The sequence below is a fragment of the Anolis sagrei genome, chromosome 1 (genome assembly GCF_037176765.1).
Source record: "Anolis sagrei isolate rAnoSag1 chromosome 1, rAnoSag1.mat, whole genome shotgun sequence".
NCBI lineage: Eukaryota > Metazoa > Chordata > Lepidosauria > Squamata > Dactyloidae > Anolis > Anolis sagrei.
Window position 1 is genome coordinate 176315306 of NC_090021.1, and position 110432 is coordinate 176425737.

The window sequence follows — 110432 nt, forward strand, 5'->3', positions numbered from 1 at the left end:
GACACAATATGAGGATTTAAAGATCAAACTGCAAAGACTCTGGCACAGTCAAGGTGGTCGCAGTGGTGATGGGCACACTGGGTGCAGTGCCTAAAGAACTTGGCCTGCACTTAAACACAATTGGCGCTAACAAAATTACCATCTGCCAGCTGCAGAAGGTCGCCTTGCTGGGATCTGCACACATTATTCACCGATACATCACACCAGTCCTAGACACTTGGGAAGTGTCGGACGTGTAATCCAGTACAACAGCCAGCAGAGTGTCTGCTGTGGACTCATCGTGTGTTTATTATAATGATAATGATAATGATGATGATGATAATAATAATAATAATAATAATAATAATAACTTCATTATTCTATTCCACCACCATCTCCCTGAAGGGACCCGGGATGGCTTACATGGGGACAAGCCTGATCAAACATAGTTTAAAATATAACACAGTAAAATTGTTTTTTTTTGTCGTGTCAGGAGCAACTTGAGAAACTGCAAGTCGCTTCTGGTGTAAGAATTGGCCGTCTGCAAGGACGTTGCCGAGGGGACGCCTGAATGATTTGATGTTTTTATCATCCTTGTGGGAGGCTTCTCTCATGTCCACGCATGAGGAGCTGGAGCTGATAGAGGGAGCTCATCTGCCTCTCCCCGGATTCGAACCTGTGACCTGTTGGTCTTCAGTCCTGCCGGCACAGGCGTTTAACCCACTGCGCCACTGGGGGCTCCAGTAAAATTGATAAAACAACATCATAAAACAACCACCGAACAAGCAACCAATAGCCTGATATGGTAAATAAATACTGAGCACGGGCGGATGGGCCGGTGCAATTTAGTTGCAAGAACAGGCTGATGGATAAAGTGTAGAAGCCAGGTGATAAGTTAGGACTAAGAGGGCAATATGAAATAGAATAATATATCTATAGGGCAGTGAGCACTAGTAAAGTGCAAGGGCAAGACATTGAGTTATGTCCAGGGGGGCCAAAATTATCTGGTGAACTGCTTAATCAAAGGCACAATGGAATGTCCATGTTTTTGGGTCTTTATGAAAAGTGGAAAGGGTGGGGGTGCCCATCTAATCTCCCTGCGAAGAGAGTTCCAGAGCCGGAGGGGCCACCACTGAGAAGGCCCTCTCTCTCGTCCCCACCAACCATGCTTGTGATGGGGGTGGGAGCAAAAGAAGGGCCTCCCCAGAAAATCTTAGAGATCGTGCAGGTTTGTAGGGGAAGATGCAGTCACGAAGAGAGGCAGGTCCCAAACCAGTGCTCCAAGCTTGGGACCCAAGTTTAGACTTGGATCTCAACTCCAGAATGCCTCATCAGGTACATAGATTAATATATAAGCATTCTAAAATAAGGGTAGGGGGTTAAACCCACTTTTGGCCAAAAGCATTTGGGATGAGACATACTCAGCCTATATTCTGTTTCCTTTGGAATAACATGGAGACAGGGATGCCATTCTGCTCAGTGTAACAGTGCAGTGATAGTTCAGAGGTGCACTCAAGTTTTTTTTTCTACCGAAGTTTCTCTGAAAGAAAGAAAAACATCTGCTTCTGATATTAAAATACTGGAAGTAAAGTTACACAATACTCAATAATTAAGCTTTAACAGCTGTCTTAGGAACCACCACAAGGGGCTGCTGTTTCCTCCCCTTTTCCATAGGGTGCCAAAGTGCTACTGCTACAACCATTCAGTACATACCTATCTCTTTCAAACTGAAAAGTCGAGAGAGAGGTTGCTCCAAGAGAAGAAAGACTGGGCCCTTCTACACTGCCATATAAAATCCAGATTATCTGCTTTGAACTGGATTATATGGAAGTGGAGACTCATATAATCCAGTTCAAAGTAGATAATGTGGATTCTTTTATTCGATAATGTGGATTATATGGTAGTTTAGAAGGGGCCTCAAATAATCTAGCAGAGACAATGAGGGAGAGGGCCAGCCCAAGCAACCATACCACTGTTGGAAAAAGTCTCTGGTCCCAGGGTTTTCATTTGGATTATACCTGCTGCAATAATTTTGTACCTAATGCCTCTAATTGCGGTAACAGGGTGTCTGCTCCAAGCTTGTGATCCTAAGTTGGAGTGCAGACCGCTTTTAGTCATAGGATTAGATCTTGTTTCTGGGAGTTCAAGCCTATGGTTGGTTTGTACTGCAGCCGTCTAGGCTCTGGGTGGTCCTTTCTTCTCAGGCCCCTTCTACACTGCCATAGAATCTAGATTATTAAAGTGGATAACTGACCTCTCTGAGGATGCTTGCCATAGATGCAGGCGAAACATCAGGAGAGAATGCTTCTAGAACATGGCCATATAGCCTGAAAAACCTACAACAACCCAGATGCTAGCCATGGAAGCCTTCGACAATACAACTCACATCTCCTTTAAATTGGATTATAAGAGTCTACACTGCCATATAGTCCAGTTCAAAGCAAGTAATCTGGATTTTATATGGCAGTATTAAGGACCTCAGTCTTCAGCTCCAAAGGTGAGGAGCAAAAGGTTCATGCCTTGATGAAATGATACTCAAGATCACTCCATGGCTGGAAAATGCGGAGAGAGAACGGCAGCAGAAGAACTGTCCTAACCAGTTCCAGCTTTGCAACTCCAAGGGTTTCTGGATGAAGCGAATTATCTAGATCCATTTCAGTCTGTTTTGAGGCCCAGCTATGGGACAGAAACTGCTTTGGTCACCTTGGTGGATGACCTACATGAAAACTGGACCAGGGGGGTGTCCCTGTTAGTCCTTCTGAACGCTTCAGTGGCTTTCAATATCATCGACCATGGTATCCTTCTAAGTCATCTTTTTGGGACAGGGCTTGGAGGTACTGTTCTTCAGCGGCTCCATTCATTCCTGGAAGGACATTCTCAGGAGGTGGTGCTAGGGCACTGTTTGATTCCTTGGCCATTGACCTGTGGGGTCCCTCAGGGCTCTGTGTTGTTCCATGTTGTTCAACATATACATGAAACATCTGGAGGTAATCCAGAGTTTTGGAGTGCAGTCCCATCTATAATGGCAGATGACACCCAATTCTATCACTCCTTTTCACCATTCAAAGGAAGCGGTTCCTGTGCTAAATTGATGCCTGGCAGCTGTAATTGACTGGGTCAGGGCAAATAAATTGAAACTTAATCCAGACAAGACAGATGTGCTCCTAGTCAGTTGTAAGCCAGATCTGGGAATAAGAAGTCAGCCCATGTTAGATGAGGTTACACTCCCCCTGAAAATACAGGTTCACAGTTAAGAGTACTCCTGGATTTGGCTCTGAACCTGAAGGTTTAGGTGCTAGCAGTGACCAGGACTGCTTTTGCACACTTAAAGCTAGTGTGCCAACTGTGCCCATTCCTGGAGAAGTTTGATCTGGCAGTAGTGGTACATGCCTTGGTTACATCCTGGTTGGACGACTGTAATGCGTTCTACATGGGGCTGCTTTTGAAAAGAGCTCAGAAACTTCAGTTGCTCCAAAGAGCAGCAATCAGACTGCTAACTGAGGCTGGATACAGGGAGCATACAACTCCACTGTGGCTGTCAACGTGTTTCTGAGCACAATTCAAAGCCCTATATGGCTTCGGTCCACTTTATCTGAAGACCTGTATCTCTATGTACCTGGTAGACACCTACAATCTACTGGGGAGGGCCTTCTCTTGGTCCCACCACCCGTTCAAGCATGCTTGGTGGGAACACAGGTGAGGGCCTTTTTGGGGCTGCTGCCAGATTGTGTAACTCCCTCCCAAGAGAGACCAGTGTCCTCCCTGCGGATCTTCCGCAAGCAGGTCAAAACCTTCTTCCACCATCAAGCGTTTGGGGAAGGGGGAGGGGCGGGCTTTGGGGAGGTTGGGTGGTATTGGGAGGAATATGAGTTTTAAAAGCTGTTTTAGTGTATTTACTGTATTTTAATTGTTTTTACCACAGTTATTTTTTGTTTTTTTAACTTTTGTATTGCACTTTTAAAATTTGTCTAGTGTGGATTATTAGCCACCTTGAGTTCCCATGGGCAGAGAGGTGGGGTATAAAATAAATAAATAAAAAATAATAATAATAAGAGTCCACAGAAGGGGCCAGACGTCCAGGCCAGGGACAGATTTAGCTGCCACTTCAATGGTCTCAATTTTTACTCTATCTCTCATGTAAGTGAATTCCCATGTGAGATTCTTGCTATTATTCATCTTATACATAAACTTGCTTTAGGCATAACAAGTAAAGACTGTAATGCAACCACGTGCTTATCATATGAAATAATCATTGGTTTTGCATTCCATTATACTTCTAATGCTATTACAGCCACACAAATTGCATCCCTTAATGAAAAGCTGCAGGCTGAGTAATTCAGGCTAACTCGTGCTCAGTCTTATGCAAATAATTTTCTGGTACTGAACTTTACATCGAGACCCTTGTTTTGCCATTACTGAAATGTAGAGCTGGAAATATTTGTATAATTACATCCTTTAAGATGTATTGAATGGTCTGAATATTTTGAATGGTTCACTTCAAATAGTCTCTTGTTCTGTAACATTCTATCTGCCTGGACCCTCTTCTGCCCAAATTGCCTAATAGACCTTTGTGTGTTACACTAATGTAGGTTGCAACTGGGGTGATTAACCTTTCTGATTTCGACATGTATGCTCATTCCCCCTTCTACATCTCCGCATATATGCAGAACTCTCTTCCAGCTGAGATGAGGGAACCTGTCCTAATCTCTACTGCAGCAGGAGAGCTCTCTACACCAGTGTTTCTCAACCTGGGGGTTGGGACCCCGGGGGGGGGGGAGGGGGAGGATCATGAGGTGGTGTCAGAAGGGTCACCAAAGACCATCAGAAAACACAGTATATTCTGTTGGTCATGGGGGTTCTGTGTGGGAAGTTTGGCAGAATTGTTTCATTGGTGAGCTTCAGAATGCTCTTTGATTGCAGGTGAACTATAAATTCCAGCAACTACCAAATGTCAAGGTCTGTTTTCACCAAACTCCACCAGTGTTCACATTTGGGCATATGGAGTATTCATGCCAAGTTTGGTCCAGATACATCATTGTTTGGGTTAACAGTGCTCTCTAGATGTAGGTGAACTACAGCTCCCAAACTCAAGGTCAATGCCCACCAAACCCTTCCAGTATTTTCTGTTGGTCATGAGAGTTATATGTGCCAAGTCCGGTTCAATTGCATTGTTAGTGGAGTTCAGAATGCTCTTTGAATTTAAATGAACCATAAATCCCAGCAACTACAACTCCCAAATGACAAAATCAATCCTCCCACAACCCCACCAGTATTCAAATTTGGGCATATTGGGTATTTGTGCCAAATTTGGTCCAGTGAATGAAAATACATCCTACATATTAGATATTTACATTATGATTCATACCATTAGCAAAATTAGTTATGAAGTCGCAACAAAAATAATGTTGTGGTTGGGGGTCACCACAACATGAGGAACTGCATTAAGGGGTTGCAGCATTAAGAAGGTTGAGAACCACTGCTCTACACTGTGAGGAAAGATTATTAAAATACATAAGATCATCCAAACTGTCACTGACCTACTATTAGCTGCATATCACCCTCAACCGCTGTCCCAGAATGGCTGGTCTAGAGGTTAAAGCAGAGCCAAGCTACTTTTCAACCTTCCAATATTCACAGCCACCTCTTACCATACTGCACCACTGGCCAAGCTGGCTGGAGAAACTGGATTACTGAAGTCCACAAAGGCCCCCCCTCTCATTAAATCTAATAGGGTTACTATCCAGTCTGAGTCCCTCTACAGAGGTAGAGAAGATCAGGATATAAAAGTTTTAAATAAATAAATAATATTAATAATAGCATTAGAGCAATGGCCTTGCCCCTATTGTCCAGCTAATGGCTGATTAATCTGGCTGGAGGAGAAAGCGGATGGGCTGGGGCACACTGGTTGGAAAGCAACCGAGGGACACAAATATACCACATTCTGCCTGCCTCTGTTACAATCACCTGGAAACAAGTATGTACAGCATGTGCAGTTAGTTTACCCACACTGCCCCAAAACTGTACTGTCATGGGAATAATGCTACACACAACAGCACAAACAGCTTTAGGAAAAATAAAGAACTTATGGTACTCATGGGGAAGCCAACATTCGTTTTGCCATTCTTGTCCTTTAATTAAGAACGCAGCAACAAAAAGTTTTGTGTTTACCACTGAAGGCAAGTTTACTGTAATTTTGACTGCGTTATTATCTCTTTCATTAGCAATGAAAGAGATATACAAATCAAGGGGCTCTCAAAACATTAGTAGTCAAGTTAGTCTTAGTAAGCCTTAGTAGAAATTTAGGGCCCTTCCACACAGCCATAAAACCCAGAATATCAAGGCAGAAAATCCCACAATATGTGCTTTGAACTGAGTTATCTGAGTCCACACTGTCATATATTCCAGTTCAAACCAGATAATGTGGGATTTTATTCAACTGTGTGGAAGGGGCCTTAGTCACACTACACTCCCAAAGTTCAGTATTCTGTCACTTGTGAAAGGTAATTCAGCAATAATTAAATCTTAAGCCACTTTTTTACTGCATCAGGTATATTGTTAACAAGAAGAATGTACCATCTATATAAATAAAAATGTAATGTTCGTTTGTGGGATTAACATATCTCAAAAACTACTGGATAAATTGCCACCAAATCTGGTCACAAGACACCTACTAACCCAAGGAGTGACCATCACTCAAACATTGGTTTTGTCATCTGGGAATTGCCCAAATATTAACACAAATGGAGTTTGGGGGAAATAGATCTTGACATTTGGGAGTTGTAGTTACTGGGATTTATAGTTCACCTATAATCAAAGAGCATGCTGAATTCCACCAACAATAGAATTGGGCCAAACTTCCCACAGAGAACTTCCCATGACCAACAGAAAATACTGCCTTAAGGGGCAAGAAAACATAATCAAAGGCCTCCTGATAAAGAGGCATCCAGCCATAGATATAGATAGATATATATTATTCACACACACACATATAGTATCATAGATTTGAACAGAACCCCTAAAGAAGGACAATGATATGTTGCATGTTCCAGAGTAGGCAAACCACATCAGCACTGAAATACTGTTTATCCACAAGCATAAATAAACTACATATATTAGAAACCAACACTTTCTCATTACTTTATTTTCCTGATCACCAGACTGGGCCACAGTAATGCATGGCAGGAGATGGCTAGTTTCAAATAAAAACCATAGTACATTTATTTTTGTTCCAAGAATAATACTTCTTATCACATAGCAGATCCTGAATGCTCATGGTATCATAACTTGTAATTTTAGTTACAATGTAGGATGTTTGGGGGAATTGGGTAAAAATTCATTAGGATAGAAAGGACATCAAGTCACTTATCTTTCCTTACCAACAAGCCCAAGTCTATCCAGGTTTTTACAAACTGGAAAATGAAGCTCATTCAATTGCAGGAGTATTTCTAACACAACTGAGAAAAGAATGAATTCAAATCAACTTTTATAAATTTCACCAATAATCTACAAATCTGAACCAGTGTGTGTAAAACACTAATCTGAGAGTAAGTCTGTAGCACAAAAGAGAACACTACAGGTTGCATACTCCTTATCCAAAATGCTTAGAACCAGATGTGTTTTGTTATTTCAAATTTTAGAATACCTGTCTTTGCAAATATGTCTATAATGGAGGAGACCCATGTCTAAACATAAAATTTATTTTACAGTTCAAACATACCTTGTATACATATCTAATTTTATACCATATTTTAAAATAATTATCTGAATGAAAGGTAGATTGTGTACACTGAATGCTTCGAAAGGACTGGTGTCACTATCTCAGCCACCCAGGTGGGCAATTTTGGAGTATTTTGGGATTCTGGATAAGAGATGTTCAACCTGTACTGTATTTCAATCTAGGAATGGATCATTAAGATTCTGGTCACATTTTTAGATAGACATAACATTTTGAAGATTTGGAGAAGAGGACAAAATGTAATATGAGCAAAATTAGTAAGAAGAGCACTGGAAGCAAAAGCTAAAGGAAAGGAATTTCAAGGCTGCCACAAACAGGAACTGCTGATTAGATATATAAAGGAGTAAGAGGAATAATAATATAGTGTTACAATGTAGATTTCAGTTACATATCAGAATAATTCATAGCTGTCTGAAGCATTAAGGTAAATCAGATGTTCCTGGAGATAATCTGGATTAGTATTCCTCTGCAGGAGATGGAGTAATACTGAAGTTTAGATCATATATGTTTAACTGTATACATTTCAACTTTTTAAAAAACCTCCCAAAGCCTATTAGTTACAACCAAACTCCAAAAATGTGTGGGCAATGTTAGGCAAAACTAGAGAAGATAGATTTGTTGAACAGCAATTCCACTGTTCAGATAGACGAGGCTTTGGGACTTCCACACTGCTGCCCAGAATCAGCATAAAATACACAAAAAGTGAAAAATTCCAGAGTTATATCAAATGGACACAAACTGCAATATTTAGATTGAATGTCTGTTTAAAATCACAACATATCCTGAAATGATTAACACTCCATTTTGGATCTATACAACACAATAAGGGCGTAATACAAAACACTTTATAAACATCCAGGTATCTCTTGTTATAAAAAAGATAAGTACTGGATATTAGTCATTTAAAAATATTAAAGGCTTCTCGTTATAACAGGACACTTTTATTTGTCCTGCAAGGAGCCTTTCGGTCTAGACCAATAGTATCAGCACCAGATAATAATTATGTTTCAGTTGCTATTCTGTAAACAATTTTAACATTATGTTTTCAGGAGGATGTGTCCAAATCCTGGTCTAAATTCTGCAGTGATGGAACTGATGAAACTGGTGGAAGTTGCTGCTCAACCATTTTGCTTAGAACTGACGAGTGCTCCTGAGTTAACAGTTCATTACGCAATGGAGTCCGCCTGAGTTTTACAACACGACTCTCAGCAGGCTTCTTGGACAATGACGTATCCAGGGTTTTTTGACAGACCACTCCATTTTCAGTGTTTCTGCCTGACGTACCTGAGCTTTTAGTCAATCGTGTTGATTTAGTGCTTGATAATTCACTGCATGGTAACGAACTGTCTCTGCTGGGTCTTTTATGAGTGATCTGGGAACACGAACGAGGAGGAGATACTGCTATCTTTAAAGAAGCAGAGTTTTTAACTTTGATATGGGTACTTGTTGAGGGACCAGAAAACTGAATTGGCTTTCGATTTATTTTAATGCTCCGCTGACTTTCTTCCTCTTTGGGAAAATCTATTATTCGCCTGGGAATTAAAAAAAAGAAAATGAATTCAAGCACTTTCAAGTAGTTCAATGCAGGTTATAATTAGTATGCAGTTGAAAATGTTGCCTGTGTTGATGTTAAGTAACATTCCTTTTATTGCAGTATCACATGAAAATTTTCATCACAGCAATTCTAATGTATCAGCCATTGAATAACTAGGACAGCATACGAGTGGGACCAAAGACCAATGAAATTATCATCTTTATTATTCAGCACTGACCAGTCTCAAGTATTGTGTCTTATGCTCATGATTAAGGAACAAGAGATTATTTGTCCAGTGAGCTATTTAATGTACAGTAAATAGATCAATGGTTCCCAACTGTGGTCTGTGGACCACCAGTGGTCCCCAAGAACTAAAATATGGTCTGCGGCCACATTGTTACTACACTGTTGCAACAAGAGTGACTGGTCTCGCAAAACCCTCTTATAGTTCCGAGGCTTATTAAATATGGTTTTCTGTGGGCAAGTAGATGGTGACTACTGAATGGCATACGTTCTGTATCAGAAACTAGAACTGATGTGGTTTATCCAATGAAATTTTCTGAATCATCACCCCAAATAAGGAAACCAAATCTAAAGTTGGCGAAAAACTGATTCATAAACCTTTTGGTACTAATGTTGGAGAGTGGTGGCTGGCCAAAGTGGCCCCTGTCAAAAAAAAAAAAAAAGTTGGGAGCCCCTGCAATAGACCATCACATTCAAGATTTGTGAATTGCACATTTTCCTACTGTGCAGTATCCATTTAACTTAAAAAATGTTTACACTACCTTTAAAATTATTTTGTAACTATACAATACATCACATTTTGTAAAACTCTTAATTAGTAGATTTGACTTGGAGTTAATCATAATTAGCACAGGAGAATTTGTAATATATATAGTATATGATCTATATATTAATGTACTTTTTTCCTATTTCATCATGCAAAAAAAATTAATACAAATATTGCTTTTCTTAAACCAAAAGAAGCCTCAGCTCCATCCTATTAGTAAATTAATAACAATACAAAGAACATACCGCTTACGAACAGGAGACATGTTTTGTAGATTTCCTTCCAAAGGGCGCTCCTCAAGAGTCCAACACTCTATCTGTTCCCGCGGAACTCGCCAATAACTGACACCTTGTAATTCCAGAATATTCAAGAAGGGTAGATGTCAGGTTTGGGAACTGTTTTAATCAAGATTCACTGATATGCATATCACTGTCTCTCAACTTCAGAGAAAAGCAACAGCAAGCCTTCTCTGAAGAAGTATCCTGTATGTTGCACAGCCTAAAATATTTCACATCTTTAAATGTTCCAGAAGTTTAAAAGTATTTCCCCCTCCTATGAAGTGTGGGCAAGGGGAGCTTTCCAAAAAAGATGGCGAGAAAAGCAGAAAATGGAATCTTGCATCAATTTATATGCCATCTTCCTTCTAAAAATGGGACAAAGCACAAAACAGAATATGTAGCTTCAAAAGCTACAGATCCAACTCCCCCTCCACACACACACATTACTGAATATTAGACAGCTTATGTGCTGCAGTTTTACAGTGCAAACAATACATAAACAGAGGCAAGGCTTCCCTAAACTAGATATTAGATCTATTGAGCTTCTTTCCAAAACTGGCAAGCTCAACAACCAATAGATAAGATATTGTAAAGAGAATACACATTTCTCAATGACAATTCAAAAAATACTAGACTATTTTGACAATACAGTTCAACTACAGTATACATATTTCTTTTTAAATGGGTTAAAATAATTATGACCTAATATTTGGCCAAACTGTAGATTTCTCCACTATATATAGCTAATTGTACTATTCTCTTTCCTTATATTGATGAAAGCTACCTGATAATTTACAAAGATGTTCCTCACTGGCTGATTCTATATTCAAGATATTAAAAAACCCCATCATTTCTGATACATACAATCTTAAAACACACACATAAACACTAACCTTTTCCTTCCCAAGCCTCAAATACATCCATCATCATTTTCAATTCAGTAACAGAATAGTAGCTCCAGATATATTGGACATTATTTCCAGACTCTCTGTAGAAAAATAAAATAGTAGAATGTATTGTCGAAGGCTTTCATCGCCGGAATCACTGGGTTGTTGTAGGTTTTTTTGGCCTGTATGGCCATGTTCTAGAGGCGTTCTCTCCTGACGTTTTGCCTGCATCTATGGCAAGCATCCTCAGAGGTAGTGAGGTAGCAGAAAATAGTAGAAAATGACATATTATTCTACAACCTGAAAAAAAAATCTACTAAATACAAACATATATACATTTAAAATAGAGGAGTCAGTTTTCTCAGCTCTCTGGCATATTTCTTTACCTGAAAAAAATAATGTGATTATTGCTTAAGTATTTAAATAAGATCAGTAAAATGTATGTCAATGGACTATACCTAAAGTTTAGTTATATCATTTTAATAAACATGCAGCTACCTCTGCACTAGATTACAGCCACTGGCTTTAACCAATAATTTTGGTCAGATGAAGATTGCAAATATATTATGATTGTTTTGGGGGGGGGGGGGGGGGTTGTGCAAAATAAGAATAACACTTTCACCTACACATGTAAATAAAAAATGGGACTAAAGTTATTGGTGTGCAAAGACAGCATTTGGGTTTTGTTTTAAAAAATCCAGATAATGGTTCAAATACTCCAAGAAAGAGACTGCTCAACTAATATTCTGGAACATATGAACTAAAACTAATTCCTGCTGGCAATGAGCTGATAAAATAAAGCATCTGTTGAATTTTATGTCAGCAGCTATGTCAGTCCCACAAATTAAATGGATCTGCTCTAGCTGGATTCAGTTCTGTTTTTGGATAGTGAAAATTCCTTTGTTCACAATTTATTTATTAATGACCATTTTAGCGTGTTTATATCTGAAGAGTACAGAACATTCTATTAATATAGAACAATACATAAAACAATGCAGCATTTACATTAAGTATGAAATACATTAAGCATGATATCTTTTAGAGAAGTGCCACAGGATGACCCTCATAGTGGCAAAATCCTACGCAGAGGCAACAAGGCTGAGAAAGAACTAACTTTGGATAGAGGTATTACTTGAAATGATGTATACTAATTTTGGACAGTGAGATGGGACAATTTTTAACAACTGTTTGTTCATTAATGGGTCTATAGACCGTAATAAATTATTGTTGCTAAATTTGAAATATGGTAGATGTTATGCATTCACTAAAACTGGGAAAGCTTGCAAAAAGAGCCAGGTTTACTATGGTACACACCAAAAATACCCTGATATGAGGAAAGAGTATTCATATTGTGAGTGCCACTATGCTAAACACTTTCCTTCCTCCAAACAATATGTCAGCAGGGCCTTTCACAAGGAGTGAAAGGCTCTATCAGGGAATAAAAGGTTTCTCAGATAATCAGTCTCAAATCGTTCATTGTTTCAATTAGGGCTCAGTGTTTTTTAAATATTAAACCACTGATATTAATATTATTAAAAGTGCAATTCTATACACATCGACTCTAGAGTAAAATCTATTCCGTTCCATGGGGTTCACAACCAGGTAGGCAGGTATAGGAATGAAGTCATAAGACAATTGTTTAACTAAAAATTTGTCTGAACTTCAAAGGCATCAAAGAAAACAGTTTATAAATCTGTTATTATCTTTATAAAAGCAAATGTAAAGCTTTCAGAATTGAATTAAATTACAACTACACTTTGATGCAATGGCATGGCTGTGAATTCGCTCACCGTTTGTAAATGTTTTTACTATGAATTCTTCCTCCTAGTTCTTTCTCTATTGCAGCAGTTCCATCTACTTTTGCGGCATAGACACCAATGATCTTACTCTCACAACTTGGACCAGAAGTGTTGAGGTAGTGGAGAATCCAAACGGTAGGCTTAGTGCATATTAAGCCATAAGAGTTACAAAAATCAAGGAGAACCTGAGGGGGGGAAAAATCAATTATATGTTATCGTTATATGCTTTGTAATGTGGGATTTCAAAGAGAGCACCACATAAAAATACATAGCCTAATCATTCAAATGTCTGTCTGAGTTCAATGGCATTTATTTCAGAATAAATGTGCATAGGATTGCAGCCTTATTTCTCCTAATCTAGAGAACAGTGGATAACATAATATCATCTTACTGACTGACTTGTGGGTGTTCCCTGCTATTGACTATATGTAAAAAATAAAATCTGACTTTTGGACAGACTTAGATTAGATAGAAAAAATACAACCTTAGATGTACCACTGAATTGGCTTTATTGGTACTATAGTAATGTGATTAACTGGCTGTGGGATTTTGAAATGAGCCAGAGTGGGATAGTGGCTTGTATGTTGGACCAGGGCACAAGAAGACTTGGATTTGAATAGCTTCTCAGCCATGGATCCGTTTCTCAGCCTAAGAGGAAGACATGGGCAAGCCTGGTCTGACCAAATTCTGCCAAGAAAATCCTATGATAAGTTTGTCTTAGGGTTACCATAGGTCAGAAATGAATCAAAGCACACAACAAATACAACAACCATGATAATAACAACTCCTTTTGAAATATACACAGAATGTTTCTTTCCCACACTGGACTGAGAGCACTCTGGCTGATTGAAAAACACAATTTATTTTATGATTTAACCTTAGCCTCAACTTCTAAGGTCAGACATGGTATCCTACCCAGTATCACAGCCAGTACTTATTGGTTTTTCTTTTGATTTTCTTTTTTGCTTGATTTTTTTTCCTGAAGAAAGCTACAGAGCTTCAAAAAATAAAACAAGTTTACTGGAAAGCTTTACAAAGGTTCAAGAAAAAAAGGACTAAACTGTATGTTGCACAGCCAAAAATATTTCGCATCTTTAAATGTTGCAGAAGTTTAAAAGCATTTTCCCCCTATGAGGTGTGGGCAAGGGGAGCTTTCCAAAAAGATGGCGAGAAAAGCAAAAAATGGAATCCTGCATCAATTTGTACGCCATCTTCCTTCTAAAAATGGGACAAAGCACAAAACAGAATATGTAGCTTCAAAAGCTACAGGTACGCCCCCCCCCCCCCCCATCACTGAATATTACACAGCTTATGTGTTGCAGCTTTACAATGCACACAGGAAACAGTACACAGTGAAAGAACAAGCACTACACAGGCAACATTTTAATACACAGTTCTCCATTTCTATTTTGTGCACGTTTCCCAAAGAGCACATAAGTTGAAAAAAAAACTTTTTTTTTCTTGAAAAACGGTGATGATTTTTGAACTGTTAAAAACAAAAAAACAGTTGTTGGAACTTTCCATGTGCTGTTTTTCTTCCTACAAATGTTCTTGAGAGGCCAGGACTCCCAAATGTCAAACAGCCATTTTATACCTAACAAGCAGAAAGAGAAGCAGCCTTTTATTATTATTTCACAATCCCTTCCTTTCCAAGAATGAGATAGAGAGTAATAAGTAATGGCAGGCATTAACAGTGGCACTAAACAGCTAGTCCTGCTCTGTGAAGACAATTTCTGGTTTTCAGATAACCTCTCTTTGACAACCATTCTAGACACACTGCTTAGGAATATCATGGACAGTGCCTGGCTTTGAAAAATGGCTGGCCATTTCCTAAGGTCAGTGGTATTTCTTGGGAAAATAATATTATTCAGTTTCTGACATGCCATCACCAAGACAAACACCTTACTTTTCCTGGTGGTTTGCTCTACGCAGAATTTAAAAACATACATTTGCATACCTTTTTTAGTTCCAGATTTAATTTTGAAGAATATGTCTCCATTTCATTGGCTAAGTGGTCATCAAGGCTATAAGGATAAGGAATGCCAAAGTAATCAGCCTCCTCCTGCAATGCAATTTGTGTTTGCTTATCTTCTGGAAGCCGAACCTCTCCGTGTAAATAGTCTAAGAGGTATTTAAAGAGGTTGCCATCTCGATCAATGAAGCAAGCTCCTGGAAAGGAAGAAAATAATCATATCCATCACTAACATCACATGTAGTTTTTCCACATCCTTTTACCTCTGTAATAACTTCGTTGTAACAGAGTGGGGCAAAGTGAGTGGCTCAAAGTCACTCAAACATCATAAAACACGGCAATCTGGATTATCCTAACCATCTATGGAGGTGCCACTTTCACTACAGAAATATATTTGAAGCTCGTGAATGCATGAAGATTTGAATTCAAAATTCTACTGCTTCTCATTAACCCACTTTTTTGTGTCTGGAACGACTTGAGAAACTGCAAGTTGCTTCTGGTGTGAGAGAATTGGCCGTCTACAAGGATGTTGCCCAGGGGATGTCCGGACGTTTGATGTTTTACCATCCTTATGGGAGGCTGAGCTGCTCTACTCCCTCTAACGTGGCACAATTTCTGGCCTCTTTAAATGCCTAGGTAGGATAATGGTGGCAGTAGTCTGGGGCAGCTGGCTTCCTGAAGTGGTGTTGCTTTCCGTCTCAGAGAAATAACCCTCAAATTCTCCATTGGCCATATCAAAATCCATAATTTTGACCCCCAAACCAGCCTTCAACTCATACATGAGGCCAATTTATACATTAGTATATACAGTATGCTATACAATTGTGTACATAAACTTCAGTTTTTTCACCTTTTGTTTATTAGTGTACAATAAAAACTCTTTTTTTCTAGCCATTAACAATATGTATTATTTTACCTGTATTATCCATTTTTAGAGGAAACCGTCCGCTGAACATCGATGCTAGCATTGATTCCTTAAAACGACATAAAGATTCACGCCGGGCAGTATACATGCAGCCTCTAACATTAAGTCGAATAATATCTACCACCTTTTCATTATCACTGTTATCCATTGCATTTGCAATTAACGTTGTACACCTGTAACAGCAGCAAAAATTACACTTAGGACAATGAATTACTCTGATTATTTTCATTTCAACAACCAGAATGATTCCGTAGCTGTTCTAAAGCAGATGTCCTCAAAAGTTTTAAAGAGAGTGCTGGTTCTCAGTCCCCCAGACTCTGTGTATTTATGTATGACAGTTGAAAAAAACATGAATTCCTATGCATACTGTACATAGCATATTTGAAGTTCAAAAAGACATGAAAGAAAAATACATTTAAAATGAAGAACAATTTTAATCAACCTAAACTTACCAGTATTTCAATGGGACATGTGGGCCTGCTTTTGGCCGATAAGAGAGTCAAGTTAATTAGAATTGCTGTTACTGTGCACCTTCAAATAATTTCAGATTTAGGGCGACCCAAAGTGTAAAGTTTAGGAGGGTAAAGGTAAAGGTTTCCCCTGACATTAAGTCTAGTTGTGTCTGACTCTGCAGGTTAGTGCTCATCTCCATTTCTAAGATGAAGAGATGGCGATGTCCTTAGACACCCCCAAGGTCATGTGGCCAGCATGACTGCATGGAGTGCCGTTACCTTTCTGCAGAAGCGTTACCTATTGATCTGCTCACATTCACATGTTTTGAAACTGCTAAACTGACAGAAGTTGAGTCTAACAATAAGCGTTCACCTCGCTCCCCGGATTCGAACCACCAACTTTTTAGTCAGCAAGTTCAGCAGCTCAGTGGTTTAACCTGCTGCACCCCCAGGGGGCCCAGTTTAGGAGGGAGCCAGGTAAATTATCTTGAAGGGCCGCATCCGGTCCATGGGCCTTAGTTTGGGGACCCTGTTCTAAAGAAATACTTTAAATATCCTCAATACTGCTATGCTGCTGCCCTTCTTTTACAAGCAACAGAGCAAGTATGTCCATACAAGCTCTTCTAAATCGCAATTGCCACAATATGTTTCTGTGCAAAGAAAAAAGAAGGAAAGAATACCTTTAAGACAAACCAATTAAATGTAGCATGAGGTTTTGTGAATTATAATCGGAGTGTGGTGGAAGCTCCTTCCTTGGAAACTTTTAAATAGAGGCTGGGTGGCCATCTGTCAGGGATATTCTGATTGTGCTTTTCCTGCATAGCAGGAGGTTGAACAAGATGGCCCATGTGATCTCTTCCAGTTCTATTATTCTATGATTCTCCTGCAGGACCACCTTTCAAAGGTGCTGTTTTCACTATTTAACATGATTTTCTTTCCTAGGTTATAAATAGACTTATAGAATCTCATGAGAGACCTCATGGGCCATCCAGTTCAACTCCCTGCCAAGAAGCAGAATTATTGTATTCAAAGCACCCCTGACAGATGGCCATCTAGCCTCTGTTTAAAAACCTCCAAAGGAGCCGTTTTAAACAGAGGCTAGATGGCCATCTGTCAGGGGTACTTTGAACATAATGTCATTATTATTATATTTATTATATTTATTTATACCTTGCTTTATCTGTCCCTCAGGGGCTCAAAGCGGCATTTCCTAATTAGTTCTATCATAAAATCATGGAAAAGGTTTATTAAACTTCAAAAACTTTGTTTTGGCAGGACATTCTGCAGCATATTTTGCTATCTTTTTTAATGAATATCTCAGAGTCTCAACCAATTCAACCTACTTAGTGGCAGCCAGAAACATGAAGTTTCTGGAGTAGAACAACTACTTTCAAAAGTAAGGACCACAGAATGAAACAGCAAGTAACACTTTCAAATCAGGAACAGGATTTTTTTCCAGATTTTGTTACATGGTGTTTTCTTCCTATCAGCTTTCTTCACTTGCCTAGCTTTCTCTTCCCTTACGGACCCCCACGGTCTCTATGATCTTCTAGCGAGGCCCTTCTCTCGCTTCCGCCTCCATCAGAGTCGCAGTTCATAGGAGACGAGAGAGGGGCCTTTTTGGTTGTCATCCCCCAGCTTTGGAATTCCCTCCCCAGGGAGATCAGACTAGCACCCTCCCTATCCACTTTTCACAAAGACCTTAAGACATAGATATTCCGCTGTGCGTTTGACTATTTCCCTTGACAGTTGGCCCCAGTTACAACCCAACAATTTTGACCACACACTTTACTACTGTTGTATCCAAAATCAGAATGATCCTTCTTATATTGCTCTTATTCTTAATGCTGCTATATGACTTAAGGACTTTACACATTGGCCCTATCCTCTGAATTGTTGTGCACCAATCTGCCCACCCATATAAAGACCTGAATTATGCTAGTTGTTGGTTTTGATGTTTGTTTTATATTTTGTTATGTTGTTGTTTTAAATTGTTGCTATGCATTCTAATCTGCTACATTTTAACCCTGTTGTTTGGGCTTGGCCCCATGTAAGCCGCCCTGAGCCCCTTTGGGGAGATGGAAGTGAAGTATAAAAATAAAAGTTATCATTATTTTACTGCCACAAAAACACAGTATGTCACAGCAAACGAGATCTATATGCTGGATTTCGTATCACAAAATCACAAGTTGAACACTTCCCAAGCATCTAGGACTGTGTGATGTATTTTCGAATGATGCATGTAGATCCAAGTAAAGTGGCCTTTTGCAGTTGACAGATCGTGATTTTGTCAGTTTATTGTTTCAAAATGCCAGCTGAGATCTTTTGGCATGGCACCCAGTGTGTCGATGACCACTGGAACCACTTGTACTGGTTTATGACAAATAGTATAGGAAAACATCGGACATGTCCCTACTCTCTGATATACACTCTGACACCATCATGTTGAGATCCCTCAATGGGAAGTGTTACATATGTGACACTTGGCTTTTAAGTCCTGATTTTCCCCCTCAAAAACGGCCCATTCCCCCGGGTCTTCTCTTTTAAGATACAATACAAAAGAGGCAATGTTCACATTTGCAGTTCAATTTTGAGGTCTTGATAATGGTTGAGTTTTTCCTGTTGTTTTTCCACAATGCGACTGTCACCTGGTATGGCGACATCAATAATCCAGACTTTTTTCTTTTCCACAATCGTGTTGTCTGGCGTGTTGTGTTCCAAAACTTTGTCAGTCTGGATTCCAAAGTCCCACAGAATTTTTGCATGTTCATTTTCCACGACCTTTGCGGGTTTATAATCCAATTATTTACTGCTGGCAGGTGGTACTTGTGTCACAAGTTCCAGTGAATCATCTGGGCCACAAAGTTGTGTCTTTGTTTGTAGTCCGTCTGTGCAATTTTCTTGCAACAGCTGGGGATATGGTCCATGGTTTCATCAGCTTCCTCGCACAGTCTGCATTTTAGGTCATCAGCTGATTTCTCGATCCTGACCTTAATTGCATTGGTTCTGATGGCTTGCTCCTGAGCTGCAAGAATCAGGCCTTCTGTCTCCTTCTTCAGGGTTCCATTTGTGAGCCATAACCAGGTCTTCTCTCTGTCAACTTTTCCATCAATTTTGTCAAGGAACTGCCAATGCAATGCTTAGTTGTGCCAGCTGTGGTTTGGAGTGCAGTTTTCTTGTACTGATTTTTTATCTGCTGTGCTTTGAGAAGTTTCTAATTATTGACTTCAATTAAAGCAGGTTCTTGGCTTTCCTTGACATATTCTGCAAGGGCACGTTATTATTAAGTTATTATTATTATTATACACAGAAAGGGAAAATGCGATGACACGAACCACTCTAACTTTGATCTGTTTGCACACTTGTCTTGGTGTTATATCACAACATTGTTTTACAAAATATATATTACACCTTATCGCTTTTGTGACTATACAAAGCTGTTGATTTGGGCTCTCCAAGAGAGGCTGAGGGCTCTAAGCCTAAGGGAGCTGCTGGGAGTTAGGCCACCTTTCCCTCTCAATGCGGTTTTTGTGAGACAAGAAGAGAGTCAGTAGCAGAAGGGTGTAGAGAGCCCTCTGCCTCCTTCCCCTGCCCTCCTTCAAGCAACGGGCCTCGGGTTTGAGGCCCAGGCGCCTCGCTGGAGAGGGAGGAAGGAAGGAAGGAAGCAGCAACCCTTTCTCCTCAGAGGAGTCCCTTACCTTTCTCTCTCTCTCTCTCTCTCTCTCTCTCAAGCTCCAGGCTGGCCCCGCCCACCGCAATGTCGCCGTGGCCCCGCCCCCTTCACGCGCAGCCTCGCGCTTCTCGGCCGGAGAGGCGTGCGCGTGGCTGGGGGGCGGTCTTAAGTGCGTCACAGTCTGCGCGAGGGAGGCGGAAATTACATCTTTCTTCGGGAGCGTCTCGCTTTGAAGTGCGGTATCCTGAGTTTCCGGTCTCACTGAGGGAAGACAGGAGCAGGTCGTGCAAAAGCCGCTCCTGAAATATGGATAGGCTACAACGCAGTATAAAATGAATTGTGTAAATATGTGAGAGGAAGCCACAGGGAGGAGGGAGCAAGCTTGTTCTCTGCTTCCTTGGAGACTAGGACGCAATGGAGCAATGGCTTCAAACTACAAGAGAGGAGATTCCATCTGAACATGAGGAAGAACTTCCTGACTGTGAGAGCCGTTCAGCAGTGGAACTCTCTGCCCCGGAGTGTGGTGGAGGCTCCTTCTTTGGAAGCTTTTAAACAGAGACTGGATGGCCATCTGTCAGGGGTGATTTGAATGCAATATTCCTGCTTCTTGGCAGGGGGTTGGACTGGATGGCCCATGAGGTCTCTTCCAACTCTTTGATTCTATGATTCTATGAATTCAAGTTGCCTGTCTCCTTATGGCAACTCCATGAGCCTCGTGGAGCTCATGCGCCAAACTCAAGGCCTCCCTTGGGTCAAATCTGGCTTTCCCTTATTGATCCACGGCCGACATAATATGGGCGTTCCAGGTCCTCCATTACAATACAATGGTATTCTTAGGCCATAAGTCCTTTATTTCAAAAGAACTTGCAGTTATCCATGATTTCACGTTATCTATGCAGAGTCCAGGAAGACGTCTCCCCTGAAACAGGCTGGATGGCCATCTGTCAGGAGTGCTTTATATGCAGTTTTTACCTGCTTCTTAGGAGCCCCCGGTGGTGCAGTGGTTTAAACCCCTGTTCCAGCAGGACTGAAGACCAACAGGTCGCAGGTTCGAATCTGGGGAGAGGCGGATGAGCTCCCTCTATCAGCTCCAGCTCCTCATGCGGGGACATGAGAGAAGCCTCCCACAAGGATGATAAAAACATCAAATCATCCAGGCATCCCTGGGCAACGTCCTTGCAGACGGCCAATTCTCTCACACCAAGAGTCACTCCTGACACGACAAAAAAAAAAACCCTGCTTCTTGGCAAGGGGTTGGACTGGATGGGCCATAATAATAATAATAATAATAATAATAAAACTTTATTTATACCCCGCTACCATCTCCCAAGGGACTCGGTGCGGCTTACATGAGGCCGAACCCACAATACATCAAGCAATAACAACCACAGTACAAAGCAAAATACAAATACTAATACAAAGCAATTAAAATAAATCTCATACACAAATAGCATAAACATTGAACAATAGCACAAAACACATTTAAAATCTATGGCTGGGCCAAATGTAATTAAAGTTTAAAAAATAATGCTGGGCATGAACAAGATAGAGGAGGTGGGGTGTTGGTGGAAACATACATGCAATCTTAAATCAATATAAAGTGCTTTTAGAGGATATAATGCTAAGGGATCATTATTCTGGGAAGGCACACTGGAACAACCATGTTTTCAAGCTCCTCCTAAAGACTGCCAAAGTTGGAGCATGCCTGATGTCCTTAGGGAGTGAGTTCCAGAGTCGAGGGGCCACCACCAAAAAGGCCCTGTCCCTCGCCCCCACCAGTCACACCTGTGAAGGAGGCAGGAGCGAGAGCAGGGCCTCTCTGGACGATCGAAGAGATTGCATGGGTTCGTAGATGGAAATGCAGGTAGGCAGGTCCCAAACCATTCAGGGCTTTGAATTGGGATCGGAAAATGGAACAGTCTGCTCAGTTAGGTTCTGATCAAATGCAAAAGGATCTAATACAACTATCTTGTGACATTTATGACTGATGATCATCTGCTGCCTTTCCTCTTCCAACTCTATTTATTTATTATTTATTTATTTACTGCACTTATATACCACTTTTCTCACCCCTAGGGTTCCCAACATGAATCAATGGCAAAATTCAATGCCTGACATGTATCAATCAACATATACCAAAACAAAAATATTAACAATAGAATAAAACCATTAAAATTATAAAACTACTAGCCGTCCCCTGCCACGCATTGCTGTGGCCCACATGGGGGTTCTGTGTGGGAGGTTTGGCCCAATTCTATTGTTGGTGGGGTTCAGAATGCTTTGTGATTGTAGGTGAACTATAAATCCCAGCAACTACAACTCTCAAATGTCAAGATTCTATTTTCCCCAAACTCCACCAGTGTTCACATTTGGGCATATTGAGTATTCATGTAGAGTTTGGTCCAGATCCATCATTTGAGTCCACAGTGATCTCTGGATGTAGGTGAACTACAACTCCAAAACCAAAGAACACTGCCCACCAAACCCTTCCAGTATTTTCTGTTGGTCATGGGAGAACTGTGTGCCAAGTTTGGTTCACTTCCTTCATTGGTGGGGTTCAGAATGCTCTTTGATTGTAGGTGAATTATAAATCCCAGCAACTACAACTTTCAAATGACAAAATCAATTTTTTGAGTGAAGGACATACATTGGGTTGTTAGGTGTCTTGTGTGCAAATTCGGTGTCAATTCATCCAGTGGTTTTCGAGTTCTGTTAATCCCACAAACGAACATTACATTTTTATTTATATAGATTTATTTACTGCACTTATATGCTTCTCTCACCCCTAGGGGGACTCAAAACGGTTCCCAACATAATCAATGGCAAAATTCAATGCCTGACGTGTATAAAACAACATATATCAAAACAACAACAATGACAATAGAGTAAAACCATTAAAATTATAAAACTATAAAACAACAGTCACACACAATACATAAAACATTCAGGTCTTGCACAATCCCGAGGATATTTTTAACCAAGAGAATACTTGGACTTAGAAGTACAGTTATGAAAGAACAAGATGAGATCAAGTGTAAAAAATTCATTTTTGCATGCCAAAATCAGGATTGTCTACACCATTTATTTTTTTATTTCTACGTATGGCTGTTAAAGCTAGACAGTGAGGAAAACTGATCGGGGGAGTGTCAACATTTGAAATATGCTGGAGGAGAGTTCTGCAGATGTCATGAGATGCCAAAATGACAAATAAATGTATAAGAGCAAATTAAGCTTGAATTGTCTCTAGAAGACAATATGACTAAGCTGAGATTGTTGTACACCTTTAACATATGAGAATACATTGACTACTACAAAGGCAATGAGGCCTGGCAAAGAAGAAAGCTGCAGGAAAAGAGGAAGATCATTACAGGTGGATATACTAAAGAAAGCCACCACCCAAAATTTGCAAAACCTGAGATGGTGATGACAGGGTGGCTTGGAGGTCTCCTAGGTCAACTTGATGGCAGTCAATAAAAATAACAACCAACTATCTACAATATCAAACCTGTACAGGGATAAAGAATGCCATTTTCCAGGTTTTGGACTGTAACTCCCATCATTGCTTGATGAAACCTCTTGTGCTAATTGGCAGTCCAAACTGATGGGCCACAAGTTCTCCTGTCCTGCTGTGCCATCTACTGTCTTTACTTACAACCTCATCCCAGAAACAGAAAAAAAGTTGGGCCTTACTTCATTCCTGATCGCTGAGGTCTGTCTTCTAGGATGACCAGCCACCCCATATCCTTGCCCTCTTTCCCTGTCTTTTTTAATTTATTTACTGTTTGGAGTCAGGTATCACTTGATTCCTGAAAATGCATTCTGGGCTCTGCAAAAATGGAGTCCCACCAGAAGTGCCCTTGTGTCATGTGATGGCCTCTGTGGGACTACTTTCATGAAGTGCATGAAAATGGAGCACAGACTATGTGGAATGAGGCCCTAGTAGCTTTCTTCACTCATATTCCCTTCATAGATCAATATGTTCCTCCCCATACTTTGGTAAATAGCTTTCAGATGACAAGATCATGCACTTGTAATTTGCTTGGGAGTGGACAGAAGTTTAGATCGGGGCTTAACTGGAATGAGTCTAGAAATGTCACATTCTATAATGTCTCTCCTTGGAGCAACAGAATCTCATGAGCTGATCTTTTTTGTGAATGAAAAAAAGGTATGTCTTACCAAGGGAATTATGGGAAAGTTAAGTTGTTATGTTTCAAGCTCATGTGCTGCTTGTTCATTGAATGTAAATCGTTTAACTTTTAATTGTGAGAATTTTCAACCAGCTTATAGGCGGAGTGGCTGGTGGTGCTTCAGACTTTGGTATTTAGAAACAGCTTAGACCTGGAAATATTTGACAGATTTTCTTGTTTAAGTATGCTGGCTGCTCATTATTTAACACATAGTTGAAACTGTATTCTAATATTTATGGCTGTCAAATATCAACAGTGTTTAGCAGGTACTTCTTTTCTAACATTCATTGACTTTCATACAACTGTCTTAAATGTGGGTAACAAAGGACGGTACTTTTTAAAACCATAGGTTTGCTCATTGTGGTTATGGTTACATGTTTTGTTTTTAAGCAATACAGCATTAAGAATATTTACATTGCAAAGTCAAAAGCAAGAGTATACCTGTCTTCAAAATTAAAAGTAAATCTAGATTTTATAATGAGTATCATGTATTCATTTGTGAAGTTGTTTGCTGAGCCAAATCTTTTCTTCCATCTATCCAGGACTTTCAGTTTCATTGATAATGTGTGTGTTTTCAGGTTGTCTACCAGTCCCTTACATTTCGTAGGGTTTTCTTAATCAAGAAATCCTCAGAGGTGGTTTTGAAAGCCCCTTCCTCTGAAATATAACCTAGAGCCCCTGGTATTTATTGCTGCTCTCCCATCCAAACATTGACTAAAGCTGACCCTAGTGACTTTCAAAATCAGACAGAATCTGCTGGTGCCTTTAGTAGTGCTCTAGGTTTCCACCTGGAGGTGTTTTGCATTACCAGTTATCTGATCCTTTCACTGAATATGCTAAGAATTGAGCCTAGGACTGTCTACATTCAGAATGATTCACATATACAATATGCATTTAATGCACTTTCAAACCAGTATTAAAGAGTTTTTTCTATACAGATGGTTACATAAGGCATTCTGGAATTAGTTTGATATCTGGATAGTGATTACATAAACTACAGAGCATTGATGTGCATTGAGGGCTTTTGTAGGAGTGTTGTCTCACCACCACAGTTTGAAGCTAGCTTTGAACTGCATGAAATGATCAGCATAGACGGTGACACATACTATTTCAACTATCCTTATAACAGACCTATAAATATAATTACCATATCAGAGAAGGAGGTTAAGATATATATATATATATATATATATATATATATATATATATATATATATATGAGATGAGATGAGATGAGATGAGATGAGATGAGAGTTGAACTGGGGATAGTCCAGCTTGTAAAGGACAGTTTTAAACACTGCCACATTAGAATCCCAATCACTCATTTAAAATATGTCCTTTAAATCCATTTAAATCCATTGATATTTTTTTAGAACTGCCTTAAGTGGCTTGGGAATTACAGTCAAATCCACAATCCTGATGTGCTGTATTCCTATGTGTAAGGGAATGAGGAGTCAAAAAGATTTTATTTATATCAGCATAATTTCATTTGCTGAAAAACCTGAATGCAATAGCCTTTTGTTACTTAATAATAATAATAATAATAATAACTACTACTACTACTACTACTACTTTATTCTTATGTCCCGCCTCCATCTCTCTGAAGGGACTCAGAGCGGCTTACATGGGGACCAAGCCCAATATAAACAAAGGTTACAGAGTAACATAATTAAAAACCTATAATAGTCAACTATATTAAAAACAGTAAAACCAATAAAATATAAAACATCATGAAACATAAACCACACAACATACAACCAATAGCCTAAAAAGTGGGCATTTGCAGATTTGAGACTATGCTGTTATTCTTATCTATTATGACTGACAAGATTCAGGCACATGAGATGGAAATGGAGGAATCAGCCTTCAATTCCTCCGTCCAAACAATTGCTGCCCTTCAAATAATTATACAGGCCAGGAGCCTCTACTGAATATGTGGGAAAGAGAGATGAAATCCCCCAAAATGAGGATGACTTCAACAATAATGTGATTACTGCAGTAAGACAAGTATGAACAGTGTTTTTACATTTGTATTGCTTGGTTACTGAAGCAAATACACACAGGACTTCATCAGACGAGGCGGGGGAAAGTAGAGGGAACTGTCTAACCCTTTGCCTTCCTGTCTTTCCCTGTCTTGAGGGATGGCCAGCCATCTCATGTCCTTACCCATCTTTCCCCCGCTTTCTCCTGTCTTAAGGCTGTTTGGAGTCGGGTAGTATCCAACTCTTGAAGAAGGGTGTATGGCTCTGATTTGGGTGCATGATATAAAGTTTGTATACATTGTGTACATTATTTCGTATTACTTACTTACTTAGGCGATCTCTCGTTGTCTGAGTAGGATAGTCTTCCAAGATCCATGGAGTCCCATCAGAAGTGCCCTTACGTCATCTGATGGCCTCAGTGGGACTCCCATTTCTGCAGTGCATGCACTCATCTGATGAGGTTCTAAAACATTTGATGGGTCACTGTAGTTAAGAGGGGGAAAACTTTTTGAATTAATAACTATCCAGGTGACAAAAATTTCCTTCAGTACAGAATCATTTATATGTTGATACGGTCGATCTTTAGTCGGTTAAAATAGTACTATTCCGAGGTAACTGCTGTTTATGCAGTTTCACTGTTGTTACTTGTACAGAGCTCCCTCTCAAGCAATGGTAGAAACACACTACATCCTTTCTCTGTGGAAGAACCTGAAATCTTTTATGTTCGCCCTGACTCCATCATTTTATGTCCGTTTTAGATTATAAGGATGAGAACAGGAACTGATGGCTTGTATTTATATGTAGGATGATGCTTTGAAGGGCTTCCCAGTAGATGAGGGGAAAATGCTATAGATGCATACATACAATATGCTAATAACCAATTATTTGCTTCTGCTTTTGATAATATTTCCCTTTTTGCCACATGGCTTGTAAAGCAGTATTAATGAACAGTAAGAACACAAATGCATTTAATCATTTTCTATTCTGTATATTAAAACAGCAATGCTATCTGTTTTCTTATTTGTTTTGGGCTTTCTATCACAGGTCTCTTTATATTGAGCTTGTTTTTACAGAATGTGTAGAAGAATAGTCAGTTTGTTCAGTATCACAGGTTGTAACCATCCCAGAATTAATAGGACAGAATTTTTCAATTCTCCCATTCTTTTACAGTCATTTTCCTCCTCTCAGCAATGTAGTTTGTATGGCCTTCCTAAGACTGCAGTTACATATTCCCCCTCCAAACAAGCATGTTCAAAATTGAAAGTATGTGCTTCTTTTTCTTTCCAAATAAAAAGCAAGCAACAGCCATATGCAATTTTGTCTTTTGCACTGCATTGTCACTTTTCTTTAGTAAAAAAAGAATTACCTCAGCTATCCTCTGTGAAAAAATAAGTTTATCCTTTGCCTTGATCTGGACTACCTTAAATTAAAAGCTATATATCTATATCTATCTCTGTCTCTATCTATATATCTATCTGCATAACTCCCCAAACGTTGCACAGTGGGTTTAACCCTTGTGCCAGCAGGACTGATGACTGACAGGTCAGCAGTTTGAATCTGGGGTGAGCGGGTTGAGCTCCCTATGTCAGTGCCAGCTCCCCATTGGGGACATGAAAGAAACCTCCCCCAAGGATGGTAAAACATCAAACATCTGGGCATCCCCAGAGCAATGTTTTTGCAGACAGCCAACTCTCTCACACCAGGAGCACCTTGCAGTTTCTCAAGTCATACCTGTCACACACAAAAAACCCTCCTCAAACAGCTGTATAATCCATAAACCCCCAAATCACTGTGTTAGCCATCTTGGGTCTCCATGGGGAGAAAGGCAGGGTAATAATAATAATAATAATAATAATAATAATAATAATAATAATAATAATATCAAAATAAATATCAAAGATGAGCAATACTTTTATTGGGGCCACTGAAGTGTTAACTAATTGGTGCAGTGGTTCTCAACATGTGGATCCCCAGGTGTTTTGGCCTACAACTCAGAAATCCCAGCCAGTTTACCAGCTGTTAGGGTTTCTGGGAGTTGAAGGCCAAAACATCTGGGGACCCACAAGTTGAGAACAACTGAATTAATGGTATGCACTTTTCAGGTCTCCAGAAATCTTCACCATTCATCATAATATAAAAACAACAAGAGAAGAAATAGTTTGAAAATCTGATCTGGTACACTGATCATGCAGGGACCTAAACATTTTGTAGGATAACTCTGAGTACTATCTGGATTCTAAGGAAGGTTGAGTATTTCTTATATGAAATGCTTGAGAACAGAAGTGTATGGGATTTCTGATTTGGGTGCATGATACAAAGTTTGTATACATTGTGTACATTATTTCTTATTACTTACTTACTTACTTAGGCAATCCCTCGTTGTCCGAGTAGGATCATCTTCCAAGATCAGTGTATTGGCAGTGTGTCTGTAGGTAACTGTGGAGCCCTATTGTGATCTGCATCTTTTCCCGCAGTGAGGGCATTGGTTTCCAGGTGGAAGACGGTCCCAGTCAGGGTTGGCTTGACATGCCTTCCTCTTGGCACGTTTCTCTCTTTCATTCTCCATTCATGCCTCTTCAAATTCTACAGCACTGCTGGTCACAGCTGACTTCCAGCTGGATGCTCAAGGGCCAGGGCTTCCCAGTTCTCAGTGTCTATGCCAGAGTTTTTAAGGTTGGCTTTGAGCCCATCTTTAAACCTCTTTTCCTGCCCACCAACATTCCTTTTTCCATTCTTGAGTTCGAAGTAGCGCAACTGCTTTGGGAGATGGTGGTCGGGCATCCGGACAACGTGGCCAGACCAATGGAGTTGATGTTGGAGGACCATCGCTTCAATGCTGATGGTCTTTGTTTCTTCCAGCATGCTGACATTTGTCCGCTTGTCTACCCAAGAGATTTGTAGGATTTTTCGGAGGAAGCGCTAATGGAATCGTTCCAGGCGTTGCATGTGACGTCTGTAGACAGCCCATGCTTCGCAGGCATATAGTAGGGTTGGGAGGACAATAGCTTTATAAACAAGCACCTTGGTATCCCTATGGATGTCCCAGTCCTCAAACACTCTCTGCTTCATTCGGAAAAATGCTATACTCGCAGAGCTCAGGTGATGTTGTATTTTGATGTCAATGTTGACTTTGGTGGAGAGGTGGCTGCCAAGGTAGTAGAAATGGTCAACATTTTCTAATGTTACACCATTAAGCTGTATTTCTGGCACCAGATTTAATATTTGGAGTATTTCATATGTCTGGATAAGGGATGCTCAACTTGTCATTACAATCCAGGAAGTAAATGGGTATAGAAAACTACTGTGAATTTAATGTTCAATGTTATGGCCTTTCCTCATTTTTGCAGATTTCAGTGAAGAATGCTGATCCAGAAACAACATTATTGACCTATTTGAGAAAGAAGCATATCCTTTTCTTTAGTGTGTTGATAGATTTGTGTTTCATGTGCATGTTCTGAGTCAACAAATGTGAGTATCCATATAGGTTAGCATCCAGTCAGTGAAGCACAAGGGATATTTATGTTGTTGGAATTAATCACCACGTTGAAAAAGGATCATCTTCACTCTAACCTCTCCCACAGCTCAAAAGTCTGATCCTGGGGGTGGGGGTGGGGTGAACCTTCAGTGCCGGCTTTCAGGTGCTATAGAGCAGGGGTCATCAAACTTTTTAAACAGGGGGCCAGGTCATAGTCCCCAAAATTGTTGGAGGGCCAGATTATAATTTGAAAAAAAAATGAATGAATTCCTATGCACACTGCACATATCTTATTTGTAGTGCAAAAAAACACTTAATAACTTTAATTAAAATGAAGAATAATATAATATAAACTTATTAGTATTTCAGTGGGATGTGTGGGCCTGCTTTTGGCTGATGAGATAGGATTACTGTTGTTGTTGTGTGCTTTCAAGTAGTTTCAGGCTTAGGTTGACCCTGAGCGAGGGCCGGGTAAATGACCTTGGAGGGCCACATCCAGCTCCCGGGCCTTAATTTGAGGACCCCTGCTATAGAGGGTTTGGTGGTGGGTGGGAGAGAAGACAGTTCTATTGCACTAGAAAGCTTTGGGAGGATCTGCAAAAAGGTATCCCAAGAAAACTACTCCATTATGTTAAAATACACTGTTGGTCCAACAGAAACCATTATTTTAACCTTGTAGCATCTCCTGTCTGCCAGCACCATGATCTATGCATTGAACAACCAAGGTCAATCAACAGTTTACAAAAAGTCATTATGGGTGACTGAACTAGCTGACTTCCACATCCAGCTGGATCTTCATCCTCTCTTTATTCGACCACAGATCTTCTCTGAAGGGTCGCCTAACTTTCCAAGAGTAAATAGGGAGGGGGTGGTGGTGGCATGGATTTGTGGTAGAGAGGCGAGACGTAGATCTGTTGTTGGATGTTGCTAATTTAGCAGATGGATATATTTGGGCTTCAGATCATAATTTTTCATTTGGTAAAGTAGATGATCTTAAAGGTTTTTTTTTTTAATTAAATCTAGTATAACTCTTGTATCTGTGGGAGATATGTTCAAAGATTCCCCTATGGATACATGAAACTTGTACTTCAGTGTTTTTATTTTATTGTTATATGTATACATAGCTTACAAGTGAATTGATGAATTATTTCTTTAACTGCCATGCTTTCAGTCTGCCTAACAGGAACAAAGTATGGTTGTGGAGTTGGAGGCTGTGGTGCTTGTACTGTAATGATATCCATATATAATCCATTTTTCAAGAAGATACTGTATCCTTTGTGGATTGTTCCTAATATTGCAAGCTTAATTTAATTAAGATCTTAGTATGTAGAAGAATGGTCGCCTTGAAATACATTCTGTTCTCAAAGAAGGAAGTACACTTTGGTATATTTTTAAAAAACTTTATCCAAAAGTCTAACTATTATCCCAAAATGGATATGTGGCAAAGCAATGTTTTAGTTGTTGCTTTTCGCGCTCGCTCTCTCTTCCTTACTTTGTGTTTCTGGTAACTATACACTAAAATTGAGTTTAGAAAGTTAAGAGTTGCAGGCTATAGCTTCCTAATTCTGAAGGAGCCTTTACAATGTATAATTAATGCAGTTTGGCCTACTTCAATTGCTTTGAATGAATGCTACGGAACCCTGGCATTTATAGTTGGGACTACAGCAGAAACAAAGAGTTAAAGCTCCTTCTCCTAATAGACTGCTATCAGAATCTATATTGTTTTTGGACAGTTGTATCGGTAGCACACAGTGACTACCTGGTCAAAGAGATAGCGAATCTGCTTTAAGTATTAGGCAGAATTTTAAAGGAGCTATCCAAGGTGTTGAATCTCTATATTAAATCAATTCGGCACTTTGGATAGTTCATCCAAAGTCCAGACTAAAATTCTGGGCAGATGCACCAGCCTACTGATATGAAAAACACACCAAGCACTACTGCTGGTATCGTATGGGTACTCCTGTCGCACCATTTCTGTATCTAAAAGCCAGGTTGAAATCTTACTTTATTCCAAATGTAGAATACATTATTCGGTCTTCAGGTATATATACCTGCACTGTGTGAGCCTTCACAACTCTCAGAGACTAATGAAACATATTCTCTACCTTTTGAGTTATATGCAACCATGTTCAAAGATGGTTTTGTAGCCCTTGATTCTTCATGTCACAATCTCAAGGCATTATTCAGCCAATGCTTGTCTAATTCCCATATGTTCACTGCATGGGGCTGCTGTCACAACAGTTGAAGGTGTTGGAAGTACCAAATCTCAAATTCATCCAGTTCAGGTAAGAAGATATTATATTTGTGTCTTCTAGATATTGGGAAAATGGGGTGGAACTTTGTAATATTGTGATAGATGGAGAAATGGAGTGATGTGGTATAAGGAAGGTACTGGGAAAGTTACTTTTTGGCTGACAACTCCAAGAATCTGCAGCCAACATGGGCACTATAAGGTTTTAATACAAAGTAGCTCTTTGTGTGCTTAATACTAACTTAATCTTCTGCTGTTTGTTATTATTTAAGGAAAGGATTGCTAAATGGCATGGCTCCCAATGTGGCTTCTGTACTCCTGGCATGGTTATGTCCATCTACACTTTATTGCAAAACTATTCTGAACCTTCTTCAGAGCAGATATATGAGGCGTTGGTGGGTATGTTTCAGAACAAAGGAAAGAAATTGTCATGCACGAAAAGTATTACTTATGCCTGACTTGTAAATACTGTATTTGTTTGCATGCCCTAGAAAACTCAGATAAATTTGAGCATTATGGATTTTTGTTTAATCTGTGCATATTGCTAACATATTTAACTTTTTTCTGTTTTCATGTGACTACAATGAAATCAGATCCAACATTTCTACTTATTAAATTGATTAAACATAAAAGCAAAGATGAAGCTGCACTATGACCGCAGTATCCACAGGGGATATATTCCTAACTTTATCTACATATATAAAATTGCACGTAATATTAAACCCCATTGAACTAAAGGACCTCCAGCCCAAGAATACCATGGAGTTAGGCTGAAATACTTAGAAAAATGCCCAGGGAAGACAGGTTTTGTTGAACATAGAAAATAAAACCATGGATACCAGTCCTTCAGATAGAAGAGTCATACTGTGCCTGAAAAGCAGCCATTATTGATGAAGTGTCAGTATCATAAGTTAAATTATTTCAATGAGAATTAGAGCAATTAAAATGTGCATCCTCCCTAAATTACTGTATTTGTTTCAGACTCTACCACTGGAGTTTACACAACAAAAAATTAAAAAATGGGATGGAGAAATAAGGAAGTGGATATTTGAAGGGGAAAAAATCAAGAATAAGAAATAAGGAACTATATATGTCAAATAAAGAATTAGGATGGGGAATACCAAAGTTACAAGAATACTACGAAGCATTTCAACTGAAAGTGATTCAGGAATTGATAGAGGACAAGCAAGAGAAGTGGATAAGAATAGGGAATGAAGTATTGTCGAAGGCTGTCATGGCCAGAATCACTGGGTTGTTGTAGGTTTTTTCAAGCTATATGGCCATGTTCTAGAGGCATTCTCTCCTGACATTTCACCTACATCTATGGCAAGCATTCTCAGAAGTAGTGAGGTCGGACCTCACTACCTCTGAGGATGCTTGTCATAGATGCAGGTGAAACGTCAGAAGAGAATGCCTCTAGAACATGGCCATATAGCCCAAAAAAACTTACAACAACCCAGAGAATGAAGTAAATAAAGGTCAAGGAAACTACGGAATCTTTACAAATAATTTAAAAGAGGGAATAAAAAAAAACAACAGGCCCAAGGAAAATAGCATTAAAAATATGGGGGAAATGGAAAGAGAAATTAATGCCATATTTATCAAAGGAAGCCCCGATAGGTAGTTTAAGTAATGAGGAGAACTAGAGCATCATAAAAAATGGAACCAGATGGGATATAGTAAAATCAAAGATTTATATAATGAAAATAAGGAATTAATGGAATGGAAACAATTGGAAACATTAAGGGGCGGGATTAATTGGTTAACACTAAGAGGAATTTGGGGACAAATTAAAAAGAAAGAAAGTAGTAAAGGAGAAAATATAATAGACAAGATATTAGAAGAGAGATTTGGAGGCAAAAAAAAGGACTTCATAAAAAATATGGAAGAATGATAGAAGATAAGGAATCTATGTATAGACTAATGGAAAACAAGTAGGAAAAGGAAAGGGGCCTAGAAAGAGAAAAAATAGAAAAGATAATCAATGGTTTAAATAAAATAAAAATAGAAAAATACAAGGAACTATAACTAGAAAATAATAACGAAATGGTACAGAACACCAATTCAGCTTGCACATACAAGTCAGGGATTAAATCCCAAACGTTGGCATTGTGGAAGTTGGGAGGCATGGTATTCACATCTATGGCGGGAGTGTGAAAAGATACAAAAATTCTGGAGTCAAATTCTAAACCAGGTAGAATTACATACTAAAATAAAATTTGATGTAAATATACAAATTTTGTTAATAGGAATATATGGTGATAGAAGAGTTAAGGACTAAGACCAAAATTTAATGATGATGATGTTTAGAGCAGCACATGCAGTAATAGCTTAGGGCTGGAAAGAAAAAAAGAAATGGGCACTTGGTATGAATATGTATGGGACCAAATACAGCTGGACATCATAAGAAGCAAAAAGACATGGTCAGACAAATAGAAAAAAAATAAAGAAATTTGGACTCCATTTAAAAGATGGTTACAGGTCGTTAAACCAGATGATGAAAGCTGGAAGAAAAAAAAATGGATAGAATTGAAAGAAGGCTCATGTAACAGGAAAAAAGGATTACATTGTCAACAGGGAAGAGGGAGGGGTGGGAGTGGGGAGGGAGAAGGGAATGAAAAAGGACAAAATGCATGGTAATTATGGTTATGTATAATTTTTTTATAAGAACCTGCAAAAAAGGGGGAAAACAGTATCACAAGTTAACTGAAATGTAACATCTCAACTAGGAATAAGATTTGTGTAATTTTGAGTGAGACAGAAGCATTTTTCACAAACCTTGCTGCCACTTCATATCCTTCTGTTTAGGGCTCACTTGAAAAAAAAAGCTACATTTTTAAATAAACATTTATGTTGATAACACGATCATGTTCATCTATCCTACAGGTAATCTTTGCCGTTGTACTGGTTACAGGCCAATCATTCAAGGATGCAAGACTTTCTGTAAAATAAAAGTAAGTTTTTCATAGCATTCTTCTGTTAAACTGATTGCAATACTTTTTCAGGAAATTTCCTGGTTGGGCGTGATTGTTTTTACATTTTCTGTAGCTGAACTATAGAATTAGCTGTTATTCTTCAGCCAGTTTCATTGGGTGGCCAGGCTCTGGATTCCAAATAATATACTGTAAAAACTGCAGTGGTTTTTTTTAGCCATCATCAGTATCTAGAGGAGAAGCCTCCAGGGGCGCAATGGGTCAAACCCTTGTGCCAGCAGGACTGCTGACTGAAAGGTTGGCAGGTTGAATCTGGGGAGCGGGGTGAGCTTCCATCTGTCAGCTTCAGCTTCCCATGCAGGGACATGAGAGAAGCCTCTCACAGGATGGTATAACATCTGGGCATCTCCTGGGCAACATCCTTGGAGACGGACAATTCTCTCACACCAGAAGCCACTTGCAGTTTCTCAAGTTGCTCCTGACATGGGAAAAAAGTATCTAGGGCTGGATCTGCACTGCCATATAATACAGATTATTTGCTTTGAACTGGATTATATGTCTACACTGCCATATAGTCTGGGATAAGAAGACAATCTGGAATAAGATCCTGGGATATTGGGCAGTGTGGAAGAGGCCTTGACGTTACTTTGATACTCTCACAATAAGCATGAGGAAGGTAATGTAAACCACATCTGTGTAGTGCAGTGTTTCTCAACCTGGTGATCAGGACCCCTGGGGGGAGTCGTGAGGGGGTGTCAGAGGGGTCACCAAAGACATAGTATTTTCTACTGGTCATGGTGGTTCTGTGTGGGAAGTTTGGTCCAATTCTATCTTTGGTGGGAGTCAGAATGCTCTTTGATTGTAGGTGAACTAGAAATCCCAGCAACTAAAATCCCCAAAAAAATCTGGGTTGCAGCTAAACATTAAAAAAAACCAAGATTATGGCAACAAGAATGATTGACAACTGGAAAGTAGAGGGAGAAAATGTGGAGGCCATGACAGACTTTGTATTTCTAGGTGCAAAGATTACTGCAGATGCAGACTATACCCAGGAAATCAGAAGACGCTTACTTCTTGGGAGGAGAGCAATGTCCAATCTCGATAAAATAGTAAAGAGTAGAGACATCAGACTGGCAACAAAGATCCGCCTAGTCAAAGCCATGGCATTCCCTGTAGCAACCTACGGATGTGAGAGCTGGACCTTAGGGAAGGCTGAGCGAAGGAAGATATATGCTTTTGAACTGTGGTGTTGGAGGAAAGTTCTGAGAGTGCCTTGGACTGCGAGAAGATCCAACCAGTCCATCCTCCAGGAAATAAAGCCCGACTGCTCACTGGAGGGAAGGATACTAGAGACAAAGTTGAAGTACTTCGGCCACATCATGAGGAGACAGCAAAGCCTAGAGAAGACAATTATGCTGGGGAAAGTGGAAGGTAAAAGGAAGAGGGGCTGACCAAGGGCAAGATGGATGGATGGCATCCTTGAAGTGACTGGACTGACCTTGAAGGAGCTGGGGGTGGTGACGGCCAACAGGGAGCTCTGGCGTGGGCTGGTCCATGAGGTCACGAAGAGTCGGAGACGACTGAACGAATGAACATCAACAACAACAATCCCCAAATTCCACCAGTGTTCACATTTGGGCATATTGAATATTGGTGCCAAGTTTGCTGCAGATCTATTATTGCTTGAGTCCACAGTGCTCTCTGGATGTAGGTGAACTACAACTCCGAAACCCAAGGTCAATGCCCACCAAACCCTTCCAGTATTTTCTGTTGGTTATAGGAATTCTATGTGCCAAGTTTGGTTCAATTCCATTGTTGGTGGAGTTCAGAATGCTTTTTGATTGTAGGTTAACTATAAATCTCAGCACCTACAACTACCAAATGACAAAATCAATCCCTCCACCCAACCCCACCAGTATTCATATTTTGAAGTATTGGGTATTTATGGCAAATTTGGTCCAGTGAATGTAAATACATCCTGTATATCAGATATTTACATTATGATTCATAACAGTAACAGAATCACAGTTATAAAATAGCAAGAAAAATATTTTATGGTTGGGGGTCAGCACAACCTGAGGAACTGTATTAAAGGGTCACAGCATTCGGAAGGTTGAAACATGGTGTAGCACATTTGATTGATAAAAGAACTATATCTGATATTTATATGCATTTGATGAGGTAAATGTGAAAATAACTGGTTAATTAAACAAGGCGAAATAATATGTGTAACTGAAAATTATCCATGAAGGGAGAATGTAGAGTTTGCAGTTTTTGCATCACAGGTTTTGGACTTTATACTTTGTTCATTGTTATATGAAATTAAGCATGAATATTTTGAGTTGGATGTAACCATATGATGCTGTTGTCTGCTTCTCTGGAAAAATTGATTTGGAAAAGATCAGATTGACGCCCTGTGAAATCTCATGTTAAAATGTGGATGTACAGAAGAGGCCCTTATATAATAAAACATTCCAATTCAGTTCCACTCAGAAGGAATGGGGAAGTCACTAACAGTGTCAGGATCTATGTGATTTATATGTACACCCCTTTGTCTGCCTATGAGAAGTTGGAATGTCTGCCTGCAATCGTTTTACAATTTCCCTTAATGTTAGGTGTTGTTGTTGATGACTTGAAATAAATGTAGTATTGAAATCCTTAAAGAATTCCTAGAAGGGATCCAAAATTCTGGAGTCCAGAGTGTATCTAAAGTTTTTTTGTGTGTGTGTGTGTGTGTTTATTTATTTATTTATTTATTATTATTATTATTATTATTGGATACCAATATCAAAAAGGTTTGCAGATTTTGGAAACAATTTCAAACTTTTGCAAAAACAAAAATTGTACAGAAGAAGGAATAAATTTGCCACAATATGCAATTCGCACCATTTTCCTTTCTGTGAAAAAACCACTATCTTGAGTTGTAGAAACATGAACACAGATTTTGGTTCCCCAAACTTTCTGTGGTACGTCTGGTAGAGAAGTCAGACTTGAGAGCTTCAGATTTACAATAAATTATGTTTATTGTTTTAGGATGACAGCTGTTGTAAAATAAAAGAGAAGGGGAAGTGTTGCATGGATATAGAAGAAACATTCCCTCTCTGCAAACAACATGAAGTATGTTATTATATTTATAAAAGTTTTGTGTGCTTATTTTTTACTTATTTGTTAGGATGTTGAAACTTGAAGTATGTAAATATAGGCAAACAGGTGGAAATCCAATGCAGAACTTGGAAATATGACTTTTTTTTGTACTATGACATTTAGACTAATTCCACTTCCTGGTCATTGGAAGGACTCTGAGACCCCATATAATCCAGGAGCCTAGGAATCATTTTGATATTTTGTAATACTGGAGGAAGTCAACATATCCTGTCAAACCTGGAAAAGGTTACTTTTTGGTTTATAATTCCCTGGCCCCTTCTACACTGCAATATAAAATCCTGATTATCTGCTTTGAACTGGATTATATGGCAGTATAGACTCATATAATCCAGTTCAAATCAGATAATCTGGATTATTTGATTTGATAATCTGGATTATATGGCAGTGTATAAGGGGCCCAAAACAGAGAGGACTATTTTGACTAATCATTATGCAAAGAAGATTCAAGAGACACTTAAGGGAATCATTAGGTTTCTGTCTGAGTTTTGTTTTCTTATTGCATGTACTTTTTGTTAGGATGCCTTGTTTTCATTTTTTAGTGGAAAAAATATTTTCCTTTGGGCAGGACATTGCCTTACTTACTTGGGCGATCCCTCGTTGGACGAGTAAGATGGTCTTCCATTATGGGATTCCTTGTGGGTCCGCATGTGGCTGTGGAGCCCTATTCTTGCTCTGCATCTTCTTCTGCAGTGTGGGCATTGGTTTCCAGGTGGAAGGTGGTCCCGGTCAGGGTTGGCTTGACGCGCCTTCCTCCTGGCACGTTTCTCTCTTTCACCCTCCACTCGTGCCTCTTTGAATTCTGCAGCACTGCTGGTCACAGCTGACCCTCAGCTGGAGCTCTCAAGGGCCAGGGCTTCCCAGTTCTCAGTGTCTATGCCAGAGTTTTAAGGTTGGCTTTGAGGCCATCTTTAAATCTCTTTTCCTGCCCACCAAATTCCGTTTCCCGTTCTTAAGTTCAGAGTAGAGCAACTGCTTTGGGAGATGGTGGTCTGGCATCTGGACAACGTGGCCGGCCCAGTGGAGTTGATGGCAGAGGACCATCGCTTCAATGCTTGTGGTCTTTGCTTCTTCCAGCACACTGACGTTTGTCCGCCTGTCTTCCAAAGAGATTTGCAGGATTTTCCGGAGGCAGCGCTGATAGAATCGTTCCAGGAGTTGCATGTGACGTCTGTAGACAGTCCACGTCTCACAGGCATATAGCAGGGTTGGGAGGACAATAGCTTTATATATATTGTGGTAGTGATGTGCCACATACAGGAGAGTGTGCTTCAAACAATAGATCTAAAGCAAACAGAAACTAGGTTGCTGGGTGCTTACAAAGGTATCAGGAGATGTCTTGACTTGGTAGCCTTATCTTTATGATCACATGTCCCTTCTGTGTTTCTTAAGATTTCCCAAAAGCTGTTTGCAGCAGAAGAGTTCCAGCCACAGGACTCAATCCAGAAGCATTTTTTTCCACCTGAACTTGTGGTAAGATACAAGTTGACTTCAGAAAATGGAATTTTGTCTTCATGATCTTGTTGGGAGTCTGATGCTATGCAGAGTTAGGCACCCCAGAGCCTCTGAAATCCACGTTTGTAGGTGTGCAGTGCTTTAATTACTTAAGACAGTGCTGTCTTAGGTATAGTATGCTACTGTACTCTAATCCTCAATCAGAGCTTGTCAAAACCATGAACAAGGGCTCCCTAGGAAGGCAGAGGGCATCGCCACAAGCAATTCTACTTGTCCCCTCACTGAAACGAGCATTTAAAGGTTTGTTCTTGACTGCAAGACTCCCCCCCTCCCCCACACAAATAGAATTCAGAGAGTTCTTAATTCAGATTGGAATCCTTGTTTGGGGGTCGCAAGGCTTTAACCTGCCCCGTCCCTCATTAATCCCAGTTTACGCCTACTTTTTCTATGAGAAAAAAAATTGCTCCATTTCTAATATGCTCCAGTGGGGATATTCAACCCAGTGCAAACTGCAAGTGTGGACAATCCATGTGATTAAATGTAAAGTGAAATTAGTCTTTAAGTAGGATTCAGAAAAAGTCAATGTCATTTCCTCAGCCATTTGAAACATATGGGTGGTTTGGTTCAATATGTGGAAGGAAAATATGGACTATTAATTAAGGAAGTCTGTAACAGATGAATGACCACTGCTATCAATATGCACTAGCATGTCAAAAGTAGATGTTATATCATAACTATTTGTTCACATATATCAGAGTTGCGGTGGCACAATGGGCTAAACCCTTGTACTGGCTGGACTACTGACCTGAAGGTTGGGTTGCTGACCTGAAGGTTGCTAGTTCAAATCTGCAAGACAGAGTGAGCTCCCATCTGTCTAGCTTGTGAGGATATGAGAGAAGCCTCCCAGCAGGATGGTAACACATCCGAGCATCCCCTGAGCAACGTCTCTGTAGACAGCCAATTCTCTCATACCAGAAGTAACTTGCAGTATGTTCTCAAGTCGCTTCTGACACGTTAAAAAGAATCAGAAAGCTTAGTAGCAGGCTGGATGCTTACAGTTGAGATGAAAGTGGTAGAACAGTAGGGTGCTTGTAAGTGCTAAATGCATATTCTTTCCATTACAGTTAATGGCAACTGACCAGCAAAAAATAACTCTCAGTTTCCGTGGAGAAAGGACAACATGGATTTCCCCATCAAGTCTGAAGGAACTGCTAGAGCTCAAATCCAAGTTCCCCAAAGCACCTCTTGTAATTGGAAATACCATTGTTGGTAATGAAAACAATATTAATAAAAAACATGATTGTATACAACGAGAATAGCTTTGCAGAAAGCCAAAATAATTTCAGTCTATGATATTCAGGAGCATTTGAGACCACTGTGAGATTTTTTTTTTGTGTAAAATCATGAGGTTACAGCACTGCAATGTGTTTAAATTCCATAACAAATGTCAATATTGATAATTTGTATTAATTGCTTCTTACTGTTGCATGGAGAAATTGCAATACTATATTGCTGGAGGAGAGCCAGTGTGGTGTAGGAACTTGAGTGTGGGACTATGACTCTGGTCTCATTTCCCCTCTCAGTCATGGAAATCCATGGGTGACTTGGGCAAGTCACACACTCTCAGCCCCAGAAACATATTCAAGTTACAATAAGTAATAATAAATTTTATTTGTATCCTGCCACCATCTCCTCGAAGGGACTCAGGGCCGCTCGCAAAGCACTCCAAAGTGCTGCACGTAAAATAAAACAATACATAGACATAAAAGTGATAATAACATGAGAATAATAGGATATGGTGGAAATCAGTAATGCCTGTGCAGAACTAGGGACTTCATCACACGCAGTGTTTCTACACATTTAAGAAACAACTACTGAAGCCCTTCACATAACACAAGCCTGTACTGTGGGTTTAAGATATTTTGCCATTTCAAAAGTGTGATTTTCCCCAACAATTCTTAAGTCGATTAGCAATAATTCATTTTAAATTCCCCACATAGAGATGGGTAAAAACACCAAATTTAACATATGATGGGAATTCCCAGTTGCCCGCTTGCAAACATAACAATGACATCATTCTGGAGGGAGGAGCCGAGATGGGCAGTATATATTCCTTTCTTCCACCATAATCTTTTGGGAATTGAGGAGGAAGAAACGGTAATTTTTATCTTTTTGTTATCAAGATAAATTCAAATCGAGAGATATCTGTTCTTATAAAGAGAAATGATAATATATAATGATATATAATTGAAGAAATCCTGTTTAATGATCATGCATTAAAAAGTACTTCCACAAGAACAAACACAGAGTATATTTTCAAGTTAAAGAAAAGGGAGGAGACAGTGGGAGAAGAAATATGTCTCCCGTGTGATGGGAAGGCAAACTGCTAATTTGAAAAGAAAGCAGAAAGAAGGAAAGGTGTGAGTGGTAGGAAAATCATTTGTTTAATTTCCAGACAGGGCATTGTGAGGCTTCAGTGAAAAACAATGATCCCCAACACTTTACATATTGCATGGGTTGAAGTCCTTGGTGAAGTCCAAGGACATAATACCACAGCACATTACATGTGTGCGGGCAAAATATTCTGACCCTTACGTACTGAGCCACTGGAAGTTCCTGTTGCCAGTGACTGGCTGTGGGTTCTTTTCTTAGCATGTCTCAGCCCCTTCCCTTTTGTCACTCAAAAAAGATTTTTCCAACACAGGGTGAGACTTGGACATTTGTACCAGGAAGGAATGAATGCAACATATTATCAAGAGATGTATGTAGGTGTTGTATTGTACATCCTCACCAACTTCCCTTATGTTGAAGAATTGTGATTCTGTGCCTGGCAGAATGCCTGCGGAATCACTGTTGTAGTTTAATTCTCTGCGTTCTAGGAGGCAATAAAATGGCATAATTATGTATTTTGCAATGCAAGGAGTCATGCTGAAGGCAGCTTGTGAGTTTGTTTGGTCTGTGTGGATGACATGCAGGCATTTTCAATTACGGATCCCTAATTGGTGGGATTGGAAATTGTGTTGATGGTTTCACCATATTTTCCAGGCTAAGCATATGTAGGATATGGCAGTCAACAGGCCAGTGTATAGCTGTGCGGTATCTCTCACTTCCCCCTACATTATCTGAGGTTCATCTCATGATTACATCAATAAATTTTCTCTATTGTTATTTCTAGGAACTGAGTTGGCATTTAAAGGAGCTCTTCACCCAGTTATCATCTCTCCTACTAGGATTTTTGATCTGAACACTGTGATTTTCGCAAAAACTGGTGAGTTTTGTATATTTATCTTGATGTATAGAAAGAATGTATGTGTGTGTACGTCTGTGTGTGTATCCAAAGCTCTCCCTCTCTCTCTCTTTGTGGCTGGAGTTACACTTAAAAATGTACCTGTTTCAACTTACATACAAATTCAACTTAAGAACAAACCTACAGAACCTATCTTGTTCATAAACCAGGGAATGCCTGTATTGGTGATTCCCCATTCTGGTGAGGCCTATTCAAGCATTCCTGAAGATGGTTGTTTGAACGTGCAAAGTATGGAGCACCTGGACTCTCCAACATTGCTTTTCTCAGAGGCTATAGAGAAGAGGTTACTTTTGTTGGAATTCAACTCCACACTGCCCAAGTCTCAAGTCCTCAGCGAGGAGCAGTTAGTTTAATATAGGCTTTCCCCGTGTCTCCTGTATGACAGTTGGAATGTATCTATTTTGTTCTCTCTCCGTGTGTGTTTCTATTCTTATTTTGATTGGTGTGTAGAATCGATTCTTTTCTACTGCAAACCTTTACTTTGATTTCTGTTTCCTACATTTTCGGTATGTGCTGTGTGCTTTGAGATCTCTCTCTGCATGTGTGTCAGAGAGATGCACTGATTGGTGTTTTTCCCCTCTCATTAAACCTTAGAAGAGATGGGTGTTAGAGTACCTCAGACCCAATTTTTTACTATTAAGAAATGCAGTTATGGTTTATTGTAAATAAACCTTTTGTGACTTTTTAAGATTGGACTCTGCATCTTTGCCTGCCTAAGCTATAAAATCTTTACAGGCACATCACACGGCACATCATTCTTTACTAGCTGCGAGCCGTTGCTCAGCTTTAAGTATCCTATTTGATTTCTGGATGCTCTGCTGTATATTTTAGGGTAGTTTTCCCTGTCTGTATGGAATCAAGTTTAGTGCACCTGTGCAAATGGGAATCCTTCCTCTTCATACTTATTTTCTATCTACACCAGAGAACTAAAGATGGAGATGGAACTAGATACTCATGTCCTCATATGTAGGGCTGGGATAACTTTTCTCCCAAAGCTGTTCCATAGATGTCCCAGTGAATCACCAAATTACATAAATACTCACAAAATGATATGTATTTTACAACTAGAAGATATCTGAATTTTAATGTTTAAAATATCTTTGTTTTCACAGGATTAACACTAGGAGCAACTTGCAGCTTGTCCTTAATGAAAAATATATTAACAAAAATTGTCTCAGAGCTTCCAAGGGAACAAGTGGAGATTTTCCATGCCCTGTTGCAACAGTTAAAATGCCTGGGTGGACGACAAATCAGGAACATGGCTGTATGTTTTTGGTATTAAAGCATGCTAAATGGATAAATATTAAAGATTCAATAATCTGGCATTATTTCTGAACGTTGAGTTCCATGATACTTTACATGTGGGCATTACTTGGCTTTAGTCAGTTTCCAAGAGGGATGCTGAATTATGTTTATTATGTAAGCGAAATGCAAAATCCACTGTCTCTCTTCAGTGTTTAGGAGGGAATATAATCAGTCGACATACATCATCAGATCTAAATCCCGTTCTTGCTGCTGGTTGCTCTATTCTCAATCTGGCATCAATACGTAAGTACTGACATTTGCTGAGCACCAAGAATCACTAGTCTGACCTAGAACTGGAATGGGCTAGGAATGTAAATCTTCAGGTTTTTTTTTCTGTCTTTCTACATACAAGAACAAATAATTCCAGCAATTTTCTCTCTCTTAAGTGAGAATACAAGCGAGCAGGGAGGGGGTGTAATCTTTGACTGCTGTTTGCACTTTGAAACTTTTAAGAAAATACGTAATGTCTTCTTTGCTGCACAGAAAATGTGTTTTGTACACAAACACAATATTTTTGAACAGGAATTATGTGAGAATCTCATATTATTCTCTTCTTCTTTAGCAGGGTATCTTCAGTGCCATGACACATAATATGTACATTATTTGTGCTATAATTAGATGTTAAGATACACAAATATCTCAAATAATTTACATAACTGACATAACTATATTTAAAGATAAACAAATATCTTTAATAGGAAATGATAAGCTGCATCTTTGATTGGAGTAATTTATACTACAGGTGGCTCTCGGCAGATTCCTTTAGACGAAGAATTTTTGACTGGGAGTGAAAATGCTTCGCTTGCAGCAGATGAGATTTTAGTGTCTGTTTACATCCCTTACTCTAAGACGGTAAGGGACACTATGTTTTGGGTTTTGTTGTGCTTTGGTTTCTATGTTACTTGGATTAAGTACTCCAGAATAGACAACAAACTGCAAATATGTATTTGCTTATATAAAGTAGTTGTGTGTTGAACTTCAGAGTACAGCTCCCCCAGTTCAGTTTACAAAACATAATTGGCTTTGTGTCCATGCCAGGATTAGAAGGCTTTCATGTGATTTACAGCATCACCCAGTTTTAATGCTTCCACTCAAGAACCTCAGTAATAATAATAATAATAATAATAATAATAATAATAATAATAACTTTATTTATATACCGCTCTATCTCCCCGAGGAGACTCAGAGCGGTTCCCAGGTAACATCACAAAACATACAAAGCAACCATAAGACTAACAAAACAATATAAGCATAAAAATTGTCGCCATAATACACATATATTCAAAGTTCTCCCAAAGTAGAATACAACTTCTACCCATCTACTCTCTTCCATTCTGCCACAATGCCCCATCCAGTTTTTTTCCCCGACTTCACATTTCTTCTTGCCTTGACACTACAGTCCTTTTTCAATGGGCTGATATGTCATTGATTCAGACTTTGTTCTTATGATAAAAACATGGTGAAATTTAAACAAGACTTCATTTCATGTCTGATTTAGACCAGGCTGGGCAAATCATGGCCTCCAGTGGGAATCTCCCAGTATGCACACACACATATGCATACATCCAAAGCCCTCAGAAGTTCCTCCCTTCTGATTTAGGGCCCTTCTACACATGCCCTAAAATTTGGGATAAAAGGGGGTGACGGTTAAATAATGTTTTATGAAAATGCACATTGATTTGGATTAACAGCTGGAAAATACACATTAAAAAGTTGCACATGAAACCCAATTTCGGCCGAAATATGTGTATATTTGCATGACTGTATATCCCTGCAGTCAAGCAAAACACGTGACTTTGTTCATATACCCTGGTGTGGACTACTTCAGTGCATGTTTGCGTTTTTAAAATCCTGAAACAGCTGATCTGGGCTGTCAACAAATGGAGCCACGGTCACACAGGTGGCTAAGTGGCAACACAGTTGGAAAGCAAGTACAATGGGAACTCTCTGAAATCATTCCTTTGTTCTGATGTTTATGAAATTAAAAAGAGCTTGAATTTTCAGTAGGTTGAGGAGAAAGAATAAGAAATCTGCTTGTGGGTGCATTTAGATACCTGCATGAGCGCATTTGAGGTTCAGCACATCTTGGAGAGTCTTTTTTTTTTTAAGTAGACTTATTTATTTATTTACTTACAGTATTTATATTCTGCCCTTCTCACCCCACAGGGGACTCAGGGTGGATCACAATGCACATATACATGGCAAACATTGAATGCCATAGACATACAACGTATATAAACAGAGACACCGAGGCTATTTTGCAGATTTCTAAAATCTGCTACAAACAAAGGTGTATAGCAGGGGAGCATTTACCGGGACTGACATGTCTATATTTGGATTTGCTGTCAGATTTCATGATTATTTGCCCGACTTATTTGTTGTTTCCTATGGTAGCTTCAGGAATGACAGCTATGTGTCTTGGGACAATAAATTGCTGTTATATGGCCATGCTTCAGTATGAATGCTTTTGAATCTATATATGTACCTTCCTATCTACCTATATACAAGTCTAGAAATATTAGATCCAAAGCCTGGATCAATTTATCCATAGATTAATGGGAGTACTGTACCTTTATTCTTATCAAAAAAGAAACTATCCCCTTCTCAGGGTAGATCGCAAAAGGCAATAGGTTAGTCAGTCGCAGGACAACCTGACAATAGAAGCAATAGAAGCACTGGCCCCTTCTATTTTCTCCATTACAGCACTCCCCTGACTTTTTGAATGTCTGATGGGGATATTGTGGCAGTAGCTTTTGCACTTCCCCAACAGGAGCACTGAGGCCTTTCTACACTGCTATATACAGTCCAGACTATCTGCTTTGAACTGTATTATAGGGCAGTGTAGAAGGGTCCTGAGAGACTAGAAAGGGCCAGTGCTTCTTTTAGGTTCACATGGGATGCACTATTACCTTTCACTATCTACTCTGAGAAGGGGGTGGTTCCTTTTTTATAAGAATTATATACAGTACGTAATTATTGATTTATAATCAAGGGCTTATGAATTTTTTATTACATTCATAACTCACATTACTTTTTGTGGTGTTGTATAATGTGCAAAGCTGTATTTCATGGGCTGATTGGGAATGCCTTTAGGTATGGTATTTATCTTCTCTGGCAGTATTAATGTGCTTATTAAAAAGCTAAACAGTTAAACTATAACTGTAAATGTGTTGCAGTTATGCTTAACAGGAACAGTTTAGACCCTGAAGGAATTGCAAGAGTAATTAACAGTTATGAGTTGTGAGCCTTCCATTTCTTTCAGGGTGAGTTTGTTTCCGCATTCCGCCAGGCCCAGCGCCGGGAAAATGCGCTGCCTATTGTCAACGCCGGAATGAAGGTCTCCTTTGAGCCAGGCTCAGATGTCATTGCAGACATCAGCATTTTTTATGGAGGCATTGCTTCTACTACGGTCTGTGCAAAAAAATCTTGTCAGATGCTTACAGGGAGGTAAAGTATGCATTTCTTTGAAACCAAATGCATTTGTCAGTGTTATCTCATGGCAGTTGCAATAATTTCATAGGCAATTTAGGTAAGCTTTACCTTTGTCTAGATACTGTTTGACTTCTTATGTAAAATGTTATTCCATAATGGAAACAGTGAACCTTGAAGTGGCCTTAAAAAGTCATGGAATAAATGCAAAATGTGTGTCCTTTTTGGCAGGAAAGATTCTGCGAGCAAAGGACTGAATTACTGATAATAATTTTTTGATGGATTCTGTCTTCATCAACCTTGAAATGTCACCCTTTTTATCTTATCCATATATACTTTGCTTCCTGAAAGAAAGCCATTTAGTTCACAGATTGATTGGAATGTTCACATCATATAGGAATTATTTTTTACTGTGGGAGAAAGCTGCTTTCCGATGCTCACTGGGGGACCAGAGTAGCTAGCTCTTCAAATTCTGGCAGCTGCATCTGTCTCTTCTTCGACAGTATTTTTGGTCAGCCCTAGAACACATGGAATGATCATATGAGCACTGAAATGTATGTCTTTATTGGAGCCCCCAGTGGCGCAATGGATTAAACCTTAGTGCCAGCAGAACTGCTGACCAAGAGGTCAGCGGTTCAAATCTGGGGGGAAATGGGTTGAGCTCCCTCTGTCAGCTCCAGCTCCCCATGCAGGGTCATAGGAGAAGCCCCCCACAAGGATAGTAAAACATCAGACATCTGGGCATCCCCTGGGCAATGTCCTTGCACAGTCAATTCTCCCACACCAGAAGCGACTCGCAGTTTCTCAAGTCACTCCTGACACAGAAAAAAAAAATTCATATGTTCTTGTGACAGTTTGAAGTGATCCATATTATTTGGTATAGGGGTTGTGAGTGTTGGGACTTCAACTTTGGCAATGAAAGTTCAATTCCCCGTTCAGTTGTAAAAGCTATGAAATTATACTCAGGTGCTACATGTTGTTTGATGATGGTGATAAATTTTATTTGTTACCTGCCTCTTTTAACAGCCCTGAGGTACAACAAAGTCAAAACATATAAACATACTGTGTATTTCTGTGATTCTGTAATATTGTGTGTATCTGTAATTTTGGCTTTAAATCATTTTATCATATCTGTAACACAGATCTGAGTGTTATCACTTTAGGAAGAGTTTTAATTTTTTTCCTGCAAGAAGTCCTAAAATGTGTTGTTGAAGGCTTTCATGGCTGGAATCACTGGGTTGCTGTGAGTTTTCCGGACTGTATGGCCATGTTGCAGAGCCTGGTGGCACAGTGGGTTAAAGTGCGGAGCTGCTGAGCTTGTTGACCGAAAGGTTGCAGGTTCAATTCTGGGGAGCGACGTGAGCTTCCACTGTCAGCCCTAGCTTCTGCCAACCTAGCAGTTCGAAAACATGCATATGTGAGTAGATCAATAGGTATCGCTCCGGCGGGAAGGTAATGGCGATCTATGCAGTCATGACCTTGGAGGTGTCTATGGAGTCTTTGGCTTAGAAATGGAGATGAGCACCACACCCCAGAGTCAGACATGACTGGACTTAACGTCAGGGGATAACCTTTACCTTTAACCTATGGCCATGTTGCAGAAGCATTCTCTCCTGACGTTTCACCCACATCTATTGCAGGCATCTTCAGATGTTGTGAAGTCACCTCTGAGGATGCCTGCCATAGATGTGGGTGAAATGTAAGGAGAGAATGCTTCTGGAACATGGCCATACAGCCAAAAAAACTCAGAGCAACCCAGTCCTAAAATACTATTCAGTCCTAAAATACTATCCAAATTCTGCATCATCAATACACTTTCCCTCTTACAGGACCTGGAATGAACATACCCTGGAAGAAGCTTGTAGGCTAGTATCTGAGGAGATTGCAATCCTTCCTCCAACTCCAGAAGGAATGACGGAATACAAACAAACACTCGCCACCAGTTTCATATTTAAATTCTATCTCCAGATTGTGCAACAATTTAACCACATGGTAACTTTCTATGCAACTGTTTGGCTATGAAATTTACTGATACTGTTTTGAGCACAGCAATTCTGATATCATTTTATAATGGTTAGGTAGAGTTTCACATAATGTCACTAGGAGGGAACAATTTTCAGGAAAAAAATAATAAACAGCATTGAGGAACTGGGAGGAAAACTCTTTCTTAGTATGAACAGAACATGGCAAAATATGTGGGGATTAAAGAGGAATGGTGAAACAGTTATAAAATGCTAAGACCCCACTGACTGGATACAGAGTTTGGACAGCAGCATTTGGTGTATGTGTGTATGTGTCTGTGTACATGTTTGAAAGAGAGATGAAACCCCTACTTAGCTGCAGAACTTTTTAGCTGCCCCAGGGAGAAAATGATATTCTGATAACCTCACTCAGTAAATATGAATATTGTGATCACCTTGAGATGTTTTAAAAGAAGGATAAGCCATAAGTAATATATATATATATTGATATTTCAGCATTCATTAGGGCATAGAACTATGCCAACAAACTATATGAACAGTCTGAAGACGTTCGAGACCACACTACCTCAAGGTTTCCAAATGTATCAGGTCAGTAATATTATGCATAGGATAAACCATAAGCAGCTTTTCTGTAACAATGGGGATGCTCTGAACTTTTGACTTTTTTCACATGAGCAACTTGCACAAGAAATTTTAGGTCCCTTCTACATTGCCATATAATCCAGATTATCAAAGTAGATAATCCACATTTTCTGCTTTGAACTGGATTATATGAGTCTATACTGACATATAATCCAGTTCAGAGCAGATCATCTGGATTTTATATGGCAGTGTAGAAGGGGCCTATAGCAATTGGCCCAAGTGAATTTATCCTGAGATTCTTAATCACCCATAACTGCACGACTGGTGGTTGGATTTGTACTTCCTGATGAATAATAAGGATATTGTTCAATTCATAAGGATGTGGTCTGTGTTGCTGAATAAAGAAAGCATAACCCTATTTATTGTCGAAGGCTTTTATGGCCAAATCACTGGGTTGTTGAAGGTTTTTCAGGCTGTATGGCCATGTTCTAGAAGCATTATCTCCTGATGTTTCATCTGCATCTGTGGCAAGCATCCTCAGAGGTTATGAGGTTTGTGGAAACCCAATTTGCCTAGTTTCCACAAACCTCACAACCTCTGAGGATGCTTGCCACAGATGTAGGTGAAACATCAGGAGAGAATGCTTCTAGAACATGGCCATACAGCCTAAAAAACCTACAACAATCCAATAACTCTATTTGTCTTTTGTTTTATTAAACAGGATGTTGACCCTGCACAGTTGCCCCATGACATGGTGGGATGTCCCATAATGCATCATGCAGGTGTTATGCATGCCACCGGAGAAGCTATCTATTGCGATGATATGCACACTGTGGAAAATGAATTCTTTTTGGCCTTAGTGACAAGTTCAAGAGCACATGCCGAGATTGTGTGAGTGCAGTAATTGACATGGTCCTGGGCTTGAAAAACAGCAAGCCAAATTCCAAAACAATCATGCTGCAAGATTTATGTGCCAATTGAATTAAACATGTATGGTTTCCTGATGGAAATATTATCAATATCTTGGTATTTTTTTTTTTTGGATAATCCCCTAAGTATTGTTGAGGATTGTTTTTATATGTTTCTAATTTTATTTAAATTTTAATTTAAAATGTTATTTTATATTGTATGGGACACTGAATGTCTGTTTAAATATTGAATGAATTTGTGCCATTTGCACATACAGATCACATCAGTTATTAATTCTTTTAAACTTGCTTCCTAGTACATATGTCTACTACATCCACACTGAGCTGGATTGGGGAATTTAAACTTCATAGAAAAATCATACTCTATCCATGCTGGCAGTCTTTTGTTTAATTACATCTTTCACTAATATTTCTGTAATTGATTTTTTTAATATATCAAGCCCCAATCTAATCAAGCCCCATTTGTTTAGCTTGTAGAATATTCAGCAGTGATTAAGTAAGAATAATTTTATGATGCAATTTGGCTGCAGTTATGTTGAAATGATAAAGAACGATTTATCTACCAAGTATATTTATGGTTTTTATTTGATAATTTCGCTTTTGCTTCTCAGATCAATTGATGTATCAGAAACTCTTCAGTTGCCTGGGGTGGTTGATGTGATAACGGTGAAAGATGTGCCAGGTAGAAATGAATTCTGTTGCATCAGTGAACCAGAAAGTTTGCTTGTGACAGATAAGGTATTGTTCATATGTCGTTTATCAGTTCATTTCTAAGCAAAAATAAATGCATGTTTGCTTTGTGAGAAGTAAATTTCCATTAATGACGGCAACATACTGGAATTGTTTTGATAAAAATCGGGCGTGAATGTGTCCTTTATCTAACCAATAAAAGAAGTTACATAATAAATGATTAATTAATAAATTAGCAGTGTGTATATGGTGCAATGGCATCTTTGGTCCCTTCTAATATTCCAGATTATTTTTTTTGTCCAAAACTTTTTATTAATGACTTATATAGGATAAAATAAAATAACGCATCGCAACATGACATACATACTTTTAAACACAAGCATTATACAAACTACTATACCAAACAAAGGAAGAGAAAAAGAAAAAAGTGATAAAAATAATAAAATTCTTACTTCCATTCTGCCTTCTTTTGCCATTTGTTAATTTATATTGTATTTCCCTTTTTTTTCTCCAAAAAAGAAAAAAGAAAAAATGTCCCTCCAACTTTCATTCCTCTTATCATCATTCTTTTTGTTTATTGTTCATTTTTCATATAGTCCTCAAGGGCCTTCCAATCTGTCTTTTTCATTCCTTTTTTCATTATTTTGTCTCAACCAAAAGGACAATTCATCCATGTACTTAATTTTCATTATTTTTCCAGCCATTGTGTCTTCAGAGGGATCATTTCTGTTTCCAAAATTTAGCAAAAAATAAAACTACTGAATATTGGAAAATGATACATGCAGAATGTAAAAAAACAAAACATAAATTTCCCTATGCAACTAGAAATGTATTTACTAGGAATATTTGAATCAGATATATTTAAAGATACTAATACTGAAAAATTGTTTACCTTCTTTGCAACAACAGCTAGAATTATTTTTGATGTATTCCAGATTATTAAAACAGATAATCCATATTGTTTGCTTTGAACTGGATTATATGAGTCTACACTGCCATATAATGCCATTCAAGCAGATAACCTGGATTTTATATGGCAGTGTAGAAGGGCCTTATTGGAAACATGAGTTGTCTGGAAACTATTTCTGAATATTGTCAGCCAACAATGAGAGCAAAATTTAGAAAAGTTACTATTTTTGCTACAGGAACCTACATGTTTTTAACTTGACATGCATTGTGTCCACAGTTAGTTTTGATCAACATCATTATATGCTCAAGCACAATCCATTCAGAAAGAAGAAAAATTGATATACCTTCTTATAGGCAATACTGTCGCAGGTTGATTCTTCATTATCTGGAAATCCAAAACTCACCAAAAACGGAAACTCTTTGTTGTTATCCACTTTCACCTTTGAGAAAAGAGGGCTAGTCACATGTCCAGCACTCATTGGGTTTTTCTTCAAGGAGCCCTGACAGAGGAAAGAAATGGGAGAAGTCGGGAGAAACTAACTTAGACAAGGCCCTTGCAAAAAGTGAAATTATTATCCTTTATTCAATACTAGCTGTGCCCTGCCACGCGTTGCTGTGGCCTATAGTAAAACTTATCAAAGTTGAGGTAGATATCTGGACTATTATGAAAGAGAGGTCCCTACCTATTCCTTCCCCCTTTTCCTCCCCCTTTCTCTCCTTTCTTCCTTCTCTACCTCTTTCTTTCTTTCCTTCTTTCACTACTTGGTTTCATCCTTCTCTCTTTCCTTCATTCCCTCCCCCTTTCTTCCTTTGCCTTTCTTTCCTCCCTGTTTGCTTCCTTCTTTCACTTTTTATTTCCTTTTATTTCACCATCATCATAACAATAACAATAATGCAATGCATTGCCTCCGGGACCTGACACCTCTCCCATCCCCCCTAAAAGGGTCTCAGAGGAACAATAGCATAATAATAATAATAGAAATAACAACCTTTACTCGCCACGTGTTGCTGTGGCTAATCTTCCCTCTTTCTCTCCTTCTTTCCCTCCCTCCCTCCCTCCCTCCTTCCTTCCTTCCTTCCTTCCTTCCTTCCTTCCTTCCTTCCTTCTTTCCTTCCTTCCCATCTTTCCTTCTCCTCTTCTTTCTCTATCTCTTTCCTTCCTTCCCTCTTTTTCTTTCTCTTCTGCTGTCTCTCTTTTCTTTCCTTCCATCTTTCCTTTTCTTTCCTTTTCTTCTTCCTCTAACTTTCCTTCCTTCCCCCTTTTTCTTTACCTCTCTTTCTCTTTCTTCCTTCTTTTCTTCCTTCCTGTCTTTCCTAGATTTTGACAGGGCGGGAAGGGGCGGGGTGGGGTTTGGAGGTGGCGTGAAGTAAAAGGAGGTAAGATTGGGGAAGGGGAGTGATGGAGCGTGGGGTTGCGTGTGTGTGCGGCAGCGGGGGGAGTGATGGAGCGTGGGGTTGCGTGTGTGTGTGCGGCGGCAGGGGGAGTGGGGTTGCGTGTGTGTGCGGTGGTGGGGGGAGTGATGGAGCGTGGGGTTGCGTGTGTGTGTGTGGCGGCGGGGGGAGTGGGGTTGCGTGTGTGTATGCGGCGGCGGGAGGAGTGATGGAGCGTGGGGTTGCGTGTGTGTGTGCGGCAGGGGGTGTGTGTGTGCGGGAAGCGGCGCGGCGGGGCTTGGAGTGGGCATGGTTTCCGCAGAGGAACGTTGGCCGGAAGGCCATGTGCGCGCGCCAGGGAACTTGCGGCTGGGCGCCAATGCGCATGCTCAGTTGTTTTGCCGTTTTGTGAGTGTGTTGTTGTGTTGTTTTTCATTTTGAGTAGATATGTTTGTACCTTGTGGGTTGTGTTATGGGCATGGGAATTTTGGTTAAGTTTCGTTGGGGTTTTTTTGAGTTTTGTTCTTTTGCCGTTTTGTGAGTGTGTTGCTGTGTTGTTTTTCATTTTGAGTAGATATGTTTGTACCTTGTGGGTTGTGTTATGGGCACGGGGATTTTGGTTAAGTTTTGTTGGGCGATTTTTGAGTTTTGTTGTTTTGCCGTTTTGTGAGTGTGTTGTTGTGTTGTTTTTCATTTTGAGTAGATATGTTTGTACCTTGTGGGTTGTGTTATGGGCACGGGGATTTTGGTTAAGTTTTGTTGGGGGATTTTTGAGTTTTGTTGTTTTGCCGTTTTGTGAGTGTGTTGTTGTGTTGTTTTTCATTTTGAGTAGATATGTTTGTACCTTGTGGGTTGTGTTATGGGCACGGAGATTTTAGTTAAGTTTCGTTGGGGGATTTTTGAGTTTTGTTGTTTTGCCGTTTTGTGAGTGTGTTGTTGTGTTGTTTTTCATTTTGAGTAGATATGTTTGTACCTTGTGGGTTGTGTTATGGGCACGGGGATTTTGGTTAAGTTTCGTTGGGGTTTTTTTTTGAGTTTTGTTGTTTTGCCGTTTTGTGAGTGTGTTGTTGTGTTGTTTTTCATTTTGAGTAGATATGTTTGTACCTTGTGGGTTGTGTTATGGGCATGGGAATTTTGGTTAAGTTTCGTTGGGGTTTTTTTGAGTTTTGTTTCCTCGTTGGATGCCCCTAACAAATTTATATATATAGATGCAATGTCCAGATGCAGGTATTCCAAAATTTCGGGGGGAAACCCTTCGCTCCTAAGCTTTTTGGATAGGGGAGATTCAACCTGTTATTTTCATGCTTGACACACCTACTAGAAACAAGCAAATATTTTTCTTTATTTTTATTTACTCTCCCCACATCTCTCTGTGTGTAATGTTTCAAATATTTTGCAGGTAACCTGTGTGGGTCAGATAATTGGTGCTGTGATTGCTGTTTCTTCTGCTCACGCTAAACGTGCAACCTCAACAGTAAAAATAATATACAAAGATCTGGAACCAGTTGTTCTGACTATTGAGGTAATTCCTATGGTGCCTCTGTCTCATTAAAAATGAAGTGTCACCTCAAAAGTTTCCAGATTCCACAAAATTATTTTCAACAGCTGGGTTTGAGTAATATTGTCAGACTACATGTCATCTTTCCAAGAGTAGCTTACCAAGGAACACAAGTATCCAAAAGATGATTTCAAAGATACATTTTAATTATTTCTTTTCCAACTGCAATTGCAGGAAGCAATAGAACATAAGTCTTTCTTCAGTCCAGAAAGAAAACTTGAGCAAGGAAATGTTCAAAAAGGATTTCTTGTGGCAGAACATATTCTTGAAGGTAAATCTGTACAAATGCTGCAGAGAAAAAGGAAGATTTTCCACTGTTTCTCCTTCTGCAAAATATTTGCAAGTACTCGTTACCTGGTAATAATAGGTGCTACTGAAATCAAACAAACTAGCCTTGATGTACACAAATAAAGAATTGAATACAACAGCATTCCTAAAAGAATAACAATAGGACCAGATGAAGATAGAAGTCTTAAGAATTAAAATGCTTATAGAGTTATGTTACAGTAAAATAATACAAGAAAAAGAACAAATATCCATTATTTCATCTCTTTCAAATGTTAAGGTGGCCTTTATCTAGGGAAAGTTGTTTTGCTCATCTGTTCAGCTTATGCATTTCCCTTGAGCACTCAACAGGATATGTATGAACAGGGTGGTTTGCTCTAGCATATCGTAATTTCATAATCAAACATTAACAGTGCATTAGTAGGAATATGTATGTTTATTGACAATATTGGGATGTGGCCTTTAAAAAAACCTCTGGGATTATTTATTTATTTATTATTTATTTATTTGATGCACTTATTAACCGCCATTCTCAGCCCATAAGGGCGACTCATGGCGGTGTACAGTACACATAAAAGACAATTACAAAAAAGCCAGTTTCAACAACATATAAACTATACAACAATTACAGACTACACTAAAAATCCGCTTCGTCTCTTAGTGGAATCATAGCCAGTCTCATATTCCTTGTTCCATTCCAGTTCTCATTACCGTATTGTTTAGCACTTAATTAAATGCCCTCTCGAACAGCCATGTCTTAAGGCTTTTTCGAAAGGACATGAGGGAAGGCGCCTGTCTGATGTGTGCAGGGAGAGTGTTCCACAGCCGGGGGGGCCACCACCGAGAAGGCCCTCTCCCTCGTCCCCGCCAGCCATGCCTGTGAGGCAGGCGGGATCGAGAGAAGGGCCTCCCCAGACAATCTCAAGGTCCTCGTGGGCTCGTAGGCCAAGATGCGGTCGGAAAGGTATTTTGGGCCGGAACCGTTTAGGGCTTTGTAGGCCAAAACCAGCACCTTGAATTGGGTCCGGTAGCAAATCGGCAGCCAGTGGAGCTGGGACAACAAGGGCGTTGTGTGCTCCCTGCCACCCGCTCCAGTTAGTAACATGGCTGCCGCGCGCTGAACCAGCTGAAGCTTCCGGGCCGTCTTCAAGGGCAGCCCCACGTAGAGAGCGTTGCAGTAGTCCAGGCAGGATGTGACAAGAGCGTGTACCACCGTGGCCAAGTCAGACTTCCCGAGATACGGGCGCAGCTGGCGCACGAGCCTGAGCTGTGCAAATGCTCCCCTGGTCACCGCTGAAACCTGGGGGTCCAGGCTCAACGATGAGTCCAGGGTCACACCCAAGCTGCGAACCTGCGCCTTCAAGGGGAGTGCGACCCCGTCCAGCACAGGCTGTAACCCTATACCCCGTTCGGCCTTGCGACTGACCAGGAGTACCTCTGTCTTGTCTGGATTTAGTTTCAGTTTGTTCGCCCTCATCCAGACCATTACAGCGGCCAGGCACCGGTTCAGGACCTCGACAGCCTCCTTAGTAGCAGGTGGGAAGGAGTGACAGAGTTGGACATCATCTGCGTACAGATGACACCGCACCCCGAAACTCCGGATGATCTCACCCAGCGGCTTCATGTAGATATTAAACAGCATGGGGGACAGTATGGAACCCTGTGGCACCCCACAAGTCAAAGGTTGTGGTGCGGAACAGGAGTCCCCCAATAACACCTTCTGGGTGCGGCCCGCTAGAAATGACTGGAGCCACTGCAGAGCAGTGCCCCCAAGACCCATTTCCGCAAGGCGCCCCAGAAGGATACCGTGGTCGACGGTATCGAAGGCCGCTGAGAGGTCCAGGAGCACCAACAGGGACACACTCCCCCTGTCTAGCTCCCGGCGCAGATCATCCACTAAGGCGACCAAGACCGTCTCGGTACCATGCCCCGGTCTGAAACCAGACTGTGCCGGATCCAGATAATCCGTGTCTCTCAAGAATACCTGGAGTTGTGAGGCCACCACGCTTTCCATGACTTTGCCCAAGAAGGGGAGATTGGAAACAGGCCGAAAGTTGTCTAATTTAGTGGGGTCCAGTGATGGCTTCTTCAACAGCGGCTTTATGATAGCCTGTTTTAGGCTCGCTGGAATCTTGCCTTCCCGAAGGGAGGCATTCACCACCACTGTTACCCACTCAGCCAATCCCCCTCTGGCCTCCCTCAGAAGCCAGGATGGGCAGGGGTCTAGGATGGACGTGGTGGGCCTCATTCCTCCAAGTATCTTGTCCACATCCTCGGGTTTCACAAACTGAAAAGAATCCATCAAAATAGGACAAGCAGGTGCTCTTGTTACATTCTCGGAGTCTGCATCTAACGCGGCGTCCAGCCCAGAACGGATCAAGGCGACTTTGTCTGCAAAGAACCGAGCAAATGCTTCACAGCGCGCGACCGAATTGTCAGGGCTCCCACCTGCAGTGGTGGGAGTTAAAAGACCTCTGACAATCCGAAACAACTCCGCCGGACGGTTCTTTGCAGACGCAATAGTGGCCGCAAAGAAAGTTTTCTTTGCGGCCTTTATTGCCGCGGCATATGCCCTAAGAAAGGACACAAACCGTGCTCGGTTTGACTCGCTCGGATCCGAACGCCACACGCTCTCTAGTTCCCTCTTCCTTCGCTTCATCACTGCCAGCTCCTCAGTAAACCAAGGGGCTGGTTTAGCTCGGCTACTTGAGAGGGGACGTTCCGGAGCAATCATGTCAATTGCCCTGGCCATCTCCCCATTCCAGAGAGCCACCAAGGCTTCGACATGGTCACCTACCGAGGTGGCGGGAAAATCCCCAAGAGCCGTCAGGAATCCATTCGGATCCATCAGCCTCCTGGGGCGGACCATCTTAATAGGTCCTCCACCTTTGCAGAGGTTAGGGGGCGCAGTGAGCCTAAATCTGATCAGGAAGTGGTCAGTCCATGGCAACGGAGAGATGGACAGCTCCTCCACACCGCCACCCTGTTCCCATCCCTGGCAGAAAACCAAATCCAATGTGTGTCCAGCACAGTGGGTGGGGCCAGATATTTGTTGGGACAGCCCCATGGTTGCCATGGCAGACATGAAGTCCTGAGCCGCACCTGTGAGGGTCGCCTCGGCATGGATGTTGAAGTCTCCCAGCACATTATATCTGTTTGAATTAGCAGCGACTATAAATCCTGCATTTCTTGTATTCCAAGGCCTTCTTTCTTCTCCCAAACATCTCTAAAAACAGGGTGTATCTTAGAATTGCAGATGCTTTTTTATATACTGTTCGTTAGCCCCCAGTGGCGCAGTGTGTTAAACCCCTGTGCCGGCAGAACTCAAGACTGACAGGTCACAGGTTCGAATCCGGGGAGAGGCGGATGAGCTCCTTCTATCAGCTCCAGCTCCTCATATGGGGACATGAGAGAAGCCTCCCACAAGGATGATAAAACATCAAATCGTCCGGGCGTCCCCTGGGCAACATCCTTGCAGACAGCCAATTCTTTCACACCAGAAGCGACTTGCAGTTTCTCAAGTTGCTCCTGACATGACAAAAAAAACCCCAAAAAACTAAAAACCTTAGTGTTTGATTTGTTACATGTTGTTTTTGGCATTCAATGTTTGCCACTATGTTATTTCCACCGGAATCTGCCCTGAATTCCCTCAGGGCACGTTATAAATAAAGATAGGGCGGGTTATACATAAATTATTATTATTATTGTTACTACTACTACTACTGGTGTGTGAGTGCACATACACCATATTTCTGATGGTGGTACTTACATTGGAATTGGTACATGCCTTGCAATTGATAGCATCTTAGAATAAAGAAAATATAGTATTTTTTAGCAGTTCTGTTTCTGCAGAAATATACATGAATGAAAGACAATATATGCCAGTGTTTTCTTGCAGTGGTGTTTCATACTCCTTGTTGTATTCACACAGGCCACATCTACACTGCCACTATAATCTAAATTGAATTGCATTATATGACAATGTCAGCTCAAACAATCCAGTTTAATGCAGTTCAGTCTGCATTATATGAGCCTACACTGACCATACAATGGAGTTCAAACTGCATTATATGGCTGTAGATGGGGTCACAGTCTCTGGCACTTAACTGTAGTTAATATATAGATGATGTGCTAGAATATTCAAAGAACTTAACATGCAGGCTTCAACACTTTAGGTCTTTTTACTTAATGTACATCCCAATGTATCATACATGGGAAAGGTGAAAGAACTATGTATACTGCATTGATCTCCAAGGAGATAATGCAGTATACATAGTTCTTTCACTTTCCCCATTTATAAATTCTGCACAGCAAACCCATGAGAAGGAGTGATCAGGCCAAATAATAGTCCTCAAATCACAGAGTTGGAGGGAGCCCCATGAGCCCTCAGATCTAACTCACTCCATAGTGCAGAATCCTCATCTAAATTGTCCCCAGGAGGGAGCTTTCCAGCATCTATTTGAAGATGACCAGAGATGGAGCCCCTTCTGCTTCCCCAGACAATTGATTCTATTGCCAAACCTCTCAAAATTGAAAAAGGACTTCTCGGCAATTTAAATCTACCTCCCCAACCTTCTGGGGTAGCTGATAATAGGTTTTCCCCTCCTCCCTGTGACAACCATAGAGGTTTCTGAAGAGTACCGTCATGTCACCTTCCTTAGTCTTTGCTTTACCACACTGAACCTATTCAATTGGGTAAACCGTTGTTGAGATATAATTACTGACCCCAAGAAATTCAGATCCAAAGTAAATATAATAGTAATTGTGTGTGTTCTTATGCTGTGTAAATAGCATTCAGTGAAATGTCTGAGCAAACTTTGCTTTAATTGGGTGTGTGAGTGTTGCTTTTCCTTTGCCAAAGTTCCTCCATGATTCCTTGAATGATTGTGCTTTCCTACAGACAGAATTTCATAGCAAAATAGTAGAATTAAATTTAATTAATATCAGATCTACTTTGGACAAGTAGAAACTCCAGATCTGTTGACAACATTCTCCCTATTTGTGTTGGATTGGATCCCCCTTCTAGACATCTACAATACAGAATTTATTTTACTTTATTTTATGTATTCAGATATTTATATTCTACCCTACATCGGACTTCAGAGCTGCCTGGGGTCTCAATCAATTTAAATAACATAAAGAAAATCAATTGAATTGTTTTGAATTGTGCCAAGCAGACTTGTCTTCAGTGACATTGTGCAACATCCTGATCAATAAGGATATTTACTTAGGTGATCCCTAGTAGTCCGAGGATGATGGTCCTCCAAGTGTAGTGTCCTGGCAGTGGGTCCGTAGGTGACTGTAGAGCCCTATTCTTGATCTGCATCTTCTCCCACATTGAGATCAATAAGGGTACCCTGGGTCTAATCATGTAATCCAATCTATATGGAACTAGGAGTTTGTACCCCTTACATTTTCCAGCCCCCAGAACAGTTATTTTTGAAAAACTAGGAGGGATGGAGGGAGGAGGACGAGGACGATGAGAGGAGAAGAAGTTGCAGGAGGGATCACTAATCCTGGGTGTAAGTAGTGAGATCTAGCCAAAGCACACCATTAGCACCTGGCCATAGAAGCTTAACAATACCCACAAAACATTTAGTTTTCCAATTATTGTTGTTTTTTTTTACAATGTATATTTCTTTTGATTATAAGCCTCATCAGATATTTATTATTTGATTTATGTTTTGAAACCAGGTGAAATTCACATTGGGGGACAGGAACATTTCTACATGGAAACTCAAAGTGTCCTTGTTGTTCCAAAGGGAGAGGATAAAGAAATAGATATTTATGTGTCCTCACAGCATCCAAGTTTTACACAGGTAACATTGGGGTTATAATGCTAATAATGTAGAAATGTATCACATTATTTTAATGAGAGAAGTCACCTTCCTGCCTTATGATATGACATAGTACATCTCATTTGCTGCCTATGAGGGTGGGGCGGGGGGTCAGATAGTGGAATGAAGGGCCCATATCTTGTATATATAGACTTGACCTCAGTGTCTGGCAATTGTAGTCTACCATATTTATTCTACTGTATTCAGGTTCTGTAATATGTCAGAAACAACTAAATATAGAAGAAAGGTTATGCATGTAAGTCAAGAATAGCCAGCATAGCGTTGTTAAAGCTAGGGACTGAATCCCTGCTCAGCCGTGGAAATCCCTTAGACAACTCATATTCTGTCAGCCTGTAAGAAAGGCAATAACAATGGCTCTTATAAGTCTGAAATTACCTGAAAGCTCAGAGCATTTTCCCCCAAATTCTTATCTTTAGCCTCATTGAGCTGTGTGATATTATTGAAGTGAACACATACATTTTTCTCTGGAAATCATATTTTATTTACCAAAGTTCTAATAATCTTGACAGAGACTGAGGACATTATCACATTGGGATATAATCCATTTATATCAATATGGATCCCAATTTTTTAAAGGATTTGGATGGATATTTTATTCCGACAGGAATAATGTATGCACCACACTTGATTATTAAGATTCTTATGATTTGGAGATACTGTGCTTTGACTTATCACACCAAAGAAAGCTGGCTACTCCTTCTGTTGAAATGCCTCCCTTTGTCACTTTTTAAAAAATCTAATATTATGGAGTGATATAGCCTGGAAGTCTAGAACTACCATTCTCACAAGACTTTAGTTGATGGAATACATACTGATTTTCTGATCACACATAAAAACAGTGCCTCAGCAACATATTAAATCATAGTAAATCGAAAACCACAATTAAAATCCCATTACTCTGTTTCTGCGGCATTTTGCAGACGGATTCCAAGGAATTACTGACAGAAGGAGGCAAAGGTCATGTGACAGGACATGTTCAGAATTGTGTTCAGAGTCTTAGAAACTGAGTATATCCCAATGTGATAGAGTCCTGAATGAGGTGACTCAATGGGTTAAACCCTTGTGCACAGGTCGGCAGTTCAAATCCGGGGAGAGCGTGGATGAGCTCCCTCTGTCAGCTCCAGTTCTCCATGCGGGGACATGAGAGAAACCTCCCGCAAGGATGGTAAAACATCAAAACATCCGGGCCTCACCTGGGCAACATCCTTGCAGACAGCCAATTCTCTCACACCAGAAGCGACTTGCAGTTTTTCAAGTCACTCCTGACATGAAAAGAAAAAAACATGAGTTCTTAGAGTTCAACCTTATGGAGAAGTGATAGAAATGGAGCCTACTGCTTCAGTGCTGAAACCAATTCTATACACAACAGTTGGGGTATTTAGTCTTCTGACAGTCTACCCCAAACTATGTATCACTAATGGGAAGACATTAGAATAGTGCTGCCTTTTATTTTGAGAGCACATCAAAGAATTTTCTTGACCTAGAGTAACTTCCTCCTCTTGGAAATCTTACTAAAATCCTTATTGTAACAGGGAAATTACACAATCCAATAGTAGTAGCTAATATTTATATTAAATAGCCACCTACGAAGATACATATGTGATGAAAGAACTGGATGCACAGCTCTTCATCTGGGCCCTTTAAAACTACCTGGAGGCCAATAGCAATATGCATGATTTGTATGAAAGCCTAGTAGTTGCTGTACATGGGCAATGGGCGTCTATAACAATAGTTGCATCAAAACATGCATGGAAGAGAGAGGAAAAAGGAGAGGTGTGAAAGGATGGACTAATGTTATTAGGCCAAGGCTCCAAACTGAAGGAACAGATGATATGCAACATCACTTCATATGTCTTGGTTTGACTTTACAGGAACTTGTGGCCTCTGTTTTAAATATTCCACATAACAGGATCAGATGTCATGTAAAACGGGTTGGTGGTGGATTTGGCGGTAAAGTCACCAAACCTGCTATTCTGGCTGCTATCACTGCAGTAGCAGCAAATAAGTAAGTATGCTGTTTTTAAAAAGGATGGTTTAAATCAGGAGTGGGCAAACTTCAGCCCTCCGGGTGTTTTTGACTTCAACAACAACAACTTCTTTATGCTTGAATCCTGCGACCATCTTCCTGAAGGGACTCAGGGCAGCTTACAACACAGCACAAGGTGCCTAAAAACAGAACATAAAATGGAAACATTTTTAAAATACCATTAAATAAAACATATAGGCATATAAACAACTAACACTCAATTACAACAGTGTTCATTACCAATGGGGTAAGCTGCTATAAATGTGGCGCCAACTGCTATTCTGGCCAGAGCGAAGACAGAGGAGAGCAGAAGACATTTCCATCTTGTCTTTACTAATAATATAGTATAGTATATTGTATATTCATATAATATTTATAATATTATAATGTAATACAATATAATACTAGTAATAAAAATACAATATTATAATCATATATTTACATTACATGTAATATTACTAATAATAGTACAATATAATGGTATAGTGCAATATAGTAATATATAATACTGATATTGTACTGTGCTAATAATATAATATATTGTATGAAAATATATATTGTAAGCTGCACTGAGTCCCCTTCAGGGTGAGAAGGGCGGCATCTAAATGCCGCAAATAAATAAATAAATAAATAAATGTATTGTCGAAGGCTTTCATGGCTGGAATCACTAGGTTCTTGTGGGTTTTTTCGGGCTATAGAGCCATGTTCTAGAGGCATTTCTCCTGACGTTTCGCCTGCATCTATGGCAAGCATCCTCAGAGGTATGAGCATCCTCATACCTCTGAGGATGCTTGCCATAGATGCAGGCGAAACGTCAGGAGAAATGCCTCTAGAACATGGCTCTATAGCCCGAAAAAACCCACAAGAACCTAAATAAATAAATATGTGGCCATGCTGTAAACCAGTTTTGCAGTTATCCAGATGATGTATCTGATTGGGAAATCGCAGTTGAGAATGGCACTAATCGATTTCCATCTTTACTTCTTATTCTTTTTAGAACTGGCCATGCAGTTCGTTGTGTTCTGGATCGAGGGGATGATATGTTGATAACTGGGGGAAGACATCCTTTCCTTGGAAGATATAAAGTAAGTGAATAATTTATTGGCTCTTAAAATGAGGTTATCTTTAAAAATCAGTTTTTTTTAAAAAAATCTTGTCAACATTTAAAAATGTATCTAAAAGTAAGCAAATGAACTAAAATGGGGGAAGGTCTTCAAAATGCTTTAAGAAAGCATTTTTACTTTGAAAAAATAGGGAGAAAGATTAATTAATAATTCTTACTTGTTATATAAAAAGGTTTTTTGCAAAGGTTATTCGTAAATGAAATATTATGATACGGTTACACCTAATCATAACATTATAGGTAATCTGTTTACTTGCAATCAATAAGCTCTGCTAAATTTTGACCTATAGATAATATCCTTACAATGCAGGGTTTTTTTTAGCTGAGCCAGTGTGATTATGTATTTTCAGGGCCCTTCCAGGCAGGCCTATATCCTGGGACCTGTCTCAGTTTTACCTGAAGTGTCCAAATGACACCTCAGGTAAAACTGAATCAATCCAGAGAAAACCCGAATTTCCCAGTTTGTTCTGGATTAATAAAAAACCTGGAAAGATCCAGACCTCAAGCTAAAGTCCAGATCTTTTCAGGTGTGGGACCTGTGGGGATTGACTCCTGGGACTACTTCTGCAGTCCTGGAGGTCAATACCCACAACCATCTTTGTTCTTTGGGTTCCTGGAGCCCAAAAGAAAGATGATGCCCACCCTCTCCCCCCCCCCCCCAAGCCTCCCATTCCCCTCTCCAAGACCTACCTGAGCAGCCTGCAGAGTACTCCTGCTGTAAGAAAATAATGTGTCAGAATGTGGGTAGGAGGGAAATCCCACATCCCCCCACCACCACCTCCTGATGTGTCATTTTTGTGCATCAAGAGGAACTTGCAGAGGGATGTGTGCTGCCAGCAGGTTCCTTGGGTAAGTTGGGGGGGGGGGGGGGGGCTGGAGGGAATGGCTGGTTTCAAACCATGGCTCATCTATTTGGAACAGATATAGTGACTACTGTAGTCAAACTTTCATTGTTTGTCATGGCATCTGAAGTGAGTGTCAGCTTTACACGTACAAACACAAATGCTATTGAATGAATATTGTCTTCTGTGGACATACTTTATTAAGTTATAAAGACTCAAATGTCATCAGTACTCCAATAACTGATGAGACAACTGAAAATTTCCGTAGGTTGGATTTATGAATGATGGCACAATTGTGGCTCTGGATGTGAGGTACTACAGTAATGCTGGATGTACACCAGATGAATCTGTTACGGTATGTTGCATTTCTAAAACTAATTACAAAATCACTCAGTCTGTAGTTCTGCTGTGACCAAACCCATAGTCAAAGGGAGGAATACAGGTTCAACACCTCCCCCTGAATATTTTCAGGCTAAAATAAACCCTGGTGTACTCATTATTTTTCACTGGTTACCAAATATCCATGCTAAATCTATGAGGAGCAAAAAAAAGAGTTTTTCCAGAACTGCAAGCACCATCTCAACCAAATTTTGATAATTTATTCACCCTATCATTACCTACCTTTCTGCCAATTTACATTGCAATAGCAGCAATAGCCGACATAGTAGAAGCGACCAAGTTTTGACATCATGGATGTTTAATCAACATTTTCAAAATAAAGATGATGTAATCCATTGAAAATGACATCAGAACTGGACTTCCAGGTGAAACTCCAAAAGAAGAACTTAAGTTTTAATACTATTTTATTTTATTTTTCCACACTGAGGGCAATATCCTCTAAATTTGTAAGCACTGCTGCTGGATTCAATCACAGCATATGGGGGGAAAGCAAAGAAGTAAAAGCAATAAAAACTCTCTAAACTGGCCTTGCAAGCATAGCTGCTGAGGCCCAGTTGGAAAGTACTGTGACACTTGCAAACTCTCCTGAAAGTATATGGGTGTATATCTTACTCCAAGCATCACTAGTCTTTCCAAAGGGGAGAAAACTATTGTTACCCACCGTCACTGATTATCATACAGAGTGATGTGCAAATAGCCTGTTGCCTTCCTTGTGGTAGCTTAAGATAACTAGGACACTTCACTGAGGAACTTTGTACATTTACTCTCTATTCAGGTTAAAAACAGTCTCTCATACACATATAAAGTTGGATATTAAATCTATGATTTTTGTTTCCTAAAGGTAATGGAGAATGCATTGCTAAGGATGGATAATGCTTACAAGATCCCCAACTTACTATGCCAAGGATGTGCCTGCAGGACAAACTTGCCATCAAACACAGCGTTCAGAGGATTTGGATTTCCTCAGTCAGCCCTTGTTACAGAGACACTGATAACAGATATAGCAACCAAAACAGGTTTACCACCAGAAAAGGTAACAATAAGAACATCCTTTGGGTTTTTAATTTTTTTTAATTTATATAAATAAAAATGGAATGTTTGTTTGTGGAATTAACACAGCTCAAAAACCACTGGACTAATTGACACCAAATTTGGACACAATACACCTATCAGGCCAACAAGTGGCCATCACTCATAAAAACATTGAAAAATACAACAGAAGAGACTTAAAAAGCAAAAAAAAAAAAACCCCAAAAATGCATTACAATGCATGCACAAACACAGTTATATACACATATACAAAACATATACAAACACATATACATATATATATACGCAAAAAAAAAACCCACATACACACAGACAGGGCCACAGCAACGCATGGCAGGGATGGCTAGACCTAAATAGAATAATTGCTTTTACAGCAAGAATCACTACAAATATTTTACTTTCCTGTAGAAAGTTACATCTGATACCGAGAATGTATTTTTATTTTGCTGGCAGGAATCACCTACTTGTTAGGGGCATGTGAATTAGTAGAATATTTGATATGAACCACAATGGTGTTTGCAGTTATCTGTCTGGATGACATACTGCTACTGTGGCTGAGATGTATGGCGTACAAGTTTACATGCAAGAATGTGTGATGTGTATGAAAGAGTTGCAAACGGCAATGGGAGAACTAGCTTTCAGTTGTCAAATAAGAAATGTTCAATTCAGTTTGAAAAATTCTAGAATATTCCATTTGTTGTTTCAGATCAGAGAAAAAAATATGTACAAAACACTTGATAGAACACATTACAATCAAGAAGTGAACCCAAAGAACTTGATAAGATGCTGGAATGAGTGCATGAAGAAATCATGTTTTTACAGAAGGAAGGAAGATGTGGAAGAATTTAATAAGTGCAATTACTGGAAAAAGAAAGGGATTGCCATTATTCCACTGAAATATTCAATAGGATTTGAACCGAAGTTTCTTAATCAGGTTGGTTTTGAAAACAGGCTATTCTGATTTTATTTATCATTATATATTTAGGTATCTGGATAACCTTTCCATGCAAGTTATTAAAATATGTAATGTTAAAATTATTTATTCCAAAATATTTTGGAATAATGTTATGTAATGTTAAAATTATTTATTCCAAAATATTTTGGAATAAAAGAGATGATATCCAGGGGTTAGTCTGTGCATAGAAATATTGCAGACTATCTCTTGGATACAATGCTTGGCTTACAATGTTTCTCCCATTTTATGTTTCTGTGTAAGAGACCATGAAGAAAATGTCATGCTATACTTTGAAACCTTTTAAATGAAGAATAGTGACTTTGAGGTTTGAAGCGCAGCTTATAAAACACTTATAAAACACACTTATAAAACACACTTATAAAACAAAAAAAACCCCAAGTCTTCATGTTCATGTATGTATACTTCATTGTGTGTGCGGAAGTGAAAGCTTATGCCAAAATCAATCTCATAGTTTTTAAAATGCCACAAGATTTATTTTTGTTTCTGTTCCAACAAACCAGCTGGAGCAGCCATTGAAACTGGCAATTTGTGTACCTCAGTGTTTATTGCTCATCTCTCTCAACATAAGTAGTCCAAATTGTGGTAACTTTATTTTAGTTCACAATGACATAAGCTTTTACACACACATACATATATACACATATACATATATATATATACACACACACACATACCTAATTAATTTCTTATTCTAAAATTAACAGGCTGCAGCTCTTGTTCATATCTACTTAGATGGGCATGTATTGGTGACTCATGGTGGTGTTGAATTAGGACAAGGGATTCACACCAAAATTATGCAGGTAATATGCATTCACACACATTCTTGGGCATGCCAAGATTTATTCAGTGTTGAAGAAGCTGTGATTTTAATAGTATGTTCTGGTGTTTATTTAAGTGTCCATTTATACATAGATGTATACACAGGTTGAGTCTCCCTTGAGTGCAGCTTTTTAGATTTTTTTCAAATATTGGAATATTTTTAGATGCATAGTGAATGAGAAAGAAGGCTAGTCACATATCCAGGGCCTAATGAGTTTTTCCTCAGCAGTTTATCCCCCAGCCATTTCCAGGTTGCCCACCCTGCTGCATGTTGTCATTGGCTAGGCAGATAATTAACATGGATGTTTCTGGGATTCCGGCTTTGTACAAGGGCCTTGTGTAAGCAGAGTCTATATATTTTTTTCAAATCTAGAAGTGGACTTAGAGCCAATTACCATATATACTCGAGTATAAGCCAACCCAAATATAAGCTGAGGCATCTAATTTTGCCAAAAAAAAAAAAAAACTGGGAAAATTTATATTGACTTGAGTATAAGCCAAGCATGGGAAATACAACTACTACTGGTAAATTTCAAAATAAAAATAGATACCAATAAAATTACATTCATTGAGGCATCAGTAAGTTAAATGTTTTTGAATATTTACATAAAACTGAAGACTCATTATTCTAACCCTCTTCAGTGTAAATGTGCTTATGTATCCTTCCAATAATCACCATAGTGTATTGTAACTACACATTTTGGGGGAAATGTTGTGTGTATATGAATAAGGAAAAGTGGGAAAGTAGCATGGGAAGGGGATGAGAAAGAAGGACTGGACATGTGAAAAGGTTGGAATGGGAAGGGGTGGTTGAAAGTGGAAAAATTAGATTGAAAGGGGGTAGCTGGAAAAATAGGACAGATTGGAGTGGGAAGGGGACAGCTGGGGAAGGAGGAACGGCTGAGGTGTGAAAAGTGTGGCTGGAAACTGGGCAAAGTTGGGATGGGAAGGAGGCCTGGAAAAGTGGGAAAGATCCCAGTCAAGAATGGGGGGATTGGGAAAAGCTGGGCAAACTTGAGTGGGAAAGAGGGGCAATTGGAAAAGATTGGGATGGGGAAAGGAAGATTGCAAAATGAGCAAGACTGGAGTGCAAAAAGGTGGGTGGAAAGGTGGAAAGATTGGAGTGGGAAGAGACAAGTGGAGAATTAGGAAAGACTGAGGTGAGAAAGGGGGCTGGGAAAGTGGGAAAGATAGAGGTGAGAAAGAGGGGCTGGAAAAGTGGGAAACTGCAGTGGGAAAGAGGGCAAGACTAAAATGGGAAAGAAGCTGGAACCTGGGAAAAGCTGGGATGGAAAGGGAGCTGGGAAAGAAGGGCTGGGGACAGTAAAGACTGGGATAGGAAGGCAGAAACTAGAAAAGGAAGATTGAGATGGGAAAGGAGTGCTCGAAAAATGAGGAAAAAACTGAGGTGGGAATAGAGGAAGTGGGAAGGACTGAGGAGAGGAAGGCGCGCGGCCTCTCCTCCTCTCTCGGCATAGCAATCCAGCTGGGTCACTGTACCGAAAGGGGAGGAGAAGAAGGCACGCTGAGTTGCTGTGCAAAGAGGTGAGGGTCCTGTCTGGAAAGCTTGTGGCTGAAAGAAGGGCTTCTTTCAGTCCCATGCTTTCCCACTAGGATCCTCACTCGAGTATAAGCCGAGGGGAGTTTTTTCAGGCTAAAAAATGGGCTGAAAAACTAGGCTTATACTCAAGTATATACAGTATGTTGTTCCCCAGTCTTTGAAGTTGCCAGAGTGTTCTGAGACAGAAAATTGGCTCTTGGTTCAATTGCAGTTGCCCATCCGTTCTGTAAACACTGCCATCTGAAGCAGTAGGAAAACCTTCTATTTGCTCTTTGTGGTCATGTTAGAGACAGAGAGGGAAATAAGGCATTCACAACCTCCAAGCTGTCTTCCACTCTTTCTCAAATGATAAAAGTTGGCTCAGCATCATAACATGAATTATTTTTGAGAAAGAAGTGATATGAACAGAAATGAAAAGATTTTTCCCTTATTTGCTAATGTTATTGTTTCATCAACTTAAGGAACATATTTTGGACACATTTTATAAATGCAGTCATTTTCATTTTGGCTTACTCTGAAGCATTACATGTTGTCTAGCTATGAATATTTTTAAAGGTCAAACCTTCGCTGAGTTTCCATTGTATCAAAGACATATGCTCCAATGCGGCTTGTGCATAATCTCCCTAACTGGAAGTGGATGTGGAGATAAATACTGAAAAGATCATTATCTCACTCTTTTCCAGCATCAGACTATGTATGTGTGTATATGTATGTGTGTGTGTGTGTATAGTAATCTTGTATATAGTAATCTTAGCAAAGGAAGGAGAGATAGGTTTTAGTTTACAGTGCAGTCCCTACTATTTCCCAAATGTTCTGTCAAACAAGAAGCAACTCTTACAAGTGTTCAAGGTTATCTGCCATAAAAAATAAACAATAATAATGACAATATATTAAGAAAATGATTTACTGACTATTGTGTTCCTAACAGATCGCCAGTCGTGAATTAAAGATACCAATGTCTTATATTTATATCAGTGAAACGAGTACAGTGACTGTGCCTAATACAAGACCTACAGCAGCCTCTATTGGTACTGACATTAATGGGATGGCAGTGAAGGTTGTGTATATTTCTGCTTCTGTATCTTATCATTTGATGCTAAATGATGTGCAACATATTTCTTTTCATATATTTCGACCACAAACAGCAGAATTGCCTCACATTGTCTTTATTTTGGATTTGATGGCGTTGAAACATGATTTCAGGGCAAAGCTTTGAATAATTTCATGTGTATTTGCTGCTTTCTAAAATTACATATATATTTTTTGCAAAATTTCAAAATTCCAATTGATATTTTGAAATGGATTTCTTTTATTCAGACGTGCTCTATATAATTTAGGTGTCCCTAAGGGCTGGATATGTAGTTGTTAATTCAATTCAGGGCCTGATTTTAGTAGGTTGAATCAGAGATCGGTTTGATTCAGATTTGCCTATCTGAGGACAGAGGTCAGTAAGGAGAATACTTCTGTCTCCCTTTAGTAGGAACAATATATTGCAAGAGGACAAGGGAAATTGCCTTCCCCTTGTGCACAAGCATTAGCTTCATTCCTGTGTCAAGTTCAATAATATTTTTTTTTAAAAAATTAAAGCTTTTAAGGCCTAATTGTTTTCCCCAAAATCTGGATAAGTATGGTTAGCAGGGTGAGCCCCCATGTTAAGCCCAGCTTCTGCTAACCTAGCAGTTTGAAAACATGCAAATGTGAGTAGATCAATAGGTACCACTCCAGTGGGAAGGTAATGGCGCTCCATGCAGTCATGCCAGCCACATGACCTTGGAAGTGTCTACAGACGTCAGCTCTTCGGCTTAGAAATGGAGATGAGCACCAACCCCCAGATTCGGACACAAATAGACTTAATGTCAAAGGGAAACCTTTACCTATGGTTTTATTGTTTTAGCCATCTAAGCTGGTTTAACTAGTCAAATTATTTACCACTTGTTAGACTGAATTATTGTTTGATTGAGTTTCCTTATCTGCTGTTCTGAGATCCCATAATATAGGAAGGGGGGTATCCATATTTTAATTAATAAATAATAGAAAATTGTCTTCTTCTGTATCCAACAGTTGATTCAAGATTTTCCCCCTTTCCCTCTGCTGCAATCTTCTATAACACTGAAATCTCATTGCAAATAAATTTCCAGCCACTTAGAGTAGATTTGTAGGTTACATAGGGGACTGCAGGAGGGATATCATTTCTGGAGGCAACAGTAGGGTCCAGTGGATACACAAATTGGGTCCCGGCTCGTATGGAATGTATAATAGCTGATAATTTACTCTGTCATGGCATCTTATCTTTATCTGGCACTTTCTTCTACACCCGTGATTACCTGTGGTCATTACAGCTTGCATTGTATGTCACTATGCTGCTGAAACCAATGCTGAGCAATTAATTACTTATTTAACCATGGTACAACAAAACTGATGTCATGGTGGCTCCTTATCTTTGGTGCCCTGGCACCTGAGTCAAGAGTGGTAGGGTACAATGTGTTTTCTTAAAGCAAAATGATTTTAGCAATCTGTTTTGCCTTCATGATTTTTTATTACATAATAATTATTATAATTGTTTTTCCCTCCAGAATGCCTGTGAAACTCTTATGAAACGACTTCAGCCAATCATGGATGAAAATCCAGAAGGAAAATGGAAAGATTGGGTAATAATGTATGTCTGTGACTAAGTTATACCATTAGGTTCCTATCAGCAGACACATCCAGATGACTCTGTTATGTACCTTGAAACCAGAACTCTAACCATCACTGATAATGTTATCCTGATGACTTCAGGATCTTATGTGAAATCACTTTTTGTCATCCATTGGCATATGTGTTTAACAGAGATGGGCAAAATGTTTGCATCCCTTGACCACCCATTGTCCCAGACTATTCTATTTCTGATTTTAAAAGGAGGCTGAATTGCTACTCCTGGAAGATATATGAGGTGCCAGTTTGTTTCTTAAACAGCTGGAAACAGTCTCTGTACTATTTAACATTAAACACATTTATTCTGAAATCAGACGTGACTTCAAGTCCCTTCTGCATTAGTTTTGTTTCCCCCCTGTCCATTGGGCCCTTAATTATAAGAACTGAACAGATATAAATAAGATAAAATGCAAAACAAATACATATGTGATCAGGGTAAAATACTGTCCCTAAGCAATAGAAATTCACTTAATGTACTGAGGATGTTGCAGATATTTCACAACTAACATACAACTAAAAGATTGCATTGTAATACTATGCATAGGTTTCAGGGAAAACCTTATTTTACCTTTTAAGAAAGTTTCTCTTTCATAGATTACAGAAGCTTTTCACCAGAGCATTAGTCTTTCAGCTACTGGCTTCTTCAGGTAAATGATATTTTCTATCCTTAAAGTTGCTATTGGAAAAATAATGCCTTGAATGATAATTCCCAAGATTTTTTAAAAAAACCAAAGTGACAAATGCCTAAAAGAAATTGTTAGTATAGTTTCCAATTATTTAATGGGCCTACTCTAATTGGTAATCATTGAATTTAATCTCTATAGTAGTGAGACTGCTTTAGTTCAGAGACTTGTGCATGTAGGAGCAGGAGGAAGGCTAAAATTGGATTCTTTGTTGTAGTCTGTATTATGTATATTTGGAAATCATTTCACAGCGCCTTAGACAGTCGACATGCTGTATCCATCTTCTTTGTTAACTTATTGGCTCATAAAATAAATATTGAAAGTAAAATCTATGGTAAACACAAAGAAAATACGTATGAAACATTCCAGAATATGCATAGATCAGAGATGGATATCTGCCTGTGATCTGGACTACATACGTTATTGATCACACTGGCTGCCAGTGAGTTTCCGGACTCAATTCAAAGTGCAGGTTATTACCTATAAAACCCTATATGCTTTGGGTCCAAGCTGTCTTTGACACGACATTTCCGTCTATGAACGAGCATGGGATTTAAGGTCTACCAGAGAGATCCTCCTCTTGGTCCCACCTCTGCCTCAAGTGTGGTTGGTGGGGACGGGAGAGAGGACCTTCTCGGTGGTGGCCCCCGGCTTTGGAATGTCCTCCCGAGGGAGATCAGGATAGCCCCTGCCCTCCAAACCTTCCACACACAATTAAAGACCTGGCTTTTCCAACAAGCTTTTGATTATGTTTAAACTCTCTAATAATATATATGAGGACCTTCATATTCTTTATTAGCACTTTATACCTCTGAGATTGAATACTACTATTTTATCTACAGCAACTGCTGTAATTTATTGTTTTTATCAGGGGGTACTGCGAATTTATGATGTTGTGTAGATGGTTTATTGTCTACTTGCATGTTTTGTTTTGCACTTGTATTTTGCATGTCACACCTTGAGTGTTTTGTAAGCCGCCCCAAGTCCCTATGGGAGATGGTGGTGGGATATAAATGAAAGATGATGATGATGATGATTATTATTATTATTATAGCTTGATTTCATACTAATTAACATACAGTTTAATACAGTGTTTAACGAGCTTTACAAACATTTGTTTCTTAAGAGGTTATGATACAAACATGAACTGGGAGAAGGGAGAAGGACGTCCATTTGAATATTTTGTTTTTGGAGCTGCTTGTTCAGAAGTGGAAATAGACTGTCTGACAGGAGATCATAAGGTAAATACAGTGCTGAAACTTTTCATTTGGACTTTACTGGAAAAACTAATTACATCCTAAACATGGGATTCTTGGAAGTTTGCTTGTATTCCATGCTCACTGTAGTTTTTTCTGTGACTTTCCTCTTTTAAAAAGTCTATTAGATTTTTCTACCATTTTTTTTCCATCACAAAACACATGGCTTTCTATTTAGACTGAAGTCCACATGACTAGATATGCTGGTGAGGCATACAGTTCAGTAACACCATGAGAGCTACTTGTTTATCTACATGTCAATCATTATAATCAGGTTGCTCTCAAAACCAAATTTATGATAGAATCCTGGGAATAAGGAATGTTTCTAGAACAACAGTAGTTAGTATCTTGAACTTTTTTGTTCTATCATATTTTCAGCACGATTGTCTTCATGCCTATATTGAATAAATATCTGTCTTGAAAGCAAACATTCTGAAAGGCAACAGTAGTAGAGGAAGAACACTTTACAGATGGGTTTCAGGGTTTTGAAGGCTAGAGCTCAAGGAGATCTCTGATTCTTGGGCCCCTTGTACACTGTCCTTCTATCCCAGGATCTGATCCCGGATTATCTGCTTATTCCAGATTATCTGCTTATCCCATCTTATCTGGCAGTGGAGACTCATATAATTCAGTTTAAAGCAGATAATATGGAATCAGATCCTGGACTATAAGGACAGTGTAGATGGGAACTTAGAGTCAATATGATTCAAAGCTAACATGATGGCAAATAACAACAAACAAGAGAACTAACTTTAAAGCGGAAATGTCTATATGATTTAATACTTTTCATGGGGCATAGAAACAATGACCAAGTTCTTAATCAACTTGAGAGAAGGTGGAAAGAAAAAGATGTCTCATAGTAAAACCCTCCTGTCTTTCAAATTTAAATAAAACCAGTGCCTACATTCTATTATTTTTTCAATTGCTAATACATTACAATTGTATTTGTTTTTATGAATTTCAGACTCTGATCTATACAAATAACCCCATGTAATTTTCTTTTCTTTTCAAATAAAAAGAACATTAGGACAGATATAGTTATGGATGTTGGTTGCAGCATTAATCCAGCTATTGATATAGGACAGGTAAGTATCAATCACTTATATCTGCTCTATTTTTTGAAGTAGAAATACCTTACATTAGTGATACTTTTCCTTTTATACTTTATGATGAATGGCTCCTTCAGTGTTATATAAAAATGTGGAAATGTACATTAAGTGTATATCCATATAGGTTAGGGTCCTACTGTTTATACAAATGTTTTAAAACATATGTTATGATAAACCTGTAAATAATTTTCACTCTCTGCCTGAGTACACTCTAGATCAGGCATGGGCAAACTTCAACCCTCCAGTGTTTTGGACTTCAACTCCCACAATTCCTAACAGCCGGTAAGTCCAAATCACCTGGAGGGCCAAAGTTTGCCCGTACCTGATCTAGATATATAAAACCTTCAGTTAATCTTGATTGGCATATATTAGTTATTGTAATGTATAGAAAGTTCTTTGAAGATTAAAATGTTCTTTTAAAAAGAGACTATGTAAAGCATGATATTATCACAGACTACATGGTCTAAGGAACATTTCTCTCATCTAAGTAGCAAGCATATTCCCTTCTCTAATTCTGACTAGGGCCACAATAGGGCCAAAGGTTAAATCCCATGCCCTGGTTGATTAGATATTGCGGGACTGACATTGGCTGTTTGTAGAAAAAAAGTATCAAACTGACAAATTTGTGTTTATTTTGAGCTTTAGATACCATTAGATTTTTTAAAACTTTTACAAAATTAATAGATGCTAATTTAATATTATTTTTTATAATTTACAAATGTGATTTAGGCATGGTTTCACATTATGAACCATTTTATAGCATCAAGTCCTTGTCATCAAGATCTCTCAGTCTCTTTCTCCTTCCCTCCCTCCTTCCCTCCTTCCCTCCCTCCCTCCCTGTATGTGTCTCTACATATACCTTGATGATAAGTATAAACCTGCATTTCATGATCCTCAAATTGTTTAGACCAGATGTTTGTGTTGAATTTGCCACTAAAATATTTGTATGTCAGATAGAATGCAATTTTAACGTGGTAGATTAAGAGTTTAGATTGAGATATATCAGATGAATATAATTATCTTCTCAGATTGAAGGTGCTTTTGTGCAAGGCCTTGGTCTTTATACAATGGAAGTGTTGAAATACTCTCCAGATGGAGTTCTGAGGACCTGTGGCCCAAATCAATATAAAATCCCAGCAGTGTGTGACATTCCTGAACAATTTTCTGTCTCTTTACTTTCTTCATCTCAAAACAGCAGTGCAATTTATTCATCCAAGGTAAATATGAGAAGTTCAATTTTCAGTAGAAATTAATATTGAGCTGTAGTCCACTAAGGCTTGCAACCACATAGGCAACCAAGTGTCTTCTCTCATTTCAGATTCCTATCCTGTTCTCAGATCCATATTTTCAAGAATTAAAGTGTATTTAAAAAACAAGATAAATCTGAAGTTGCACACCTTCTCTGTGTGCCTTGGTTTCCTATGTGCTTTTTTCATCTGTTTTACTGATCTGCAAATACCAGTTAATAAATACAGTCTGATTATGTTTACATACATGCATTTTACCCCACTTTTCTCTTAATATAGGAGCCATAGCAGCTCACAATATAAATTAAAACAAGATGTATCAAAAAACCATACTGATAAAATAGTTTACCATATTAAAACATTTGTACTTGAAAACTTTCTAACATCATTTAAAATATAACAGTAAAAGTATAGCACAGATAATCCTCTAAAATATATTCCTGCTTAGGCAGTTGATGACCACATGACAGTACTGGAGGTTTGTGTGTGTGTGTGTGAATTCAGTGTACATTATTGACCATCTTTAAGTGAGGACAGAGGATTCAAAATCGACAATGCACTTGAATATCTCTTTACTGGTACAGTATGTAGCAAGTATACAGGTAGTATTCCATATTCACTGTGGTTAGGGGTGTAAAATCCTTGCAGAAGTGGGGGGAAATCATTTTTAACCCAAGAGAACATTTCCATAACAATTGCTAGGTCCTCCAGGGAAACTTTATAATCAACATCCAGGGAGAGAATAAATTAATCACATCCTTGAACAAGACTAGGTAACAAAATTTTAAAAAATGTTCCTGATTTGAAAGTGTTATTTCCTGTTTAATTATGTGGTACTCAATTTGAAAGTAGTTGTTATACTCCAAAACTTTGTTTTTGTGGCTGCCACAAATTATGTTGAATTGGTTGAGATTCTATGCAATATTCCTTGAAAAAATGATAGCAAAACGTGCTGCAGGATGTACCTCAGAAACAAAGTTTTTGCAGTTTAATAAACTTTTATGATAGAACCAATTAAGAAATGGCATTTATAACCCAGGAACCAAAAAAATGTTGCATAATGTAATCAAACCCACAAAAGTGTAAGCTGTACGTGTAGAGAGTACACTGTAAATGTATATAATTTACATTGCTTTTTTTCTTTAGTATACTTTAATATATTGAACATTGATTCTCTGGCTGACTTCTTGAGCAATCCACACTCATGGGTTTAGCCCTCATGCTAGCTGATCAAGGCAAGAATCCAAAGATATTAGCACAACTCCCTCTCAGCACAATTTTGAAAATCCTGTCTTGACAGTTGGTTGAGATTTTCTCATTCTCTCCTTTTAAAACATTCAATTCACTTGACAGTTAATAATTACTAGAGAAGGCATTGATACCAGGTGATGCCTTCAAGAAAACTAAACATTCTCAGATTCAAGTAGGGAACATTTTAGACCACTTGCAGGATGGCATATAGAAGGGACTCAGACCAAACTCTTTAGCTCTTGAAGGTAGGCCTCTTTCCAATTAACCTCAAGTTATAAAGTTCTTGGAGAGGGGCTACTTTAAAGGTGACTCCAGTGATTCACAGGTTCCCAGCTTGGGGTTTGAATTTAGTGTTAAATGAATCAATGAATTCTTCATTGGAGCCACTACAGGAAGCATTTGCAATATATTATTCCTGAAAGTGCAATTTCTGATAAGAATCATTTCAAGCAGAAGAGTGTCTAAGACAGCTGAAGTGTCCAATGTTGTGTAAATTTGAGGACAAAATGGCGTTGATTTTAGATCCAACATTTATCCCCAAAAGCCTAGCAGTAAAAGTATATATCTGTCAATGTTTTCTCCAAATTTATCCTGTCACTGGAGAGGAAGTGGAATTCTTTGGATGTCCAGAGGACTTTAAAGGATTTTAAAAGAGATAGAGAATGAGGTCAGTACCTCATTCTGGGACAGTTTGTTTCTTTTCATCCTATGTCAAGTTATTTTGGCAAGATGGATTAAAGCTTGTATTTTCCAATTTTGTGACTGTTCAGAGATAAGAAGTCTAAGAACATGTGGGCACATTTGATTTGATCCATGACCACAAGCTCTTTTCAAGTATCTGCTTCTTATTAGAAAAATTTAGGAGTAACCTGCAACCTTTAAAAAGACACTATAGATTGGACAAATATAGGGCTGCTCAGACAGCTTTTGGACAGTTACAAGCTGTACTAAATGGCAATGAAGAGCACACTTGCCTTTGAATAAGGGGCTTGGGTGTATCCCACGAGGACAGATTGCTCTGTCAGTCATGTATATAGTGAGAGATTGGTATTCACCATGAATGATCATTCTTGGATAAGCACATGAGCAATCCTCCTGCACCCGGAATATTAAGAACACAAGTAGGGAAATGAACAAATAATTTTAAGAGCTAACCTAATGAGAGTGATATGTTTAAAAGAAAGAATGTGACAAGAGAAAGGATGTGGCAAGGCTTTATAACTTAAGATTTCTGCCTTGATCAGTGCACATGAAGGTTGAACTCATGGATATAGTTTGCTCACTGAGGGATTGCAATTGGGTCCTTTTTCCCTCTGGCCCCTTCTAAACTGCCATAAAAAAATCCAAATTATCTGCTTTGAACTGGATTATATGATTCAAATAATCCAGTTAAAAGCAGATAATGTGTATTATCAGTTTTGATAACCTAGATTATATGGCAGTGTAAAAGGGGCCTGAGTTTTTGTTGTAGCCTAAATCAAGACCTCTTCCTGGACTTACTAAGTATACACCATGTTACTGTTATTATATCTTAAATTGTAACTGTTTCTTAGTGTTGATCTGTTTTACATGCATGTGTATTTATTGTAACCTGTAGGCAATTGGCGAGCCAGCTTTGTTCCTGGGATGTTCCGTCTTTTTTGCTATAAAGGATGCTATCTCAGCAGCACGAAAGGAAAGAGGATTCACTGGACTATTTACATTGCATAGCCCAGCAACTCCTGAGCACATTCGAATGGCTTGTTTTGACCAGTTCACAATGAGGGTATGAGAGTAGTTTTAAATATATATATATATCATTATTGATATTTTGTATAGTCCTAATTATTTTCACACAGTAGGTAAGTACCTAGCAAACGGCAAATACTATTTCACCAATGCATCATAAATGAAAATATTACTTTATTATTGCAAGTTGATTACCCTTGAGAACTGATGCATAATTATTCATTCTCTAATTTTATGATTATTGTATTTGAACTTCTTAAGTGTGTACAGTAATTCAATTTCATATTTTAATACTGCCAATTATTTGTATAGCTTATGCAACCTATAATTATTTACTTTCTGATTTTATATCACATATTCAACCAATGGTCTTTCGAAAACAGAGCCTGTCGTTCAAAACCTTATTAACTCAAGAGTTTTTGGTTTTGCAAAATTTTTATTATCAACTTCAAGTTTCCTCTCACAACCAGTCCACCAGTTCACAACTTCCACCACCAATTTTAGATTATATTGCATGTTTTCAAATGATAATATGTAGTTGCTTTGGAAATTTAAAAAAAAGAAGGGAAAAAGAAGGTACAGTGATAAAAGCAAAGGAAGAGGAAAAACTCAGTGGGAAGATTTTTTTAAAAGGAGAAATGGGACAGAATGTAAAATGGTGAGATATGGAAAGTAGCTAGATTTTGGCTGATATTATTTCATGCGTTTGAAATTGGCACTGAGTTGGTTATGGATCTTGTTACATTCAGAACAGTCACTGAAACATCAAATGAGTTGGATTCAATCCAAAAGCAGAGAGACACATGGTTGTTCTGTCTACAGACACAAAATGGACTCGAACTAGCATCACAGACACCACAGTTTGAGCCACTCGGGGGCCCCAGAGAGAATCCTACCAAGTCAGGGTTTCCCAAGTTAGTTTAACTTGGGGTAAATCTGCATTAAGCAGCTTTGCTGTGGGTTAATACATATCATCCCTGTGCAGTGCTTAGCTGTCATAGGGATGATCAGAGTACCAACCTAGTGGTCAATGTGGATGGGGCCACATGTGATTAAAATAAGCCTTTTTCCTCTGTCAAAAACCCTTTTCTCTGTGAATTATATAAATTATGAATTTGATGTTGGTTCATTTACTGTGACCATTTCTAGAACTAAGCATTCTTTCACATTATGTTGTTGCTGTTCTTTTTTTGTTGAGTACAAACCTGCAACATAATAACATAGCACAAAACAGCTACTGCTGAAATAATGTTTCCAGGCAGAATAATCCATTTCTGTACATAGATGCATAAGGAAATAGCTCTTTTATTCTGGGAACATTAAAAAGATATGCAAAGCAAGCAGTAGAGCAAAATTGAAAGTACAGTAGATTCTCCGTTAAACAGAACACAAGCAGTTAAACAGTTTTCAAGCAACTAAAGCAGGGGTCCTCAAACTAAGGCCCAGGGGCTGGATGTGGCCCTCCAAGGTCATTTTCCCAGCCCTTGCTCAGGGTCAACCTAAGTCTGAAATGACTTGAAAGCACAACAACAATCCTATCTCATCAGCCAAAAGTAGACCCACACTTCCCATTGAAATACTAATAATTTTATATTTGTTAAAATTGTTCTTCATTTTAATTATTTTATTATTTTTAAGTTTTTTTTGCACTAGAAATAAAATATGTGCAGTGTGCATAGGAATTCATTCATGTTTTTTCAAATTATAATCCAGCCCTCCAACAGTTTGAAGAACTGTGACCTGGCTCTCTGTTTAAAAAGTTTGAAAACGCTGAATTAAAAAAAATGTTTTAAATTAAAAGCTGTTTTTGTAATACAACTAGTATATATACCTGGTGTTGCCCGAATGTGGGGAGGACTGCTGCCCCTCTGCTTTGATCGCTTCTTCCTTTTTCTTGCTTCTTTCCCTTCTTTTTCTTCCCCTCCCTTCTCCCTCTTTTTATTCTTTCATTCCCTTCCATCCTCTCCCCCTTTCCAGCTCTGGATGCTGTCGCCTCGCCAATATGGCTCTCTTTGTAGCTCTTTCCTTTCTTCCTCACTTCTCCTCATAAACATATCACATTACAAAGGGCCACTTCACCTAGCAACACACTCGTAATCTCACAGATGGACATTTCACATAGCAAAAACCATTGTGGTACAAATGGACAAACAAACATATACTGTACCTTGATTTATAAATAGATAGAACAGTAAAACTTGTTTTGCATTAAGTTTATTTATTTTTCTAAATTTGCTTTATTGTCTTTCAGCATTCATATCAAGTCAATACAGAGTTTATGGTACGTTAGGTGTAGTATTAATTAAGCCTATTTTAATAGTAATTCTTTAGCAACCAGAAACTACCTTTATCAAGCATGGGCCAGTTAACTGAGAGTCTACTGTGTTTTGACACTGATAATACATGTTTAAAAGGTAAAGAGCATTTGCTCACTCCTGACAATAGTTGCTGCAATGGGGTTGGGGGGAAGACACGGAAGGAATGGACTGAAGGGAAGAGGAGGGACACTGAGGGCCCTTCCACACACTGAGTATGGACTCAGACAGGCATGTAGCGGGGGGGGGGGGGGGGGGGGGCTCGGGGGGCTTCAGCCCCCCCCCCCCCCGAAATTTTCATGGTGGTTCGCGAAAAGGCCTTAATGGTGCATTATTTAAACTGTTATGTTTATTCATATCATGATCTGATCACCATACTCAATATATCCCATATGCATGGGGGTATTGGGGTAACGATACAAAAGGTTTGCTAGGCTAGCCCCTCTTTCACTCAGACTCAGCCCCCCCTGAAACTCAGCCCCCCCCGAAACCCCCCCTGAAAAAAAATTCAGCCCCCCCCCCCCCCCCCCGAAACGAAATCCTGGCTACGGGCCTGGACTCAGATAACCCAGTTCAAAGCAGATAATGTAGGATTTTCTGCCTTGATATTCTGGGATATAGGGCTATGTGGAAGGGCCCTGAAATGGCTCCCCTTAAATGGGCAAAGTGTTACCGAAGGTCCACATCCCTTAAGAACTTCTCATCACTCAGTCTTACCTGCTTAACAAAGAGACCACATTCAGAGAGGGAGAAAAATGTCTAAAGAACTACTATGTCATTTGGATGCTCCCTGAAACTGCCGTAATGCACAATGGCCAATGCAGGCTGGCAGTATATTAGGTTTATCTAAGCATACTACATGTCTTAAGTCAAACCATCCCTAATCCAGAACCATGACACTAAAGTGAGAATATAAAAGGGAGGAAGTTGAGGAACAAATGTATCTTCTTGATGCTCACTCTCTGGGCACATCCACCCAGCCATATAACCCAGAATATCAAGGCAGAAAATCACACAGTATCTGCTTTGAACTGGTTTATCTGAGTCCACACTGCCATATATTCCAGTTCAAAGCAGAAAATGTGGGATTTTATTCAGTCGTGTCGAAGGGGTCTCATCTTCATAAACCTTGGTTTATAAGGCTAGGGATATTAGATCTGAATTAGCATATTTAATAAGGATGTCTCTGAAATAAAAAATAATAATCTAATGGATAATTGTATCTGCTATTCTAGAGTTCAAAGAATAAATCAGACATTCTCTCTGCTGCAACAAGTCCATAGCCAGCGCTGCTCATGCAACCACTCCTGGAGAGAGAAGAGAAGAAAATGGACAAAAGACACTAGGCCTGTCTCAGAAAGTTTTGTAGTGAGACTGAGTTCTTTGTAGTAGAGTTGGTGTTTATACAAAAAAAAAAATGAAATGTGAAAGCATGTTTGAAAATGGTAGCCCTGTATTCTGAGAAACAATTCTTTTATGTACTGATAACAAAAACCAAACATCTATACGCATTCAGACTTCTTTAAAAAACTGAATTTCAGTTACTTATATGCTGGAGTTTAACTGAATCAATTAAATGCCTGTTTCAGACTTTTTGTAGGTGGGTAGTGGATGGGAGCAAATATAATTCAAATAGCTGATCATGTCACCCACATGATTCTGGATATGTAATTTTCATGAGAGGAACAAAAATAAAATTCTTTAGCATAGGGAGGGTTGGTCAGGTGATGTGCTGAACTGCACCAAAGGAGCCACATACAGCCCACTTCTAGCCCACAGCATTGATGCTAAATACTGGCTTCTGTTAAGTCTTTGGGGGGGGGGGGGTGTGTGGACATCTTATGGAAGATCTCAGCTGCTCTGCTTAAACTACTTTCTGGAAACAGTGCCTGCCTGTTTAACATCACTGGAACAGGCTTATTAGTCTTGGGTAATAACAAAAGATACTTGTGATAGTATGGCAAAATGATTATAGATGGGTTTCTGTAAGTTTTTCAGGTTGCATGGCCATGTTCCAGAGGCATTCTCTCCTGACATTTCACCTGCATCTATGGCAGGCATCCTCAGAGGCTGTGAGCTCACAATTTCTGAGGATGTTTGCCACAGATGCAGGGAAAATATCAGGAGAGAATGCTTCTGGAACATGTCCATACAACCCGGAATCCAAAAACTTACAGCATCCCAGTGATTTTGTCAATGAAAGCTTTCAACAACACATTGACTATAGATGGCTTCCTCTCTTCTGTTGCCTTCCTTGCTCCTTCACGAAAAAAGTTCTTCTTCAAGTGCAAGAACCTAAAGTATATCAAAGAACTGATAGCAAATGCAGCTCCCCAGTCGTGTTATGGTTTTTCTGAGTAGTTTGAATGCCAATACATGCTCCATAATCAGAAATTTGAAAACATTTTGGAATATATAGTATGTGTGTAATAATAATAATACTTTATTTATAATCCGCCAAGAGGACTTAGGGTGGTTTCCAACAAAGTAACAAAGTGGCAAACATTCAATGTAATATTTGTTCCTTTGTGAAGTCTCTCAACTATCTTAAGTTGATGGTATTAAACATTAAACAAGTTTGACCACCCTGCTCTATATCCATACATTCCTATATTTATATTAAAAACACTACTGTGTTCCTTGTTTTGTGTATTTTAATATGTATTTTGTAGAAATACATTTTAATATGTGTATTTGTGGTATTTTTGTAATTTTTATGTGTTTTAATTATTCTGTAACCTGCCTCAGGTCATGAGAAGAGGGGGGAAGAATTATTATTGTTATTATTATGGAATTATTTGCTCATATATGTAACAGAAGGCTAAAACCAGTGGACTCCTTCTTTTATGTAAATATCAATTGGATAAATATGGAAATTGTTTCTCAATGACTTGACTATACTTTTTGTGTCAAGAAGACACAAAAAACTGATATTTCTCAAATACCACTTTTAGAAAATGTGTTAGAAAATGTACAATGATCTTATATATTCTAAACTCCCTTCCCTCTCTTACTCTACAATATCATTATTGAAATAAAATATCTTTATTCACCAATGAGAACTACAGTTAATACTTTTTTCTGGATTGCATGGAGATGGGGACTATTATATGTACTAGTTGTTGGGAGCATTTTCCTGGGTAATAGGATGGGAAAGGCGAAGTTCAGGTTGGATATTCCTTCAGTGGAGTTGTAGTTTTACCAGCTGTTTAGCCTTCTTTGCAAAGTGTTGCTGCCCTGACCAAACTACACATCAGACGATTCCATAGCACTGAGCCATGGCAGTCAAAGTGGAGTCAAACTGAGGGCCCTTCCAGACAGGCCCTACATCCCAGAATCTGATCCTAGGTTTACTGCTTTAAACTGGATTATGAGTCTACACTGCCAGATAAATTAATACTAATATTGTGCTGTGTTAATAATATAATATATTGTATACACATATAACATTGATAATATGTTAATGTAATACATTATAATACTAATAATAATACAATATAATATTTTTATTTCATACTACATGTAATGTTACTAATAATATTATAGTATAGTGGTATAGTACAATATAGTTATATATAATACTAATATTGAGCTATGCTAATAATATAATATGTTGTATTCACATATATTATTATAATGTAATACAATAAAGTACTAATAATAATACAATATGTTATATCATATTACATGTAATATCTATATAAATAAAATGTAATGTTCGTTTGTGGGATTTACATAACTCAAAAACCACTGGACGAATTGACACCAAATTTGGACACAATACACCTATCAGGCCAATGAGTGACCATCACTCATGAACACACTGAAAAACACATCAGGAGGAACTTAAAAAGCCAAAAAATACAACACATGTGCAAAACCACATATATACACAAACACACACACACATATATATATACGCATATACACACACAATAAAACACATATACACAGACTAGGCCACAGCAAAGCATGGTAGGGAACGGCTAGTTACTCATAATATTACAGTGGTATAGTACAATATAGTAATATATAATACTCATATTGTGTTATGCTAATAATATAATATAATTTTTTTTCATATACTTGTACCCCGCCCTTCTCACCCCCGAGGGGGGACTCAGGTGGCCTCACAGTAAACACCATTCATTGCCAGCATAATGATAAAAACAAACAACAAATTCATTAAAACAAAACATTAAATAAACAGTTGTTAAAACACGCCAATTAAAATCTGGGTCTGGGTCAATTCATTGTCACTTCGAAATTGCTTATGTCTTCTTCATACAAGCCGCTATTCAATAGTCAAATGCAAGGTCCCACAGCCAAGTCTTGGGTTTCCTTGTAAGGACAGGAGGGAGGTGGCCAATCTGATGTCTTTGGGGAGGGAATTCCACAGACGGGGAGCCACTGTTGAGAAGGCCCAATTGTGTTTGCGACGGCAGTGGGTCATACGTACATATAACTTGTAAGCCGCTCGGAGTCCCCTTCGGGGTGAGAAGGGCTGTATATAAATGTCGTAAATAAATAAATAGTCTGGGATAAACAGAAAAATAAAATATTGACTTTATTATAATTATTATCATCAGAATGTCCAATGATCAATGTGTTCACTGCCTATAATAATAATGTAAATATATATAATATATGGAAATAATATATATCGTAATAATATGTAATAATATATGGTAATAATATATAATAATATATCACACTAATATATAATGCTTGATGTTATTAGAATTATTATTATTATCAAAATGGCCCATATGTGAACCGCTCATTGACCATTACTTCTACCACGTAGATATGTCCTGTCAGTTTTCCCAGATGCTGGAATGGAATCTGAGCACAGCAAAAGCATCAAGCTCCTTCTCATGTGCCATTATAAAAGGAGACTGTGGTAGCCCGCTTTGCTTTCCTTGGGACTGAGTAGGCGGCGAGTTTTTGAAATTGCAAAGGCTTTTCAGTTAAGAAAAGTTACCTTTGAAAAGTCTCTTTTAAAGTTTACACACAAACATACCACACCTCAACAGCCAGGGAGGCGGAAAGCTTTGTTAGTGGGCATTGCCCATCCTTCAAAGAATTAACATCCAGACCTTGGTATTAATATGCCAAGATATTTTCCCCTCGTGTCAGGAGCGACTTGAGAAACTGCCAGTCGCTTCTGGTGTGAGATAATTGACCGTCTGCAAGGGGACGCCTGGATGTTTGATGTTTTACCATCCTGAGGGAGGCTTCTCTCATGTCCCCGCATGGGGAGCTGGAGCTGACAGATAGGAGCTCACACTGCTCCCTGGATTCGAACCACCAAAAAATGGGGGGGGGGTCCAAGATGGGTTTAGACATCCATGGGCAAACTTAGGCCGTCCAGGTATTTTGGACTTCATCTCCCACAATTCCTAACAGCCGGTAGGTTTTGAAGTCCAAAACACTTGAGTGGGCCAAGCAGGCATGTAGCCAGGGGGGGGGCTCGGGGGGCTTCAGCCCCCCCCGAAATTTTCATGGTGGTTCGCGAAAAGGCCTTACTGGTGCATTATTTAAACTGTTATGTTTATTCATATCATGATCTGATCACCATACTCAATATATCCCATATGCATGGGGGTATTGGGGTAACGATACAAAAGGTTTGCTAGGCTAGACCCTCTTTCACTCAGACTCAGCCCCCCCCGAAACTCAGCCCCCCCCCCCCCCGAAACCCCCCCTGAAAATTTTTTAGCCCCCCCCGAAACGAAATCCTGGCTACGGGCCTGGGCCCAAGTTTGCCCATCTCTGGGTTTAGGACACTGGAGAAAATGGATTTGAATCCCTGCTCAGCCATGGAGCAGGTGTGGATGAGTCGCATACCCTGAGGCCCTTCCACACAGCTGTATAAAATCCACATTGAACAGGATCATATGGCAGTGTAGACCCAGATAACCCAGTTCAAAGCTGATATTGCCGATTAACTGCCTTCATATACTAGGTTATATGGCTGTGTGGAAAGGCCTAGAAACATGTTGGGAGATTAGACATATATTTCTACCTACTGCACCACCGGGGGCTCTATAACCCAGAATATCAAGGCAGAAAATCTCACAATATCTGCTTTGAACTGGGTTGTGTCCACACTGCCATATAATCCAGTTCAATGTGGGTTTTATACAGCTGTGTGAAAGGGCCTCCACCTGCACTGCCATATAAAATCCAGATTATCTGCTTTGAATCTGATTGTATGGCATCATAAACTCTTATAATCTGCTTCAAATTTCAACATTTGAAGCAGATTGTAAGAGTTTATGATGCCATATAATCAGATTCAAAGCAGATAATCTGGATTTTTGAAATTTAGAAATTTTACAATCAGTGCTTGGCACACAAACAGATTCCCAGACTATGGAGGAAAACTAAGATAATTGCCATTTTAAAGCCTGGTAAAGATGCCTCCAATGCCAGGAACTACTGGCCTATCTCATCCCTATGTCATCTGCGATGTTCTGTGGAGCAGACCAGACAATTCCACATTTGTATGCTTGTCCACTGTGCCCTGTCTCATGTACAGAGGAAAAATTGTTAGAGGTTACAGGCAATGCCGTTGCTGTTGCCCGTTTTTGGTCAAAGGATATTTAGCCGCCTGTGCGCCTACTATTTTTTTTATCAGTTTTATATTAATTTATGCAATGCTTTTGATACAAAATAAATAAATCTGCTTCAAATCAGGTAATGCGGATGATCTGCTATGATAATCTGGATTTCCATCCTGAAATACTTTCCCCTCATTTCTACTGAGGATGGATGGTGTTTATATATGTAGGGACAACGGCAGGCCTAGCACATGCCTGTTAGAAATAAGATGAGCACATTTTTCTATAGATTTCAAAGACCACTTCAGAAAATGCATTTTGAATCTCATTAGATTTGAATGATGAATATATCTAGGCAGAATAAACAGAAGCCCTTCTACACTGCCATATAAAATCCACATTATCTGCTTTGGATTACATGGCAGCATACACTCAGGCCCCTTCTACACTGCCATATAATTCAGATTATCAAATCAGATAATCCACATTAACTGCTTTGAACTGGATTATCTGATTATCCACACTGCCATATAATCCAGTTCAAAGCAGATAATCTGGATTTAATATAGCAGTGTAGAAGGGGCTGTAGACAATCCACTTCAAAGCAGAAAATGTGGATTATTTGTTTTGATAATCTGGATTATATAGCAGTGTAGAAGGGGCCAGAGACTGTTGGAAATAAACAGATCAGAGACTGTTTAGAACATAGTTTAAAAGGTGACAGTTGTAGGATGACCGTTGAAGATGACAGTTGGAAGTAGACAGTTATGAGAGTTGTACAGGGCTGTATAGTGTTGAAGAGACAGATAAAGACTGAAAGTTAAAGGCACAAACTGATGTATTTCAAAGTTTAAACTTACAAGAAATGTGCCTGTATTTTTAAATTAGGTGAGAGAGAAAAACAGACTATTTGAATTGTCTCCTGAGAGCATGAAATAGAAATAAGATATTTATGAAGAATAGATGATTTTTTTGAACTCTAAACGCTTCTGCTAAATAAATAAATTTGCGTGGATACAATTTCTTTTCTTAAAGATATAAAGATTATGGTTTCCCAAATTGGTCATAATCCAATAGTTTATGATCCTAACAGGCCATAATCATTTGGTTATGTGACCAGTGATTAACCAATAGGCAATAGGTAATAGTCTCTAAAAAGATTGCCTATCCAATCAGTTATTAATTTTGATTTGTCGTGTCAGGACAACCAGTCAAATTATATTATATTTCTAACAGAACAAAGCAAACAAACAGACAAAATACAAAATTTGTGAGTCTGGTGGTTGATGAAATGTCCTTTGACCAGTATCTGGCCACTTGGAGTGCTTCTGGTGTTGCTGCAAGAAGGTCCTCCATTGTGCATGGAGGACTCAGGGTGCATTGCAGCAGGTGGTCTGTGGTTTGCTCTTCTCCACACTCGCGTGTCGTGGATTCCACTTTGTAGCCCCATTTCTGAAGGTTGGCTCTGTATCTCGTGGTGCCAGAGTGCAGTCTGTTCAGCGCCTTCCAAGTCGCCCAGTCCTCTGTGTGCCCATGAGGGAGTCTCTCATTTCATATCAGCCATTGGTTGAGGTTCTGGGTTTGAGTCTGCCACTTTTGGACTCTCGCTTGCTGAGGTGTTCCAGCAAGTGTCTCTGTAGATCTTAGAAAACTATTTCTAGATTTAAGTCATTAACGTGCTGGCTGATACCCAAACAGGGATGAGCTGGAGATGTCTCTGCCTTGGTCCTTTCACTATTGGTTGCTACTTCCTAGCGGATGTCAGGTGGTGCAATACCGGCTAAGCAGTGTAATTTCTCCAGTGGTGTAGGGCGCAGACACCCTGTGATAATGCGGCATGTCTCATTAAGAGCCACATCCACTGTTTTAGTGTGGTGAGATGTGTTCCACACTGGGCATGCGTACTCAGCAGCAGAGTAGCACAGCGCAAGGGCAATCAGTTATCTAATTGAGACAACTCTTGCAGACACTGTGCAGCTAAAAATTATCCAGAAAAGCCCGATCATTCATATATTTTCCTTTGTGTTATCTGTAGACAGGGTGATACAACAAATTGATTATTATGGAAAATGAGACAATCTCAGACGCATCTTCCCTCCATAATTTTGGAGCCATTAAAAGACATGTGAGGGAGAAGAGGAACGGAGCCCCAAAAGTTACAAAGCTGAATACTTCTCTTGCATCAAAAATCAAAACAAAGACAATAAGTGAGTGTTTGACAGAATTACAGAAAATAATATCATGCAAATATACATACCCATGGACTTCATTTATAGAATTTTATATATTGTATACCCTAAAAGCACCAGATCTTGCTTGATCTTGGAAGCGAAATAGGGTCAGCCATGTTTAGTACTTTGATGGGAGATTGCCAATGAATACTAGGTGTTGTAAACTATATTGAAGTATATGTGTATGTGTGTGTGTATGTGTGTGTGTAGAGAGAGAGAGGTTTACTGTTGTAGTACAGCATGATAGTAACGTTACTACTACTGGTAGAAGGGAGAAGAGGGCTGCGCAGTGTCTCTAAGCCTTTTTTGTGTTTAATAAACCTTTGTTTGGACCTTTTATACTGTGTTTGGCATTCTTGAGGCTTCTGGGTCTTGACATTTAATGAGTAAGGACCTAGCTGACTTTCCTTTTTCTCCCAAGACAACAGTTCTACTTCAACGTGTAGACCAGGGGTCCTCAAACTAAGGCCCTGGAGCCGGATACGGCCCTCCAAGGTCATTTACCCGGCCCTCGCTCAGGGTCAACCTAAGTCTGAAACGACTTGAATGAACACAACAACAACAACAACAACAACGATCTTACCTCATCAGTCAAAAGCAGGCCTACACTTCCCACTGAAATACTAATAAGTTTATATTTGTTAAAATTGTATTGTCGAAGGCTTTCATGGCTGGAATCACTAGGTTCTTGTGGGTTTTTTTGGGCTGTAGGGCCATGTTCTAGAGGCATTTCTCAATGCCTCTAGAACATGGCCCTACAGAAATGCCTCTAGAACATGGCCCTACAGCCCGAAAAAACCCACAAGAACCTTTGTTAAAATTGTTCTTCATTTTAATTATTGAATTGTTTTAAAGTGTTTTTGCACTACGAATAAGATATGTTCAGTGTGCCTAGGAATCATTTCAAATTTTTTTTCAAATTATAATCTGGCCCTCTAACACAGGGGTCCCCAAACTACAGCCCGTGGGCCACTTCCGGCCCGCCAAGGGCACTTATCTGGCCCGCGGAGGAGGAGCGCCCCCCCCCCCCACACACAGTGCCCCTCCCTTGGCTGGCTCACACTATCCGTCAGGCTCGATGGGCAGCGTGAGCCAGCCAAGGGCAGCTGCTCCGCATGGCCTACTCACGAGGTGCTTTACGCGCGAATAGGCCGCGCGGGGCTGCTGCTCCCTTGGCAGGCTCACGCTGCCCATCGAGCCCGATGGGCAGCGTGAGCCAGCCAAGGGAGGCTGCCCCGCCGCTCCATGCAGTCATGCCAGCCACATGATCTTGCAGGTGTCTACGGACAACGCCAGCTCTTCGACTTAGAAATGCAGATGAGCACCACACTCCAGAGTCAGACACGACTGGAGTTCATGTCAGAGGAAAACCTTTAACTAGGAAAATTGTGGAAGATCCAGGGTGGGAGAAAGAACTCTTGTCTGTTGGAGGTAGGTATGAATGTTTCAATTGCCCACCTTAAATACCATTTCATAGCCTGACAGTTTTTAGGGAGAACCCTTTGTTGAGAGGTGATTAGCTGGCCCTGATTGTTTCTTGTCTGGAGTTCCCCTGTGTTTGAGTGTTGTTCTTTATTTACAGTTATAATTTTAGAGTTTTTTTTAATACTGGTAGCCAGATTTTGTTCAGACTAGAAATAGGAAGATTTCCCATTCTCTGCTCCCGGAATTACTGCCTAAAGAGGGCTAGAAAGAACCCCCTCTTAGGGCCCTTCCACACAGCAAAATAAGATATGTGCAATGTGCATAGGAATTTTTTAATTGGTTTAAAAAAAACCCAAAAAACTATATTCCGGCCCTCCAACAGTCTGAGGGACAGTGAACTGGCTGCCAGTTTAAAAAGTTTGAGGACCCCTGCTCTAACAGTTTGAGAGGCTGTGACCTGGCCTTCTGTTTAAAAAGTTTGAGGACCCCTGGTGTAGACGATTTGCTATAAACCTCCACCTCATATGAAGAATACCGAGGGGCTACTCAAAGGTTTTGCAGACCTTCGGTTTGCTATTCGGGGTTCCAGATCACCCAAGGACAGCGTTGCCTCACGGACAAGCAAAAACAGGCAGTATGCCAGATCACTACCCCTGCAGCTGGATCTACACTGCATTATATACCTGGGTCTGATCTCAGATTATCTGCTTATCCCAGATTATTAGGCAGTGTAAACTCAGGCCCCTTCCACACAGCTGAATAAAATCCCACATTATCTACTTTGAACTGGAATATATGGTAGTATGGACTCAGATTAACTCAGTTCAAAGCAGATATTGTGGGATTGATATTCTGGGCCTGAGAGTCCTTCCACACATGCCTATAAAATCCAGATTATCTGCTTTGAACTGGAGAATATGGCAGTGTAGACTCATACAATCAAATGTGGATTATCTGAATTGATAATCTGGATTATATGGCAATATAGAAGGGACCCAAGAGTTCCTGTTACTGTTTTCTTGAAATGTTAGCTTTGTTTTTGTTGTTTGTTGGTAACTACCGGGATGGCACCCAGCCACCCCCAAATCCCCCAAAACTACACTTAAAATTTTGAATAATTTACACCATTATGGTGGTCCTGGAGACCTCCTGGCACATACAAATTATGCACCAGGAGGACTCCAGGAGCACCACAATGGCAGCCTGGTAAGTTTTTCTAAATATTAAGGGTAGTTTTAAGGGGGAGGAAGTGGGCGCCACCTTGCTCCTCCATGCTTTTGGAAGCCCAAAGAAGTGAGATGGCTGTGGGGACTCAACCCCTGGTAGTCCCAGGACTAACCAGAGGTGAGTCCCCCACAAGCCCAATACCTCATTAGACCTGGTCCTTTCAGGAGGGCAAGGATTTCAGCAGGGTTTACTTGCTTTGTCCTGAATTAATTCCTTTTTACTGGGGGAATTGTTTGGATGCTTCTGGTAAAAGCAGGACAGGTCCCCCATTTCTGGGCCTATCTGGAAGGGCTGATAGATAATCTAGGATCAGATCCTGGGATATATGGCAGTGTAGATTCCAGCTTACTCTGGGTGCAATTTCCTGTTTCTTAGCAGCACTATGCAGTTAATTAAGACTTCTTTTGGAACTGTTTCAACCTTTGGGATAATATTCTGTTAAATATGCTAATAACTTGAGTATATTTGCATTTGTATTATGTTATCATAACACAAGAATTTCACATTTACTTATAGTTTTTGTTAGAAGACATAGATACATTTTTTTAAAAAAAATAAATTTTCATTTGATTTCTTTATTTTATGCAGACAACTCATCGTTTCTTAAGGTTTCGCTAAAACACAATAATAAGGCATTGGCTGTGGCCCTCAGTGCAGCGAAAGAAAATTCTCAGCAGCTCAGAAAAGAAAAGCTGCTATTACAGGGAGAAATAGATGAACTACGCTTGCAGAATGTCTCACTTCGCCAAAAGTTAAACTTTCTGGTAAACAATGTTGTAGTGTACACTCATATAATCCAATTCAATGCAGATAATTTGGGATCATATCCTGGGATATAGAGCAGTGTAAATCCAGCTGGAGTTGGAGCCATATCTAATGTATTGTCAAAGGCTTTCATGGCCGGAATCACTGGGTTGTTGTAGGTTTTCTCGGGCTATATGGCCATGGTCTAGAGGCATTCTCTCCTGACATTTCGCCTGCATCTATGGCAAGCATCCTCAGAGGTAGTGAGGTGAGGATGCTTGCCATAGATGCAGGCGAAACGTCAGGAGAGAATGCCTCTAGACCATGGCCATATAGCCCGAAAAAACCTACAACAACCCATTATATCTAATGTTGTGTTTGATGATGTATAACCGGTTGCTGAGTGTATGCCTCTTCAGCCTCTTCTGGTGTCTTCATTACGTAGCAAATATTGATGACAAAACGGTCTCAGATCAGCTGACTCTGGTGGAGTTTGCAAGGTTGATACTGATTCAATTCTCTTTGGGCCCTTCCAGACAGGCCCCAAAATACGGAGCCTGACAGTCTTTTACCTGAGGCATCTAAAGAACACCTCAGGGAGAAGCGAATTAATTCAGGATGAAGCAGGTAAATTCTGCTTTGTTCTGAATTAATTAAATATCCCATTAGACCCGGGCCTTCCTGAAAGGCCTGGGTCTAATGGGGCATTGGATCTGTGGGGACTGACTACCAGGTAGTCCTGGGACTACTTGGGGGTCAGACCCCATTGTCATCTTGAACCTTTTGGGCTCCTAGAGCCCAAAGGTGCAAGATGGCACCCACCCCCTCTCCTGAAGTCCCCCCCAAACCAGCCTTAAAAGTTTAAAAAACGTAGTAGGCCATCATTAACTTGCTGCGGCAGTCCATAAAAATGATGCTCTAGGAGGAGAGGTTAGGATCACAAATGTAACTTTTAAAGGTTGTTTTGGCAGGTTTGGAGGTGGCCCCATGCCATCCCAGTAGTTACTGGGATGCCCTGAGGACACCCCCTTGGGTTTTGGGTATGTGTTTGAGGGGACTTAAACGCATACCGAAGCAAGTTTTTTAAACCCGTTTCGGTGCACTTTTAAGTTATGTCTGAAAGTGCCCTTTTTAGAGCATTTTTGTGGATTTTTTTTCCTACCCTGCCCCCCTCTCGCCAACTACTAACTGAATACTCTACATCAGTGGTTCTCAACCTGGGGGTCGGGACCCCTGGAGGGGTCACGAGGTGTCAGAGGGGTTGCCAAAGACCACCAGAAAACACAGTATTTTATGTTGGTCATGGGGGTTTCGTGTGGAATGTTTGGGCTAATTCTATCGTTGGTGAGGTTCAGAATGCTCTTTGATTGTAGGTGAACTATAAATCCCAGAAGCTACAACTACCAAATGTCAAGGTCTATTTCCCTCAATCTCCACCAGTGTTCACATTTGGGCATATTGAGTATTCATGCAAAGTTTGGTCCAGATCCATCATTGTTTGAGTCCACAGTGCTCTCTGGATGTAGGTGAACTACAACTCCAAAACTCTTCCAGTATTTTCTGTTGGTCATGGGAGTTCTGTGTGCCACGTTGGGTCCAATTCCATCATTGGCAGAGTTCAGAATGCTCTTTGATTGTAGGTGAACCCTAATATATCCCAGCAACTACAACTCCCAAATGATAAAATCAATCTCCCTCAATCCCACCAGTATTCAGATTTGGGTGTATTGAGTATTTGTGCCAAATTTGGTCTAGTGAATGAAAATACGTCCTGCATATCAGATATTTACATTAGAATTCATAACAGCAGTAAAATTACAGTTACGAAGTAGCAACGAAAATAATGTTATGGTTGGGGGTCACCACAACATGAAGAACTGTATTAAGGGGTCGTGGCATTAGGAAGGTTGAGAAACACTGCTCTACATCTATATTACTGCAGTAGTATATCTCTTTTTCTTGCATGGATTAACACACCTGCTCTAGTGATGAAAATGTTTCTTTGTTAAAAAGAAAACAAAAATGTCTGGCAATATTAAGAGAAATAATTTACATGTAACTTTAAATATATATCTTTTATACACAGAATAAAACTCTCATTGAAATGGAAACATTCTTGAACAATAATCTTTTAACTGCAATTGAAATTAGCACTATTTCAGAGGTATGCTCATTGTTCTTACATAATAACCTGAGATAAAATGGTTAGTGTGTGTATTCTTTTTAAAAATGTTTTACTGTTAATATTTTACTGTTAATACAGTCATGTTCCAATTGTAAAAGTTATGTAGCTGCTTTAGAAGTTACCTCTGGAATTACTGAGAAATCCAAAGACGGGAGTCGTACTGGTGATTCAAAACAGTGAATGTCCCGTCCAGCATCGATATAGTTATACAGGACAGATTTTAAAGATATTATTGTACAAGATATATAATGCTTTTCTATAATTATAAAGTTATAGCAAATAATTGGTTAACTTGTTAGAAAGTCATTTTGCCATATTATTGTTGTTGATGCTGCTTAATAAATATTGCAAAATGTATCTATGTATTGGTGAAATAATACTTTGCGACTAACATTTTTGGTCTGTTTGTGTGAAAATTATGTACTTTATACATATATTTCCTAGTTGATATCAGCTAGGTTTTGCCCTTGTAAGATTTACTCATTACACGGGCCAATACACATTTTGGTACCCTAAAATGTTAGACCTGTTTCTGGGTATATTTGACCTGTTGATTCCAAAAATAGCATCAGTTTTTCCCCCATCAGCTCTAGTTTTTGAGTTACAGAAAATATGCCATATACCACGCTTCACCCTGCTTGCCCATAATATGTTTTAAGCATGAAAGAAATATATTAAAAATTAAATGAAAAATACTACACGAAAAGCTACTTATTTCATACCAAAACATATTTATAATACAAATGTTCCAGCCATCTGACAACCATATCTACAAAATAGAGCTGATGTGACCTATCTAATGCAATTTTCTGAATCAGCGCCCAAATAACCCCAGGAACAGGCCTAACAACCCAGACACCAAGGCCACTTCTATACAGCTGTATAAAATCCAGATTATCTTCTTTGAAATAGATTATATGGCAGTGTGGATTCAGATGATCCAGTGCAAAGCAGATAATGTGGATTATCTGCCTTTATATTCTGGATTATATGGCAGTGAAGGGCCCCAAGAATATTGTTTTGGTTGGGCTGTGTATTTTCCCACTGGGATTTGTTGTAATGGTCCAATGAATGAATATAATGTTTTGATCTTTTATTAGCACATTCCAAAAATGCTGGAATTAGGAAGAGATTTGTGCAATTCTTGTCAGCAGTCTGAAATTTCTAATCACCAAATCAGGTAAAATTTTAGTTTCACTAATTATAAATCAGAAAGCAAAATGTTCCTAAAAACACATGGATAGATTTTATAGATCAATGCTACAGTTCTGCGGCTGCGAAGAGCACTTTTAAAGCCTACAATGGAATTCATTTTACACTCACTTGGAAAAATCCAAATATTGATCTACTATATCCTTCATATGTAGTAGGGTTTGACTGCAATACTGAAAACAGTCAAATGGCTTAAACACTGTTTGTCTAAGTAGAATTTAAGTAGTTTGTAATCAAGATTGTAGGCTTTGCTGCCTATATGCCTGAAAGCAAGAATTTGAACAATCGTATGTTGTATATTTTGCCTGCAAAACTACCATTTACTGTATAGTTCACTGTTTCTATGCATTCTATAATGGAAATATGTTTCACAGTTACAGAATCTATATAAATCTATATAAATAAAAATGTAAAAGCCTTCGACAATACATTTAAAATGTAATGTTTGTTTGTGGGATTAACAGAACTCAAAAACCACTGGACGAATTGGCACCAAATTTGGACACAAGACACCTAACAACCCAATGTATGTCCTTCACTCAAAAAATTGATTTTGGGATTTGTAGTTGCTGGGATTTACAGTACACCTACAACCAAAGAGCATTCTGAACCCCACCAACGATGGAATTGAACCAAACTTGGCACACAGTTCTCCCATGACCAACAGAAAATACTGGAAGGGTTTGATGGGCAGTGTCCTTTTGTTTTGGAGTTGTAGTTCACCTACATCCAGAAATCACTGTGGACTCAGACAATGATGGATCTGGACCAAACTCTACATGAAAACTCAATATGCCCAAATGTAAACACTGGTGGAGTTTGGGGAAAATAGAATCTGGGAGTTGTACTTGCTGGGATTTATACTTCACCTACAATCACAGAGCATTCTGAATCCCACCAACGATAGAATTGGGCCAAACCTCCCTCAGAGAACACCCATGTGGGCCACAGAAATGCGTGGCAGGGGACGGCTAGTACAACATATTGAAGCGTTCCTATGAGTTTATAATACAAGAATCAGTAGATTAGTTGCCTCATATCTTGATAAAGAAAAACAGATTAATTGAAGACATGCTTTGCCACTATCCTGTTAATAAAATATATTCAGGCCTTAAACACTTTCCAGTCTTACAATCATATCTCATTTCTACTTATCTTTAAAATTAAATAATATTCACCAATATTTTGCATCTTAAGGACCACCAACTGGATTAGGTACAGGAAGTGTGTTCTGCTTCTGCTCAGGGTGCAAGAAGGAGAACGGTTCCATTATCCTCCCACCAGCGAGTGAAGCTGTAACAACAGGCTTGCAACAGGTCTCCTGTTTCTGATTGTTGTAGCTTCACTTGCTAACAGGACTGGGGTGGAAACACCATCCTCATTGTGTCCCCTTTGGAAGCTGAAAATATCTAATTTACCTTATCCAGTTGCTAGCTCTTAAAGTGGATAAGGTTGTCATTCACATACAAAGCAGTTTGGATCTGTGACTCTAGTTTGCAAATCTGTAACTAATACTTAATGTTAACCCTTATTTATCCTTGATAATGCTTTTCCTTTCATAATATTTTTTCAGATCTATTAGAGGGAATATAAGTGCAACGTATACTTCAGAAAATGATGGAGAAAAGCAAGGTTGCTTATGTGTAACTGAAGTAGCAGACCTCACCAAAGAGATGCCTGAACTATCAAAGGAATCTGCAACAAATCAAGTCAGGTCTCTATTACATTTTCCAGAGAAAATGCTAAAACCAAATGAAACGAATAAAATGAAAAATGTGCTGTTTGCAAAAGCATTTTTAAAAGGTATACTTTATTTATTTTGTTGCACTCACTGCAATATTTTGGGGTAGATTGTTTCACCAAATCTTGCAAAACTAGAAGTCTCTGTAGAATAAAAAAGGAAAATCAAACAAATTTTAAGACATTCTATTGTGTTATATCAGAGGTCCTCAAACTTTTTAAACAGAGGGCCAAGTCACAGTACCTCAAAGTGTTGGAGGGCCGGATTATAATTAATTTTTTTTAAAAAAAAACCATGAATGAATTCCTATGCACACTGCACATATCTTATTTGCAGTGCAAAAACACTTTAAAACAATACAATAATTAAAATAAAGAACCATTTTAATAAATATAAATTTATTATTATTTCAAAGGTTGTGTGGGCTTGCTTTTGGCTGATAAGATTGTTGTTGTTGTTGTTGTTGTTGTTGTTGTTGTTGTTGTTCTGTGCTTTCAAGTCATTTCAGACTTAGGTTGACCCTGAGCAAGGGCCGGGTAAATGACCTCGGAGGGCCATATCCGGCCCTTGGGTCTTAGTTTGAGGACCTCTGTGTTACATAATAAGTGATTGTCTTTTTTTCCAGATATACTGTATGTCATCATATAATAGTCACCATGGCACTAGAGTCACCCTTTTTGGAGTCCTAGTTTTGGTATTTAAGAAATATTGTCCCGGCCTCAGTAAATATATGACAATATTTAAATTCCAAATATAATAAAGCAAAGGAATGTAGCTCTGATTACCCGACAGAACAAGATCAAAAGATTAACACAAAAAATCCATATAACAATAATGAAAATATTTATTTATTTATTTGGAGTGCTTCTACCCCGCCCTTCTCAACCCCCTGGGGGGACTAAGGGCGGCTTACAAAAGGCACAATTCGATGCCCAACAATTCACAAAATACAGTATACAAATTACAATATAGCGACAACAGTTATAACTAATTAAAACAATCAAATCAATACAATAGCAGCAATAAAATCATCTTGTGGTCAGTGTTCGTCAATTCATAAATCCATATTCCATCCAGCATTGTCATTCTCCTTTCCTACTCTGGTCCTCATTGTCTTTTATCCATCTGCCAGCTTACCCGAAGGCCTGGTCCCACATCCAGGTTTTAAACTTCCTTCTGAAAGAGAGGAGGGATGTTGATGACCTAATTTCCCCGGGGAGTGCATTCCACAGGTGAGGGGCCACCACCGAGAAGGCCCTGTCCCTCGTCCCCACCAATCTCACTTGTGACAAAGGTGGGGCCGAGAGCAGGGCCTCCCCAGAAGGTGGGACGTAGAAGGAGATACGTTCGGACAGGTACACTGGGCCGGAGCCGTAAAGGGTTTTGTAAGGGTTACTTCAAATACTGTAAGGAAATACTTCAAATTGCTGTATAACAAGAGAAAGACCTACTCATGGTTTAGGTTTCCCAAAAGATAAAATTAATGAAAAACTTTCACAAAGAGATAAAAGGAATTTTTTTGCAAAAGCTAGCCGGAAGACTTATATTATATACCCAAACAGTCATAACCAGCAAAAAATATCTGTGAAACAAAAATTACAAAAAGAAACAATTCACTGTTACTACACCATTGCAACGAGAATGACTGCTCTCGCAAAACCCTCTTATAGTGCCGAGGCAACGGGGATATCGGAAGGGAAGAGGCTGACTATTCACGAAAGGCACAACAACAAGCCTCCTGACTGCTTCTTCTCATCCTCCTCCCTCACCCTGAGTGTAGCCATTCCATATGGCACCTGGAAGCGGGAGTGCCTTGGTGTCTTCGTTTTTAGGCCTGTTCCTGGGGTTATTTGGGGTGCTAATTCAGAAAATTGCATTGGATAGACCACATCAGCTCTAGATTATTAAATATGGTTTTCTGTGGGTGAGCAGATGGTGACTACTGGATAGCATATATTCTGTATCAGAAACCGTTGACCAAAAACTGATTTGTAACCCTTTTGGAGAGTGGACCCTGGTCAAGTGATCCCTGGTCAAAAAAAGGTTGGGAACCACTGATCTAAAGTAATATGTCTTTTCACTAATTCATCAGCTACTATCACAGCAATGTTGAAACAATATGAATGATTGCATATTGTAGTCTTCTTGATTTTGCTTTATTTGTAGAAAACCAGCCAAGCATGCAACAAGTCTCTAGCAGTGCCTCAGTGATGGAGCTAAATGATTCAACTTCTGCAGGAGAATCAAAAGCAAATAATAGTCCATTTCCTATCAATGGATATGTGACGGAAAGGAAGAAACAAAATTCCGACACAAAAACAAAGCAGGAAAGAACATTACGTTGTTTCACTGATAGAGTCAGAGATACCAATTCGATAAGTAATGAGATAGACCCAAATGGCATTTCACATGGTGAATCATTTCCCGAAAGTGGTAATGCGCCTGCTTGCGGAGATCAAGTATGTTCTATAAATGAACAAAAGTCAGAAGAAACTGTATATGATGCTGACATGGAAATGACTGCTAGTGAACTAGGTGAAATAGTAATAATTAAATCAAAAGCCAAAGAAAAAAATGCTCAAAGAGTTAATGCGGGGAAAAATCCTGCAAATTTGAGAAAAGTGAGTTATTCTAATACAGAAAAGCATATTAGAGATAAATATAACATAAAACCTAAAAAAATTAACCAAGATACTCAAAATAATGGAAAAATTAAAAGCATTCAAAGCATTCAATCTAAAAAATGTGTATCACCAAAAGGACAATGGTTCCAAAGGAAAATATCACAAGACAAAATGTTAAACAACAGTGACTATGATGTTGGAGCAAGTAGTAAGAATAACAAGTCCACACTTCTATTAAATCCAAAGAGTCAACACCAAACTACAAGTATTTTAGAAACAGAAAAGGTGGAAGATGTAATTTCTGAAGCAGTAGGAAGTACGTACAATCAGGCTCCAGAACAAGTCTCTATTGTCTCTAGTAGTGAAGTGCTGTCACAAAAATGTACTGAAAGCAACATATCTAATGAAATGGCTGGAAAAGGGCCGTTAGATGTAAAGGTGGAGATAAGTTCTATCACTTCCAAAATCAATCAATCAAAATACTCTGAAATGGAAAATGGACAATATTTAAATTCTGAATATAATAAAGCAAAGGAATGTAGCTCTGATTGCCTGACAGAACAAGATCAAAAGACTAACACAAAAAGTCCATCTAACAATAATGAAAATACTTCCAATTGCTGTATAACAAGAGAAAGATCTACTCATGGTTTAAGTTTCCCAAAAGATAAAATTAATGAAAAACTTTCAGAAAGAGATAAAAGGAAAATTTTTGCAAAAGCTAGCCGGAAGACTTATATAATATACCCAAACTCTCATAACCAGCAAAAAATATCTGTGAAACAAAAAATACAAAATGAAACAATTCTATCAAGTAATGACCATATGACAGATGAAGACAAACAAGTGTATTTTAATATTCAGAATGTTACAAGTTCATCCTTACTAAAGAAAGATGAAAAGTGTGCTGGAACATTCCAAAAACAAATTAATCATTCATCAAAGCCAAACAGAAAAACCTATGTTGTGTATCCAAATGATGAAGATAAAAATTGTGAGAAAGTTACTTCTGATCTTATTGGATACACAGTTGGGTTGTTGAAACTTCCAGAAAGTCTTCCAGTTCTAAAGAACCCTGAAAGAAAACAAAGAAATTACCAAGAAAAAAATAACTGTGCTTCTACACAGAAAGAAGATATGATTTGTGAAGTTCCTTTCAACAAAAAAGCAGTCTCAGATTCTGGTATGTATACCTCTAACTTTGATAAAGCTAGAAAAAAATTCTTAACATTATCTCTAAGTTAATGTATTGCCATCAAATGTAAAAAAGAAAGAAAGAAAGATTTTGACATTTTGGGTATCACTCTGACCTTTTCATGCTTATTTTAGTGTATGAGGCACCCACAAATGAGTTAGGCTACCAACACCACTCAGAGAAGACAAAAAATGAACATGGCGTGCCTCACTTCTAGATTTTGGAGTGGGGTATCCCTTCCCTATGCTCAGATGGCAAGCCCCACTACATGCACCCAGAAAGCATAGGTTGTCCTATAGTTCTCTCCTATCAGAGGAGGTGCCATCCAGGAATGGGACAGGTTAGCCTCTTCTACTTCCAATGCAAAGTACATTGAGTGACGGAATGATTGCTACTGAGATCACAGGCCCGTAGCTACAGGGGCTTCAGCCCCCCCCCCCCCCCCCGAAATTCTCAATGTGGTCCGCGAGAAGGCCTTACTGGTGCATTATTTAAACTGTTATGTTTATTCATATCACCATGCTCAATATATCCCAAATGCATGGGGGTATTGGGACAATGATCTAGGGTAGATCCTGTCCCCCCCCCCCCCCCCCGAATCAAAGTCCTGGCTACGGGCCTCCTTCTATGAAACAGGACTCCTTCCTGCAGTATGCAAAAACCCAGACCAAATAAGACACTTACAAGATGAAGGCAAAAACAAAACAAAGCAGGTGTTTCTTCACCTTGGCCAAAGTGGATGTGAGGGTTTGTGTTCTAAAGACTGTCATAACTCAATTCAAACATACAGAAACATTTTCTAGGGCTTTGACAACAGTTTGAAACAAAAGATTCTTGCTGCACTGAGTGTTTGGTCCAGATTGTGGCCAGTTATGATGTGCAGGCTGGTTGGATGGGAGGCACTCTCTGCCATTGTTGCTGTTTCGTCTCTGGATTTGGAGGGAATTTTAATAAATTGTCATTCCTCAGTTTGATGTTTTGTGATAGTTGATTGTTCCACCTCTCAGCAATAGTCCATGCTGATGAAACATTGGGTAACAATGGGTATTAGCCAGCCTGAGTGGGTTCCAAGGAGAAGGGCAAAAGAGGGCATTGAGCAACTTTTGTGGCTGTTGGTTTGGCTCCATTGTAAGGTATGTGGAGGCATTGTTAGGGAATTTTGCCTACTGTCTGAAGGAGTGGTGGTTTTTTTTATGTTCCCCCTAGTGAGTGTTGTGAAACTTGTATGCCCAGCCTAAAGATCATCTGTGGAGATTAGCTCAAATTAAGTTTCTGGGTGAAAAATTGCCTTGGACTTGGCTATCAAGACCTTTCCAAGACCTTGCGTTTTGGGGTCCTTCTTGTTGTTCATTCGTTCAGTCGTCTCCGACTCTTTGTGACCTCATGGACCAGCCCACGCCAGAGCTCCCTGTCTGCTGTCACCACCCCCAGCTCCTTCAAGGTCAGAAGATCATCTGTGGAGATTAGCTGAAATTAAGTTTCTGGGTGAAACATTTCCTTGGACTTGGCTATCAAAACCTTTCCAAGACGTTGCGTTTTGGGGTCCTTCTTAGGGTTTTGGAATTTGAAGTTGTGGAGATGGTGGACATGTGTACCTGTGTTGTGAGAGGTAGACTCGAGTACACTTCAGCTTTGGTTAGTGATGGTTAGAGCCCCTGGACATAGATGTGAGACAAGATTTGGGCCTAAATCATATTGGTAGTGTCCGGTAGATTAAATCTCGTATATCAATGGAAATTTGATAAGATAATACTTGTGTAAGTACCACTGATTCAGTAAGGCTCCTACAGTTTTCTCTAGCAATTAGACCATTGCATTCATTTTCATTTCAACTATTTTAAGTCCTCAAATTAGCATCTACACAGGTCAGTTAAAAATGGTAGCAATATATTTATTAATTGTGATACAATTTAATATCGTTGTTTTCAAAATTGTAAGCTATCCAGTGTTAGTGGGTGGACTGATATTGTTAGAATTACACATCTATGCATGTTCCTAAGATTCCAGTGCTTTTTATAGGCATAATTAATTGCATTTTCATCTAACTTCCCATGTTTTCCTCACAAGATGCCTGTGAGATAATTGAAACATACAGATGCTGATAAAAATGCCAAACTGAGTTTCCACATTTTAAGTCTGATATTAACTAGGACAAAATGTTAATTAATAAAATGCCTTGGAGGTTGTTTGCACTTGGTAATTTCAATGTATTTCTATCCACAGAGATTAAACCTCTCCAAGAATTGACAAATATGAGAGTGAAATCACTTCCAAAACCCAAGAAAGCTTTAGAAGAAAATTTGACGCCACCTATTAGACGCAGAAGAGCCACAGTCAGCTACAAAGAACCCAGTATAAAAAGGTTAGTGTTCAATAAATATAGTGAAATATATTTTTCTTATAATTTTGTTTTACTGACTTGGCACAACCATCCTAGCTTACCTTTTACCCACATGTGTGAGCCAAAGAGATCAGGAAGGCTAATCTGTAGTTGAGTGGTCATCTATTGTTTGTTTATTTATATCCCACTTTTTCTTTTCATACAGAGACTCAAAGCAGCTAAATACACTGAAATACAACTTAAAATATGCAAGTATTAAAACAGTATAAAACATCATTAAAAGCATAAAAAAACACAGCAACCCCTGACACAATCTTAAAAACTTTCTTTTTTAAAGCCTGCCTGAATAAAAAGGTTTTAATCTTCTGCAGGAGGGGAAGGGACATTCTGGCTTCGCTGGGCAGGAAGTTCCAGACTTGAGGGGCAGCCACCAAGAAGGCCCTCTCTCTCATTCCCACCAAATGGAGGTGGGATATGAACTCACACAACCCATAGTCTTCCCCTCTTTAATGTCTGCCAGTTTCAGTTTATGACAGATCACAGGTGAAGTAACTTGGGGTACGGAAGCATGGGCATGAAAGAAGAGGCTGCCATCAAACACTATTCAGAAGTACAGTAATCCAGATATAGTTCTGGCTGCCATTCATTTTCCAGACCCAATTCAAGGTGCAGGTTCTTACCTACAAAGCTCTGAACGGTTTGGGACCTGCCTACTGCGTGACCGCATTTCTGTATATGAACCCACACCATCTCTGCGATCATCTGGAGAGGCTCTACTACATCGCAAGCGCATTTCATGGGGATGAGAGAGAGGGCCTTCTCGGTGGTGGCCCCTCAACTCTGGAACTCACTCCCTAAGGACATCAGGCATGCCCCATCTCTGGCAGTCTTCAGGAGTAGCTTGAAAACGTGATTGTTCCAATGTGGCTTCCCAGAATAATGAACCCTTAGCATTATGTCCTCCAAAAGCACTTTATATCGATTTAGGTCTGCTTGTATGTCTCCATCAACGCCCCACCTCCTTTATCTTGTTCATTCCTAGCATTATGTTTTAAACTTCAATTACATTTGGCCAAGCCATAGATTTTAAATGTGCACTGTACCTGTTCAATGTTTATGCTATTTGTGTATGAGATTTATTTTAATTGCTTTGTATTGTATTTATTACTGCTTGTATTGCTTGTATTGTTGTATTGTGGGCTCGGCGTCATGTAAGCCGCACCGAGTCCCTTGGGGAGATGGTAGCGGGGTATAAATGAAGTATTATTATTATTATTATTATTATGCATTGCCATAAGACCTGAACAAAGGAATACATAGATAACTACTAGGGCTGGGCGGTTTCGTTCGTTAATTTCGTAATTCGTTATTAATTCGTTATTTTTTTGATAACGAAGCGATATTGAACCATTCAGGAGCAACTAAAAATCGAAACGAATTTTTCAATTCGTTTCGTAATTGTTTCGTAATTGTTTCGAAATCGTTTCGAAATAGTTTTGTTATTATTTCTGCATGTCTGGTGCAAGTTTTATAGTTGTTGTTTGTTTTATCAGTGAAAAAAAAAAATATAATATCACACCAACAGTCAACAACAGAGGGAGAGGGAAGCTTCAGAAGTTTCCCCTGTCCCATTTGGAGGTTTTTTTTAGCCTATTGCGCGGTCGCGTCCGCCATTAACGAATCGACTCGTAATTGTTTCGTAATTTCCGAAATTTCGAAAATTTCGAACTTTTTTAAAGAAAAATTTCGGAATTCTTTTAAAAATTGAAACGCAAAACCCCCCTAAAAACGAATCGAGTTTAGAAACAAATTTTTCCGTGGTTGCCCAGCCCTAATAACTACGTAAACACAATTACACAACCACATTTATAGGTAAACCACCTGTCCATTATTAAGTCTATCAATACAATTTACATTGTACATATACTGATTCATTCCAACATAAATGCTAGTTATTACATTTTTTTTCTGTTTTACAGCAAATTGAGAAGAGAAGATGAGTACACAGCGAAAGGGTTTCTGGATTTTCCAGTCAACAAAGTAAAAAATAAGCCAAGTTTTAAAAGCAAATTGAGACTGAGCTGAAATATATATGTCTCTTTGTGTGTATATATTTATATGTACCAGTATATGTATGTGTGTGTAATTCAGTAATTAAATGACATGTGTGGGTAGTCTGTTCTTAAAACAAGTTTGATAATTCCTTATTTGCTGACTTCATTTTCCTTTAAGCTAGGTTTTTATCTTAGCATTAAAAAAAAAAAGGTAAATAAGACCATGAAAGTGAACACAGATAAAATGACTTCACTGCATTCCTATCAATATAGCTAAAGCTTTAAAGTTTAGGTTTTAAAGATTACAATTTTCAGTGACTGCACAGCTTTTTCTAGAACAGTGAATATAAATTTATAAGTTGCAACTAAGGCAAAAATTCATCTTTTGTAAGTGTATTATTTATTTATTTATTATTTAAGATACTACTGCATAGAGGCGTTTTGTGTTTTCAGTTGTTTTAACACCCCAAATCAATTTGCAGCAGTTGTGGATCAAATAAAGTCTTACATAACAACAAAACCACTGTTCTGCCCCGTAAACTGTTTGAAAGGAGGTGTCAGATGGATATTTATTTCTAACATTTTTTGTAGAGTTTCTTGAATTTTCTTCCAGTATGATTTTGCTTTTTCACACGTCCACCACATGTGAAAGTATGTACCTTCCTTCTTTCTGCGTTTCCAACATTGTGTATTGGCATTTTATAGCATTTTCCTAATTTATAGGGGGTCATACTTTGTGATGGAAGAAAATATTGGAAGAATGATAAAAAAAAGGAAGAATGGGAAGAAATTTGGACTAGGAAATTAAAATATTCATATGCTTTGGTTAGACCTGCTTTGGTTAGACCACACCTGGAATATTGTGTCCAGTTCTGGGCACCACAATTCAAGAGAGATATTGACAAGCTGGAATGTGTCCAGAGGAGAGCGACTAAAATGATAAAAGGTCTGGAGAACAAGCCCTATGAGGAGCGGCTAAAGGAGCTGGGCATGTTTAGTGTGAAGAAGAGAAGGCTGAGAGGGGATATGATAGCCATGTATAAATATATGAGAGGAAGCCACAGGGAGGAGGGAGCAAGCTTGTTTTCTGCTTCCTTGGAGACTAGGACGCGGAACAATGGCTTCAAACTACAAGAGAGGGGATTCTATCTGAACATGAGGAAGAACTTCCTGACTGTGAGAGCCGTTCAGCAGTAGAACTCTCTGCCCCGGAGTGTGGTGGAGGCTCCTTCCTTGGAAGCTTTTAAGCAGAGGCTGGATGGGCATCTGTCAGGGGTGATTTGAATGCAATATTCCTGCTTCTTGGCAGGGGGTTGGCCCATGAGGTCTCTTCCAACTCTTTGATTCTATGATTCTATGATATGCATCAGAGTTGAAAAAATTTCATGGATGCTTTCAATGACTAAGTCCCATGTGTCCTGATTTACTGCCATATGTCCTGATTTGCAGAGGCCTTTGTTTGCAGAAGGTGCTGGCGGTTTGGGAAAACGTTGTAGCAGAGAGGAAATTACTTTTCAACAATAAAAGTACATCAGGTCACCACTAGTTTGCTTGTACTCCCCTAATTTCCCAGCCACCTAAAGTATCAACCTATAGATACTTCCCAATTGCATGTTCCTGGCCAAAGAACAATAGACTATAGTTGTGCCATTGTTAAGATTCTGCGTGTGCCTTTATGCCTGTCAACGTCATAGAGAGCCAGCACAGACCAATGAGATAATTGATTGCTGTAAACCAATGACAATGTGTCTTTAATTCACTGTCAAAGTGATAAAAGGCTTTGCAGCCCCACTTGAGGGTGTGACAGACCTTTTAATGCTCCGTGCATTCTGTCCTTATTGCTTTTGCCTGTAATAAACAGCTTCTATATTTGGGATTCAACTTGTAGTGTGTCCTCCATTACCAGTGAGCCATTGTCCCGTACACTGCCATATAATCCAGTTCAGAGCAAATAATCTGGATTTCATATGGCAGTGTAGAAGGAGCCTGAAAATAGTTTGCCTAAGAAAACTCTAGGAAATGTGTGGGGTTTCCCCTCAACAGAAGTCATCAAGTGACTTGAAGGCACACATGTATACTCCCAGGGCCAAGAATCAAGATGCGTTTCCCTCCTCTTCCTCCTCCCTTACCTCTC

At 39.3% G+C, this 110432-nt stretch overlaps 3 protein-coding genes across 3 annotated transcripts; 2 read left to right on the plus strand and 1 right to left on the minus strand.

The window, feature by feature from the left end:
- Window positions 1-7102: 7102 nt before the first annotated feature.
- On the minus strand, window positions 7103-20127 carry KCTD18 (potassium channel tetramerization domain containing 18). The gene is made up of 7 exons (XM_060781901.2): window positions 20050-20127; window positions 15891-16072; window positions 14960-15171; window positions 12994-13187; window positions 11210-11304; window positions 10284-10386; window positions 7103-9246 (listed from the first exon to the last, which is right to left on the minus strand). Exons 2-7 carry the CDS (start codon window positions 16045-16047, stop codon window positions 8760-8762), a joined length of 1248 nt encoding a protein of 415 aa, XP_060637884.2. The 5' UTR covers window positions 16048-16072; window positions 20050-20127; the 3' UTR covers window positions 7103-8759.
- A 10718-nt stretch (window positions 20128-30845) lies between these two features.
- Window positions 30846-84581, plus strand: LOC132778688 (aldehyde oxidase-like). Its single transcript, XM_067470585.1, has 33 exons — window positions 30846-30936; window positions 31845-31953; window positions 32192-32318; window positions 34806-34873; window positions 37886-37969; window positions 39407-39487; window positions 40594-40738; window positions 42645-42737; window positions 43889-44040; window positions 44231-44324; window positions 44824-44933; window positions 47344-47528; window positions 49340-49502; window positions 49988-50080; window positions 50796-50965; window positions 51615-51741; window positions 55373-55495; window positions 55706-55802; window positions 61511-61635; window positions 63546-63679; window positions 64698-64785; window positions 65934-66020; window positions 66906-67097; window positions 67821-68048; window positions 68795-68890; window positions 71399-71527; window positions 73044-73118; window positions 73759-73811; window positions 74974-75088; window positions 76123-76188; window positions 77241-77429; window positions 80308-80475; window positions 83989-84581. The coding sequence occupies exons 1-33, from the start codon at window positions 30899-30901 to the stop codon at window positions 84034-84036; spliced, it is 3852 nt and encodes a 1283-aa protein (XP_067326686.1). The 5' UTR covers window positions 30846-30898; the 3' UTR covers window positions 84037-84581.
- Window positions 84582-91369: 6788 nt separating this feature from the next.
- Window positions 91370-108662, plus strand: SGO2 (shugoshin 2; the record flags this gene model as incomplete). Its single annotated transcript, XM_067463214.1, has 8 exons — window positions 91370-91526; window positions 94791-94966; window positions 97033-97110; window positions 98232-98311; window positions 99917-100146; window positions 102251-103891; window positions 106127-106265; window positions 108224-108662. Coding segments are annotated over 8 exons (2607 nt in total), but the record flags the coding sequence as incomplete, so codon positions are not given.
- Between the last annotated feature and the right edge of the window lie 1770 nt (window positions 108663-110432).

Excerpts from the sequence above, each read along its gene's own strand:
- KCTD18 (XM_060781901.2), bottom strand. The coding sequence starts at position 16,047 with ATGGATAACAGTGATAATGAAAAGGTGGTAGATATTATTCGACTTAAT. Across the intron at positions 15,172-15,890 it reads TCTAAAAATGGATAATACAG|GAGCTTGCTTCATTGATCGA; the intron begins GTAAAATAATAC and ends CTTCCTTTCCAG. Across the intron at positions 11,305-12,993 it reads AGTAAAAACATTTACAAACG|AGAGTCTGGAAATAATGTCC; the intron begins GTGAGCGAATTC and ends ATTTTTCTACAG.
- LOC132778688 (XM_067470585.1), top strand. The coding sequence starts at position 30,899 with ATGATATCCATATATAATCCATTTTTCAAGAAGATACT. Across the intron at positions 64,786-65,933 it reads CTTTCCTTGGAAGATATAAA|GTTGGATTTATGAATGATGG; the intron begins GTAAGTGAATAA and ends AAATTTCCGTAG. Across the intron at positions 76,189-77,240 it reads CAGCTATTGATATAGGACAG|ATTGAAGGTGCTTTTGTGCA; the intron begins GTAAGTATCAAT and ends TTATCTTCTCAG.